The sequence below is a fragment of the Rhinolophus sinicus genome, chromosome 13 (assembly GCF_057876585.1).
Source record: "Rhinolophus sinicus isolate RSI-liver-muscle chromosome 13, RSI-T2T, whole genome shotgun sequence".
NCBI classification, from domain to species: domain Eukaryota; kingdom Metazoa; phylum Chordata; class Mammalia; order Chiroptera; family Rhinolophidae; genus Rhinolophus; species Rhinolophus sinicus.
Window position 1 is genome coordinate 48,255,861 of NC_142513.1, and position 144,179 is coordinate 48,400,039.

Genomic DNA, 144,179 nt, shown 5'->3' on the forward strand with positions numbered 1-144,179 from the left:
ACACCACATTGCAGAGTTTTTAAAAACCTGCAGTTATTAGATTTTTCTATTCCAATTGCCTGTAAGCTCCCTGCGTTGCTCAGAAGTCCATGTTTCCCTGCTAGACGAGGCCTGGTGAGCAGCCACGGGCACAGCTCTGGGCTGCCTCCCAGCTGGGGTCACTGTGCCTCCTCTCGGTTAAGGAGGGAGCAGAGATGTGAGTGACAGCCCTGTGGTGGGTTGGGCCCTGTGGTGACAGCACCATGTGGCTTATCACATTATTGTCCAACGCAGGTCCTAGGACAGGGTCCCCCACCCTGACCTTCACCAAGGACACAAATGCAGGAGAGGCTCACACAGCAGCACCAGGCTTGGCTTCAGAAGCACCAAATGCAGCTCGCTGCCTCACTGTCATTTTTCTGAACGCTGGAGGGTGGGCCGGCTGCTGTCCGTCCACAGCAAATCTCACCATGCCTGGGACAGAGGGGTCAGAGGGGACAGAGGGCAGAGGGGAGCCAGGTGGGCCAGCCTAGCCAGGGGGCAGTTCTGGAAGCGGCCCCCCGCTGGCCCCTAGAGAAGGCACACTGAAGCACAACCCACTCGTAGGCTCCCATTCTGGCTGCGTCCATGGAAGGTTCAGCCAAGACTTCCTCGGAGGAGGAGAAACAGCAAAGGAATGCTTCCTGAGCGTTCCCCTTCCCCGATCTGGTATAAACGAAGGCGACCCACTGACTGAGTGAAGGATGGGAGAAGGAGGAAGTGAATGAGCTCCAGGTTTTGTGGACATCAAATACCAAGGAAGGGAAATAGAGCTGAGTTCAATAGTGATCCCAACCTTTCTTTTCTGTTTTGTTTGTTCATTTAGTTTGCTCTTTAGCTTCCAGAAATAAGTGAGATCATTTGGCATTTGTCTTTCTCTGCCTGACTTATTTCACTTAGCATAATACCCCCCAGATCCATCCATGTGGTTGCAGATGGCTAGATTTCATTCTTTTTATGGCCGAGTAATACTCCATTGTGTGTATATACCACTTCTTCACCCAGTCCTCTATTGATGGGCTCTACTTTAGGACCAAGCAATTCCGCTCCTGGGTATTTATCCGAAGAAATCCAAAACAAAAGATATCTGCACCCCCATGTTCAAGATGTAGAAGCAGCCTTTCTTTCTTATCAAGGCAGGAGAAAGGAATAAAACAGCCTCTGTCTTCCAGGGGAACAAACTCTATCATGCGCTTTTTAACCAGTAAATTCAGCCGTAGGCACTGGCGTTGTAGCACGACAGTGTGGAAGGCTCCTGGTGACGTGTGTGTGTCCCACACCTCTCCTGCCTCCCGGACCCGTATGAAGTGTGTCCCTCCTGGTTCGGCTCCGCCGCCCACTCCCCACCCCACAGAAGAGGCCACTTGTCCAAGACTGGTTGGTGGGGCTTTGTAACGGGGAATCAGAGAATGGGAAGACTAACACGGGACCCAAGGGGCTACAGAAGGAGGGAGGGCTAAGAAAGAGACTGAACAAGAGTGGGAGCGAGAAGGAGAGAGAATGGCCACGCCTGGGAGAAGGTATAGGGAGGATGGTTGACCATTCCAGAATATGGGACAGTAAGAACTGAGGGGGGTGGGGTGGGTTGGAGGGTTCCCATGAGTGGGCAGACTGGTTCCTGTTCCCTGCTTTCCTGGAGATGCAGCTTGGCATTTCTCCTGAAATCCATATTTGCTGTTGATGCTGCAATTGCTACTCTCTGAACATGACTCTTAGAGAGATGGAACCCCTGGGTCTTGGATTCATGAGAGTTTCTCAGTTCTCATCCAGCCATGTCATCTCGCAGCTCAGGAAACTACCCCAGAGGAGTGAAATCGCTGGCCTGGAAAGGCACCGCGATCTGGTAACAGCTCTGCCCGTTCCCTCTGCCCAAGTCCCATCTACAGTCTACTACCCATGCAAAAAGCACGCATGTTCCCCAACATACTCACACAACCGCACCCCTTCTCCTCACTCCCTAAGTCTTACTGCGGAGATACAATCCTCATGCTCTCTCCTCAGTAGAAAGAATGTCCGCTTCTGAAGAGGAAGTACCCACCACCACAGAAGACGGTGCCGAGATAAATTAGACTCTGGGGCTGGGAACCATGCCTCACGTCTCCAGATTAAAGGCAGTTTCCCACCTTTAGGAAATAAACTGTGAAGCGAAAAGAAAGAACGGACAGATATTTGGCCGTTTAAAGGGTCATGTGCCCTAGTGGGACTCACATTCCACCCAACAGATGGCAGCAGCAACACATTTTTTTCTGAGATGTAAAATCTTTCTGTCCTCATCAAACACCAAGTTATCCAGCCATCCATCCTTCCTGAAGTAGCGTGGAATTAAAGGAGACAAACAACAGCTACCTAAGCACTGCTAGATAACATTGACTAACAGCCCACTAATAACATGTTACTGACTGCAAGTTATAAGTAACAATAGCTTTGTGTTTTCTTTTTATTAGAAGGAGCATGTCTTTATTAGAGAGGATGAGCCCTCTTGTCTGTTGAATTTAACTAGACTTAAATATATGGTTGAAAATAGTTTGTTTTCCCACATACCAGCATTTATGTAGAAAAATAAAAGGAACCGCTTAGCTGCTAACAATTGTTTAAGTGCCATTTAATTCTTGGAATTTATTACACTTTTGAGCAGTACTAAAATTCTACTTTTCAAATTGAGAAAGCACTTATATTAAAAACGAGTAGTTCTCTCTCCATTTGGGATTACATCATTAAAACTTAAATAATAATTGACTTGGTATTTAAGTTATACAAAAGTCAAGTAGATAATGCAATCTATCTTAATTGTAGTTGTATTATGATATCAAATGCCTAGTAAAATATAAGCTTATTTTTGTGGTACTGCATAAAAAAATACATTTCTGGAGGTTTTTTGGGGTTTTTTTTTTTGGCTCTATTTTCATTCCCTTTTTTTTTTTTGCTCTATTTCTGTCCTTGATTTTCTGTGTATCTAATACCATCATGTCGAGGAAAAAGGGATACCTACACCCGTTCCCCCAGCAACGAGAGACTACTTTTCATCAACAGACTGTGTCCTGGGACATCCACCTCAGGGGACTCACAGAGTCTTCTGGATGTTTTAAATGTTCGAGGGAACGCAGCCACACCTGTCATAACCTCAGGAACTGCTAGCTCGAGATAAGTCAGCTTTAACATGAGATCGTACATTGCCTTCCATGATGTCCCATCTTTGCAAGGCTGGGGATTGGGTTTGGGTAGTTGCTGCGATGGACGTGGAAGGAAAGTGGCATGTCCAGCATCTGTGGGGAACCAACAGATGCACACACATGCCGGGAGTTAAGAAGCTGTGGTTACACATAGAATCGAAATGTTCGCTCTTTTTCAATTTGTACATGATTTTTTTACTCAGCTACTAAGTTGTTAGGACATAAATACTTTCATTAAGGTGTCTGGAGCTGACTATTTCATACACAGAAATATTAAGTATTTCTTTTGGCTTAGGGGGAAAAAAATCCCTAAGACTTTAAGGGTGCCGTGACCTGAAAACGTTTGGGACCCTCTGGAGTAAACTATTCACAGAGGTGGGCTGCTTTATTCCTCTCAAAAACATAAACATTATTTTAAAGCATGAATTGTGAATTTAAAGAATCGATGTAAAAACCAGAAAAGAATGAATCAGGAGGAAAAGAAATGAGCTTGGGTTTGAATGCTGCCTGCCCCACAGACTGGCTGGCTTCAGGCAGCCTTTCTACTGGCTTTCTCCTCCGAGTGCGGGTGAGAGGGGAAACCTCTAAGCACCTAAGACCCTTCCCGGCACCCTTCCCGGCACCCTTCCCAGCACCCTTCCTGGCACCCTTCCATGCACAAGTGGTAGGTAGCAAGTACAGTCTCCAAATCAAGCATGACCCTCCCCCATACAAACATCTCCTCCCAGGAGAAGAGGGGACTTCATGGGTGGGGGTCCAGGGCAAAATGAAAACACAGGACCCTTGTTCAAAATTGTTAAGAATTCCAAGATGGTGACAACTGAGCCGGAAGCCAAGTGGGGGAGCCCTTGTAAGTGTGGGGGCAGGTGTGGAACTGCCCTGGCTTTTCCCCCTCTGAGTAGAGTCTTCTCAGGGTTTTCAGCTCCCATGAACCTTTCCTCCAACACCAAACCTTTTCACACGTACTGCCTGTGCTAGCAGGCACTACACTAGCTCAGCAGCTATCATCCTAGGCCTTGGTGAGCGGCAGTACGTGATGTCACTATGGTCTCTTGACAGCCTCACGGTGACATTCTGTCTCCCAAGGAGGGGGCGAGGCCCCTGTGGCCCCGGGGGTGTAAAGAGTCTTAACTTACTTCCCATCTTATATTCTCCAGGTGGTGCTGGCACCTATTAGATGTTCAACAAGTACATGTAGACTGAGTGTGACCTTGTGACTTACGGTAAGAAATATTTTTTGGTCTTTCTCCCATTTCTGGCACAGAACTTCTAAAACCCTTGGAATTTCCTCAGTGATGAGAGCGATGAAAGTGTCTTCTTTTATGTTGATGAGGTGACTTGTGTACCCCAGCTGCGGATGGGGGCTGGTGGCCAGGACCATGATTAGAAGGTTGGAACCTTCAGTCCCAGCCCGACCTTGGTGGCGGGCGGAGGAGCTGGCAGTTGAATCAGTTGCCAATGGCCAAGGAGATTCCATGTCCACGTCATGGAGCCTGCATAGAAACCCAAAAGCAAGGATTCGGAGAGTTCCGGGTTGGGGAGCTGGACCACTTCTGCTCACCACCTTCCAGGCCAAAACTCCATGGGGCCAAGGGCTCCTTTGTTTTGGACCTTGCCCTGTTTATCTCTCCACCTGGCAGTTGATTCATACCCTTTACCATCCTTTGTAGGAAAGAGGTAACCTAGTGAGTAAAAGTTTTCTCTGAGTTCTGTGAGCCGCTCTGGTAAATGAACCCAACAAGGAGGTGTCGTCAGAACCTCCGATTTACAGCAGGTTGGTCAGAAGCACTGGGGGCATCTGAAGTGGGGGGGGGACATTATGGGCCTGAGTCCTTAACATGAGGATATGGCGTTTCCTCTGGGCAGATAGTGATGGAGTGAGTTGAACTGTAGCACACCCAGCTGGTGTGGGAGAATTGCTTGTTGGTGTAGGGGACCCTCCAAAACACACACACACACACACACACACACACACACACACACACACACACACTGGAATTGGTACCCTGAGGAATTCCCATGAGGATAGTGTGGTTAGTTATCAGCATTTCCTACCATGTTCTCCAGGTTGTAAAGTCTGGGAGGGGTAGAGGATGAGAGTGTGACAAGCAGTCCCTGCCAGTGGCATACTAAAGAAACTAAAAGGACACTGTGTGCTCTCTCTGTCTCCCTGTATTTAGCGTATTTAGATTTCATTCATTTAGGTATTTATTTTCTGGAATTAATGAACTTTATTTTTTAGAGAAGTTTTCAGTTCACAGCAAAACTGAGCAGGAAGCACAGAGAGTTCCCATGTACCCCCTGCCACCCACTGAACCTCCCCCAGATTGATCTCCCCCAACGGAGAGATACATTTGTTACAGTCAATGGATCTGCAACGGCACAGCACTATCGCCCAATGCCCACGTTTAGTTAGGGTTCGGTTCACTCTTGGTGTTGGATATTCTGAGTGTTGACAAATGGATGGTGATGTGCATCCGCCATTATATAGAAGAGCGTCACTGCAGGAAAGTGCTCGATGCTCTGATAACTCACCTCCCTTCCCTGATCTTTTACTGTCTCCACAGTTCTGCCTTTTCCAGAGCGAATCACACAGCATGCAGCCTTTTCAGATTGGCTTCTTTCACTAGGTAACACGCGCTTAACATTCCTCCATGGCTTTTGCCGATTTCATAGCTCATCTCTTTTTATTGCCGAGTAGTTTTCTGTGTCTGGGTGTACACCACTTTCTTTCTCCATCACCTATTGGAGGACGTCTTAGTTGCTTCCAAGTTTTGGCGATGATGAATAAAGCTGCTATAAACATCCGTGTACCGGTTCTTGGGTGGACATAAGTTTTCAGCTCTTCCAAGTAAATTCCAAGGGGTGCAATTGCTGGATTGTATGGTGAGAGGATGTTCAGTTTTATAAGAAGCTGCCAAACTGTCTTCCCAAACGACTGCACCACGTTGCATCCCCACCAACAGTGGAAGAGAGTTCCTGTGGCTCCACGTCTTCTCAGCTTCTTGTGTTGTCAGCGTTGGTCATTCTAATGGGCGTCTCATGGCTGGTTTAATCTGCACTTCCCTTATCTGGCTTGGACATCAGGTACCCAGAAGTTTTGTTACACATTATTCTGGATGTATCTGTGAGGGAGTTTCTGGCTGAGGCTAACCTCACTTCCCCAGGTGGGTGGGCCCCATCCTATCCTTTGGAGGCCTGCAGAGAAGGAAAGGCAGAGGAGGAAGGCGTCTCACCCTCTGCCTGCTTTCCCAGCTGGGAGGGCTGCTGTCGTCTGCACTCAGACTGAAACTCACGCCAGCGGCCCTCCGAGTTCTCAGGCCTTCTGACTCAGACCACAACTTTACCACCAGGTCTCCGGTCTCCCAGATGACAGGTCAGGGGACGGTTGGCTTGGCCTTTGTAAGTCAGGTGACTCGTCCTGTGGCTCCCAGTTCAGAGCTGCATGTGTCATTCTAATTTCATTGTAAAGCGATTTCCCTTTTATCAACACTTCAGTACTGTAGAAAGGTGCTCAGTTTGACAGAGCATGTCTGCATCCTTATAAAAAGACCAGGATATCCTTTCCTCAGGACAAATTCTATTAGGAGCACTGGAGAGTGTGTGGAGGCCAAGCCTAACCTAATAAGCATCGTCTAGCCATAACCTAGGTGCCACGGGCTTACCTTAGAGTTCCCCAAGGAAACAGAACCTCTTTCCTGGAGGGCGGCGTTCAGTCTCCCTGCCTAAGGCCTTGCTCCTACCAGGAGGCTGTAGCCATGTGTGGTCAGCTACAAGCTGAACCGAGCCCATTACTGACCTGCGGAGATCCCAATTCAAGGCTGTAAAATGGCGACAGAAATGTGCAGAAAAACGACCCCAAAATACAAATGCAAAAATGTGGGGATAAGCACAGAGCCATGAGATCAATAATTGTTAATGCTGGAGTCCATCCTGGGGGTGGTGTCTTAGTTTGTTCTGGCTGATAGAACAAAATACCAGAGACCGGGAGGCAGGTAAACAACAATTTACTTCTCATGTCCTGGAGACCGCAGGTATAAGTAAGGTCGGGGCGCTGGCCCGCCAGGGTTCCTGCGAGAGCCCTCTTCCGGCTGCACATGCCAAGCTCTCACTGCGTCCTCACCTGGTGGGAGCCAAGGGAGCTTTCGCAGGCCTGCTGCGTCAGTGCCACGTTCCTGATGCCGGGCCCTCGTGACCCACTCATTTGCATTCAGCCCACCGCAGGCAGAGCCAGAAATAAAGCTTCCTCTGCAAGCAGCCCCGCCCCACCGCTCTCCTCTTGGAAAGCGAGCTGCACTACAAGCCTCTGCACAGACGCCTCGGTACTCCGCGTACAATGCTGCCAAACTAAACACGGACTCGCATTCCCTGGGGTGAAACTGCACTTGCTGTGTTTACCCAAGGCGCATGGGCTGGAGTAGTGAACCGTTTGCTTTACGGAATGTTTAAGATACAGTGTTTTATGCATTTCTAGTACCCTCCAGGGCTATCAAGATTTGCCTCCTCGCTCAGTTTTTCCTTTAAGCAACATTCACTGCAGAGCAGGCTAGGTGGTGCCATGGTGACAAACAATTCACACACAAAGGTCCCTGCTCATTTACATCACTCACACCACGTGCTCTCCCAGATCTGCGGGGGCTCTGCGCTGAGCTGTCATCACCCCCGCACTGGGACGTGGGCTGATGGAACAGCCACCGTCTGAAGCATCGTCAGTGACGGTGACAGAGGGAGGAGAGCAAAGCAAAGATTCTCCTGGCTCTCAAAGCTTCCGCCTGTCAGTGACACTTATCCTCCCTGCTCGCATCTCACGAGCCAGGCGAGTCACGTGGATAAGCTGACTTTCACAGGGGCCTGCGTCTTGGAGAACAGACAGCCGGCCTCCCACGCAGTGTGACGCACTGGAGCTACAGTGCGTGGCTCCAGCCGGCCTCGGCTCTCCCTCCATCAGTTACAGTCTAGGAAAAATACCAGCAAGACACCCCACTAGGTCGATAGCCCCCCGACATACCCAGGGGGCAGAACCAGCAGAGGGATGGCACCATGACAAGTGTCCCAGCCCAGGAAGCTCCGTGGTCCCCACAGGCTGAAACTCCCCTCCTCCAAAACAGGAGCCCGGCCTGGGGAAGCCTGTCCCACTCCCTGAGGCAGCGCGAAGAGGGGACGGGAGTCCCAGCACCAGCAGATAAATCAAGAAGACCAAAGGCTCTGAAATACAACTGCGTGGGAACCACAGTCTGGACCTGGTACTAAATTGACAGACCGGCCACCTGCTAAAATGAAAGGTTGACGTAGGACCCAGAGTCCCCTAATACAACAGAGAGAATGCCCAGGTACAATAAAAAGTCACCTGCCATGCCAAGAACCAAGAAAATCAGCAGTGGAACGAGAAAAGACAGCCAACTGACATTAACACGGGGTGAAGGAGGTGTTGGAATTATCCCATAAGGGTTTTAAAACAGCTGTCGTAAAAATGTTTCAATGATCAATGACAGATTCTCTTAAAACAAATAAAAACAATAGCAAAGTCTCAGCAAAGAAGTAGAAATTACCAAAAAACAAAAACAAATGGAAATTAGAAAACTGAAAAGTACAATAAATTAAAACAAAAACAGCTCACTAGACAGGTCCAACAATAGAATGGTGATGACAGAGGATAGAGTCACTGAAGTCGAGGATAAAATTTGCACAATTTGAACAATGAATCTACGTAAGAGAGAGAAACAGACTTTAAAAAATGAACAAGACTCTCTTCAAACATAACAATGTAGCGTAGCCTGAAGGGGGCAGGTACAACCAACTGGTTCATTCACACGGTGGGAACTAACTACTCAGTAATTAAAAGGAACAAACTACAGAGACAACAATGACTTGGATGGCACTCCAGAGAATTATGTTGAGTAAAAAAACACCAATCCCACATGTTATATATCATAAGATACCATTTACATAACAGTTTTGAAATGACCACACTTTGGAAATGGAGAACAGTGGTTGCGGGGTAGAGGCAGGGTGGAGGTGGGAAAGGAGTGGGGAGGTGGACATGTTTATAAAACGGAAACATGGGGGGGCGGTCGGTCTAGTGATGAGTATCTTGGCCGTGGTGGTGGATACACACACCTACACCTGTGATCAGACTGTAGAGAACTAAACGTACACACACAAATGAGTGCAAGGCAGACTGTCGGTGCTGACATCCTAGCTGTGAGAGTATACTGCAAGCCTGCCAGGTGTTACCGCCACTGGGGGGAGGGTTACGCCTTATCATTGCATGGGCGTCTATAATTACAGCCAAACATTTCAATGAAAGATAGCCTACACGCTCCGAGTTGTTTTCTCACACACACACACACACACACACACACACACACACACACACACACTCACAGTGAAGCCTGCGTCTTCCTTTCTCACAGAAAAATTCTGTCTGGGGGGCTCATGGCCTCTCACATGGCCCTGCCCTGTGCCCAGGCAACTGTGGGGGTCTGAACAGAGACAGGCACCCCAGGAAGCAGACCTGGCCCAGGGATCTCGGCCCTGCTTCTGTCCTCGGCTCTCGGTCGGTGCTGCTCCGGCTGTGGCTCTGAGTCCCAGGGGCTGTGGTGCTAACCCCTCAGCCCTGACTAAGCCGAGCCTTGGGGAGCCCAGAGAAGAAGGCAGGAGAAGGAAAGCCAAGGCAGCAGGGGCAGGGTGAGTGAGGGTGGAAAGCCAGTGCTGCAGGAAGCAACAGGAGGGTGACGCTGCCTCGGCCACACCTGTGTGATTGGCCCAGCCTTCCACGTGAAATGGGAGGCACAGGGGCACATACATGCCTTCAGGACAAAAAAGGGGGAACACAGTGTTCCCCTCAGGAATTCTCCAGGAGTCTAACAGGAGACTTGTAACTATAACCAAGTGCGTTGGCTGTAACTACGTAACACGTTACTGGGAATCCCCTTTGCCCTTGACAGACGTTACAGATAGGGCTTATTCGTCAGGGTAACACCCGCGGCTGCAGTGTAGACATGGTGTAAGGCCAGGGGCACCCGGACAGCCCAGGCTTCTCGCAGATGACACTGGCTACAACCTGCTCGCCCAGCAGAAAAGGGGAGCATCATGGTCCCCTGAATTGGCTGTCTCCTTCCAGGGGAATGAGGTGTCCCTCTCAGCATAGCGTCCTGTCCTTAAAACCTTTCCTGTGTTCCTGGCTTCTCTCCCCCTTTCTGGCACCACTTTGAGGTGTGCCCAGGCTGGACTCCATTGTCAGTGGTTTTAAATCGCTGGACTCGTTAGGACCTTACAGTGGTGGCTTTTCCAACCCACCACGCTTTCCTCATCAAGAATTTCTGGAGGAAGTCACAGAGATGCCTTGTTTTGAGTCACAAAACATGTGCTATGATCTGGCCCTCGGAGCGACTGCATCGACTCTGCTTTGTTCACCTTTTCTTGACTTTCTTGTGCATTATCTAAAGAGGCCGCTCCAAGCATGCGTCACCTCCTTCACCTTTGTCCCCTCCATTTTAATCAGATGACCTCTCTCCCAGTTTTGTAAAGTGGTCAAGGACACCCAGGGAAAATGCTTTCTAGCCCCTTCCATGCTTTCGCATCCTCCCCCTCCTGTCACTGTCCTCTCTGTTTGGAGATCAGCCCTTGGCTCCCAGCATTACCAGTCTCCCTTTCTCCCCACTCTCCCCTTCCATCGGCCACCCACGTGCCCCACACCAGGCTCCTGCGCAGCCTCCACCCTCACCTCCCTGACTCCTCAACCCTTGGCAGACATTTCTACCTCTTTCCCTCTAAGGAACAGCACCTCTTGCTACAACATAAAGGCCACTTTCTGGCCGCGCTGCTTTCCGGCTTCTGCATCTGTCAGGGCCATGCGCGGTGGCGCGCTCCCTGGCCACGTTCCCAGCTCTCACACGTTTCTGATGAAGTCAGCTCCATCTCCCCTGCTGTTTTGCTTCTTACTGCAGACCCCAAATTCATGATCTTCAAGCGTCTCTTCTCAGCAAGTTCCGTGTGAATTTCCTCAGCCAACACACAACTAGCCAACCTTAGTGCCAGCTTTGGCCCTGGAGTGCATCTCAGACTCCGGCCCCTTTCTCGGCTCAAGTCCCCGTTCCTGGCTGTTGACTGGGCATCATAGTCTGGATAGCTCTTTGGAGGTGCAAGTCCTTCGCCCAAGTCAGAACTCACCACCTTCCCCCAGACTCGCTCTTCTCCATTCCCATCGCCAAGTCTGGGTGCCTTGACACAGCCTTCCCTGGGTGCCTGGGTGGCCCTGGGATCTCATCCCAGGACCAAGCATCCCGCAGGCCTGGCAGAGTACTGCATTTACGAATGACCCTTCATTCTCATCCGGGCAGCCAGGAAGCCTGCCGGCGGGAGCCATTCCCTGCCAGTGGTTCGGGCAGGTGGCATGAAAGCCCTGGTCATGACACTGGGAGTGCCCGGAGCACGGAGGCCTGCTAGGAGGGGCTCGTGTACGCCTGTGGCTCCTCTCTCTGCTCGGCATCGGAGAATATTCTGTGTGAGACACATGCAGGCAGCACGCAGGAGGCAAGCCCCGGCAGACGCGTTTCTGAGGGCTATTTCACTCCGTACGCAGCCACTCTCCTAAGCGCATTCTAGGCTGGTGACTCGCATTTCTCCAGCCCTGTTATTTCGCAATAGTGGTCATTTGCCTTCCTCTTTGGAACAATGATGTTTCTCATTTCTGTTCCATTGTGTTATATTTCAAAGCATTCTTAAACAATGAAAGAAACAACAAAATGCCCAGACTGTCGCCCGGGCACTTCACCTGCTCAGACATCACCTTGAAGGGCAGATCTAACGACTTGCTGAAGTTTCCACTGCAGGAGGGGGTGTGTGCGGACCCTGGAGCTATTTACCAGCTTTAACACAGACTGTCCAGGGGCTCCATTCACAGAGCAGTAATGTTGTATCACTGCATAATCAGAAACACTGGCAATGTCCACTGCATACGTTATTGCCCAGATAGATCTTCTTGCCGGTGCAGATTTATATCCCCAAAGAAGGAAAGTGAAATGCAGCAGAAACAGGAAACTTGTAGGCAGGGATCTCAGGCCCCAGGGCAGCGTGTGCACAGATGCTGAGAGGCAAAGCCCTTCAACCCTTGGAACCTTCGTTTCTAAAGAAACCCTGGAAATCACAGCGCTCCACAGAAAGAGGGTACCTGCTGGGGACGGCAATTCCCCCTTGACTTCATTCATTCTGCAAAATCCAGCAAACCCCAAATCTCAAAAGATGTCTTGAGATTATCCTGTAAGCTCACCAGCAGAACCACCTTTCTATAAAGAGGAAGAAACTAGGCTTTTGGGTTTCTTTGGCGTGAACTCACTAAAAACAAAACTCCAAAACTTGCCAGCGTGGGGGTCAGCCACAGCGAGGGAGCCTGCCAGGCAGAGGGTCTGTTCCTGAGGGAGCCAAGAGCACTGGGGAGCGGACGGGACAAGTGCTGAGTCAGGTTTTCTGCCTCCACTTACACAGCCAGGCACAGAACCTGGAACATTTCGTTAGTGACCTGTGACATTGCAGCTTCACTCATTCACTTTTTCTACCAGTTCCGGGAACCGGGCTTGGTACAGTGAAAACCTGCACAAATGCAGCCCCTATCCTTCCACAGTGCACCGTCTAGACAAGGACGGAACGGATAAATAAGTCAGAACATATGTAAATCAGGAAATGCCCTCTCAAGGAGGAGAACAGAAGCTAGATGACAGTAATAGCGGCCTTACCTTAAATGAGGTGAGCAGGTGAGGCCTCTCTGATGTCCAAGTGACAAGCTGTGAGGGGGAAGGAGAGGGCATCAGGTTCCACATAGCAGCAGTGCAAAGGCCCTGAGGCAGGAAAGAGCTCTCCGCATGTCAGGAAACTGTAAGAAAGGCCAGGACTGTAGGGCAGCACGATGGAAAACAGGCCGAGCTGCAGGGGGAAATGCAGTGTGCTTTGGTCATCTTTGACGCCCAAAGAAGTTGTACATACATCTGAGGAGCTTCAGAGAGATATGGGCTGCAGCCCCAGGTTTAGTGTGGCTGAAGGCAAAAGGGAGTACATTTTAGTTTTAAAATGATGGGATGAAAATACCATGCGATCGTTCTTAGAAATAACTTTCACTCTGGTACCTAGTTCGCTATCACAAAACCACGGTTTTGCCCAGCTCTTCCATGCCATATGGAAGACAGCCCTGGATTCTGCGGCCAGCTGGAGTCTGGAGGTGGACTTCTGTGCCCTGAGGAGCGGGGAGGGTCCAGCTGCAGCTGTGGGAAGTGGGGTGGGGACTGGCAAGGGCCATGTAGGTCCCATGGCCCCAGGCCAGCAGCCAAAGCCCAGGACCTAAAGCAGAAGGCCGGCACAAGAACCCCCCTGGGGTTAGGACAAGGTCCCCAAGCTCAGGCCATGAATGCACTTTGGACCTTCAAAGGTACTAAGAAAGTGAGCAAAATTGGGTACATATGTATATTTTTCTGGGGACAGGGCCTAGGGTTTTGTATTTTCAGAAGGTTCTTAAAAAGCTTAAGGAACATTGGAATAGAAGCTAGAACTTGGCAGAAGGCACCAGGGCTCAGGGCTTCCCTCCTCGACTCCAGAAGTGTCTGGGCACTTCTGCCAATCACACATCAGACTCTTCTAGCTGCAGATACATTTCTTACTCAACAAAATAGTGAAGAGCCTGTGTATATAGACTTAGGATTGGTTAGGGTTTTCTCAGGACTTGGACAGGCCTGAGTGAAAATTAAAGCTCTCAGTTCCTAGAGCTAAAAGTAACTATGGAAGCAAGAATACATGATTGTCCATGGAGATGTTTTCAACATTTTCTGCCCTGTGTACATATACCATTAATAGTTTCCTATTGAGTGACAAAAGATGGAAAAATTATATCTACTTCTCATGCCGACAGGATATACTTATTTCAGTTTTACAGAAATATTCTCAGAAAGAACCAAGTGAATAATTTTATTACATAGCCCCTTTTCTCTTTTATAATTTTATTTTGTTTTAAAACCACTTCATTGTGTTGTGACTGACACGTAAAGAACTGCACATATTCACTGTATACAACTCTGCTCACCCCTTTATTATTATTATTACTATTTTGTGTGGCGTCAGACCTACTCTCGCAGCAAATTTTAAGTATACAATCTAGTATTGTGAGCTATGGGCACGCTGCTGTATAGGGGTCTCCAGAGTTTATCTTGCGTAACTGAAAGTCTGTAGTCCTCTTTCTTGATAGACTTTCATAGCTCTCCTTTTCTTTCTAGTTTTATTCCATCACTAAGAATTAGTATTTAAAAATGACCAGCGGCAGAATGGATGCTTAAGAATGAAGACGAGGTTGTGGTCCTGTCACCACCTTGGACGCATCGCTGAGCGTTTTGTCCAGCCTAGCGAGTTGGTCACGACCTAAGGGCTATGCTCCTGTGAAGACTGCAGGGGCTGCTCACTTTATAAACATGCCGGTCATGCTGCAAACACTGAAAAGCCAACATGATGCCTCTCAGCACAGCGTCTTGACTTCAGTTACAGGCTGACTGCAGGCTTTCGTTGGGTCCAACCCATTTGGGCTTGAACGTTTCTACAGCTACAGTTGTGTTCCTGGAAACTACAAGCGTAGATGAACAATATCCCTGGGGGGTTATTAGGACTCAGCTTTAAAAGCCACAGATAACACCTCTGTATTAGAAAGAAAACATAAGTTTATTTTCCGACACAAGTGTTATTCCTCAGCAACACTGTTTTCAAATATTTTCCATCAGGGCAATTTTGTAATCAAAAGGCATTTTGAACTATTTCCTAAGGTCCCACTTCTCAACAGAGAAATAACAGCAATTCATGTGTTTTGCTGATAAATGTACTACATGATATGAAAAAAAACACATCAACTGAGAAAGTTTCCACTTAGAATCATTTCTCATTGGAAATATTGGATGAAAACATCTTTTTTTTTTTTTTTTTTTTTTTTTTTTTTTTTTTTTTTGGCCAAATGAAACAGAAAAACTACATGAATCTAGAGCTGCCCATGCAACACAGTAGCCACTAGCCACATGTGGCTGCTTAAACTTCCTCAAAGTTAACATGAAATGAAAAATTCAGTTCCTCAGTCTCACTCGCCACATTCCAACAGCCACGTGCAGCCACTGCTACAGCCTGAGACAGCACAGGACCCCGTCCCACATCTCAGCTGACTGACAGCCACTCCAGACACCAGATCTGACCTTGTGGCCTAGCCAGGTGGGTTGCCTGGGAGGCCTGAATTGGGTCACGTCACGGAGCCTCCTCGCGACCCAGCCATCCTCAATTCCAGCTGCACAAGGGAGTCACCTGGGGAGCTCTGGAGAAGCACAGATGCCTAGAACCCACCCCTGGAAATTCTGATGTAAATGGTCTGGCATGTGGCCCCCGGCATCAGCATCTTTTAAAGTTCCCAGATGATTCTAATATGCTGCTCTAGTTCTGCACAAACTTTATATACGGTAAGATCAAGTGAAATGGAATACCAAGAGCAGCTGTAAAGAGGAGAGATCACCAGAAGCTCATAACAGAATTATGAACAGACGTCTTAGACACAACATCATCAAGGCAGAAGAAAACACCACCACCACCAACAGGACCTAAAAGGTATCTACAGAACATAATGATAACAACGTAACAAACAATAATGGCATAATACATTTTTTCAAGCACCTATGGAACATCCACCAAGACAGACTACATCCTGGGTCATAAAACAAACCTCAACAGATTTAAAGAATTAAAACCATGGGGTGTGTTCTCTGACCATAAAAAAATCAGACAAAGTCAATAACAGAAAGATACGAGGAAAATCTCCTAACACTTGGAAATGAAACACACTTCTAAATAATACATGCAACAAAACGGAAGACTCAAAGGAAATTTAATAATGCATACAACTGAATGAAAATAAAATACAACGTATCAAAATTTATGGTACACAGCTAAGGTACAGTGGAGGGAAATGTATAGCACTAAATGCTAACACTAGAAAAAAGTTCTAAAACCCATAATCTAAGCTCCCACCTCAAGAAATTAGAAGATGAAAAACAAAATAAACTTATTAAAGAAGCAGGAAAAAGGAAATATTAAAGACAGAAATCAATGAAATTTAAAACAGAAAAGCAACAGAGAAGACCAAGAAAACAAAAACCGAATTCTCTGAACACTTCTATGAACTTTGTCGCATCCAGCGCAACACGTGCAGTGAGGCTGCGAGAAGGGGCGGTTTGGGTTAAGTTTTTAAGAAAGAAACAAACAGAGACTTAATGAAGTTAAATCTCTCCGAAGGCCAGGGGTCTCTCAGTCTCAGAGGACTGGAGCCCAGAATAAGGCCGACTGGAGGTTTTTATTGATAAATATACAAGGGAGTAGCAGTGTTTTTGGCACGGTTTGTGAGACTCACTTATCACGTTATAGAAACAACCCAAACAAATTATTTTGATCTTCAAGCAGCCGGAGCAGAAAGTCCTTGAGGTGAAGGTATGCACTTCTTTTAAGGGACATATATCACATGTTGAAATTGTTTCACAGAGCTGAGCAGAGAGAGTTTAATCTTATCACTCTCAAGACTTTCCTCACAATTAGGTGAGAGGGAAAAGTTAGAGCCAGCAGCCGCTTTTCCCAGGCAGGGGGAAGGAGAGACAAGGCTCCTTCCCATATTCTTCTAAGGCAGCTCATTGGGGGTCCCCATTCGGTTCCGCCTGGCTTAGGTTGTATCTCCCGTGAGATATCTTACCCATCTTTGGCTGCAAACCATCTTTTGGGGACCAGACAGAGACACATAAGGTGTAAACACAAGGATGGAACAGAGTCCCAGAAAGGCACAGTCTCACAGATTCTTCTTTCCTTAAGGAAAGACAGGGGGGGACACCTGGCTAGGCTGTTGTGTGACTACAGAACTTGACACACCTCTGGCAAGACTGACAAACATAAAAAGAAGATGGAGTCCCAACACGAGGAATGAGGCAGGGAGCATCTCCATGTAGTCCCGACTGGGATATTGTACTATATTCATACAAGATCTTGCCATTGAGGGAAACTGTGTATTATTTTAAGCAGCTTCCTGTGATTCTATAATTATTTCAAAATTATGAAAAAAGTTTTAATAAAATTAAAATAAATAAATAAAGATTATATGAAATTCCAAAAACTTTTAACAATAAAATTAAGGGCAACTGAAGATAAAGAAACTTCAGGCAAAAATGAATTTCTCCTATTTTTTCATCCAGTTGGTTACAGACAATTTCCCGCCAGCACCTGCCTTCCAGCTCAGTTCCTGACCACCAACAATGGTAAACTGAACCCTCAAACATATGGCCCAAAAGACACCCTAATTCTCCTGGTTGATGAGTAACTGTCCCAGGGAAAGAGGGTTCCCAGGGCAGAGGTGTCCGTTGCCCCTAGGAGCCCATCAAATAGCACAGTCAGTAGGACGTCGTGTAGTTGCCGTAGACCTTAGTTTAGCATCTGCAAGAGAAACCCTGTCCTCTCAGAAAGTCCAAGGCCAAGGCCCATCTCCTGGCCAGGCGGTCTTGCAGCCCTGGTCCTCCCGGGGGTGGCTTCCCACTCTGGAGTTGTCACCCGAGCCCTGGCCCATGTCGCAGAGGCTGGACAATCTCATGACATCAAGACAGAAAGAGGAATAATTACATTGTGTTACATTCCCAAAGGAAACGACAGGTGTGTCCCAAAAAACAATAGGGAAGAGCTACTGGAATCCCCACTAGAAAGCAAAGTGTCCCATACTGTGAGGTGTTTCAAGAGGAAAAAAAGAAACCAAAACCAAAAATCTCTGATCAAATAACTGAGCATTTCCGGTTAAATAGACTTAAGGGCATTTCTTCAACGGAGGCCATCTCGGGGCCCACCGTGAATGACTAAGGAGCATCAGACGCTGCCAGTCACAGTTACGTGACAGGAGCCACCCCTAAGGAGGTCCAGGGGCTGGTGGTGTTGAGAACACACTTGGAGATACTGGAGACCACTCTGGGGTGTCCACACAGGGTCCATAACTGAGGGCATGTCACGCCGGGACTCGGGGTCCCCACCTCCGTGGGAGTGGCCGAGTGCTGTCAGGCCTGAATGGTACATCTACATTTTAACAGCTGCCAGATTTCATCTCCATAGCAATAAACCCTGAAACAGGACGCATGGATTTTCTAAGATGTGGTCCTTTCCCGTCCTGAGCCCAGAAATCCAGAAATAATGTCATGGCTACTGGATAGTTATTTCTTAAAACGCTGATTGAATACATTCTTTCTAAAATGTTATTAAATCTACCCTGGGGGGAATCTGAAAAGTGTATTCCGAGTAAATATCCTCTCAGCAGGGGTCTTTATGTTGGTTGTCACTGACTTCGGCATCTGTCCTAGGAAAGCCTCCTGTGGCCACGTCAGGATGACAGAGGACCTTTCAGTGCTCTCACAGACCTGCGGGCATCAGGGTGACTTCTGGCCTGGTCTGCACTCGGGCACAGCTGGGGTCCCCAGCCATGCAGGAAGTCCTTATTCACCCAACCAGATGTTTCAGCAATCAATTTCCATTTCCCTTTAATGCGCTTGCACTTGGGCTGCATGGGCTGCAGCAGATGGTGGTGACCTTGTGTTCAACTGGGAAGTGTGGTCCCACATGCGGAAAGCTTGCCTCTCCTTAGGTCCCCTGTGGGTCAGGCAGGGACGGGGCGGTCAACACATCTGCCACCTTCCCTTGTAAGGACCCCAGCTGCCACAGCTGCTTTGCCTACTGCAGTGCTTGTCAGGACCGTGAGACCAACCAAAACCTGTGCCACGCTCCGCGCTGAATTCCAGCAGTTGTAGAAGTAAGTCCTCACTTACTCACAAATGATCTTCTTTCAGGTCCTGGTACGAGCCTCACCCTGAGTCTTCATCAGTTTGGGATCACAGGGCAAGGCCATTCTCAGTGGCTCGAAGCCAGTTGGCCTCAAGGTTTCCCTGTTATTTCTGAGTCTGAAAGGGGGATCACCTACCCTGGTCTTCAGCTTTGGCTCCCACCTGTCCAGGGACCTGCCTGAAGGGGCCCCCCTGCCCGTCATACAGCAGTGTCCCCGCCTGGGCCCAGTGGGCTCCTGACCCCCAGCATCGCTGGGCTTTGTGCAGGGGTCAGGAGAATGGGTTCGTCCCCACTGTTGGGCCACCTCTAGTTCTGCTGATGCCAGAGGCAGCCAAAGTTTTTCTTCAATAGTTTTGTCACACACAAAAAAAGGCCACAAATTCTTAATGGGGCAGCTGGTTAACTCAGTTGGTTAGAGCGTGGTGCTGATAACACCAAGGTTGCCAGTTCGATCCCCGCGTGGGCCACTGGGAGCTGCGCCCTCCTTAAAAAAAAAAAGTTCTGTCACCTTCTGACCTCCCATTTCTACCAAATCACCCAGGAAAAGTCGTTCTGTCCACTCCTGCCTCCCTCCTCTGGACATAGAAATCCCAATCCAGCCTCCGCCCTCTGACTCAACCAGAACTCCCCCATAGTAACAGCATGAAGACTCCCCCACACAGCGATGGACACACACACACTAGGGGTTCAGTGGTTTAAGGGGCAGTTATAGGAACATGGAGATCATTTTCATTCATTGCTTCTAGGCTCCAATTCAGCCAGACAACCCTTTTATAAAAATAACAATACTTCATTACAAAATATTCTGTCCGTCGTAGAAGGAAGGTCTAAAGATTGAATAAACACGACCTGACGCCCGTCTTCCAGAGATGAACACATCTGTGCGCTGATGTGCCTTTCGTGTATGGACAAAACCAGACTCGCTCCATGTCTGCAGGTGTCATTTCACCTGGAGCGTTTTCATGCCGTCTGCACTTTCCTAACCCTCCCCACATCAATGCGTAAGATGTGCTTGCTCTCGCACCAAGCGGCTTTCATCATCTTTCCTGTAGAGTTACAAGTGGGAAGGCTCAGGCCTTCTGAGTATCTTAGGAAAACTCCACAAGCACCTGGTACCAAGAAAATGCTATTATTATTTAGCCACAAAACAGACCTGTGATCCATGAGGTAGTTTACGTAGTGGTTACGCCATAAGGATTGGGAGTATCCAGAAATCTGTCCCCGTACTAGTTGGTTGTCAGCTCATTTTTTAACCGTCAGAGTAGTTCCCTCTCCTATAAATGACACATCTCCCATCATCCTCTTCTCTCCAGGTGAGACAGGTACTGGTTTCTTGGATGCTTAGCCCAAGGCAGGACACTGTGCCTGTCTAGCTCGTTTTCTTCACTAAACTTGCTTTTGGTGGAAGGATGCTCACCCTGGGGGGCAATGATGGTCCCGTGAGTGAGGATGGACAGTCTGTGTGGCAGCGGCTCCCACAGCGCGCACGTCCCAAAGCCAAGGGCAGTCAGTGGGAGTCAGTGCAAAGCTCCAAGCACACCTATGTTCCCACCTGTCAACGTCCTGTGTCTGAAAGTCCTTCAGTGCGGAGCACAGGGCCCCCGAGTCGCTTCTCCAGCCTACCCCACTCCTGGACTGGACGCATGCTCCGGCGCCCACACCGTCCTATGCATGCAGTCTCCTCCCCACCGCTTCTCTCCTGCGTAACTTGCCTCAACTTCTCTCTGCCACCAGGAGCCCCCCATGCACTTGCTCTTCTGACTCTTAGCTACCCCTGCACCCCACGGCACACCTGTTTCCACTGTTTTCCTCTGCAGATTGCATGTTCCTGAAGGTGAAAATGGCGTATTATAGATTTTGGGTCCGCAGCACTTAAGAGCACATCTAGCATGCAGCAGGGGACCCACAAATACCTGTTGTATGCTCTCCACACAGGGAGATCTTCCTGAAGAATTGTGGGTGGTCTTCTTTGGAATGAATTACTGTGTTATTTTATAATCAGAAAAGCATATAATGTAAGTATGAATTACTTTTCTAATCAGAAAGTCATTTTTACAGTACAAAATTTAGAGTTTAACCAATCACTAGCATCATTTGTAACGTTTGCAAAGTTCATCCTAAAGTTGGACAGTTGTTCCAAGGCTTATGGCATTTTTACATGTATGATTCAAATTTATGTTTCTAAAAACACGAATATAAAAAATGGTATGATCACTACACATTATCACACGGTGTAGTCCAGGCACATGCCCGTATAACCCACCCTTTCTAACCTCAAATCTCCCTGACAGTCCTCGCTGAGGAGAAAGAACTTGGTTTCAAAGGCTTCTTTATTTTCTCGGAGCGCAGTTTTCCTGTCTGCTGCTCCCTTTATTACTACATGTTGACGTCATGTCCCGGACAGTTCTTTTTTTTTTTTTTTTAATTTTATTAAATTTATTGGGGTGACAATTGGTAGTAAAATTACATAGATTTCAGGTGTACAATTCTGTATTACATCATCTATAAATCCCATTGTGTGTTCATCACCCAGAGTCAGTTCTCCTTCCATCACCATATATTCAATCCCCCTTACCCTCATCTCCCACCCCCCACCCCCCGCCCCCGTTACCCTCTGGCAACCACTAAACTATTGTCTGTGTCTATGAGTTTCTGTTTCTCATTTGTTTGTCTTGTTCTTTTGTTGTTTTTGGTTTATATACCACATATCAGTGAAATCACATGGTTCTCTGCTTTTTCTGTCTGACTTGTTTCGCTCAGCATTACTCTCTCAAGATCCATCCATGTTGTCACAAATGTTCCTAGATCATCTTTTCTTACTGCCGAATAGTATTCCATTGTGTATATATACCACAACTTCTTTATCCATTCATCTATCGAAGGACATTTTGGTTGTTTCCATGTCTTGGCCACAGTAAACAAAGCTGCAATGAACATTGGAGCACACGTGTCTTTATCTCTAAATGTTTTCAGATTTTTTGGGTAGATACCCAGGAGAGGGATTGCTGGGTCATATGGTAATTCTATTCGTAATTCTTTGAGGAACCTCCACACTGCCTTCCATAACGGCTGCACCAGTCTGCATTCCCACCAACAGTGTATGAGGGTTCCTTTTTCTCCACAGCCTCTCCAACATTTGTTATTATTTGTCTTGTTGATGATAGCCATTCTGACTGGGGTGAGGTGATATCTCATTGTGGTTTTGATTTGCATTTCTCTGATGATTAGTGATGTTGAGCATTTTTTCATATGTCTATTTGCCATTTGTATGTCCTCTTTGGAGAAATGTCTCTTCAAGTCCTCTGCCCATTTTTCAACTGGGTTGTTTGTTTTTTTGTTGTTGAGTTGCATGAGTTCCTTGTATATTCTGGATACTAGCCCCTTATCGGAGGCACTGTTTGCAAAAATCTTCTCCCATTCAGTTGGTGGCCTCTTTATTTTGTCAATGGTTTCTTTTGCTGTGCAGAAGCTTTTAAGTTTCATATAGTCCCATTCGTTTATTTTAGCTTTTACTTCCATTGCCTTTGGAGTCAAGTTCATAAAATGCTCTTTGAACCCAAGGTCCATAAGTTTAGTACCTATGTTTTCTTCTATGCAGTTTATTGTGTCAGGTCTTATGCTTAAGTCTTTGATCCATTTTGAATTAACTTTGGTACATGGTGACAAATAGCAGTCCAGTTTCATTCTTTTGCACGTGGCTATCCAATTCTCCCAGCACCATTTATTGAAGAGGCTGTCTTTGCTCCATTGTATGTTTTTAGCTTCTTTGTCAAAAATTATCTGTCCATATTTATGTGGTTTTATTTCTGGGTTCTCAATTCTATTCCATTGGTCTATGTGTCTGTTTTTCTGCCAATACCATGCTGTTTTGATTATTGTAGCCCTGTAGTACAAGCCAAACCAGACAGTTCTTTTCAATCAGGGTGATGAGAAGGTCCATGGTGTTGGGGGTGGGCGGGTGGGGGTACTCAGGTAGGTGTTAAACTTAGCTAGCCGCTCTCTCCGAGATTGGAAAGGGAGCTTCTTGGATTATGTCAACATCATCTGCTAACACGTCTAATGGACTCTTTTGCTGACTCAAGAACAGACAACACGATGACTGTCAAGTGCGTCGTGGTGACAAAGAACTCCAACCGCTCTGTCCCCGGAAGCTGCCCCTGCTGCGCACGGCCCTTTACAGTGAGGGCCTCAGGCGAGGGTGACCATGCGACCATCTCTACAACGTTCCCCTTATGGCAGTGTCGCATTTGAGGGCAACCTTATTGCCTCCACTCAGTTCCGTTCTCTGCGATCTATTAATTGCAAGTATTGTTTGGTGCTTTAGACAAATGCATGCTTTGTACTGACCTGAGCTCCACAGGTCACTGGACACCGTAATGTCCAGGAGACAGGGCGTTACGTGGACAACAGTTTCTACTTCTGGCACTCTGCTACAGACTTGAGCGGGACTTCTAACACATCTCTAACCTCCTGACCTCTATTTAGAATCCTCTAGTGGCCAGACGGCTGTCACCTGTTACCCATCCAGGAAAAAGGATGGTCCGTCAACAAAAGCCACCACAGCCAGGCCAGAAGTAACCACTCAAAGAAGGTGCCGCAGACACAGCCTTCAGCAGGTCTGGCCTATCTGCTTGGTGAGCTGCTCCAGCTGGGCATGATGGAATTATCTGGGGATTATTTCTGTGGGTAGAAAGGACATTAGACACCCAGTACTCTGTCCTGGCTTCTGTGTCACAGGTTGGCTGTGTTACTTGGCCAAGGATCAAGGAAGCGTGGAGTGTTCTTAGCAAGCTAAGACATCAGGGTGTATTTCCTGGGTACCACTCTGAGCAGCATCCGGACTCCATGGCCTCACCTGCTACTTCCTAAGATAGACAGATATTGGGGCGCCAAAAAAATGCATACATGTGACTTGTATTCATCTTTTATTATCGGTATATGTTGAGTATGACAATTTTAATATAGTTTTTTTCCTTTCTTAAAATGTTTATACATTTTTTGGTATATATACATATATGTATGTGTGTGTATATATATGTGTTTATATATATGTATATATATCTATATATGGTTTGACAATTAAGTTCGGGAACTCATCCTAGAAAAAATGCTTCATGCCTCATTGCTGAATATCACTACGGTCACTTTTGAAGGACTCCCCTTGGGAAGCTATGCACTGACGCCAGTGCCTAGCCCACCCTGCAAAACAATTTTGGAACTCTTTTTTTTTGAATGGTCATCAGAGCTGTAGTTTTATTACCCTTGATGTCCTCAATGCCATCCAAATGTCTTCCTTTCAATATTTCCTTTATCTTTGGGTAAAGAAAGAAGTCATTGGGGGTCAGATCAGGTGAGTAGGGAGAGTGTTCCGATACAGTTATTTGTTTACAGTCTAAAAACTCCCTCACAGACAGTGCCATGTGAGCTGGTGCATTGTCGTGATGTAAGAGCCATGAGCTGTTGGTGAAAAGTTCAGGTTGTTTTTGTCTAACTTTTTCACGTAGCCTTTTCAGCACTTCCAAATAGTAAAGTTGGTTAACTATTTGTCCAGTTGGTACAAATTCATAATGAATAATCCCTCTGATATCAAAAAAGGTTAGCAACAACATTTTGACTCTTGATTTGGACTGACAGAACTTTTTTGGTCATGGAGAATTGGTTGACTTTCATTGTGCACTTTGATGCTTTGTTTCAAGGTCATATTGGTACACCCATGTTTTATCACTAGTGATACCATGGCCCAAAACATCGTCTTGCCTCTACAAAAGGTCTTGGCAAACTTCAACTCTCCTTTGCTTTTGTTCACCGGTGAGCTCCTTTGGGACCATTTTTGCACACACCTTTCTCATGCCCAGATTTTCAGTTAAGATTTTCCTAACTGTTTTTCTACCGATGTTTACTTGGTCTGCTATGTTTCTCACAGTCAGCTGGCAATTCTGATGCACAATTCGACGAATTTTTGCAATGTTTTTGTCAGTTCTGCTCGTTACTGGCCGTCCTGACCTCTCTTCATCAGTGACGCATTCTCTCCCCTGAGACATACGCTTAATCCATTTGTACATTGCCATTTTCTTCATGGCATTATCCCCATAAACTTGAACTAACATGTCCCTGATTTCACTTCCAGTCTTGCCAAGTTTAACAAAAAATTCAATGTTTGTTCATTGCTCTAATTCAAGCTCAGACATTCTCACAATGGCACACAAAAATACGCAACAACAATAATGAACGCCACTCAGCACAACACAGTCATATGTCGACATGAACACAGCTATGAGACACTGATATACCAAGGTAATGAAACCTTACAGAGCTGTTTGTACAGTGCTGCCAATGTGAGTGCATGGTGGCAAGTTCACAAACTTAATTGTCATACTTCATATAAGAATTGGATTTAAAACTGTCAGTATTAGTGGGGATGGAGAGAGAAGGTCACTACAGAATGATAAAAGATGGGTATTTGACATGTCTTTTTCCATCATATACTTTCAACTTTTCCATGTCCATATATTTTTTCACTGTAGGTTTATTTCATTTGCATTTATTGGCATTACTCATATACTTGGACCTGTACAGTAGACAATGTTTTCTGCCCAGATCCACGTGGATCCTTTTAAACTCTTTTATTCAGCTCCCATCATCACTGTGTCTTTTGCTTCCAACAACAAGCACTTACCACTGTTTAAATAACTGGTTGGATCTCCTGGAGCTCACTTTTTTGCCACGCCCCCTGAAAGTGCTGTGAGAAATGCCTTCAGTAATGACTGATGAGTGTGGGGAGGGTGAAAGGAAGAACACACTCTCCACAGCTGCTCTAGAGGGTCACGCTGCATGTTTGTGAGACTTCCTTCCCTTCCATGTTCTATTTTGCCCACTCCATTACCAATGGACCCTGGGACCATTTTCTTAATAAAACACTCTTATAAGAATTCTCATCATAGTACACTTTTAGGGAATCTGATCTAAGAAAACCCATTTTTACAATCTTAGTTTATTATTTTAGTTCTCTCCCACTTTTTCCATAATTTTAATGTCTTTTTTATTTTTATTTTTGGTATTAATGTCAACAGCTCCTCCACCACACCAAAAAACAAAGAGTTTTAGCACACTCTCAAATATTTCAGATTCCTCATTCCTTATGTTGGTAATACTTACATTTAAAATTCATAGTTACTATAGATATTTTTTTCTTTTTTAAAGACAATAAATTTTACCAAGGTATGAAATATTTTGTTCCCTCCAGTATCTCCTATAGCATCTCCTAGACTTTTCTCTCCCCTTTATTAATATTTTGCTCTGTTTCCAATGCAGATCTTTGTTTGGCAAATCTTCTGAGAACTTCTATGCCGGAGAACATGTCATCGTGTCTCTGAATTTGACTGACTGTTTGAATATAAAACTCTAGATTCTATGTTGTTTCCATTTAATGTGTTGAAAATCCCACTTCACCGTCTTCTTGCATCTAGAGTTGTTAGTGAAGAAAACATGTGCTGTCAATCTGATTCTTGGGCTTAGTTGTGATTTGTTTAGTCTCTGAAGCCTTAAATTTCTCTTTGGTATCTCCAGTTTTACTGTAATGTGTCTGGGGGTGAGCTTTTCCTTACCTCTTCTGGAGGGGACCCTCTGAGACCTTTGAAACAGAGGCCTTTCATCTTTACTTATTTTGGGACATTTAATCTCCATTACCTCTTCACATATTTCCTTTTCTCCCTTTATATTTTCTCTTTCTGGGACTGCTGTTATCTGGATATTGGCACCTCTAATATCCTCCCTTTTTTTTTTTTTTTCTTTTCTTCTTTTTTTTAAAATATTTTGGGAGGTTTTTCTTCCAAGAGATTTCCTCAGTCTGTCTTCTAATTTATTAATTCACTCCTCAGACACATCCATTCTGCTACTCATCCCAAATGCATGTGTTCTTTATCTAAGTATTATTTTTGATACCCAATACTTCTGCTTAGGTCTTTCAGGCTTTTACTGTTCTTGTTTTATATTGCCAATTTTCTCTTTTGTCCCATTTTATTTATTGGGATAATTTATATGCCATCTTTTAATGTTTCTACTTCTGAAACTATCTATAATTATGTTATTTTTAGTTTAGGAAGAATTGTACTCAAGTGATTTCTTCTTTTGGTGTTAACGCACTTACCATGATGTCTTAGCTAAATTACCAGGCGATGTGGAGGGTAAAACCCCACCTGCTGCGGGAGGTAGATGTGCCCCGAGTGGAGAACCCTGGGGACTAACCACTTCCCACAGTCAGATCCTAACCACTGTCCCCAGCAAGAAGTACAACTGGTTTCCTTGCAATCTCTCCACATTTTTTGTCTTTGTCTTCACTTCTGTAGTCGTGCCCATGTTTCTCCTTCCTGACACTGCTCACTGACAGCTCTGCACTCTTTGGGTGCTTGTTAAAGTGCAGTTTGCTGGGCTCCACCTCAGATCTGCTGCTCTGGCTCTGCATGGAGCTGGGAAGCTGAAAGTCAGCAAAGCACCAGGTGAGTCTTAGAGATGTGAGCAATCCAGCAGTGCTAACTCTGACTGCTGCTTTGCTTTCAGCAGCTTTATGGAGCAAGCTGGAGGAGGATTTGTAACGTATGGTAAGCTGTGTGACCAGAGTGACAATTCTGTGTGCTGTTGGTGTCGTCAATGTGCACGTGTGCATGCCTGGCCCATTATTAGTGCCACACGCAGGGGTGAGTCTAGCACCCTCTCCAAGGGGCTCCAAGGACTTCCAGAACCCTAAATGCCACTCATTCTCATACCATTCTCCAGTGGCGAGCATGTATTAATAGAAAAATACGGATAATGAAGCTCATTTCCTGTTGATGAATCACGCTGCCTGGTGGAAGAGTGCAGTCCATCAAACAGCTGTTCAAGAGCAGAAGACTCAAGAGTAACAGGAAGCCTGGAGAACCTCCATGCATTTGTGCATTCCCTCGTGCAGCAGAGGCTTTGGCGACCTGGTCTCACCAATGTCGTGCTGCCTGTCCTCGTCCCCATTGCCGGCATCCGCATTTCCCTGCTTTGGGCTTTCCCTACCCGCTGGAACTGCCGGGTGCACCACCACACTAGCCTGCAGTCTGAGTAGTTGTCACTGGGACAGTCAGTGGAAAACGCTCCCTCTCCCTCCTGCAGGAGAAGGTCAAGTGAGTGCTGTACACTGGCCCCCCAGAGTTCCTCAGTAGCATGAACCACAGTTACCCACAGCAGACGCTTGATGGACAAAGTGCCCTTTAATGGTTATCTCCCGTCCCTAACTCACTTCCTTACTTCCCTACCCATGCTCTTGGATGACCTCCCAAAGAAACTACTTGTACTCAAATCATTGTCTCAAGATTTGTTTCTGAAGGAACCCCAAATTCAGACAATTTCACCCACTTACCCAATAACTGATCAACATTTACCCAGCACTTATGTGCCATGCACTGAGTGGAGTCCTTACCAAAATATCATCTCTTGAATCATCACAACATCATCCCTTCTATAGATGAAGAAACTGAGGCTTCTGGGCAACAGCAGCTGGCCTGTGCTCCCTCAACCAGGACTCAGCAGCTGGCCCGTCCTCCCGCGACCGGGACTCAGCAGCTGGGCCGTGCTCCCGCGACCGGGACTCAGCAGCTGGCCCGTGCTCCCACAACCGGGACTCAGCAGCTGGCCCATCCTCCCACGACCGGGACTCAGCAGCTGGCCCGTGCTCCCGCGACCGGGACTCAGCAGCTGGCCCGTGCTCCCGCGACCGGGACTCAGCAGCTGGCCCGTCCTCCCACGACCGGGACTCAGCAGCTGGGCCGTGCTCCCGCGACCGGGACTCAGCAGCTGGCCCGTGCTCCCACGACCGGGACTCAGCAGCTGGCCCGTCCTCCCACGACCGGGACTCAGCAGCTGGGCCGTGCTCCCGCGACCGGGACTCAGCAGCTGGTCCGTGCTCCCACGACCGGGACTCAGCAGCTGGCCCGTCCTCCCGCGACCGGGACTCAGCAGCTGGTCCGTGCTCCCGCGACCGGGACTCAGCAGCTGGTCCGTGCTCCCGCGACCGGGACTCAGCAGCTGGCCCGTGCTCCCGCGACCGGGACTCAGCAGCTGGCCCGTGCTCCCGCGACCGGGACTCAGCAGCTGGCCCGTGCTCCAGCGATCTGAACCGGATGCAGGAGGGAATGGTACAGAAGAGGCTGAGGCTCCCAGAAGCCCAGTGTGAACAGAACGGGATGGAAAAGGAGCTTTCTGTTGGAGTAACTATTAGAGAATATGATTCTGGTAAAATGCTGTTAGGAAGCAATGAGTAAAAAGCATGATTGGATGGTTACAAACATTTCAATGCAACAGATTTCTGAAATTCAAAAAAATTTATCTTTGTTTTCTGGGAAAGCAGCAACAGCAAGACACACACACATACACACACACACGCACACACACACCTGGATTTAACTCCTACCTCTACTAGTTTTTAGCTGTGAGACATGGGCAAGTTTCTTATTCTAAGCTCAATTTCCTAAGACATAAAATGCATAATACCCAAAATTATTATAAGAATTAATGAGCATATTCAAGCAACTAGCACTTAATGGGTGCATAAATGCAATTTGTGGAAACAAACTGTCATTTCAGGAACTTTGTGTTAAGTACTGAAATACAGGTGCAATCAGTACCATGCGTGGCTGAAACTAAAAAAAAAAGCAATGTAAAATATTTTATGTCATGAATAATATCTCCACTACTATCTGAAAAAGCTTTGGCCTTTCTATGTTATAAATGATAGCTGACTATCACAAAAAAGTAAAAGCAAAATTTTTTAAAAAGGCAAGTTTTAGGTATGAAATTGTTTGAAGTAATCTCAAAAGGATTTCAATAGTAGATTTTGTCATTTTGAATTTTTGGTATTTTGTTAGTGTCAAAAAAATACAATGTTGCTTATCGACTGCAAACTATAATCATGACCCTTCTCTAACTGGATGTTTTAGGATAGATGAGCTATCCTAAAACAAACAAAAAAACCAGTAAGTGGAATTGTCTGCACCATTTTTAATAACGGAGATTTCATTTAACCAGTGCACTTCCTTAGATTTAAAAACGTTATTGTGTCAGATAGAATTCCTATTAGAAACAGGATGGTATGAATTAAATATGGCGTTAGACATACAGATGCAGTGTGAATGGTTTCACAGAACTCCCAGAATGCTCCTGTCAGAAGGCACCGTCTGTAAGGGCTGCTTCATCGATTTGAGTGGAACTGCTTTATTCAGAAGAGCTCAGATTGGCAGCAGCAGCCAGTGTTCAATGAAACGCCTCTTTTCCACCTACTCTCCAGCTGGGATAAGGCAGGCACAGAGACCAAAATGACCCAGGTCAAGGCATAATTTGATAGGACTTCCAGGTTTTTGATTGAATGACTTGAATCACTTCTTACACAGTCTTGGAGATAGGAGCAATTAGTGAAAATCAATGGCGAGTTAGTCATCGATTCAAGAGGACTTTATAGGTCATCTCGTTCAATCTTAATTTTACTCATCAGAATATCTTACGTTATTGCCTACTTTTTTGCTGGAGCTCAACACAAATTAAAATTTCTTACAGTCAATTCATTTGCCTGGTTTTGCTGTCCCCACTGAACTGCAGAAGCAGGCACCTCTGTACCTTGTATCTGTGCTTGACACAGTTGGAAGGTGAGATCGCTAAAGATACTCCCCTTTGCCAGGTCTGACGACCTGGACAGGTACTGGGACACGAGCAGACCAATGGCCCTGTCCTCCTTCAAGGAGCTCAGGGGAGACGGACGTGTAACCCAGCACAGAGCCCAGAGTGCGGGAAGAACGTGATGGGAAGTGGTACAGAGGCACCAGCCACGGAAGGGACTAGAGGCTTCTCCAAGGAGGGGCCCCTTTGAACGTGTGTAAAAGCAGGAAGAGCTGCAGGCCAAGGGGCTCCAGTGACTCCTGACTGGTACATGGGAACTGGACGGAGATGGCGATGGAAGGGAGGCAGCCACATCCAATGGGCCTTTTCTTGGAGTTTGCACATTATCTAGAAAGCTAGGAAGAGTCATGGATGGATTCCAGCAAAGGAACAATGAGATCATGTTTCTTTAAGAAACATTCCACGGTGAGGAGATCCAGCAGGTAAGGACTGGGCGTGGAGCAGCGTTTTGGTGGGTGTTGGGGTCACAACCGCGAGTAAGATAATCTGACCCTGCCATTTTCAGCTCACATTCTAGTTCAGGCAAGAAAACTAAGGGTCTAAATTAAGGCAGCAGCAGTGGGCTTACACAGGAGGAAGTGGCTGTGGTAACTGCCATGACAATACTAGCTAACAGCAGTCGTCATGCTAATGCCCATCACCATTGCCTGAGCACTTCCCGGACGTCAGGCACTAAGCAAGTCCCCGTCCTCTCCGTCGGTTTCCACACAACAGTCAGAGTGATCCCCGTAGCGCAGACCTTGTCGTAACTCTTGCAGCCCTTCTGAGGCCTCCCACCTCACTAGCCGGACACCCAAGTCCTGAGTGGGATGCACCATGCCCGCCACGCTGTGCCCGCCCTGACTTCCCTGAGCTCGTCACAATTCCTCCTGTCACCCTGCTCCAGCCATGCACGGAGCCTTCCTAGGTACTTCTAGACGGCTGTGGGCACCTTTCAGCCTGGAAGACTCTTCCCCTCCTGTTCCCACAGCTCTCTCCTTTGCTTCTGCCAAGCCGTTGCTTAAATGTCATCTTTTCAATGAGACGTCTCTTGCTGCCCGCATGATCTAATCCCTGTGGCATTCTCTCTTCTCTTCACCTCGATTTATATTCCTTTACACTTATCACATTCTGACACACATTCTGATGGTTTTCTTTCTCACTAGGTCATAAACTCCACGAGGCCAGGCTCTGGTCACTGCTCTATCCCTGGCACCTAGAACAGTGCTCGTCCATCAATCTGTTCAGTAAATGTGTACTGACTGCATGAATGAAGGCTCACAGCAGCTCTGTGAGGTCGGCACTATTATTTTTTACACTTCTCTGATCAGGAAACAGAGAGATTAATTGAAGGTTTAATGGAATGTTCTATATCTGGTAAGTGGCAGAACTGCGATTTGCATGCTGTAAAAAAGCTCACCTTTTCTGAGCTTGTATTATTCTAAGTGCTTTACGTATATTAACATGTAATCCTCACAACAACCCCATTTTACAAGGAGAAAACTAAATCAGAAAGGAGCTTATGATTTTGCCTGGCAATTTGCGTTTGCTAATAAACCCGGACCTTGTGTTCTTAGCCAGTGTGCTACGCTACCTAATTCTAAAACAAATTCTTTAAGAAATATATAACTGTGCCTCCTAATTGCCGGGAGAGTGACGGAGAAACAGAAACGTAGGAGTACTGACCTTACTATGACGGGGCACGGCCACAGTCGTCAGTCAAGGGCTGGAGGATGAGCTGGTTTGATTCTCCACGGCCACGGCCAACTGCCTCCTCCATTTCTTCACTTGGATTTAGGATAGAAGGTCAGCGGCCATAAAAGGGATCTGGAAGAACCATGGAGATTACAGTAGCCATCTCACACCAAAGCTCAAGCTGCTCCACAGGCTCTGAGCCACGAAGGCCTCGGGGGCCCACCTTGCTGCTGTACGATCCCCCCAACACAGTTCACATCCCCACCCACGTGCCAATTGTCGGAAAAGGACAAAGAGAAACAGGACGTTGTTTCCTTTACAGCATCTTCTGGAAGCTGTACACCTCATTTCTGCTTACATCCCGCTGGCCAGAACTTAGTGATATGGTCACAATGAGAGTTTATTATAAGCAACCATGTGTCTGGCTAGATATTCCATTATCATGCATGAAGAAGAGAATGCGTCTTAGGGGTCAATTAGCAGTCTGTCTCTACTACACATGTCTACTACAGATATACAGGCACCTCAAATGTCATGTTCCCAAAACCCAACTCCTTGTTCTTCCAAAACCTGCTCCTCTCCAGTTATCCCATCTCAGTTAATAGTGGCACGTGGGACAAATTTAGCTGTTCAATCTTAGATGTGTTGAGTTTGAGGTGCCAATAGAACAGTCAGTACAGATTTCCAATATGGGCTTGGAGATATGTGTCTGAAGATTCTGAGTGAGGTCAGTATTCAAGATTCAAACTTGATCTCTGACTGAAATAAGTGATGATGAGTATATGTCAAGGGTACCGTTAGAGACTGTGAAATACGGTGGGCAAAGAGAACCAGGGACGGAGAGGAAGAGCATTCTGCAAGGAAGATTCAAGGAAGAGTGGCCCGAGACACAGGAGGAGAGGCTGGAGAAGACGGGGTGATGGACCCAAGGGACCAAGGGGGCTGTTTCCAGGAGGAAAGAGGTCAGAGGCCATGAACATGGACAGGCAACCCTCAGATTTGCCCGTTAGGCCACTGCTGACATTAGTACACGCAATGCACAAAGGAAAATGGGGGCACGTGCTAAATTTCAGTAGTGGAAGAGAGACTTGGAAGCAAATGGCAATCGAGTATAGATAACACTTCTAAACAGAAGGGACAAAGTTAGCAGAGGGAGAATTTATGAACAGACGAGGGGAAGACAGGGGGATTAGAGTCTTGAGAAGACCACCCCCCAGAAAATATTAGCTGTAGAAAGGAAGGATGGTTCATTTTAAGACAAGCGATCGGGGAGTGCAAATTCAGGTAGGTCTGTAGGAATAAGGGCGGAGGTGTGGAGTTCACGCCTGAAGTGTGTATGTGAAACAATGACATAGATGCTACTATTACTAGGACTATTACTAAGCTCCAACGTTTAGCGAGCACTTCTGCCAGGCATTGTTCTCCATGGAGCTAATTTTACTTCAACAGTCTTTCTCAAACACTGAAAGCTCATTCTGTTTCAATAGCTGAGCGTCTAACATTTTGATGCAACCTGAAAACAGCAGCAGTAACTTTCATCCCACCATATCTGACTCTTTGCTGTTCCAAACTCTCAGTTTTTTATTCCTGATCCAAGGGCAATGCTAGGTAAAACAAAATTGTGTTTTTGCATTTTGATTCACCTGTTGTGACTCATAGCAACAAGAAATCCTGAGCACCAAAACAGCCCAGTCAAAGACCAACTTCATCAGCAATTTAGGGCAAAATGTTTCATGATTTAAACAAAACACAAGTTTATAAGTATCAAAAGGTATGTATTAGTAAGTACTCCCATAACCACTGAAGTGTTCTTTTATTGTTTCCCAAAGCCTGGCACAGTTCTGGGTTAACAGTGAAAGCTCCAAGTTTGTTCAAGGAATTAATGCATTATGCTAGAAAAAAAAATTAAACAGCTTTCACTTTACACCTGAAATGCGAAAATTATTAGAAATAACTGGGTTTCATTTTGACTGGAATAGTCCAAAATATTTACTACTTACTTAGTAGATACTAAGTTGTTTTTCTGGGAAAACACACCTGAAGAAAAATATAGGTCTAATTTTTGTGAAAAAATATTTGTTAAGAATATATATAGAGAAAGGTGGAACTCTATTAGTATTCTAAGGATTCCTGACAGTATTCGTGCTGATAATTTTTACTTACCAGCAAACATTTTGAAATTTGAAAATGGATAAGGCAAAGAGCACAATGGGTTCTTGAATCAAGTCTGACCTAGTTTCACACATAAGAATATCTATTCAATACTAATGAACGAAAAGGGCTACGGGTAATTTCTCCAGATTCCAAGGAGGAACTGGGCTCTTTCTTGATCTTAGAAAAGAACTAAGATAGTCATTCCCACATTTAGCTAAGAGCAGAGTTATCTCTTTTAGTCTTTAATTTTTTTGGAACTCAGGGATTTCAGTAACATTTTGATATACCAGATTATTATAAAATCACATTTATTCAATTTTTACTTAAGAAGTAGAATAGCTTAAAGTATCTTCACATGCTAGATATTGTAGTAACATTTTGCTTTAATTACTCTAACAAAGTCTTTAACGATTTTCATTCTCATTTGATTACTTCGGTAATATGTAAAGCTAAATCTTTAAAAGAATGATTTTAACTAGTCTCTTCCATAAAGTACAAATGCAAATAGTTTCCAAATGAGGATCTGTAATGGGGGGAAACAAAAGAAGAATAGGGACTGAGTTAAAGTTGGATATGATTTAATACCGTCATTTATTATCAGTGGTTCTAGAACAACTTAAATTCCTCTAACTTATTTTTTATAGTTGGTTAAGATTTTTATAGTTGGTTATTTTATTGTTGGGAAGCAGTAATATATATATGTATATATATGTATATATACATATACAAATTTACATATACATATATAGACATATGTAAAAAATGTTCTAAGAATGACAGCTAATAGTCACATAGGTGTTTATGATTGTTTATATAAAAAGTTTGAATACTAGATAAATGGGATCCCATGTAACACTTTATGGGCTTATCAGCAAAGTGGAGTTGTCTGCACCATTTTTAATAACCGAGATTTCATTTAACTTCCTTAGTTAAGGTGGAACTGTTAGTGATTCCATTATAGCTTTGCTAGTAAGTATAGCACAGTCATTAAACAAAAAGCCTTTTAAATAAAATGGTGACTTTGCTACTAAATATGAAGATGCATGGCTTTAAATGGGTTTGTCATACGGATCAAAATTAGGCTCTATACAGCTGGTGTCAACCAGGAGGCCACTTTCTCTTTATCTACAACCTTCCGAATGTCAAAACTGCAGGCGATGGGCTTTTACCTTCTTGTAAACTAGTGACACATCATGTGTTGGCAGGAGTCTAAGCAGATGACCTTGGTCCCCTGAAAGCAGGCCAGCACTCTGGGGCCACGTCTGCAGTGTTTACCAAGGCAGTTCGGGGTGGAAAAGGGGTGGGGGTCGGAGATCTAGTATCCGGAGGCTGCGCCCCGCCGCAAGGCTGAGGGCCATCGAAGACCCCTGGGCGTACTTTCGGAGCCGATTCGTCCCCCAACAACAGGGGGAGCGTCCAAGTTTAGACACGGTCCTCGGTTGGGTGGACCAGGGGACTCTCCAACACTCCTGGGGCTCCAGGGGGGTTTCCAGAGTGCACTCCCTTCTTTCTGTCGAGCCGCAGGCAGCAGTGACTCAAAGGAGACTTTGGCCCCTCGGCCCAGTCCCAAGATGGCGACAGACCCTGATGGGACTCCAAGGAGCCGCGAGCCACTTCCCCTTCCCAACGCCCCCTGCGCTGGCGACGACGGCAAGCGGGAAGGAGGCGGAGCCGGCGCGGGTGGGCGGGGCAGAGCCCTGCGTCTCCCGCGCGAGTCCCGGCCCCGCCCCGCGTCCCTGCGTCCAGGCCCAGCTCCCTCGCTTGGCCGGGCCGAGCGCGCGGCCTGCCGGGATACTCGGCCCGCCCCGCCAGTCCTCCCGGCTTGCGCCGCGGCCGCGAGATCCGCGTTTTTCCCAAGATGGTGGCGCGGGGTTCGGGGTGACTGCAGGAGACGACAGAGCCTGAATCCACTTCGCTAGAACCTCCACACACCGCCGTCCTCTCGCTCGCGCACCCCGCCGCCGCCGGCTTGCGCGTCACCTCTGCCGACCCGGCGCTCACGGCCGCGGGCGGCGGCGCCTCCTTCGGCTCCTCGGGGCAGCACTCGGAGCAGCTTGCTGCCTAGCCCCGAACAGGCGGGCCGAGCAGCCCCCCGGTGTGGACAGGCAGCGTCGGAGCGGCGACTGGCAACGCGCTCGGGGTTTTCTGCGGCCCCGGCGCCCCCTCCCCCGGCCTTGATCTCCGGAGAAGGAAGCGCGGGTCCCGCATGAGCCCCTGCGGTGGCGGCAGCGAAAGGGAACGAGGTGGTGGAGGGCGGAGGCGGCGGGCGAGGGCGACGACGACCAGTGAGGCAGTCGCTGTGGCGAGGGCCGCAGCCCAGGCGCGGGCGCGACCACAGGTCAGTGTGGCCGAACACGGGCCCTGGGCTGGGGAGGCCGGGCGGCAGCTTTCTTCGCCCCCTGTGTCGCCCTAGCCACCCTTCGGGGCCGGCTTGGGCGGCGGTAGGGACGCCCCCACCCCCGCCGGGGCAGTGATGGGGGCGCGTGGTCCGGACTGGCCGGTGCCAGAAGTAGGCCTCTGGTCGCAGCGGCTGCTGCTGCCGTAACTGTCAGTCCTGGCTGTGTGCCGGAGGGAGGGTTTTGTCGCCCGAGGGGACACGAGCAAGCCCGGGGAGGGCGAGCCGGGAGCCGGGCTCGCCGAGCGGCCCTGGGCCCCAGGCTGCGGAGGGCTGGCCTCTTCCTGCCCGGGGCAGCCCTTTCTCGGTGTGTCGCGGGTTGGGCCCTGTTGGTGAAGAAATATTTCGACGTGTGCTTTGGTGGGTTGGGGTTTTGGGCGTGACTGGGTAAGAGGGAGGGCGGACGGAGTGATACGTGAAAGCCAAGGGTTGTGTCCGCAGATTACTCACGGGGTTCTGGAATTAAACGTGAGCTGTCGGCTGTGCTGAGACTGTTCAATGCAGACCTGCAAACAGTTGGCCTTGCCTCCCCTTTTCAGTTGAGAAAATGAAAAGGACTGTTTCCTCGTCGTGGTGGAGAGGTTTTCATTGGTAAAGTCAGAATTGAATGTGGCAGATACTTTTCAGTCATAAAATTGTTAACGGTAATTTTAATAGAGACGCTATTTGATTAAGCTTAGAATCCTCAAAAGACAATTAAGTCTCTGAATTTTTTAAAACGTCCTGTGGGCACGCTAAAATGTTTGGGATTACATTAAGGGTGCCATTGAAAATGGAAACTAATAGTATATAGTTATAGGCCAGAGTTACCCTAAATCATGAAGAAATATGAATATGGGCCATAATTTGAATCAGTGCACTGCCTGCAATATTGAGAAGCAGCAAATTATTCCAGAATTTTTTGGGGGCAAGGAAAAGGGCTTCAAATGGAAATGACCTAAAGTTCAGAAGTACTGTAGGGTTTCAGTAGCACTATGCATACCCAGTCCATCTTGTTGAATGAATTGGACAAGCAGGATGAGAAGTGTTTGCCCCACACCTTGACTAGTAAGTACCCTCACCGAAGAGATTATTTTGTAAACCATGTAAAAGAGTTAAGAATTTAGGGAGATTAAAAAGAAAGTTTTGTCATGGGTACAGCGGAAATAACTTTAGAATTAGATCCGGCTTGTAAATCTGAGCTACTTACCACATATTTAATGAAACGAATACAATTTTAATGATGGTGCTGATAAACCTAAAAGATGACCAGAAGCACTGTAAGAAACTAATAATCGTGACGAAACAAAAAGAAATAGATTTAAGGAATCAAATGACTATGAAATTAGAGTGTAAACTAAGAAAGTCTTGCTGTGTCAGTATTTACTGAGTGTGGTTATTGGGCTAGGCAGTATGTGAGCGTCCTCTGAGCAAGGGGTTTCCTGAGGAGTTTCACTTTACACAATGTTACAAATTGTAGTCTTTTGATTCCTTTTCAGAGGTTTTATAAGCTCTTACTTTGTGTCAAATTCTACACTTGTTTAAATGGCTTAACAAATAGCTTCTTAGGTTGGGGTACTTAATAGTCAGAAATGTGAGGAAGACACACTCTCATCCCACTTGTCCAGTCCATTGAACAAGGTTGCTTGGGTACCTACAGTGTCTTTGGCATGTAACATTTAATCAGTTATATTTCTTAAACTGTAGGTCATTTCTAAATGCCCCATCACCTCTCCCCTCAAAAAAAATCTGGAATAATTGACTGTTTTCTCTCAATATGCAGTGGAATACTCCAGAACTATGGACCATACCTGAATTTCTCAACGCAAGCACTTGAAATAATATTTGTAAATGTTAGTTTTTACAGTGTTTACTGGTTCTGTGCTTCAGTCATGTGGCACATTTGTTTAGACCTATACTTGTATAGGTTAAAATGTAGCAACATTAAGTACATGTGAAGCTGTTAAAATTAGTTTAGTTTTTAGGAGTGAAGACAAATTTTCACTAGTGATTTTTCAAGTAAAATACTTGGGTAAAGCTGTAGATGCTCATTTCATCAGCATGACACATGGGACCATTCAGGACAGCAGAGTTCTTGGCTGAGTGTGATAGTCCCCCACTGCAAATGTAAAGAAGAAATGTACAGATGAAAGCCATTGTGGTATGTGCAGTGCACTTACCTTTGGGAGCACATCCGCCGCTTTGAATTCTGGCTTACTCTGGTTGTCTGGCCCTTGCCAGGTGACTCGTGATGAGCTGCAGTTCTGTCATCTGTAAAGGGGGACAGGAAACCAATTCAGAGTTGAGAGTCAAGTCCAGCGAGGCACATGGGTATTATCCTCTGAAGTCTTCCTACCCAGTTTTCTGAATGACCTGCAAGCACCTTATACACTGCGTCTGGCCCATTGTCCTTTACAGCGTTTTCTTTCTCCCCAGCTGTGAACTCACTCTTTAAGGGCAAGGACTCGTAATGTTTACCGGAGAGTGTGTTACCTGAGTGCGGATGAATTAGTGACCAGTAACCTGTCAGAGAAGTTTCTTAGGTACCTGCCGGGGTTACGACGAGCTGAGCTAGCTGTAGGGGCTACAAAGGCAAGAATCGTGTCTAGTGACTGTTCCCATAACACCATGTTTTGTGAAGCCCTTTCATACTGGAGCCTGTCTCCTGCACCCTTCCCATCTTAGGGCGCTTCTCTGGAGCCCACACCTCCCAGCCAGCGGCTGTTCTGTAGGACGTTGTTTCACCCCTTTCTTTATACCAGTGCTGGCACATAGTGTGTTTGTGTGTATGTAAAATTTAAAATAAATTTGACAGTGGCCTGTAAATTCGCTGATACTTTTCTGAGGTGATGATCGTTTTGTCTGTTAAGATTCATAGACATTTTAAATCTGAGTGGGGCTGTCCTTGAGGCCCATCACTCCATTCATTTTATAGTTGTGGAAATTGAAGTGCAGAGCTTTAAAGTGAGTTTCTTAAAGGGACCCAGGTGGCAGAGCCAGCCTAGACCTGTCTGTCTCCGGGCTGCAGCTCAGGACTCTGCACCCTGTCCTACCTGTCGGGAGGACTGGCTGCTTTGCCTTGTGGCTGCCCGCCCCCATTTGTGGAGATTGGGAGTGTTTCCGCCAGTGTTGCTAGACAGCAGCCGTCACGGATGCCGTCAGTGGACCGTTTCTGACCATGGCAGTAAGAGCAGGAGATAGGGCTTCTTTTCTAATAACGGAAATCAAGGAAAATTTCAGCAACTAGAAATCGTGTTATCTACAAACTCATATCCTATGTCCCAGACATGAGATGTTTGAAATACTTAAAGATGCTATATGAATGATTTTTAAACGAAGTTGCTTACTAATAAATACATACAAAAATTTCTTTGCTAGCTTTCATTTTCATTTAATCTCAGAAATGCCACCTATTGTGCTTTGATCTTAGTTATCTTTAACAAGTAAAATTCCAGTATGGATGGTAAGTCAGGATTATTAAGTACAAGGCCTAGCTGAGAATGAAATAAGGCTAGTTTTTTTTTTTTTTTTTTGAATACTGCTGTTTGCACATGAGATTTAGCTGACAGTTATTACTGTTTGATTCTAAGCCTTGTGACTGTGAACTCCCCACTATTACATATAAAATTGTAAGTGCTTCAGAATCTCAACAGGTTCAGTGAACAAAAGCCACCGAGAACCATTAACATGGAGGAAGAAGCACTAACCTTGGTGTCAGGAGATCGTGGGTTCATCCTTCCCCTTTAGCTTCTGACTGGTCACGGGCAGGTTATTTAGCTTCCAAAGCCTTTGTTCTGTTCCTGCTGTCAGATGACGGTGTTACCTGCTTTGTCTCTTTCAGAGGATTATGATTTTGAAATGTGATCATTCGTGAAAGAATGGATTAATACTGATTAGTGACTTGCCCAAGAAAACAGGTCGGTAGGTGATTCGAACCTTGGTATATTTTCATGCTTTCTCCATTAACATTTTTAACCTTTTCACAGAAAAGTGTTTTAAGAAATATTTAGTGTGAATTTATTTTAAATTTGGTAACTACATTTGAAATAAACGATAGATATTAATAGCTGGTGGTGCATCGTTTCCTATTATTAATCCACAGTCAGATCCCTTCTGTGATTTGCTTTCCCTTTGACCTCTCCTGTTAATTTGATAAATGGCAAGTGGATCATAAGGTTGACCCAAAAGGAAAAGATGTAGCATCTCCGAGATAAGAGTATTTCAGAAGTTCAATTCTAGGAAGTATGCTGGAATCTCGTGTAAGACGTTACCCGTAGAGCATAGAAGAGAATGCTCCGTAAGATCGTATTGACTGAAGCCAGCATCGGTGCTGCAAATGGAAGCGTGGAGGTAGTGTGTGGGGTGACTGCTCTACCGGTGGGGTGAGTCTTCCTGAGGTCCACTCTTGACTGGCCAGTGTGAAGTCTGGTGTGGGCGGTGACTCGTAACAGCTCGGTGTGTGCCAGAAGTTGACCTGGCTCAATCGAGGTTAGTCCAACACAGATCCCTTACTGTTACTGAAATAACACATGACTTTTTTTGTGACCTGTCTCTTTGTGGTGTACAGCTTGCAGCTCTTTTTGAGTTCTGATGTGTGCCCACTGCATATGCTTTCAGTAACCCAGGGTGTTCCTTTCCACCTGTGACACGGGTTGTGCTGCACACAGGCGCCGTAGCTGGGGGCTGAGTGACGGCACTCCCAGTGCTGCACTTCCTTCCACACATGACCACTGTGTCCGTGGATCCAAACGGGTAGCTTATCCATGTCTCGCTTCTAAGAGATCTTGCCTCGGCAGCCTTCCTCTTGAATGCGAGGTCATCTTAGAATGCCTTGTGGACTGTAGCCACCATCCTAACACGTTTATTTTTGTGTTCTCTGATGCAGAATAAATTCTGAATTCCCCCTCAAATTCAATATACAGACAGTAAAAAGAAATGGAACAACCACGTCGGGGCCATTCAGTACGGACACATTTAGTCACTTCCTCGCATTATTCCGCTTCCTCTCAAACCGATGCTCCTTATTGTCTTCCTGGACGGCACCTCCAGCCCTGCCGCTCCCACTGCAGGAGCTGCCGTCCTAGCTCTTACCAGGGGTAAAGCCTGATCTGCTGCCTTGGAACCGGAAGGATGGGGCGCCTGCCAGTGTTCTCTGTACTGAGCTACAGGCCGTAAGGAGGGATGCGGGTTACTGCCAGCTCATGAATTATCTTAGGACTTTCTGTGTGTGTATGTGGCAGTATTGGTAACCTCGCACTGTGCCACACATAAGGGTATTACATATTTGCCATTTAAAGTTTTTCTTTGGGAAGTTTAAAAAATACCTGTCATTTGAACACCTAATGTATGTGACAAGTATACTAATTGATAAATCTTTTTTCACACAAAGATTAATTAACATATTTTTTTTTTAGTTTCCTAAAGTGGGCTGACAACGTGTCATGTTCCATGTTGGTGATAGAAACTATGCTGTTTAAGATAATCCAGATTCAGAGCTCCTAAGAAATGAAGTTTCCCTAATTACTTCAGTTGCTTCATTCATATTTAATTTCTTACACATTTTCACATTTTGCTGTGTCTGTCACATGTTGCTATAGACTGAATGTTTATTCCCGTGTTGAAACCCTACCCCGCAGTGTGACGGTCCTAGGAGGTGGGGCCTCTGGGAGGGGATCAGGTCGTGAGAGTGGAACCCTCATGAGTTAATGCCAGGGACCCCCTTGCCTATTCCGCCACGTGAGGACCAGGCTCGTCCTCCCCAAACACGTCTGTCAGCGCCTTGATCTTGAACTTGCAGCCTCCAGAACTGTGAGAAATAAATGTCTGCTGTTTGAAAGTCTGTGGTATTTTGTTCCAGCAGCCCAAGTGGACTAGGGCACATACTACACATGTCAGAAGAGGGAAAATAGAAAATTAAGTGGATAAAGTTTGGTAGCTAAAGTGGGGGCACCCTGTGCTGGACAGAATGGATGTGCTTCTTTAAAGCTGAAAGGAGAACACTGAACTATCATGTATCAGAAAAGCTGAGCTAACACTAGCCTTTTATACATAAAACCAGATTTCTACATTTCAAATTGTTACATATTTGTATAAATTTAGTTATTGCCAAGTGCAAAATATTTCAAATGACCTTCAAAATGGAAAAGTAAAATCTATGGTCTCATTTAACTCAGTAGGGAGTCAGTCCACTCCCTTCCCTGAAAATATCTCCCATCTTTTGGGCTGGATGAAAGGTAGGGAGGAGTGAACTGAAAATAGATGGACCTCAACGGGAACAGATAGGTCACTTATCACAACTGAAATCATTTATTTACTCCTGAACTGAAGATTCTGTGAGAACGGTAATAGACATTTGCTGACTGTCTCAGTTTTGGGTTTTTTTTCCATGTGCAATTTTAGGTATAATTGCTGGATGAATGAACCACTTCCTAGGCAGTGCAGGACTCTTGGCTGTCTGCTGTGGGTTGATGAACTAACTGATTGGGAGCACGCCTCGAGGCTGAAGAACTTTCAGAAATGTTATTAGGGACAGGATGGGGCTTAGCCTGGATAGTGGGCCAAAGACCTGCTGTAACCCCCCCACCCCACCCCACCCCCGTCCTTCTGCCCTGTGCTGGGTTTGACAAGTTGTTCCATCACTCCTGCTAGGAGGGCTGTGTGTGCTGCGTGTTTCTAGCTGCCAGCAGATGCTGAGCAATGGGGACTGACCACTGCCGCCTCCCAAGGTGCGCTCTTAAGGGATTGAGACCTCATTCCCCCAGTGCTGCGTTATCTAGTATGCATTTATGTTCTTCTGAGATCTGGCTGTAGTTCTTTTATAAAGTAAGGTTGGGTTAGGTGATCTCCAAGGTCATTTCCAGCTTCGGTATTAGATGCTCATTTTTGCTTTTTAAAATAATGTGTATATTTTAATTATAAAATATTTAAAGCATATAGTAAGCAATATAGGAAATACTCATTTACCCACCATGAAGAACTATAAGTTATGCCATTTTTGACCGTTTGGGAAACAAATGCAGTCTTACATACTCATGGGGGGGAGGGGAATCACAGAGGGGCAGCCTCAGTGCCCCCGAGCCCTGTTCCACTCTCTACCTAAGGTGGTAACTGCCCTGAGGTTCTCGGGTGTAGTATTTCATCCCCTTGCTTATACTTTTACTGGACATGTGTCTGTGTCTCCATAAGCGAAGTACCCATATAGGGTGTGGGTTTTGTGTTTTAATTTTTACAAAATGGTATTGTGCATATCTTTCATCAACTTGCTTTTTTTTTAAAGTCTGTTTTGAAACGTGTTTGTTGATGCATGTAGCTCTGGGTTATTCAGTTTACCTGCTGTCTAGTGCTCCTTTGTATGCATATATGCAATGATGTATCCCACTGCTGGCGGTGCAGTTTCCCCTTTTTGCTATTATAATGCTGCAGTGATCATTTTTACACATTTCTTTGTGCAGGTGTTTCTTTAGGAAGATTCACAGACGTGAAATTGCTGGGGAGTAGATTGTGAATATCCTTAGCTTTATTAGATACTGCTAAATTCTTCTCTAAAATGATATTTCAACATGTACTTTATCAGCAGTATCTGAGCATTTTTTTTCCAGCATCCCAGCCCATACTTGGGATTGTCAGATGTACGAGTTTTTGCTAAGTTGATGGACGTGAAGTGATACCTCATTTAAATTTGCATTTCTTTGATTATTAACTCTGGGTGGTAGATGAATGGATATGAATGGACTTTATTTTTTTCTATATGTTTTAAACGTTTCATAAATTAAAAAATTGTTTTAAAAAAGAACATAAGAAACATATCGTACAGCATTTATGTTGCAAAGGACCTTGGAGATCATCTTTCATCTTTCTTTACAATACAGCCAGGAAATTTATCAAAATAAGAATAAAAGATAAAGTCATACTTACTGCTCATGATGGTATTCTTTTTGGGATATAGACTCTCAATTTTTGATGTCAAAATCTGAGTCTTTTCCTTTATGATTTGTGTTTTGTAAGAAATCCCTTTTTCTATTGTCTGCTAATAGTTGAGAGGTTTTTATTGTTATATGTTTTGTTTTTTTTAAGTGCTCTTTTAAAAATACAAGTCTAACCTTGTTGCTTTCTATTTAAAATTCTCCTCTGGCTTTCTGTTGCTTTTAGAATAAAATTCAGAATCCTTAATTGGTCTATAAGGTCCCACATCATCTGGATTTCCTCTACCTCCTCAGCCTTACGTTCCTCTAACACTTCCTTTGTTTAGGATCGTCTAACAGTTCTGGCTTTTTTTCAGTTTCTTGAGCTATTCAACCTCTCTTGTTCCAGACCCTTTGCCATTGCATTTCAGTCTTCCCAGAACACAGCCAACAGATTTCAGGACCTATTCTTTTGGGCTCTGCCTAAATGCTACACAGGTCAGCCTTCCTTAAGGATGGTTTTGGGGCTTCCTTGTTTAGGAAGCCTTGTTTAGGGCTTCTCTGTTATTAGATTCTGCTTTTCCCGAGTAAGTACTTCTCTCAACTGAAATGACATAATTTCTTTACTCCTGAATTGAAGATTCTATGAGAAAATTAATGTTTGTAGTCTGCCCCGTTTGTTTTTTGTTTTTTTTATGTGCATTTCAGGCATTTATGAGTGCTGGATGAATGAAGACAACTTTTACAATAATATATTGGCACGTTTGCTTCTGTTTTGAGATCATAGAATTGTTGACCAGAATAAGTGATTTATCATTAAAGCCAGGAAATTAAAATAATTTGGAATTTCTAAAGGATCTCCATAGACAACACGTAGATCAATGCTCACGTCGAATTCTCTCACTGCTAGTAAGCCCCATAGTAAAACATTTAAGTAAATATACTGTATTGGGGAAAGATAGCATGTTAATGTCAGCAGATCACGTGTCTGCCCTCTGTAGTTACTCAGGTAGGTAAATACACAGCTTGTTGACTTTCTGAAATGGTCACAGCCGAGAAGGCCAAGGGTCGCTTTAGGGAGTTCAGTTCTCTTCCAGGGCTGTGATGTGCTCCCCAGTTCTCCTGTGTGTGTGACGGCCGTACAGCCCATGTTTGTCAGCACGGCCTCAGTGTTACACATTAGGGCCACTTAGTCCCTAAAGTGTGAGACCAGGAATTCTAACTTTTTTTTTCCAGAGAACCTCTTATATTTTATGGTTAGTTCCCCACCTCCATCAAATATTGGTATCTAGAATTAATTATTTTTGAAAGTGAGGAAACACAGAAAACAAATAAGTGTTGTTTTTAAGTATAAAAAGAAGTGAAAGTTTCCTTTTTCATCCAATTCTAAAACTTAACAGTTAAGTGTAAAACAGCATAAAAATGCCTCACGAATAGACAGAAATATCTGTATAAGTACAGATACATGGAATGTTTTTTTTTTTTTTAAGGGGGGTTAAAAAAAATCATGTCTTTTTAAAAAAACAATTTCCAACTTTATAGAGCTATAATTCACATACCATAAAATTCACCCTTTTAAAGGGTTTTAATATATTCAGTTATACAACCATCACCACAGTCTAATTTTAGAACATTTTTATCATCCCCAAAAGAAACCCTGTACCTGTGTTAGTAGTCTTTCCCCATTTTCTCATCTAGCCCCAGGCAAACAGTAATCTGCTTTTATCTCTATGGATTTGCCTAGTCTGGACACTTGTCAATGGAATCATAAAATGTGTTCTTGTGTGTCTGGTTTCTTTTCCTTAGCTTAGTGTTTTCTTCCGGTTTATCTGTGTTGCAGCATTTATCAGTACTTCCTTTTCATGGCAGAATAATATTACATTGTATGAGTACACCGTACATACTGTTTATTCGGTCGATAACTGGATTGTTTCCATTGGGGGTTCTTATGTTGCGATGGACATTCATGTAGGAGCTTTTGTGTGCCCATACACATTTAGTTCTCTTGGGTATATACATACCTAGGAGTGAAATTGCTGGTAATTGCTGGGTAACAGCTTAACTTTTTCAGGAACTGCTGAACTCTTTCCAAAGTGGCTGCATTATTCTATTGTATGAGCAATGTACAGGGCTCTTTCCAGCTTCCATGCTTCCTTGCCCAAACTTACTGTCTGTCCCTTTTACTTTGACCGTTCTTGTGGGTATGAAGGCATCGCTGTGGTTTTGACTTGCATTTGCTTAATGATTGGTGACGATGAGTGTCATTTCATGTGCTCATTGGCCATCTTTGGAGAAGATCTGTTCACATCTTTTGCTATTTTTTAATTGGGTTTTATTTTAATTGTTGGATTTTATGCATTCTTTATATGTTCTAGATACAAATCTTTGTCAGATAGTAAGAGTTCAAATATTTTTCCCCCATTCTATGTAGGTTGTCTTTTCTTTTTCATGAATTATGTGTTTGAAGTACACAAGTTTTAAATTTTGGTGAAGTCCAATTTATCTGTTTTTCTTTTGTTGTCAGTGGGGTTGTTATCTAAGTAATCATTGCGTAATTCAATGTCATAATGATTTATACCTGTTTTCTTCTAAGAGTTTTGTAGCTTTCATTCTTATAGTTAGGTCTGTTACCTGCTTTGAGTTAATTTTTGCATATGGTATAGTGTGAAGTAGGGGGACCCAACTTTATTCTCTTAGTGCGGATATCCAGTTGTCCCAACACAATTTGTTGAAAAGACTCTTATTGTCTTGGTACCCTTTTTGAAAACCAGTTGACCATAAATGTAAGAATTTATTTCTGGAGTCAGTTCTTTTCCATTGATCTGTATGTCTGTTCTTCAGCCATTGACACACCTTTCTTGATTATACCGTAGATTTGTAGTAAGCTTTGAAATTGGGACATGTGAATATTCAAATTTTGTTCTTATTTTTCAAGACTGTTTTGGCTTTCTGGGATTTCTTGAATTTCTGTGTGAATTTCAGGGTATCAATTTCTGCAAACGGGCAGCTGGGATTTTGATAGAATCTGTTGAATTGGTGGCTCTATTTGAGGAAGAGTATTGCTACCTTCATTTTACTTTTCGATCCATGAACATGGGATGTCTTTCCACTTATTTGGTATTTAGTTCTTTTTTGTTTTGTAGTTTCCACTGCACACATCTTACGCTTCTTTTGTTCAAAAGAAATATTTTGTTAAATATATTCCTAAGAGTTTTATTCTTTTTGATGTTATTGCTAATGGAATTGTTTTCTTAATTTCATTTTCAGATTGTTCGTTGCTTGTGTATAGACTTTTGTACTGAGCTTGTATCCTGTACTTGTTTTCCTTCCCTTCACATTGTTGTAGAAATCCTCCCAGGTCAACGGCTCCGTGCACATCATGCACTTAGCAAATGCGTGTTGGGCACCTGCTGTGTCATAGGCACTTTTCTAGAGGCTGGTGGAGGCAACAGTGTACCCATCCAAACTCCTCTTTTCGTGGACTTATGTTTAGTAGGGAGATTATAAACAGATTATATAAGTATATATTGTGTGTTACATAGTACTTGTAAGGAGAAAAATAAATAAGGGAAGTGGGGTATCAAGCGTTTGGGGGTGGAGGGGATGAGTGCAAATTTTAGGGTGGCCAGAGAAAGCTTCACTGAGATGGTGACCCGAGTGAGGAACTGACAGAGATGGAGAGCTGGCCGCGTGGATATCTGGGGAAGGAGCGTTTCAGGCAAAGGCTGTGTGAATACAGAACCCTGGCGTGGGCGAGTGAGGAACAGTGAGGTGGCCAGTGTGGCTGTAGAAAAGTAAATGACAGGAAGGAGTCAGAATGTTGGGTGCGGATCATTTGGTCATAATAAGGACTTTGATTTTTATCTTCACGCCTGATGTGTAGCCATGGAGGGTTTTTGAGCAGAGGAGTGAGCAGCTCCACCTTATGTCTTAGCAGGGTCACTGGCTGACACGTGGAACACGAACTGCAAGAGGGCAAGGGCAGGCTCAGAACAGTCAGGAAGTAGGGGACAGGTGACGCTGGGTAGGGCACGCCCATGCCAGCGAGGGTGATGAGAGGTGGTTGAATTACTGACACGTTGGAGCTGCAGGATTTGGTCATAGAGCAGAAGTGAGTGCAGAATGAAGGGAGGAGTGAAAGATGCCAGAGCAACTGAGAGAATGGGGCTGAATAATAATTCTTCATTACAGCGTTCAATCTGGGCAGCACATCACGTGCGCACATAACTATTTGTGTGAAAATGCCTTTATTTCATTCTTTACCGTTTTGTGAGGAAAACTTTGAAACTTACACAGGTGCGAAGTAACTAGAGACTGCAATTCCATCATTAACATCTTGCTCTATTTCCTTTGTCTCCTGTTTCTCTATTAATTTCTTATCTATTTGGTGCTTTTCAAAGTTAAGTTGCAGATGTTAGTACGTGTCATCCTTAACTCCAGCATGTACACTGTCAAGTAACAGTAATTAATGTCAATAACTGAACTTAGTGTATTGGTCCCGTTATCTGTTGCTGTGTAACGAGTCACCCTACAGTCCATGCCTTGAGTGTAGCAGTCACATATCCTGCTGGTGACTGTCCTTCGGGCAGAGGTGGGCGGGGCGGCCTGGCTTGGCTCGGTGCGTGCGGACGACTGGAGCCGCGTCCTTGTCCTCGGGAGCCTCACTGGCACGCCGGAGATGGCTGCTGGCGCTCTGGCCTGGCACACTCACGTGCTGCCTTTACACGTGGTGCTAAGTGACTGCCTTCCTTGCTGTACGGCAGCTACATTGAAAAGAGCAAGCACACGTGCATGGCGTTGTCATGACCTGGCACGTGTGTCATCCTCTCTGATTGAAAGAGTCACAAAGGCCACTCACCGTCAAGGAGAAGGGACACAGATCCCACCCCCTAATGGGCGAATGCCGAGGGTACCTTGTAAGATGTGTGGGGTGGGTGTATTGTGGTGGCGGTCTTTGAGAAATACAGTGTGCCGCATACAGGAGTGCATGAGTTTGGACAAATGCACACACCTTTGCACACGAGATCCTACCACGTTAGACTCATCCCCTTCCCAGTCAGTTCCTATCTCCACAGCACCCTCCCTGTCACCCGTTGTTCTGCTCTCATCATGGGTGAGGTTAGCTTGCTCTAGGAGTTCATGGAAATAGTATCTTAGCACTCATTTGTATAAGGTTTCTTTTTACGCAGCGTAATATTTTTGAGATTCGTCCATGTGAATGCATGTGTCAGTAGTTTGTAACTTCATTCTCCTGTTAAGGGGCGCCTGGGCTGCTTTCACTTCCTAGCTGTTGCAGATAAGCTGCAATGAACCATTGTGCGGACGTCTTTATGTGGCTATATGTGATCGCTTTTCTCTTGGGGGCATACCTGGGAATGCGGTTGTTAGTGGGTTGTAAGATCTTTACGGTGTGTTGCCACAGCTTGTCATCATGTCGCTGTTGTTTTACACACCACAGTTCCGGTTGCCCTGCACCTCGCCACCATTTGGGGCTGTTAGTCTTTCTGATGTGGCCGTCCTGGGGGGTGGAGAGTGGTTTGCCTTCATAGGTTGAAGGATATTCACTTGATAGAGAATTCTGGGTCGACATGTTTTCCTTTCAGCATCTGTTTCTGAGAAGTCTGTGGTTATACTTGTCTCTCTTTCCCTGCAGTTTTTTTCTCTAGCCTTTTTTTTTTTAAGGTTTTTCCTTTACCGCTAGTTTTCTTTGTGATTATCCAGATAAGGGTTTGTTGAGTTCTTTTTTTTTAATCTGTGAGTTTGCTTTCATCATATTTGGGAAAGTATCAACCATTATGTCTAAACATGTATTTTTTAAATCCTCTCTCTTCCTCCTACTCTTTGTGGGCCTCTGGTTACATGTGTGTCAGACCATTTGATTATGTCTTCAGGTTACTGGTGCTATTTTTAGTCTTTGTTTCTCTGTGCTTCATTTTGCTTTGTCTTCTGTTTCAATGTTCTTTTCTTTTCCTGGCAGTGTCACATATTATATTTTCAGATGTTTTAGTTTGTATTTCTAGAAGTTCATTTGGTTTGTTTTAATGTTTTTCTGTTTCTTTATTCATGTATCCCTTTGAGTCCTTGAACATGTTTATAATAATGGGTATTTGAAAGTCCTTGTGCACTGATTCCAGCAGTTCTTTCACTTCAGGATCTATTGATTAGTGTTCCATTGGTTTTAGGTCATGTTTTCCTTTTTGTTTGTATAGTTAGTAATTTTTTATGGGATGCTGGCATTGTAATAGCCTGTTGTCTAGTGACTAGATTTTGTTGTTCGTTGGACTATTCAGCTTTGTTTTGGCTGCCGGCTAAGTCCCTTGTGGTCAGCTGGACCCCTTCACAGCTGTATTAGGGTGTCGAGAGACTTGTCTTTAAGGCTAGTGGCTCCTACGGCACACGCTCCTTAGTCCTCTACTAAGAGCCGCAGTCAGGCTCCGTGCATTCTCCCCCTCTGGTTGGGAGGAGCGCGGGGGGCTCCCAATCCTGCATGAGCACTGAGACGGTTTCAGGGCACACGCCTCTTGCCCCAGCTCCAGGAGCCTTTCTCTGCTTGGTCCCCTCCTCACTGGCGGGCCTGTCTTACAGATCCGCCTCCTCACCTTGGTGACACTGCTCTCCTCTGCCTGGGTCCCTCCTCCGCTGACTGCACATTGAAAGGTGCCTCCAGGCAGGAATTGGCACTGGGGGTTCCCCTCATTTCTGCTGGTTCTCTCATGGGTCGCAGTCCTGTACCAGCGTCTAAAAACAGCCGTCTCACGCATGTTGTTCAGTTTTCTTTTGACCAGAAGCACCTGTTGCGCCTTTGGATCTTTCTCTGAACTTAAACTTTCTTCTCCAGTTACCTACTTATCTAGTGCTCACACCATACTGAGTTTTTAAAAAGAAACTTTTGATTGAAATACAACACACGTATATACAGAAGTATGCTTCGAGTGCTCACGTAGCTTGTTGAACTGTCACACACTGAGCACACGTTCAGATCCAGACACGGCGTCAGCCGCTCCTCGGAAGTCCCTGGTGCTGTGCCACTCGGTGCCCTCGTCTGTCACTACCTGTGCCCCCCAGGTCCCCCAGAGCTACCCCTGTCCTGACTTCAGTCGCGTAGCTCGGCTTTGCTGTTTTCACACTTGACATGAGTGGAGTCTGGCTTCTCTCAGTTAACTTACTTTTGAGCCCCATCAGCACCGTCAGTTGCTGTGTTGTATTCTGCTTTAGGGACGTACCACAGGTCAGTCATCCTGCTGTTGGTGACCTTTTCGGTGTGGGGCTGCTAAGAATATTGCTACTCTGAACCTTCCACTAGTAAAAGTCCTCTAGTGAACATATGTACTTCTTTCCGATGTGTATGCAGGAGTGGAATTTTTGAGTCATGGGGTATGCACACATTTAGTTTGAGGAGATACTGTGAGAGTTTTCTGAAGGACGTGTACTGAGTTTACTGTTTAGATTAAAATTCTGTGCTTTAATCCCTAGTAGAACAAGCTCCTGAGAGATACTATTCTGCTATTAGAAAGTGAAATTTTTTGGTTATTCTTACTTTTGTGGTCTTTGAAATAAACTTTTGTAAAACTGTCATTGGACTAGATTTGTGTCCATTTGGGAAGAAATGATAACCTTGTTTGTTCATCCATATAGATGGCATTTGAAACTAGCTCCAAATCCTCTGTCAAGCCGTAGATCCTGACGTCTTCTTTTGTAGGGAGGGGGTGTGTCAAGAAAACACAGTCCTCATTACTATGAAAATAAAAATATGGGTAAGAGGAGCCCTGCCATCAGTCAGCTTCCAACTAGAGGCGCTGACAAATAGAATAGCAGAGGGCTATGGAGATGGGTGCCACTGAGGTTGAGAACAGGCTGGTGGCGGAAACGTGGGGAGAGGCCATGAGAAAGCCTTACCCATAACAAACAGTCCATTAACACGTGTTGTGTATGTTACATGTATTCTGTTCTTTATTCCTCCAATAAAGTCAGCTAGAGGAAAGAAAATGCTATTGAAATCATAGGGAAGAGAAAATGCAATTACAGTATTTATTGAAAGCAATCCGGACCCGTGCAGTTCAAACCCGTGTTGAAGGGTCCACTGTATATGCAGTGTGTTTATTTTCTAGCATCAGCCTATAGGACACTTGGTGGGTTTCTTGGGGACTTGGTTTCTTCATATGTAATAAAAGGGAATGGACCCCAGTTCCTGTTCCGCTGAGAAATGCTCTGATTTATGCAGATGAGGTAGGAATTTACCGTGGTTATTTGGATGCATGCTTTAAGTTCAGAATCTGGTTTTTGATAAGAGTCAAGTTTTGAGGAATGTATTAAATGTTTGATTTAAGAACAATAATTGCTACCGTATTTTGAGATCCTGTTATGTTTCAGGCAGCTTTGTTTTACATGGTTTTTAAAACATTGTCTCTAGTTCTCACAACAGCCTGACCCTTGAGACTCACAGGTCAAAAGACCTGCCCAAGGCAAGTAGTGGACAGATAGATGCCCGGATGTGTACCTAACATGGCACACGCCCATCATGTGGCATTTAATCCAAAGCGGAAGGGATTGGAGGCACGAGACAAACAGTTTTCATGTGTTTTGGCCCTTTGGGAGGGAGGTCAGAGGAAAGGTGGCAAGCGCTGAGGTTTGGGTGAAGATGGGAAGGTGCTGTGCCAGCTAAAGGCACTCAGGCCACCAAGCACCGAGGACGGTGAGCATGGCCAGGCCACCAAGCGCCGAGGACGGTGAGCGTGGCCAGGCCACCAAGCGCCGAGGACGGTGAGCGTGGCCAGGCCACCAAGCGCCGAGGACGGTGAGCGTGGCCAGGCCACCAAGCGCCGAGGACGGTGAGCGTGGCCAGGCCACCAAGCGCCGAGGACGGTGAGCGTGGCCAGGCCACCAAGCGCCGAGGACGGTGAGCGTGGCCGGCCAGGCCGCCTCCATGCGTCCTGCCAGGCGCAGCAGGCCCTGTCTCTTGATGTGCATGTTTGTGGATATTCATAAATATTACCAAGATTAATTCACATTTATAATAATTTTAGACAACATTTTCTTTGAAAGTGTATCCAGTTGTCTGTATAAGAAGAATTGAGTGAGCTGTTTTATATTTTAGGTCAAAACTCTGTAAGATCCTGATTTTAGAATTCACCAGCTCCTCAGAAGTTTGGCGAATTATGGTACGTTTCTGTTTTACTTTTTGGAATTCAAAATTGCATGTATATCTTAATGTCACGGTTAGAATAATGACAAATGTGTTCAGCAAACTTGGGTGCCTGCCGTTGTAAAGCAGCCTACCAGGCAGCCTGTCTGAGGGAGCCCAGGGGGGTTCGGGAAGAAACGAGAGGAGGGCATTGTGCTGTGAGAAGTGAGCCACGTGCGCAAGCAGCCTGAGGGGCAGGTTTGGCTGTGAGGCCGAGTGACGAGTAAGAACAGCTCCCGTTGTTGAGATCTTACTATGTGCCAGGCACTGTTGGGGAACAATTTATGTGTTGGTTTGTTCATCCTCGTGCCAGCCCCGAGAAATCGCTACTGCTCACCGTGACCTTAGTTCTAGCTGTGAGGAAGCTGGTGCTCAGAGGGGTTAAGTCACTTGCCCAAGATTTCCCATGTAGTGAGTGAGCAGACGCACTCGAGTCCAGACCAGCTGCGGCCTGTCTGCTCTGTTGAACACTGACCCTCATGAAAAAGGGGGCTAGAAAGGAGCGCCTGACTCAGAAATTCCCAAATTGCATGTAGCTCTTACATGAGAATTCCCCTCAGTGAACTAGTCAGTTAAGAGCTATTTTGACTTGCTCATTTTTATGTTTACAGGGGGGGACAGTTAGGCGTGTTTGGATCTTCTATCCAAATGCACTGTTAGTCTTATGAGAACCTGGGAGGGAGCACTGTTCATTTCAGGGGCTCCATTGTCTCTTCCACCTGTCACCTCAGCAGTGTTCTAGGTTCCTATTAGGAGACATGTGGTTGTGATAGGAAAATCTGGGGAATTGAATGATTTCTTCCAGGGATGATATGTCCCATTTATTGGAGTCCCCTAAAGTTACTCAGATACGCTCAGGCCAACCCTCACCCTTGTCTGAATTTGAGGCCCAAGTCCATAGGTCGCCAGGGGTATTCGGGGCGCAGGCATTCATATTTGAGCCTTCTCTTGGGTCTCAGATACCTTGCTGGGTTCTGGGTCCACACTGGTAACCACCTTCCATGGGTGTCTGTTGTCACTTCGAAGGTGTTACTATCAAGAGTCTTTTTTTTCTCATTTTCTCAGTTTTCCTTAGTTCACTTCTCAGATTTGGCCTGGAATGCGGTTGGGTGGGGTGGGGAAGGCATCAGGGGAAGAACTAGTTGCACGGCGAGCTCTTGACACTGGGATATTTCAGGTGCCTGTCTTTCCAGAACTACAGTGTGATTAGGATGCCTGATAAGTGAGAACAGTGACGATCAGGCCAGTTCAGCCAAGGCCGAGAAGGAGAGGCCCAGGAGATGCTAGGTGAGGGAGGACGCGTGCGCTCCCGTTTTGCCGTTCTTTCACGAACGTGAGTATTAGTGGCTTGATGGCTGAGAACGAACACGTTGTCAGGAAGGTTTGGGCCAGTGTTAGGTGACCTGCGTAAGTAATAGAATGAGGTGGACTAGACTTGGGTGTGCATGTGTACATACGATTCCATTCAGCATCCGGCTGCCTGGGAAACCCAGTGACTGCCGGTCCCGTCGAAATATTGTCGTAATTGTGGGGTCTTAATCCATACTCTAAATCTTTAGTCATTTACTTATGTTTAAATTGTGAAACTTTGTATAGCAAAACTAAACAAATCAGAAAAGTCTAACCCCAGTTAGAAAGTCAGTAGATCTGGGTTGTAGTCCTGACTTCACCACTAATTCTAGAATCTTGGGCAAGTCAGTTAATCACTCCGAGGCTGCTTGTTTATTTATATTTTTAGTTCTTACAATGGCATTTGCCCAGATTGGGTCATGAGACTCCAATAAGATGCCATGGACCAAAGTGCTTTGTAAACTGTAACACCCTATAAAAGTGCATGAGGTTGTTACCACTTTCTCAAGTGAAGAGATCATTTAAGAAAAGAACTTCCGGGGATACTCCGTGAAAGCATGTCCATAGTTCTTCTGGTGAACATTGATTGCATTGACAACTCATTTGAAGCTTTCAAGATTGTTTTTTGAACAGTGAATCGGGTTTGTATATTAAAGCATTCTAACAAAAGATTTGTTTAATTTATTAGAGCTATTAAATCTACGCTCAGATCAAGGTAGCAGCTAGACTGGTGTGACACCTGTTTTTAATCAGTGACTCAAAGCTGTGATCACCCTGATGTCAACGAATGGCCACAGCTTGTAAAAGGTAATTTTTGATGTTATTTCACGGCCTTGAAAAGGCCGTCATGTCAAGTGCGTGCCATGACATGTGACAGGATGTAGTCGTAGGACAGCCGCTAACGGGTGAAGGCTTCTCCATCGCTCTCCTTTCCCAGTTGTTTCAGGCTTTTCCCCAGACCCATCCGTATGAGTAAACAGGAAAATGCTGCTCAAAAAGTCAGTAAACATTTTGTTACGGACATGATAAAAAGTCTGAAAAACCACTTTAATATGCATTTAGAAGATTGTCTCTTATGTAGTGAGAGTTTTCATGAAACACTTCTAGAAGTTTCTACAACTTGAATGATACCAGTGTTACTTTCCTGCCCCGTAGAGCTACGTGGAGGTGAGAGGAGTGGCTTGCAGGCGGGAGAAGCTGCACCAGTAGAATTGGAAGCGAGCCTCCACGTGGCTTTTCTAGCTCATGCTGCAGCGGTCAGATTAGTGGGCGTTTGTGATCACATTTCTGCGATCGAAATCAAGACCTAAAATTGAGATTCTTCCAAGATTTCCTTTTTATTTTCTCATGTTACCTGCTTATAGTTCCAGTTTTAAAATTTTTCTTTCTGATTTGTACTTAAGTCAGTAGTTTGTTTCTCTTTTTCCTTCAATTATCTCTCCTGAATTTGGTAAAATTACGAGCATGTTCTGCTGGATCCTTGCTTCTTCAGACCTGACAGTAAAGAATAAAGACACTCTTTAAGGGCCAAAGCAAAGCTTGGAAACTGTTGCTGCATGTTAGATGCCTCGTAGTTTTGCGAGTTTGGAATGCTCACTTGAGGATGTGTTTTGGTAAATGACTTAGAATGTTACAGAAATGTCCTACAAGCAGGAGGACGAGCAGTTTCTTCAGATATGTACTGGTACTTACTACTCAGCTCAGGAAGAGGGTTTCTGCTAGTTCTGGGTTTGTTCACTTTTCTCTTGATTAAACACAATTTCCCTTTTGAGTAAAAACATCTTGTGCTAAACATGTGTCAGACCCAGATAGATGTGTTTCGGGAGATAATCTTTCAACCTTTGTTGTTCTGAATCAGTTTAAATGACTTGGTTTGACTCTAGTGGTTTTTAGGAGCTCGCTTCAGTATGTTAATATTAAATGATAATATAGTGTGCTTGCAGTAGTCTGGTGATGTTTTGATGCTAATTACATATTCTCTTGTTTAGGGAACAGAAATTGGAAAATAGAATGTAGTTATCGTTGGATGGTGTGTCTAACCTCTGTCCCTTCCAGAATCTCAGAACTTCGCGGCAGTTACATCCTGTGCTTCTAAGACTGGGACTTGTTTGCTGTCTCGCTCGTGTCTCACCTGTTTGCAGTAGTGTTTTAATTTTCCTGTCATCGTGTCCTCATTTTTCTCTCCCTCTCTTTCTCTTTCCTTGTGAATTTTGAAAGTTTTGCCGCCTACATGTTTGAAAGCTTCTAACCTGCCTCTCTTCCCTTAGTGCCAGCAGGTTTATTTTTTGTTTTGCAAGCCTGCTCTGCCTCCTTACCGTGTGACAGCTGATGCTGGAGGGTCGCACTTTCAAAAATGAGTCAGCTGGTACATGGGGTTATCACCAGTTGTTAGCTCTTCTGTCTGACAGATACAAGTTTGGAAGCAATCTTGGGGTACTTACCCACAAGGCTGCTGGAGACCAGGTGTGTCACAGAGGTGATTTGCTTGATCCCTGGGGGAGAGGGTGGAGTGAAATTTTTGCATTTATGTCACTGCCAAGTCACTGCCACCTCCAGCATGCCCCCGGTTTTTAGTTCTAATATAATTTTGTGCAAGATTGAAAATGTGCGTATACTGCAAAGAAGGTCCAAAATAAATATTTGAATTGCTGGAGTCTTTCTGTTCGTTTTTGTTTTTGGACTCTGAACTGCAATGAGGGGTAATTTTGAAAGTCTGATAAAGAAGTAAGTTTTTTAAAAGTTAAGAAGTGCAGAAAACTTTTTTTCTTTCTTTGCTGGTGGCTCTAATTTTAAGATTCTTTTGTTGAAGGTGTTCAAAATTTGAATTCTCAAGTCAGTGATAAATTCACAAATCAAGTTCTTGAAATGTCATTTTGAAAATTTGGTTTTGGACCTCTAAAAAATATTTTACTTATTTTGAGAATTTGAAAGTGTTAGAAATCAGTATTATGTTGATTCACCTTAGTATACATTGACCGATGCTGTTTATAATTTTGTAAAGTGAATAGGGTAACAGGAATTAATTTAAGGATAGACAAAATCGGGTCATGCCCCAAAATGAAAAGAAAAAAAAAAAAAAGGCTTCTTAGAATCTTAGAATTTTGAATCTTTCTACATAGGATTGCAGCAGTATATTAAAAAATGATAGGAAATAACTGGCAACTATTTATAACTGATGCTAATTCACAATTATCTACAGCAAAAATTTAATGCCCCAGGATGGTACACTTTTGGTGGTACACATCCTGCCAGTGTATTTTCAGGGAAAAGCTGATTTCATCATTGAACCAAGATAATCATGATCAGAATGTTAAATCTGACTCAACTTTTCAAAATTCACTAAGGCTGTTAGCTTTACATTTGAATTATCCGGAGCAGAGGCAGGCAGACTTTTTCTTAAAGGGCCAGATAATAAATATTTTAGGTTTGCAGGCCATTTGTCTCTGTCAGTTTCTCAGCCCCGCCCTTGTGGTGCAAAAGCCGCCATAGATATGTAAGTGGATGAGTGTGGCTGTGTTCCAATAAAACTTTATTGACAAATGGCAGCCGAACCAGGCCTTGGTTTGTCATTCCAGGAAGTAGTTTGCGGACCCCTGATCTAAAGTTTGGGACTGTGAATATCAGTGAATACCTTTGTTATTGTGGTACCCGATATTTGGCTGGAGAAAGTTTCATAGTTGTTATGTTTTTATTATAAACATTTGACTTTGTGAGTAATTATGATTTATTATAGTGGTTTGTGTGTTGGTATCTAAAATAGTGTTTACAGGTTCCTTAACAAAAATACACTGTTTCTTATTAGTCCAGCCCTTACAATAAATGTGTTATGTAGCAATCTGATCTGACCACTTTTTTTTCATGTAATCTTTTAATTACTTTTAAAACTGTTAATAATTAAATCTTGTTTTCAAATTTGTCTTCCCAAATAACATCTGCCCCCTTTTGGAATATGGAGTATTTTGCTTAACTTTCCTCAATTGCATTTTGCAGATCACCAGGAGAACCTCAATCTGACGACATTGAAGCTAGCCGAATGTAAGTGCCACTTAATTGAGGCTGTGATGTCTTTTAAGTTGCCCTAGATTGCTTTAAATGTATCATATTATTTGAAAATAACTTTCAATTAAAAGAGAGTAGTGCTTTACAAAATAAATTGGGAGCTAGAAATATATCTACTATTTTCCCTACCAAATAAATACCTCTAAACCTCAGTAACATGTCACTAGATTTCTCCTTCTCCATAGATAATTGCATACTCCTGGATTCTTCTGTTTTGTTGCTCACCTGGCAGGTGTGAGGAAATAGAGAGATGGGGAAAGAGTTCTGGTTAACAACGTGCCCGCTCTGTGGGAGGCATCGGTGCCGTGTTGTGGATGCAAAGATGCGTCAGTTAGTTCTTAACCTATAGACATCAGTCTCCTCAGGTGAAGGGCAGGGAAATCCAGTGTTTCGGTCATGGGCAGAAGGCTGGTGGGATGCTGTGGGAGCACAGACGAGGGCCAGGCTTGCAGGAAGCTGGGCAGCTGGGAGGTGTGACTGGGAGGTAGGTAGCTGGCAGCGTGGGCAGGCTTGTTCTGGCAGAAGCATGAGTAAAGTTAGAGCAGCACAGTGAGTATCGGGGGCAGGTGAGGTTCTTTAGCTCACAGATGGGCTGCAAGGCAGGACGTGGAGGAGGTAAGACTGGAGAGAAAGGCCCCGGGCCTTGCGTCTGTGTGAAGGCCTGGGCTGTCCCTGCAGGTGTCTGGGAGGTGGGAGAAATCTTGTCCGGCATATCTTTTTAGTAACTTCGGCCGCAGACAGACAGGATTGAAGAGAAACAAGTGGTGATGGGTGGCCAGGCCCCAGCCCTTCCGTCTGGGAGAGCCGTAACAGAGGCAGGCAGTGCGAGAGCACGAGTGCCAGGGGCAGTTTCTGGGAAGTGTGTAGAAAGAAACCTATGTAGGAAGTGACACCAGTAAGACTTCAGTGATCAGTTGTGAGAAGTTAAGGAGAGGCAGTCATTTCTGCGGCCGTAAGGGTTGGAATGAAGAATACAGGTGTAGGATTGCTCTTGGAAAAGAACAAAACACCCCACCTTCTGAAACTAGAAGAAGGTAAAGATGGAAGTGATGTTGAATGTGCTTGTAATTGAGAATGGGAAAGTCAAGGTCATTCTTGCCTGAGCTGTCAGTTTTCAAAGTAAATTAATTTAGGCCTGCTATACCCGTTTCTGTTTCCTTTGAGATGAGACTACCAGGTGCTGCTTGGAAAGGGGGTTCAATTGTCAAATAAGTTTGGGAAATGCAGACTTAAATGGCAGGTTTCTTTACTGAAAATAGTTGAGCTCCTTCAAAATGCTGATGTGCCTCCAAGAAGGGACTGAAAGATGTATTTCTCAAATTTACGTGTCCATGTAACCTTTTTTAATTCTTTTTTTGGGTGTGGAAAAATGCGCATAAAATTTACCATCTGTATTGTAAATGTGCATTTCAGTGGTGTTAAGTACATTTGTGTTGTGCAATTATTGCCACTGTCATCTTCATAGCGCTTCATCTTGCAAAACTGAAACCATATCCTGTTGGTCAGTAGGTCCCCTTTCACCCCTTCAGCCCCTGGCAATCACCATTCTACTTCCTCTCTGTGAGTTTGATGATTCTGCCTCATAGAAGTGGAATCACACAGTATCTGTCCTTTTGTGAATGGCTCATTTCACTCAGTGTAGTGTTCTCAGGTTCATTTCCTTCCTTTTTAAAGCTGAATAATACTGTGTGTACATAACACATTTTGTCCATTCATCCATTGGCAGACACTTGGGTTGCCTCCATGTCTTAACCTGTAAATAATGCAGCCATGAACATGGGCATACAAATATCTCTTTGGGACCCTGCTTTCAGTTCTTTGAGTATAGCCCGGAGGTGCGATTGCTAGGTCACGTGGTAAATTCTGTGTGTAATTTTTCGAGGAGCCCTCATACTGTTTTCCACAGTGGCTGCGCCATTCTGCAATCCAGCCAGCGGTGCGCAAGGGTGATAATTTCTCCACATTCTTGTCAGCACTTACAATTGCCTGGTTTTTTATATTAGTCATTTTAATGGGAGTGAGGTGATTTTGTAGTTCTGTGACCATGTAACTTTGTAAGAAACATTTTTTAACAGAGTTTTGTGGAACACAGGATTTGGTTAGGGGACTTGGGAAGGCGGGAAACTGCTGGGCAGAGTGGGTAAAGAAGTGAGTCTCACGCTGCTGAGCGGCCAGCTAAGGTTAGAGACCTTCTCGGACTTGCAGTATTAGGACTTTTCTTTGGTAGCCAGAGGGTGCATGGTACAATATTTCAGGGTTGGGTATTAAAGCAGCTAGGACACAACCACTCGTGGCTTGTGTGTAGGATCTTAATTGTGGAGTAGTGGAATTTACATGTCATTGGCAATGGCCACAATTGGAAAGGTGCTAGACAAGGTGTTGGATCGATGACAAAAAGCCTGAGAGGTCAGAGATGGTTCTGTGTAAGTGACACTTGTAAGGCTAGGTGATAATGATCAGAGGTTGGGTGTTTGTTTACTGTGCCCCAGTGATTGAAATAGAGGATTGAAGCTCCCTCGAGAAAGTCAACTCTTGGGGGACGAGTGTTCGTGCACACAAATAGCTCGTGCACACAAACATTGACGTCACTGCGCCAGGCCCCTAGCCTGACTAGAGGATGACCAGCTTGATCGGTCTTTTCAAAGAACCAGTTCTTGATTTTGTTGATTTTTGTGGATTTTCTTTCTTTAATTTCATTGATTTCTGCTCTAATTTTTATTATTTCTTTTCTTCTGCTTTGGATTTAATTTGTTCTTTTTCTGATTTACCAAAGTAGGAGCTTAGATGACTGATTTTAGATCTTTTTTTAATACATGTACTCAGAGTTATAAATTTCCTTCTAAGCACTGCTTTCACTGCATCCACGCTTTTTGATAAGTTGTGTTTTCACTTTTATTTAGTTCAAAATATTTTGTAGTTTCTCTTGAAATTTCTTCTTTGACTCATGTTATTCATAAACATGCTATTAGCATGGTATATTTTTTTCTCAATTTACTTTTAATTTGTATGTGTTATTTTTAAAGTGTAGACTACCTATAGTTGGATCTTGTTTTTTTTTTTTTTTTAAAGATTTTATTGGGGAAGGGGAAAAGGACTTTATTGGGGAACAATGGTCAAATTGTTGTCCTTTCAATCTTAGTTGTGGAGGGTTCTGGTTCAGCTTCAAGTTGTTGTTCTTTCAGTCTTAGTTATGCAGGGCGCAGCTCAGCTCCAGGTCCAGTTGCCGTTGCTAGTTGCAGGGGGCACAGCCCACCATCCCTTGCGGGAGTTGAACCAGCAACCTTGTGGTTGAGAGGACAGGCTCCAACCAACTGAGCCATCTGGGAGCTCAGCGGCAGCTCAGCTCAAGGTGCCGTGTTCAATCTTAGTTGCAGGGGGCGCTGCCCACCATCCCTTGCGGGAGTCGAGGAATTGAACTGGCAACCTTGTGGTTGAGAGCCCACTGGCCCATGTGGGAATCGAACCGGCAGCCTTCGGAGTTAGGAGCACGGAGCTCTAACCGCCTGAGCCACCGGGCCGGCCCGGATCTTGTTTTTTGATCCACTCTGACAACCTCTATCTTTTAATTGGTACATTCAGATCATTGATGTTTAAAGTGATTTGTTGATATAGTTGGATTAATAGCTAATATGTTTGTTAATGTTTTCTATTTGTTCCTGTGGTTGTCTTCTACTCTTTTTCTGTCTTTGTGATTTTACTTGAGCGTGTTATATGATTTTATTTTCTCTCCTTTGTTAGCCTATCAGTTAACCTTCATTTTTACTTTACTTAATTAATGGTTGTCCTAGAGTTTGCAATATGCATTTAGACGTAACCTAGTTAACTTTCAAGTAACACTATATCACATGAGAGGAAGTAGAGACCTTATAATATAATGGAATAATCCTAGTTCCTCCTTCCTGCCCTTGTGTTATTGCTGACATTCAATTTACTTATATATAAACATATATATAATTATACACACACATCAGTGTTTATAACCAGTACGTTGTTAGTATTGTTTTGAATAAACATATATTAGATCAATTAAGATTCAGAAAACTATATCTTACTTTCATGTATTCATTCTTCAGTGGTATTCCTTCCTTTATGTGGATTCTAGTTCCTGATCTATATCATTTTCCTTCTCTCTAAAGAACTTTAAACATGTCTTACAAGATAGTTCTACTGGCAACAGATCTCCTCAGTTTTTATTTGTCTGAGAGAGTCTTTATTTTTCTTTCACTCTTGAAGAATAAAGTCACAGGGTATAGAATTCTAGGTTGGTTTCATTTTTTTCTCAATGCTTTAAATATTTCTTTCTACTCTCTCTTTGCCTGTGAGGTTTCTAAGGAGAAGTCAGAATTCTTGTTTTTGTTCTTCTGTAGGTAAGGTATTTTCTTCCCGTGGCTTCTTTCAGCATTTTTCTTTATTTTTGATTATTTGTAGTTTGCGTATGATATGGTAGTTTTGGGGGTTTCTTGCATTATCCTGCTTGTACTGTCTTCTGAAATTCCTGGGTCTATGGTTTGGTGCCTGATACTAATTTGGAGACATCCTCAACTATCACTGTTTCAGGTATTCTGTTTCTTTGTCGCTTCCCCTCCCGGTATTCCCATTATGTGTTTGTTACAGTTGTTGTAGTTGTCCCGCAGTCCATGGGTATTCTGTGGTGTTTTCTCAATCTTTGTTCTCTGTGTTTTAGTTTTGGAAGTTTCTGTTGACACATCTTCAAGTTCAGAAACTCTTTCCTCAGTTGTTTCTAGTCCAGTATTCAGCCCATCAAAAGACATTTTTTATTTCTGGTACAATGTTTTTGATCTCTAGATTTTCTTTTTGGTTCTTTCCAAAAAGATAGCCATCTTTTGGGTATTTTGCTTACATTGCTCATCTGTTCTTGCATGCTGTCCACTTTATCCATTAGAGCCTATATTATTTAATCATACATTACTCGTAGTTGTTTTAAATTCCTGGTGTAATAATTCCCACACCCCTGTGTTGCACTACAGTGTTTTTACGGCTCCGTCACGAGGAGATAGGAAATGTTTAGCTCCACTTTCACCTTATGGAACCACAGCTGTATATGCAATCCATCCTTGACTAAAATATGGTTATGTAGTGCCTGACTAGTTGTTTGTTGTTTTTTTAACACCCACTTGATGTCTTTTGATATGAGAGCTTAATCCATTTACATTTAAAGTAATTACTGATAGGGAAGAGCTTATGATTTATTGCCATTTTGTTCATTGTGTTTTGTGTGTCTTGTAGTTATTTGTATATTATTTGTATCCCCTTTTTTCCTCTATGATGTCTTCCTTTATGTTTCATTGATTTTTTTTTTTTTTTCCCTGTAGTGACATACTTCGATTTCTTTCTCACTTTTGTGTGTCTTCTGTGGGTATTTCTTTGTGGTTACCTAGGGGGTTACATAAAACATTTGACAGTTGTAATGATCTATTTTAAAACTGATCACTTTCAATTGCATACAAAACTGCTTTATACCTCTCCCCCTTTATGTTATTGACGACACAGATTACATCCATATTTTGTATCCATTAACGTGTCGTTTTTTAATGTTTTTATCTTTTAAACCTGTACCTGAATTAAAAGTGATTTACTTATCACCATTACAGTATTACAGGATTCTGTTTTTGTCTACATCTATTTACCTTTACCAGGGAGCTTTATACTTTTTTAAACCTTTTGCGTTGTTGTCTACCGTTCTTTGGTTTCCAGGTGAAGGATTCACTTTTGCATTTCTTATAACGCAGGTCTCGGGGCGGGGATGTCTCAGCCTTTGTTTACCCGAGCTGGTCTTTATGTCGCCTTCAGTTTTGAAGTTCGGTTTGCCAGATAAGATGTTATGGTTGGCAGGTTTGGTTTGGTTTGGTTTTTTCCATACTTTGAGTATATCATCCCACTTTTTCTGGCCTTCAAGGTTTCTGCTGAGAAATATGCTGATACGGTCTTATGATGGTAGGTTCCTTGTACATGACTAGTCTCTTTGTCTTTGACTTGACAGTTTGATTGTAATGCGTCTTTTTTTTTAATTAAAGTTTATTGGGGTGACAGTTGTTAGTAAAGTTACATAGGTTTCAGGTATACAATTCTGTAATACATCATCTATAAATCACATTGTGTGTTCACCACCCAGAGTCAGTTCTCCTTCCATCACCATATATTTGATCCCCTATAATGCGTCTTAGTGTGGGATTCTTTGGAGGTCCAATTCTAGTTGGAGTCCTTTGAGCCTTAAAATTAGATTTCCATTTTCTTCCTCAGATCTGGAAAGTGTTTGGCCATATTTTTTCAAATAAGCTTTCTGTACCATTCTCTCTCCTCCTGGGATTCCCTTCGTGCATAGTATCCCACAATCCCCTTAGGCTTTTTTCACTGTTTTTCTTTTTTTACCTCTGACTCAATTTCAAATGACCCACCTTTGAGTTCATTGATTCGTTGTTCTGCTTGATCAAGCCTGCTGTTGATTTCCTCTCATGAGTTTTTCAAGTCAGTTATTACCTTCTTCACCATTTCGTTCTTTTTATGTTTTTGTTGGTATTCCATTTTGTTCATGCATCATGATTTCATCTGGTGGTCTCTTTATATTCTCTTACAGCACATTGAATGTCCTTAAGGCAAATATGTTGAATTTTTTTGACGGAGAATTCATAGCTCTGTGTTTCTTTAAGGTCATTTTGTAGAGCTTTGTTTTGTTCCTTTGATTGGGCTGTGATTCCCTTTTTTTATGTGCCTTGTGTGTGTTTTTTGGTGTGTGTTTTGCATTTGTGAGAACAGCCGCTTCTCCCACTCTTTATGGACTGGCTTCATAGAGGGGAAGACCTTCACCATTTAACCTGACTACAGATCCTCGATACCTCTAAACGCCTCTTAATGGGTACATCTTCTCTGGCCTTTTGCTTGTAATTTACCAAGAAGAGGTTTGTGGGTTTCCTTCCTAAGAGCTTCTGGTCCTTGGCCCTCTCCTGTGTCTGTGGTGCTGTGGGGTCTGTGGTGCAGCTAGCGTGGGAACCGTCTTTTGTTTTCCGTAGCGCCCAGGGCGTTCAGTGTATGCTGGTTCCATCAGTTCTCTGAGTCAGGCAAGGCTGAAACTAGTCCCTTGAGCAGTGCCCCCTCTACCTCCCAAAAAACAAAAACTGGAATGCTGGACTTAATTTTACTCCTCTCTTTGTTCCCGTGGGTGAAGCTGGGAGTTGGGCTTTTCATCCTGATTGTAAATTGCACCAGCATGGGGAGGGGTTGAAGCAGTTGAAGTGAAATAACGTTTCTTGCGTGTCTCTGGCTGATTTGGGCTTTGAACTTGCTTGGGGTATTACAACTTCCTAACTAGTTTCTAGAGGTCCCATAAAGGGTTTTTCTGTGGGGCAACGAGTTATGGGGCTTATTTTTCTTCCCATGTTGCTGATGACACTCCTGCTTAGCTTTTTACCTTTGTTCAGATAAATGTAGTATTTCTACGATGAACTTGGTAGAAGGACGATGCCTGCAGGACTATCCATACAGAACTAACTTTGATGTATATTAAATACTCTTTAGTATAAGTTCAAAGGTGAGTCTTACAGATGTTCTCACCTGAAGGACTCCAGGGGTTTCTCAACAGTCTCTGTAAAATTTACTACGTTTTCTAACAACTCCAGGGTCTTCTCAGCTCCCGTTACCCTCTAACAAAGATCACTTTATAAGAGTTATCCACATGTCGTGAATGCAAAATACCAAGCCAGCCAGAGCTTTCTCACAGAATGGACAGCATATTACCTGGTCTGTGGTAGACACTCAAGGATAGAATTAGTCAAGAAATAAACTTTTTATCTTGACGTGAAAGACCACGTTTCATGATTAGCACAGAATTGAATGGCGTCCTGCAAACACCAACATGCATTTTGTGCTCCTCCCTTTAGGATCTTAATTGGGAGGAGGCAGATGGCTATATTTTGGGTTTTGTTCATTGTAATTTTACTGTAAAATGACACTTTTAAAAAACAACAGGTTTTTTTAACAGTGAAGGATTTTATATAAACATTTAGTTCTACAATTTTACTTTGTGTTTACTACATAAGCACTCTAGGCATTGAGATTGTAAAGATCAATAAATGAATAATTAGGGGTTATTGTTAAATGTATTTCTAACAGTAAAAATACGATCGATTTATATTTAACTTTTTTTCATGTAGTCTGTATCTTACTCGATAGTTAATGGCTTGTTGGTTGGATCATGGTAATAATGAGTTTACAATTGTAGATTCAGTATTTAATAATCTGATAGTCACTCAATTCCATTGTAATAGACCCAACCTTAAACCTGAGTTATGTCATAGATGTCTTTTGTCAGCCCTGTTTCCAGAAGGGCCCGTACTATGTGGGCTGCCATTGTTTAGTCTTCCAAAATTTTTACGTTAGATACAGCTTTGGGGGAGTGGTGGAGAGTTTACAAAGGCGACGTCCTAGAAGGAACAAAGAGACATTCCACTTCCTTTGAGAAACCAGTTAGCGGTGTTTATTAGCTTCATAGACTTTTGTACAGGCCTTGGGCCCTTGCTGTTTTATCTCGGGCTTCTTGATTCCTCCCAACTTCATTTGGCTTCATCTTCAGTTAAAGTCACTACTTACATATTCACATATTCTTTTTGATCTTTGCCTTTTTATCTTCTTTTATTATTCTGTACTTTATCCAGCACTAGTTATGTTGCATGTCCTACTTACTACTTCTTTCATGTTCTATCATTGCTTTTAATTCTGATTCGAATCTTATTTGCTCAGTATCCACTGGCACATTTTCCCTTTCTGACGGTTGCCATTTTCCTGGCTTCATCTTCGTTCTCCTTTTCATTGCTGACTTCCCAGCTGCTTATTCAGTTCAGTTCAGGCTTTTTCACCTCCTACCTCCTGTATCGTTGACAGCGTTTCAGTGGATGTGACCTCAGTGTGTGGCCTTCAGCATGGGAACTTTAAACGTGTTTCCTAGGATTTGTCTCCCTGATGGGTAAATTCAGTTGCTTTGCATAGTTATGGTCACCTTACAAGTATTATTTTTTCTATCATTACTATTATTATAGGGTTGTTTATGTTTTGTTTGTTGGTTTGTTTGTTTTTTGTTAAGTACTGGAGTGTTCCAAAAACTAGATCTGAAGTCAACAGGGTGGTATTAGTGCCACTGCTGATGCAGACACTGATTTTCCTTTTTCTTGCCACTGATGGCTGAAACTCTTTCGCCAGTTGACCTGCTCTCTGAAAAGTTGCCGTATGGCAGCAGTGTTTTCCCTCATTGTTTAATTTTGAAAACTTCCAGACATGCAGCAAAGTTGAAAGAATTTTACAGTTGACAGCGTATGCCTTCTCTAGATTCTACCATTAATAGTGACATTTCTTTATCACGTAAACATTCTTCTTTCCATCTTTTTTTATTGCATTTCCAAGTTAATTGTTGACATCAGTATACTTTCCTCTAGTGTGAAACCATTTTTAAAAAGATTTTGTTGCATATCCTAGAGTATCTCTGGCCCTCGGCATATGATTTATTCCATAGAACATTGATTGCAGGATTGCATCGCTAATTCTGTCATAGAAGTAAAATCAGTGGATGGAAGTATTGTCTGTTTTAAAGGTGGAGGTATTTTTAGGTGTCTCTCTCAACTTAGAGAGCTCTCGCAGAAGCTTCTTCATTGCTGACTCGATAAGAAAAGCATCCTTTTATAGAAAATGAACTTTGATTTTAGACAGAAGAGCCAGCAAGGTACGAGGAGGTTATGGGAAGTGCCATGGCCCCGCTGCTGGGAGCTTGGTTATGAGTAGCAGATAAGGACCCCAAACTCAGTCCTTTGCTTTTTTCTATCTCTTTTCCTTCCTCTTCTTTTCCTTTTTGCTTTAACTGTGTTAGGGGACAGGTACACATTTTACTGCACTGATTTGGTGAAAGGAAAGAAAGTGAGGAGGCCATGTGATCAGATGGACGTGTCGCAGCAGGGCAGAGAGCACGGCTCTAAATTAAGAGTTGGGAAATATTTCTGTAAAGGGCCAGGTGGTATTTATTTTAGGCTTTGCAGGCCGTGCGTGTCTGTTGTGGTACAAAACCAGCTGTAGACAGTCTATAAATGAATGAGCATGGCTGTGATCTAATGAAACATTATAGACACTGAAATTTGAGTTTCATACACTTTTTCCACGTTACAAAATACTCTTTTTCTGACTTTTGAACCATTTAAAATGGTAAAAACCATCCTTAGCTTGCAGGCTATAGAAAAACAACAACAGGTGAGAGGCTAGATTTGGCCCATGGGCTGTGATTTGATGGCTCGTACTGGACAGGGACTAACCTTGTATTAGTTGTCTACCAAACTGTCATTATTGGTGGACACCCCACCCCCCCCAATTTAGAGGCCTTTTATGTGCTCTAAATGATACAGGGGTACAGAATTGTACACAGATAATTCAAAGTTGTCATTGGAGTGAGGAAAAATGCTTACTGTGGTTCATTCCACTGATGCACAGAAGGTTCTGGCATGGCCTCCTTTCAGTCCTGTCTGAGTGTAGCTACCGTTTCTAAGTCTCTGGGCAGAGAAGCTAACCAAATCAAAGGGCCTGCTCTTCTTACTGCTATTAAATCTCCCCTTCGTGGTAGAAGCCCAGGTTTTAGGTCAAGCCTGGGTTCGAATCTCTTATTAGATGTGTGACTGCTCTGGGCACCAGCAGCACGAGAGTTAATGGGCTGGTTCCTAGGCTGCTGAGGACACAGGACAACTGCAGTGGAAATAACAGCGGCTGCCTCTCCCGCGGCGCTTGCTGAGCCAGGATGTTCTGCGTGTTGTATATGTTAACTCATCTCATTCACTCACAGCCATTTCATGGACACCATCGTTTTAAAGAGGAGGCAACAGACGCACACAGGTTACGTAACTCATTCAAGGTCACAGTTAGTAAGTGGCCGAGCCAGCGTGCACACTTGGCAGCCTGGCCTTAGAGTGCCAGCTCTTACCTGCTGGGATCTCCTGCCTCCTCAGGCGGGAACATCGGGAAGTGCCTGCCACTTGGGTCCCCAACAGATTCTAGGTACATCAGCTTCACAGAATGCAGTGGTGCCTGTTCCTCGAAAAACTCCCTGTACTTGTGTGAACCCAGATGTCACGCACAAATATGAGATTCAAACTACAACTCTTCAGGAGGATTTTTTCCTGTTTTCAGTTGCACATTACTTACGGGATTTTGTCATAAATGTCTGTAGTACTGCTGTTGTTAAGAATTATTTTTAAATGCATCACCTGTAAGAATCTAGTGGAAACGACTTAGGCTCTGAACCCCTGTGCTCGTCTTGCACTTTCCTTTGTGTCATCTTGAGTCCGTGATGTGACTCTTTCATTCCCATCTCCTCTTGGCTGTGGACCGAAGATACTCGACATTTGAATCTGTCAGAGTGCTTAGCAGCGTGTCTAGTGTGTTATCAGGCATTCAGCGAATGGTGCTTCCTTGCTCAGCCCCCCCCCCCCCATTACGTAGAATAACCTGAGTGTAGAACTGAAAGGGATCTTAGCGATGGAAGCCTGAGGCCCAGGGAAGACCTTATTCAGGATCCCGCAGCTGCTTCGAGGCAGAAGGAGCTGTCGCTTAACCTCTGAGTCCTCGTCGTGTCCTGTTGTTATCGTTCACACTCCTTTATGAGTTACACGCTTCTCTAGACATCATGACTAGTGTGGGGTTTTTTGTGGGGTTTTTTTTTTAGGATAAAACCTGCTGTTCTTAGAAAAATAGCTAGAATATTTTGGTGTTTTGATTTTTGATAGATAATCTTTAAAAATCATATGGATAAATTAGTAAAGCTGAAGGCTGTTTAAATCAGGTATGTGAAGTTTTAAACCACTAACATTTCCCCATTCATACTAATTTTAATATGCAAGTAGCATGTTCATTATAGAAAAAATAAATTAGAAGCAAAAAGAGAATTTAAGATACCCATTCGATTACAGCAGAGAAAATGACTCTTAGCACTTGAAATACAAGTGGCTTCATCCTGCGCTTACCACTTTGTAGCTGGCTTGTGAGGTGGTGGTGTACGAGTAATACTCGTCCTCGCCAAATTGAGATCTTGGCAATTTTTATTCCATCGTGTGGACAGTAGTCATTTAAATAATCAGCTATTTTAGGGCATGTTGACTGACCCCCCCCCCCCCCCGATTTCATAGAAGCAATGAATTTTTGCAGAATTGTCCAGTGGTTTCCCACAAGTGGGGTCATTCATTCGCATGGTTCATTCTCTGCTTCGTTTTAAAGACTTTTGATACATGCCCAGAGTTTTCCTGCAGAGAGGAAACACAGCAGTTATGATACGTTCTCACTCGGGCAGGCCACTGCACTTCGGAGAGGATGGCATAAATTCCCTGTGCTTACTGAAGGACGCCAGCGTGGCATAAAGCTTCTGGAGTCCAGATTTCTCTTTCTCTACATGTTGTCACTATCTTTTGCATACTGATGTATCGAGACTGATAATCTTTAATTTTCAAAAGTGGGAAAATATAGCTACATATAAAATATCTCTTAGAAGTCATGTTCATGCAGTTTTTAAGTGTGTGGGGTGTGTTCTCTGTTTGCACGCAATGAATGGTAAATTTGCATGGAACGTTTGAAAAATAGAAGCATCGGGATGAATACTATGTGTTTGAATTATTACTTTTTGTCTCCTTGATAGTTTAGAGACAACGTCCTACTTTGAGGAAAAAGTGGACTTACTAATGCGTCCCTTATCTACTGCTTAGTATGTGCCTATTGTAGTTCTTCAGTTTCTCGTGATTAACAAGCCATCTGTACAATTAACCAGGGCGAACTCTAATACCATGTACCATAGTAGTAAGATAATTGTGGGAACTTTTTGAGAACTAAATTAGGTAATTTTTTTTTTTATAGTTTTGATGATTTGTAGTTTTTGTTCCTATTCATGTAAACTTGGGACCAAAAGGATAGCTCTGAATTGCTTTTTTAGATCCAGTAGATTAGTCTGCTTGCATTACGGTCATCTCATACCATCAGATTGTAGAAGCATAGCTCTTAGTGTGGAATGAACCACAGAGATAATGTAGCCAACTTCTTAACTTTGATGAAATATGCAATCCGTTCCTCAGCGTTGTTGGTGGCCCTGCTGGGACAGCCATCCTGGCACGTCAGTCTACATACTGTTAAGTTTGCAACGTAAGAGGGACATAAGATTTTGCCCTAAGGGAACTTAAACTATTTCATGTTCCTGTCACTGGAGATTAACAAGGAAGTTTAACACGTTTTAGGTTCAAGGTTGTATGATAACACATTGGATATTTCATTGATAAATTTGTTTTTAAATGCCCCATATGGTAGATAATTGGGGGTGGGGGGACATGTTTTCTTCCAGATGTAAGTTCTGTGTTAACGATAAATCAAGTATTTACAAACTGTTGAAACAAAATGGTGATTATATTAAGGAAAGCTGGATTGATACTTTAAATAGACTCTTCTTTTCTTAATGTTAATTTTTAAAGTGATAAACTACTAAAACTCTTAGCCATAAACCTTGTGATTTTCCCGTTACCCTAAACAGTTTTAACTATATTTACCATCAAACAAGCTTTTTCCCCCTTTTTTTTAACCAAAGGAAAGCATATTCTATTAAAACAGTGATTTTGATAAGCATTGCTATTTACCATAGTACCTTAGGAAGAATTTGTGAAATAGTTCACTAGCTTAAAAAAGCCTTGTGTGAACAGATCTCCAGTTGCAAGTTGACGAGTTCGGTGCTTGATTAATGACTGCCTTGCTGCCAACCTGCAGGGCCGCAGCCCTGAGAGCTGTACTAATCACGTGCCTACTGTTTGAATGTTTGGTACAGGAAGCGAGCAGCTGCAAAGCATCTAATAGAACGCTACTACCACCAGTTAACTGAGGGCTGTGGAAATGAGGCCTGCACGAATGAGTTCTGTGCGTCCTGTCCATCTTTCCGTCGTATGGATAACAATGCGGCGGCTATTAAAGCCCTGGAGCTTTATAAGATTAATGCAAAACTCTGTGATCCTCATCCCTCCAAGAAAGGAGCGAGCTCCGCTTACCTGGAAAACTCGAAAGGTGCCGCCAACAACGCCTGCTCTGACAGCAAGATGAACAAGAAGGAAGGGCTCGGAGCAAGAGACGATTTTAAGGGTAAGACATACTATTTTTGATTGAGAGTTTTTGAGTGAAAACCAGATCGGAGATTTAGATAACATGTGAAGAGTTTGTTTTGTCTAATCGTGTGACATTAGGAAATGATAGCATACAGAGGGTGCCAAAAAAATGTATACACATTTTAAGAAAGGAAAACTGTTAAAATTGTAATAATATATACTGATAACAAAAGATGAATGCAAGTCACGTTTGACTTCTGCGATTACCAGACGTGCTCAAAGTGGTTCCCATCAGCGTCCAGACACTTCTGATGACAGCGGATTACTGCTTGAGCACCGCTGACCAGTGTCCACTTGTATATACTTTTTTGGCACCCCAGTAGTGGGACTGATTTTTTCATTGTGGTAAAGGACACAACTAATAATTGAGTCAGTTCTTTAACTGTATTTTACTGTTCCAGTGGTTTCTAATTAGAAGCAGATCATACTCCCAAAGTTCCTTTGTTAATGGATAGATTGGAACTTGTAAACATTTTCCACTAGGAAAAATGTATTAAGTGGTAGTTAATGTCCTAAATAGGCCACGGAGTCTATTTAAATTATGGAAATGCTGGTGAAATTATTTACATGAGCGTGGAACCCTAGCCCTATGCGGTGAAAGAGGCAGAAAGAGGAAGGGGTGGCCTCTCTGTTTCTGAAGGAAAGGCAAAATTTTAAACAGCTACCTAAGAAATGGCTCCATTTTCCTTCCAGTACATTCTTCCGCGTCCTGCCCACCTTCCCCCAGGCACGGCCAAGCATCCTCGCTGTCAGTGGTAATCTTCAGCCAGGCCTTGTTTTGTTTTCTACATGGTCCTGTATTCCAAACTTGTTAAAAACTTCGTTTTCTTTTGTAATGCTCAGCTCCAGGCTTTCTTTCCCTCAGTGAACATACCAGTAACAAGGTAGTAAGTTTCTGAATGACTGACAGGGCTCCGCCTACCAGAGGTATTAAAGAGGAAGCCTTTTGTTGAGGACAGTAAGTTAGAGAATACCAGCAAAGCTTTCAGCAACATTGAATCAAGTTTCAGTTGGTTAGTGATGTGGAATCGTGTGCCACCAGAGGTGCTGTCACCTTCCCCACGGGCTCTCAGAGCCCCTGCGGAGCTTCATCCCCTTCCTCAGGGGATCCAGAGGCCTGAAAGTAGCACGAATCTCAAAGGCTGGGACATGTGCTCCAGCTCTGCGCCCAGGAAGGAGAGGGAACAGGTTTTGGTGACTGCGGAATGGCCGCTGCATTCATCTGCTCCTATGTCGCCTTCTTCCCACGCTGTTGGCTTTTTGCTCTGTGCTGTTTCCTGACACTGTGAGGTTTAGTCCAACCTGATTCCTGGCTGCAGACGTCAGCGCCTGCCACCTTTGGAGCTTAGTAGAGAGAGCTGGTCGGCTACTGATTCTCAAGAATGTCCACCCTGGAAACAACGAAAAGGAAGGCTCGGAAGGAACTAATGTGGTTTTAATATGTAGAAACATAGGACAAGAGCTGTTTCTCAAAGTGGGTGCTGAAGGAACCTTTCTTAAATCCTTCGTCTTGAGAACAGACTAGTGAGAGGAAGAAGAAACCTCTCGGATAAATAGTGTTTCTGCTCCCAAGCAAGGCCATCAGAGGTGCAGTGCCTTGGTTCGTAGTTACAGCTGAAGATGCGTGTTAACATATGCTGTGACCCTGAAGAACGGTGAGCTCGTTACAAGCTGTGTGTTATTGAAAGAATGTAAGAGTGGGTGAGGTCGTCGTTAGTGATTCGTTAAAAAACAGGTATACATAAGGTTTTGTTGTGGAGTCTAAGTATTAGATACATTTTCAAAAGAATTGTAAGTTATGAATGGTATTGAATCAAAATGTTTGGCTATTTTACTTTTCCCTAGAACTTATTAATAAAGTAAACATACGTACGTACGTACGTGATGAATATAAATGTCCTCTTTTCCCTCTCCTTTTCTAGATGTGACTTACCTAACAGAAGAGTTGGTCTATGAAATTCTTGAAGTGTGTAGAGAGAGAGAGGATTACTCCCCTTTGATCCGGGTCATCGGAAGAGTGTTTTCCAGCGCCGAGGCATTGGTCCAGAGCTTCCGGAAAGTCAAACAGCACACCAAGGAGGAACTGAAGTCCCTCCAAGGAAAGGACGAAGACAAAGATGAAGACGAGAAGGAGAAGGCTGCGTGCTCTGCTGCCGCCGCCATGGAGGAGGGTTCCGAAGCGTCGTCCTCCAGGATGAGTGAGAGCTCGCAAGGCGATAACTCACAAAAACTGGGCCCCGAGGACGTGTCTGTGGACATCGAGGCCATCAGAAGGGTCTACACCAGGCTGCTCGCTAATGAAAAGATAGAAACTGCCTTTCTCAATGCACTGGTATACTTGTCACCCAACGTGGAATGTGACTTGACGTATCACAATGTGTACTCCCGAGATCCTAATTATCTGAATTTATTCATCATCGTGATGGAGAATAGGAACCTCCACAGCCCTGAATATCTAGAAATGGCTTTGCCACTATTCTGCAAAGCAATGAGTAAGCTTCCCCTTGCAGCCCAAGGAAAACTGATCCGACTGTGGTCCAAATACAGTGCAGACCAGATTCGGAGAATGATGGAGACATTTCAGCAGCTTATTACGTACAAGGTCATAAGCAATGAATTTAACAATCGGAACCTAGTGAACGAGAGAAACCTGGTGAATGACGACGACGCCATAGTCGCGGCCTCCAAGTGCTTGAAGATGGTTTACTATGCAAACGTGGTGGGCGGGGATGTGGACACCAGCCACAATGAGGACGACGACGAGGAGCCCATCCCCGAGTCCAGCGAGCTGACGCTTCAGGAGCTGCTGGGGGAGGAGAGAAGGAACAAGAAAGGTCCCCGAGTGGACCCACTCGAAACCGAGCTCGGTGTGAAGACCCTGGATTGTCGCAAACCACTCGTCCCTTTTGAAGAATTTATTAACGAGCCGCTGAATGATGTCCTAGAGATGGATAAAGATTACACTTTTTTCAAAGTAGAAACAGAGAATAAATTCTCTTTTATGACATGTCCCTTTATATTGAATGCTGTCACAAAGAACTTGGGATTGTATTACGACAACAGAATCCGTATGTACAGTGAACGAAGAATCACTGTTCTCTACAGCTTAGTTCAGGGGCAGCAGTTGAATCCGTATTTGAGACTCAAAGTCCGACGTGACCATATCATAGATGACGCACTTGTCCGGGTAAGTTGAGCTCCTGTTTAAAATGAGTCCCGGATCAGATACCTAACTGTGATGCAGTGCCGGGGATGCTTTCTGTAAGCAACCCTCTGGAAACAGAGCAATGCTGTCATATAGCGTGTGGGCACGTGATTCTTTTTATTGTAAATGTGAGTATTAGACCGTCATTCCTCCGTCTTCATTGGTGCGCTCCACAGAGTGTGGGTTGTCTTTTACCATGGTTGCTCTCTCTTGGAAAAAGAATTGATCTTCTGAGTCTCGACAGCTAGCCCCAGAAGTTTCCATTCAGAGCAGAAGTGGCTGTGGGAGAAAGACCAGAGCCCAGGACCAGGGGGAATGTGGAGATGACCAGTCGCAAGTATGAACGTCAAGTCTTAACTAGGAGAAGTGATGCAATAAAGCCACACCATAAAATGATAGGTGGGGTCCCAAAATGTCACCGTGTAAAATTCAGAGTTGCCTTATTGTGAAGTTGACTGAGGGCCCTGGGCAGGTGGGTGCCTGCTGCAGTGAGGGGTCCTGCTGGGGCACTCACAGCGTCCTGCGTGGCCTGGCCTGGTGGTAGTTTCCTCCCACTTCCGTGCCATGGGGACCACGCTGGCTCTTGGAATTTGCTGGAGCTGCTGGCGAATAGTGGCTATTTCGGGACTCTTAGGGTTAGCGGTGTCTCTTACCAGCCTGATCCAGGGAAACTGAGCTGGGAGGAGACGGCCACAGGTACCCACCTTCGGGCCTCCTGTTTCTCATTCTGTCCCTCCAAAGAAAGGAAGAATGTTAGCACCCCCATTTAAGAGTGTGGGCCTGGCTGGAAGACAGAAACCAGCTGCCAGTCATTTCTGCCAAAATTTACCTTTGTCGTAGGGCGCTTTATTTATCTCGGGGTTTTCTTGTACTCATAATATTAGGTACTCCTATCTTTGCTAGTTTTTTATTAACTGCAAGTTTAATGTGAACGAAAATTAAGGTACAGTCAACTTATACTAATAGAGCAGGGGTGTCCAAACTGCGGCCCACGGGCCAACTGCGGCCCATGATCCATTGTTTATTAGCCCGCAGCAAATTCCAAAAATATATTGAGTTTACTTAAATAAACCAGGTGAGGCAATACGTACTTCACCTCGAGTGAGTGGCCCGGCTGTTTGTGTATTTTACTGCATATGGCCCTTGGTGAAAAACCGTTGAAAAAAGTTTGGACACCCCTGTAATAGAGGATAAGAACCCATGACACGGACAACTAGGAAATAGCGATACTTGTAAAGCATATTTCTGTTTGAGAGTGGATTTCTCTAAACCTGAGAATTCACGAAGCTGTAAACCAGTAGAAAATGTTTGACACCTCAGAAACTTAGAAGTTGCAGAGTTTCTGTGCCTCTTTTCTTGGTTACTGGTTTTGAAAAATAACCAAATATATTTACAGTGTTGAAGAAAGAGTCTGCGTTATTTAAGCAATGCTGGCCGTTCTTCAGCAGATAGAAGGGGGCCTTCACTGCTTGGCGTAACCATCATCGCTTACTTCTGGTGCCCTTGTGTTTTTAGTTACGTCGTTCTGAGCTATGTGAAGAATGAATATACTTAATAAGTGCCCATCAGGAAGCCACAGCCCAGCAGAATGGCAGGGTGTCGGATCAGGACGGGAGTGGTGTTCTACCAGTTTCCTTTGTTAGAACACGACTGCAGATCCCAGAACTACGTACACATTATGTGTTTGGCTTCTGGGGTTGAGATCCTTTCATTTGTTTCCAGCAAAAGCTGTGACTGGCCTTTAGAAAGCAGTGAAATTACTGTCCGTGACATTCAATCCAGAGTTAAAAAAAATTGTCCACTTTCCGTATCTGCCCTCTCCTCAGAAATCCGTTCAGCCTTATTTTTCTCTCCAACTGAAGCAAGGCTAAGATCCCACAAAAGTTTAGTACTTTTTGTATGCCTCATTCTATTTTTAAATTATCATCTAAGATCTTGAGGAAACAGTCACCCGTTTTGGCTTATAAGGCCTTCCTTTAAGCAGGCGCTAGGGTAAAATTAACTGAGCTTTTTCATTATGATAACGGGGCTTTTAGTGAGTTCTACTTCATTATGTCAAAACTAGATGTTACGGTTTGTCGTGTTATAAATCAGGATTCACTGGGTAACACCTGAACTTGGATGTTCCCAAGCCACAAAGGCAGTTCAGTGCAGAAATCCTGTGTGTGGCACCTTAGAAAGCAGTAGAGCGGTGAAGATGGATCGTGACCACAGAGAAGCCCCATCAGGGTCTGAATGCTCAGCCAGCAGATCTCTTAGCTCCCTCCCTTTTCTCTTTTTGTAATAACACAGCGTGAAAAGGTTAGACAATAAGCATCAGAATAGGTCTTCCAAATCAAATTGATAATTGGCCTTTTTAAAAAATATATTCATAGCTGGTGATAAAGTCATAGTATTTTAGTAATAAATTCACAACAAATGTAGTTTAAGGTCATCCTCTCAGGTGACCGCTGAGAAGTACTGATGGATTCTCAACACCTTATTCCCTAAAGATCTACTTTGCTTCTTTTAAAGCCTCATTCTTCATTTTGTATCCCAGCTTGACAAACAAAGTAAAGCTATTGACCGCTTTGTTGCCATTTGTTAACTTTGAACTGCAGAGTAGGGTCTGGGAGGTAAGAGGAAGGAGGGGCTTGGTGGGGAGCCTAACACTGATAATTACAGAATTAGGGGCCTAGACTAAGGGCTGGAAGGAGCCTTGGAGCTCCCCGCCTGCTCCTTCGTTTACAGATGAGGCCGGGAAAGCAGTGACTACGTGTGCGACGCTATTGACTGTTTTCTATGGGGTCTTGGTTTTCAGTTATTGTAAGGCTGGTAGTGTGGAGGAAGAGGGAGGGGTAGGAACTTCAATGAATATATACAGATTTTTTAAAAGAAAAATATGTTCATTGCTTTCATGTACCATGTAATTCAAAGTAGACTAGCAAGTTGTTTCCTAATTGGACTTTTTAGAGGAAGTGTCTTTGACAACAGTAGAATTAGCATTTACAGTATTTTTATGGAACCTAAGATACCTCTGATTGTAGAACACACTATATTATTACTACTAAAAGCGGGAAAATGCTGCTAATTGTAAGATGCTATTAATTGTATGGTATATACTGATTTCATGATGTTCAAATGTGAAAACAGAAAAATGAATTTTAGAATCAATGAAATGTAATAAAAGTTGTCTTTCCACAAATAGATAGCTCAGAATTATTTTAAGAACTACCCCACCACACCCTTAAGTTACTGGGATATTGCCCCCTAGGACTTATTTTCATTATATTTAGTTCCTTAGAAAGGAGTACAGTGATAAACATGAGCTCAGAGCTCAGCTTCCATTTGAATGAAAACCATCCGAAGGTTTTTACAGTATTTTACTAATAACATTTAGCTATTTGTGTATTCTTTTAAAGGTAGATAATTTGTCATTTTTCTTAGCATTCCCAAGGGAAGAGGGTATAAAAACTTTTTTTTAAATTTTATGTTAGAAGATTGAGGTATGAGTATCATGGAAGAAAACAGTATTGCCTTCTATCAGATAGGCCAAACTCCTTTCATATCTGAATGGGAAATTTGTTTAAAAACAAAACAAAACCCAAGGTTCTACCCTGTAAGTGTTCTGATGAGGCACTCTAGTGTGGATCCCAGGAATCTGTATTTCTGGGAGTACCCTCGGTTACTCGGATAAAGCCAGGCTGCAAACCAGTGTTTGGGAGGCGAGCTGCTGGGGCAGTTGACCTGTCCAGATTTCTGGAGGCCGTTTTTATGTGAGAGGATGCTTGAGGATAGCAGGCTTAGAAGAGGGGTTCATGGTGGGGTGAGACTAGAGTAGGCAACGAGTCCTAGAATTTGGAGTGGAGATCTAAAGGCGAAAAGGAACGGCAGAGATGTGGAACTGGATGGGAAAGTCCAAAACTAGGAAGTAGAGCAGAGGAAGGTGACAGGCCCCGATGAGAAGCCCACTACCGAGGTTGTTCTCAATCCCCTATAAAAGTCGCCCACTTTTTCTGGACCGTCCCAGCACTGTCTAACCCATTCCCCAGCGTTTTCCTTGCCAAACACCCTGAGTTCTCACTGAAACAAAACTTGGTTCTCTCACGTATCGGTGGACCTACAGTGCTTTACGAATAAGATGATTGTGTGCTGCTGTGGGTGTAGCTGGTGTGTTTTATACGGTCACTGTGTTGTGCTTCATGCTTTGCCCATTGTTTCTTACGATTTCTTCTAATCAAAGCGAAGAACTTCACGCCTGAGGTAGGTCCTCAGAGTCAAATGAGAGAAGGAACCAGCTCTGCGTAGATTCTCAGCCCCATTGAATCATTTAACACAATGAGCCTATCGGACTCCTTAGTGCTGACATGTGAGGGGAGGGAAACTCAGATCTGGCCTGGAGAAGTTCATGGCAGAAGCGCAAGTCGAAGCCAGGGTTTCTGGTCTCACAGGCAGATGTGATTATGTGGCTTGGCCGTGACCCAAACATCTACATTTATATTTAAGATATGAAAAACCTTATCTGTTAATGGAGAAATGAAAAATATATCTGGATAATCTAAAAATCCCATTCAATAGTTTAAACGTACTTGCTAGCAATGTGTTTCACCATCGAGTCTAGTAAGCTGACTGGAGTAGTTTTAAGCCAGCCATTCCTGGGGCTCCCACGCGTTCTTAAGTATTAGAGAGCTCTAGGTTATTTGAATGCTGCTACTGCTATTAAATTTCTGTACCATTAGGGAATTTTGTTTCAGCTATGGGTAAGGATGGATTTGACATGAGTAATAATCCAGAATACTGAAAGATTTGAAAGGATGGGGCTTTGCTTTTGACTCTTGTAAATCTGGCAAGTATGATATTTTTATATATTGAGATGACATCCTACCTAGATACTCTGGGAGTGCTTTGATAGGTCAATTTTTAAAAAAAATGATCTCTAGGGTTTCATCATCATGGCCAATTAAAAGTTCAGAAATTGAAAATCCTTTTATCCAACAATTGATGAAATCAAGAGTATTAGTAAGAAGAGGAAGTCATACAAGGAAAGAGGTAGATGTTATTACATCCAGTCTATTTTTGTTTATTTTTTCCAGTAAGCTGTCTTCTGCCAGTCTCCATATTAAATAAATACAAAATGTCCCCTACTTTAAGAAAACCTGTATATAAAAATCCGGTCTCTGTACTAAATGAACTCAGGTCAAGGATGCATACAAATTCTCCTTTTCAGAATGTTCACTGACGTTTTTCCAATTTTCCAACATCCTACTGTAGTAGGATAATTTATGAATTTTAAAAGTACAGTTTTAAATGGTATGTATTACATGAAGGGATATGCCTTTGCAGTTTTCATTCATTAATTATTCTCTAATTGAACAATGGGTTGGAAGTGGTTATTTTTAAGAAAAATAAAAGTAAATGCAGTCTCTTAATAATGGCCTTTGTCAAAATGATTATTGCTAAATTTTATTGTATGTATTTGTTACCACATTTACAAGTAATTATTTTAAAGTAGGCTATCCATGTATAAGTAAATGATATAGTATTTTACAGGACCACTTATTTATATCTGACAATAATAAGAACAGATAATGGAATTTTCACCTGTAGAAATCAGTTGCCACTTGTTTTTCAAATTCTTTTTACATATTTACATTTGAAAACATCCTGATTGTAAAAGTAATATACATTTACTGTAAAAAAGAAACCTTTTTTTAACGCAGGCAAACATCACTCCTAATTTTAAGAGCGTTGGTCGTCACTGATGAGAGCAGTACATTGCAGCTTCAGGAGGGTGGTGCCTGGGCCAGAATCTGCTCTGCCGTTCAGGTTACTGCACCTCCGTCTATAAAACGGGTGAATAGTGTTACTGAGCTCATCGGGTGGTTGTGAAAGTTAGATGAGTTCATACAGGCAAGGTGCTTAGAATAGTGTCTGGCCCCTAAGTGCTAGGATCTGCGTTCTGCTGTGGGCATCGCGTTTGCAGGCGAGTCTGAAACCCATTAAAATCAAAGTAACAATAACAAGAGCTAGTACTTACACGGCGTTGTTGTGCGGGGACTTCACCTAAGCTCTCCACACATACTAACTTAATATGTCATTTTGCTCATTTTGCAGATAAACTAAAGCAAAGAGAGACTGTTATATGCTTATAGTTATAACGGGACACACTTCCCAATTCTTCTGGCACTCAAGGTGGGGAGTGGAGGGTGAGATTGGTCGGAATGCACAGACATGCAGTATTTTACTGAGAATGGAGATCAGTTTGCTTCAGTTGTCATATGAAGTGTCTCAGGTGGAGGGAGGACCAGAACTCAGGGACTCTGAGTCCTGTGGAAACCCCACCAGATCCTTTAAACGTCACCAGTCCCATGGGCGTGGAATCGGTGCTCATTTGTGAATGTCAGGGAGGCATTAATCTAAATAGAGAATTTTTCCGCCTGGGAATGCATCATACCTGGTAGAAGCAGGTTTGTCTGTGTGGTAAGGGCCTGCATAAACATTGACCTTTGACACCCCGCAGGTGGGAACTGGGAGAAGGAAACGAGGAATGGGTTCCATGGCAGTGGGCGAAGTTAGCCTTGATGGGTAGAGCATATTTGAGTTAAGGTGGTAATTCTCATTTAGTCCTCAGAATTCTTTGTAGTCTGTGGCTTGAAACAGGTTCCAACTGTTTTTCCCCCAAGGTTATTTGCAAAACTTGGGGTTAGGCTATACAACTGAAGTTTGAATCTTATTCAAAGAGCAAAGTTATTCCTTTAATATAGCCTCTAATCTAGAACTTTCTCATCTATCGACATTAAGCCTTCACAACTTTGCAGCATGAAGAGTACTGCCTCCCGGGACACCACCCCGCCCCCCCCGCCCCCCCGCCCCCCCCCCCCCCCGTTTTCCTTTACAGATGAGGAAACAGGCTTAACAGACTAACTTGCTCATGTTCAAAGGTTAAAAGTTATGTTAAGTGACAGTTGGGACTAGTACAGAGTATTCTGACTTTACAACACTCGGTCTCAAATATAAAATTATCTTAATACAATTTGGCATAAAAATGTTTCTGTAAATGTTGGAGACTGCTGTTGTACAGGATAGACGTTCTTTTCAGCTAAAGATTCTAAATTCACAGAATCATAGAATCCAAAAGTTAAAGATTTCCAGGAGATTATTTTGGTCTCTGTTCTTAAAAACGTTTTTTGACTGCAACCACTAGTAAGAGATATTTTGCATAACATCCCAGTACACACATGCATATCTGTCTATACATATAGTTAAAAGTTTTGCAAAACAATAGATGCCATTACCATGTGGAACACATTCTGATTTCCCCCCATTATTGGTTGTAAACCACTAAACGGATTGGGCTACCACTAAGGAGCTGCAGGTTGGCAATTTGAAAAACATTGATCTAGGGCAACTGACCTGATTCACGACTTCATAATACACACACACACACACTTTTTTTTTGAAGACACATTAGATTGTCCAAACCAGTGCTGTTATTAACCTAAAGTAATTACGTTAGGACTGTTTATTCCATTTACACTGCTCAAAACTATTTTTAAAATTTTTGATTTTTTTAAACATCCAGTAAGCATTTAAAGTCAATTTAGTAAATAAACTGGATGGTCAGTCAGACATAAGTGTAATAAATTTCAGATACATAAAACAACAGATTGCAGCATAAGTATTTCACATTAGCACCTGAAACTAATAAAATTAAAAAAAAAAAATATTTCACATTAGAATCTAGTGTGATTTTATGGTTAATCTCATAATGACAGATTAATCACTATATTGATTATTCTGTAGCTACAGAGTGTAATTGGTAAAGAGTTATAGTTGAAATGCTAGGTACTAGGGTTTGGTAACTTAGTAAGAAGTTAGGAGTAAGGATGTGAGCAAGGGCATGTCTCATCTGTTTTCAAAAATAAGTGGACATAACCTGTGTTCTGATCCATTAAAACTAGTGATTTATACTGAGCGCTATTTATTAGAGACCACAAATGGCTTCCCTGCTTAGCCAATGTGTTTTTCTTGATTGAAATTAGTTTACTTACGGCTTAATAGATAGCAAGACTTAATTCTTGAGTTTCTATTGTAATATAAAGAACTACTAGCAAACAATTTTGAAGTCAGACTTTTATATTCCATTATTTTTGCTGAAATGCAAAAGTTGGAGTAGTCACTTAATGCGTTTTGCTGTCTTCTTTCCATGTCCTAACCTTACAGCCCAGGTTTGTTATATACAAGTAACAAAATCTAATTCTATTTGTATTCTTTGTCAATTGCATAAGAAATAAGTAGTTAGAAAGTAACCCTTTTCTAATTCTATGCTGGGTTTCTTTTCTGTCCTATTTTTCCGTTATCTACGAGACTAAATGTTTGCCCTCACTAGCTTTTTTTTACGCATTTGCTTCCTGTTTCCGTTTAAAACAAACAAAAAGTCAGTAACGTGTATTTGCCCCCTCGCCCTACCTACTGTTTCGTTCTGCTCATCCCCGTGCCGGCACTCATCATCTCTTCGCTTTATTTTTTCACTCACTAGCTAGAGATGATCGCCATGGAAAATCCTGCAGACTTGAAGAAACAGTTGTATGTGGAATTCGAAGGAGAACAAGGCGTTGATGAGGGAGGTGTTTCCAAAGAATTTTTTCAGCTGGTTGTGGAGGAAATCTTCAATCCAGATATTGGTAAATATTCTAGTGATGTGCCATGGGGTCGTACTGTTTTGAATGCAGAAATTGTGTACCTTGGTTTATACATATTGTCAGGTACTAAGAGCAGCAGAAGATGGTGGGTGTGGCTCACCTAGAAGCACAAATACTGACTGAATCGGTGGGTTTCTGGAACTGATTTGCATCACTCACCTTTTCAAGTTCTTACTTGGATTACTTAGCCAAATATTTTAGCATGGGGGATTCTCTCTTAGGTAAATGAAATTGAACCCTTTAGAGCGGCCCATTAGAGCAGGTGGTCTGAAACCGCAGTCAGCATTTGCAGACAAGAGTTCCGCAGAGCAGTGGTCTGCACGCTCGAGGATGGCTCGCCTGGGCATCCGGCCCAGAGTTTGCAAACACTGGCTGGTTTCCCTTAGTTGGGTGTATTTGCTGCAGGATTTGGGCGGCGGGGAGGAGGTGGTTAATACTGTAATGTTCTCTCCCACTCTTTGAACTCCAGAAGCCTCTTTCTGTCCCCCATCTGATAATATTTGCCTCCCCAGAGGGTTTTCACTGAACACAGTTTGGGAAAGACTGATCTACAGTTTGAAGAATTTGAATTTCCCTGACAGAGGTAGGCGGTGTCGAACAGGGAAATGACAGCAGCTTCTGGATAGTGTACTTAACTGGTAATCCTGAACGGGTTCCATTCTACAATGTAGTCATTTGGTTACTGGCTTTGCTTCCTTTTAAAATTGAATGCATAACAATGATAGGGAAAGAATTTCACTAAAGGTCCCCTCAGAACTGTGAAGAACGGACCACAGGGACCGCAGATAATTGCCTTAAGCTGTGAGAACACACTGGGTCAGTGTGTCCACTGAAGTGACTTTCCTGTTCTTAGTGGGTCATATATATGGACTTAGACATTTTGAGTTCATGACATACAGTTAAGGTGAGGATGTGTCTCGTCTAGCTAATGTTTATTAATAATCCGAAGGCTATGTCATTGGTATGTAAATTGTTGAAAGTAAAACCATGCCCTTTTTGAGATAGAAAATTAATTTATAAGCTTCATAAGTTGGGTAAACCTTAGCTCTAGGTTCTGATGTATCTAAAATGTTAAACATTAGCGCTAAAGTATACTTACATTATAAGCAGAAATGCTTTTAAGAAAAAGCATACATTACCATTTCTACTTGATGTAAGTGAATGATGACAATAGAAATATCAAACAAGAAAATTTTAGTAGAGCCACACCCTTTATAGTGGTTTTCTTCCATGTACCTGAAAAAAATGTGCACAGAGTGGAATCTCCATGTACCTCAAATTAGCTTTCATACGCAGAGATGAGAGCTGTGACCTGTGTAATTTATATCCTGATTAATTTGTAGTTTGTTGCTTTTGCTACCAAGGGCATACATTTGCGAGATTTCATCAAATTTATTCATTAATTGTAATTATTTTAGACTGTTTGACCCCATTAATACTATATTTAGAACTAAATGAAATTTTTAGCATTCCAATATATGTGATGTAGGCCTGTAAAAAAAAGTTTAACTGTAAACTGAAATTCAAGTACGAATTGGATAATATTCAAACTGTTATTTCATGAACATTAAATTGCATTGGAAAAATGTTGTAGTTTAATCTATACTCTTATGACCAAGGGGACATTTTAAAGTTTCTTTTATATTTAACTTAAACTGAATGTGAAAATGAATATTTTTAAGCTTTTAAAAATCTTATAATTGATTTATTTGTGCTGTATTCATATGAAATTTCCGTCTTTTTTAGACCTAATTCCTAAACTATTTTTCATTCAGTTTTCATGTAGCAACGGAAAAATATTTTAGTAAAATGAAAAATGTTGTAAATTCAATTCAAATGTCATTTAACCTTTTCCTTAGGTGTTCATCTAAAGGGAAGAAGACAGTTCTGCCTGAACAATGGTTATTTAGATAGGCAATAGGCAAAACTAAAGATTTCTGTTTTTAAATGAGTGACATAAGGATTCCAGGCTTGGGTTCTGCGTGATGACAGGCATGTGAAACTGAAAGCTGCAAACTGCTTTTATTTTACTCACTGGCCCACGATTAATATGTGTATTAAATAGTTTTGAGTTTTGGACATAATCTAAGTTTATCAAGTTTTCCTAAGTATGTACTTGACATCATCTGACTTTGTTAGAAAGGTGCTAGAAAAACTTCATGGGACCATTGTATAATGTTGAAAAAACAAAAAAAAAAACTTTTCCTTAATGGAATTCAGAATTGTTTCCTAAAATGTGGACGAAATATGCTTTTATAAGTGCAACATTTTCAAAATTTGGTAGCCTTTTTTCTTTTTGTTTTGCATTTATTTTTCAACCATTCGTGGATAAAGTATGGATGCAAATTAACTTTTCATCTGTGTTAGAAGATTAGAGAGCTTGAATTTAATGAACATTTTCCCTAACTTTTTGGAAAATGTCATGAAAGTTGCTTATTACTTTGTTTCTTTGACTTCTTTAAAATTATAGACAGTACTACTATTTGCCACAATTTATAATTCTATATTTAAACTTTGGTTTTTCCAGTGCTAATGTAATAGAGGAAAAAAATGTTGTGTACCTAACACTTATAAGTATACTTACTTACATGTTTAATTATTTTATTTTTTATTTTTATAATTATTTTATATTTCTGTTTTAAAATACATAAAATATATGTACTTTGTATTTCATCAGTTTTTAATAAAATGTAAGAGTAATGTATTTTCAAAATTCATTTCTTACAGGTATGTTCACATATGATGAATCTACAAAATTGTTTTGGTTTAATCCTTCCTCTTTCGAAACTGAGGGTCAGTTCACTCTGATTGGCATAGTACTGGGTCTGGCTATTTACAATAACTGCATACTGGATGTACATTTCCCCATGGTTGTCTACAGGAAGCTAATGGGGAAAAAAGGAACTTTCCGGGACTTGGGAGACTCTCACCCCGTAAGTCTTTGTCACTTTTTATTAGATCTTTTAGATTTTATGTAGAAGCAAACATATAGTTTAATTTATATAAATATTAAAGTTTTCATTTGGTATCTTTGTTAATATTTATACCCAGTAAGATAAAATTGTTTTAATCTGTCAGAAGTACCATGAACACTTCAAACCTGAAAGGAGGGGACACTTTTTTATGTATCACTCACTGTCAGCAAGCAGGCTTTATAAGATTGATTATATCAGATTGCAGGTGAAATAAGGGGCATGGTGGCCGCCGTCAGTGTGTCTGTCCCCTCCCCAGCTGTTCCTTACCCCGAGACACGTTTGGGGTTTTCGTGGAGCGAGCAGTGTGAGCTCATTGCTGAAGTGGCGGTCTGGGGTGTCTCACCAGTGACTGACAATCTTTAGTTCCTGTATCACAAACTGTTTGGGACAGGAGGGTTACCATCTGTGTTTTAATTCCAACTGTCAAAGTTCTTTTTTTTTTTTTTTTTCTTCCAAGAAGAGCATTACAGACTGTTGTATTTTGTAGTCGTATGGTAACCTTAATTTCCCTTTCTGGTTGTTAGGTTCTGTATCAGAGTTTAAAAGATTTACTGGAGTATGAAGGGAATGTGGAAGATGATATGATGATCACTTTCCAGATATCTCAGACAGACCTTTTTGGTAATCCAATGATGTATGATCTGAAGGAAAATGGTGATAAAATTCCAATTACAAATGAAAACAGGAAGGTACTAAATGTTTTTATATCATTGCCTTTCTCTTTTTGTTAACAGAATATCAAAGCATGTATGCCTGTAATTTTATTTTATTTATTAAATGAATTGAGGGTGACATTGGTTAGTAAAATTATATAGGTTTCAAGTGCATAATTCTATAATCCATCACCGATTGCACTGTTTGTTCACCCCCCAGAGTCAGTTCTCCTTCCATCACCGTATCTAATACAGTCCGTACAAAGACCCAAGTCAAGTAACCAGGTTCTTGTAAAGGAAATGGACCAAGTTTTCTACATCTGGGCTGTAAGCTGGTGTGAGAGTTCACAGTCCGGCACTGAGCCCCTTGTACAGCAAGAGGCTGGAAGTAGGGCCCACTGAGCAGCGGGCGGTGTGGCTGTGATCTGGAAAGCAGGAAGCAGGGTGTTTATCGTGAAGCTGCAGAGGAAAGGGAATCAGGCATCTCGTGACTAAGGTCCTTGTCACCAGACAAATGATAGTTGCATTTAATGAACCCACATGGATGTATGTGTGGCCTAACTACACTGCTGAGAAGTATTCTTTAAATCAGATTTGTGTTTTCATATTGACAAGAAAAGTAAGCGTCTGGAAACAGGAGTAACCTAGAACATAGCAGGAAAATGATGATGCGTATATAATAAACCTTTAAAAGCGTGTTCACATCAATATCATTTTGATAGCATATCATGCTCGCTCACAAAGTAACTTCCCTGTTGTGATGGGCACCGTAGCTTAGGTATCGAGTAACACAGGGATTTGGGGAAGTGGGGACGGTAGGCAACTTCCCAAAGATTCTGGAATAGAAAACATGATACTTCCTGGTTTGCTCCAAAGTACATTCTGCTTTTAGGAAAAATGGTAGCTTTTATAAATCGATGACTCCATGATTTAAATGTCCCTTGTGTTTGCACACTTAGCTGAGGCCCAGCTTTCATATTCAGTCTTATTTAATAAAATATCAAAATTGATACTTAACATGTATTACTAGTGTATGTACACGGCCTTTTTACAGCTTAATATTGGCTATTTCAGAGAGCTGTGGAATTGTTAAAGCTGTTTTCCTTTGTATGTGTAAAGTTTGAATTTTTTAAAATATTCTTGAATGTTTTTTCTCTCTGAAAATAAAAACAAATGCAGGTGAAGAAAGCCACGCTGTGTTTGTGTATGTGTTATGTAAGAAATTCTTGTGGTTAATGTTTCCTGCAGGAATTTGTCAATCTCTATTCTGACTACATTCTCAACAAATCAGTAGAAAAACAGTTCAAGGCCTTTCGGAGAGGTTTTCACATGGTGACCAATGAATCCCCCTTAAAGTACCTGTTCAGACCAGAGGAGATTGAATTGCTTATATGTGGAAGCCGGGTAAGAAAGCAGGTGTCTGCAGAGTGCCACTCACTGATTTCTTGCTTGTGATGCTGTGCTGTGGAAGGTGTTAAGCCACGTTTTCTCAATTTCCAGAACCTAGATTTCCAAGCACTAGAAGAAACTACAGAATATGATGGTGGCTACACCCGGGACTCTGTGCTGATCAGGTGAGTGGTTGAATTTTTTTTTTTCCAGATCCCTATCTTTTTATTTAAAAAATGTTATCTCATTTTTCGATTACAGTTGACATACAATATATATTAGTTTCAGGTGTATTATAACATAGTGATTGAACATTTGTATACTTTACAAAGTGATCACAAGTCTGGTGACTATCTGTCGCTGTCCATAGTTATTACGATATTACTGACCATTCCCTGTGCTGTGCATCACATCCCCAAGACTTATTTTATAGCTGGAAATCCATACCTCTTACTCCTTCCTCTTTTCCACCCAGCCCCCTGCCCACTCCCCTCTGGCAAACATCATTTTGTTCTCCCTATCTAAGAGTCTGTTTGTTTCATTTTGTTTGTTCGTTTCCTTTGGTTTTCTTTTTGGATTCCACATATAAGTGAGATCATATGGTGTTTGTCTTTCTCTGTCAGACTTATTTCACTTAGTGTAATATTCTCTAGGTCCATCCATGTTGTTGCAGATGGTGCGATTTCATTTTTATGGCTGCGTAATATTCCACTGTGTATGTACCACTTCTTTATCCAATCATCTGTCAATGGACACCTAGATTGCTTCCATGTCTTGGCTGTTGTAAATAATGCTGCAGTGAACATAGGGCTGCACGTATCTTTTCGAATTTATGTTTTTGTTTTCTTTGGATAAATACCCAGAAGTAGAATTGCTGTTTGTATGGCAGTTCCCATTTTTACTTTTTGAGGAACCTTCACATTGTTTTCCATATGGTCTGCACTTGTTTAAATTCCCACCAACAGTGCACAAGGGCTCCCTTTTCTCCACCTCCTCACTAACATTTGTTTTTTGTTGTCTTTTTGATGATAACATTCTGACAGGTGTGGTTTTGATACGCATTTCCTTGATGATTAGTCTTGATAGCCATTTCTATGTGCTCTTTGGAGAAACGTCTGTTCAGGTCCTCTGCCCATTTTTAAACTGACTTTGTGTGTTTTTGCTATTTACTTTGTATATTTTGGCTATTAACCCTTTATCGGATATATCCTTAGCAAGTATGTTCTCACATTCACTTCATTCTTCAAAGGAAGATTTAATTCACCAAAGGGATGTGTGCTTTATGTTTTAGACCTTTGTCTCTAGGTATTACCTTCCAAAGAAGCAAATTCACAGATTCTCAATCTATAAAATTAGAAGTGTGTTTGTAATGTAATATAATCATCAGTTTGTATTGTTCATCTTATGATTTATTTCTTCAATGAAGTGTTGTATGTAAGTCGCATACAAAAGAAGTGTTTCTTCTCCATTTGGGGTACGGATTACCTCCTATTCCTAGTGATTCTGATTAGACTGCTTATTACTGGTTAGGAGACGATGAAAATAGAACTTCTACCTCTGAATATTTCTCCTTTCTTTTAATTCTGTTTGTGAATTGTTACTCACCTTCCTTACAGGAAGCACCTTTTGTGTGAAATGGTACATTCTTGTACTTAATCCTCAGGATAACATGCCAAGATACACAGTAGTATTTCTGTTACACCTGGGGACGCAGCCCCCACATCTCAGACAAACAGGCAGAGTCCCCACCATCTTCCTGCTTCCAGTCAGGCTCCTGCCACCGCACTGGCTCTTCGTCTGCACTTGGCCATCCAGTCGTGAGACACGGGCTCCCTCCTCCCCTGCTGGTATCGGTGGCTGGGGACAGAGGTGCCCTTTTGGCTCCTACTGCTGGGCTGAGGTGAGAAGGCGAACAGATGGCTGCCTGCTGGTCACAGCTGAGAGCACCGGAACCAACATCAACAGTGTCTAGAAACCAGCAGTACCGTGTTATGCTTATTCTCTTCTGTTATTTAAGTTGCTCTTCACCTGTTTGTAGGAGGCAGATGGGATTCCCTCTTCTTAATACACCCTTGGTCATTTTTAGCAGTGGTTGTGAACCTGAACGTATGTTCTGAAACTTACTTGAAGTTTCCAACCATGAAAGGGCTGAGATAACATGGTGACAGGAAAAGCTCACTCGTGTCCCAGGGAGCGTCACAGTGGCTTCTGTTAGTGACATGCTGATCACAGATAGTTAGACTTTGTAGCATCTTAATGTTTCTCTAAGAATAGCTGACAGTATCTTGTGCTGTTCCTATGAAGAAATTGTTTAAATTTAGGTCTTCCTTTTATTTCTAGCTTTTAAAATAACATCATTCCTGGGGGTGAATACATGGTTTGAAGGGCAAGCTAATGCACGTGAAATGATGGGTATAACAGCTTCCCACTCATTCTCACAGTTAATATTCTAAAAATCTTTTAAACAAAATTCAATCTCTTAGTTTTGTCAACATAAATATGAAAATATTAATTCATTAATAGAGCCTACAACTAGTAGGAAGTTGGAGACTTAGAATGGTGATTATAATACCAGGGGGAAAATAGCAATATTGGTATCCAGTTGGTATTTATTTCATGTCAAGTATTTGGAATTCATTAAAATGAAATGAGTAAAAAAAACTTTGAAACTGTTTAATACATTTCAACTAAAAATTACCAACATTATATTTAGTGTAATATGAAACACTAAAATTGTGGTTTTTATTTTTAATGTTATAAAATATATTTCTACTAAAACTTACCAATAATCAAATTAATGAAAATAAATCATTATTTTAAAAAATCTATATTTAAAACATGAACTTTTAAAAGTATAGCATTAATAAAAACAAAGTGTGAAAATGTTGAGTCCCAAGCAGTTTTTTGTGTGTTTTCCAGTTGCTGATAAAGCTCGCCCTGGTTTAATTTGTTTGACTTTGAAATGCCCTTCCCTGCCTGTTCTTTTAGGGTAAGAGGCAGGGCCTCTTTCTGGCAGTGAGTTTCTGTCTCAGAGACTCGATCAGGTTTGATCCCTTCTGTTAGTGTGATTAATTCCATTGACTTTTTCGATGTTTATTAGCCTTTCATTCCTAGATAAGCCCAACTTAGTTGTGGTCTGTTAATTTATAAACATATCACTGTTTATTTTGCTAAGATTTTTTAAGAATTGTTTTTATCTGTAGTCATGAGAAATACTGACTTGTAATTTCCTTTTCCTGTATACATAGTTTCACTACCCTCATATAATGAGTTGAAAGAGTGAGTACCCTTCTCTATTTTCAGAAATATTTGTGTAAGATTGGGATTATTTTTTTCTTAAATATTAGATGAAATTCACCAGTGAGACAATGGGCCTTTGAGATTTCCTTGTGAGAAGGTTTTTGTGTTTTAAATTTTACTTTGAAATAATGACAGATTCTGCGGAATTTTTTGTAAGTGTAGGTTGATCCCGTGTACCCTTTATCCATCTTCCCACAGTTGTAGCATCTTGCAGACCTGTAACATTGTCAAAAATCAGGAGGTTGGTATCGGGACAATCTCTAGACCATGATCAGATTTCATCAGATTTCATGCACATACCTGTATGTGTATATGGTTTTTATATGTACCTTGATCACATCTATAGATTGCATAACCACTGCCTGAATCCAAGCACAGAACTCTCGTCACCGGCCGACTCCCACGCCCTGTCCCTTTGTAGCCTGATTTCCTGAGATCCATCAAAGGTGTCACATGGATTAACAGCTCATTTCTTTTTATTGCTGCCTGGTATGTTGTGGTGTGGATGTGCCACAGTGGTTTAACCATTCAACTGTTGACGGACACTTGGGTTTAGGAATAAAGCTGCCATGAACACTTAGGCACAGATTTTTATGTGAACGTAGGTTTTCATTTCTCTGGGATGAATGCCCAAAAGTGCAATCGCTGGGTCCTATGGCAAGTGCGTGTTCAGATTTTAAGGAAACTGCCAAGCTACTTCAGAGTTGCCACACCATTTTACATTTCCCTGCGCCATATGTGAGCCACCCAGTTTCTCCAAATCCTTGTCAGCATTTGGTGGTGTCAAGATTGTTGATTTTATCCATTCTGCTGGATATGTTGTGATACCTCATTGTGGTTTAATTTGAGTTAACCCGATAGCAATGATGTGGGATATCTTTTCATGTACTTATTTACCATCTGTATATTGGTTTTGGTAAAACGTCTGGTTTCTTTTTACTGCTGAATTTTGAGTTATCTATAGATGCTAGTCCTCTGTGAGGTATGTGGTTTACAAATATTTTTCCCATTCTGTAGCTAGTCATTTGATCTTTTGAAAATCTTTTGAAGATCTTAACAGAATTTGTTGCATGGCAAAAGTGTTTAATTTTGTTGATGAACTCCAATTTCTCCTTTTATGGATCATGCTTTTGATTTCAAATATAAAATTCTTGGCCTAACGATTTTCTTCTACCTTTGTTCCTAAAGTTCTGTAGTTTTACATTGAAGTCTGTGGTCCACTTTGAGTCCGTATTTAAATGATACATGAGACTTTAGTCAAGACTCACTTTTTTTGCCTGTTGTTCCCATACAATTTATTGAAAAGGCTGGCCTTTCTTCACTGAATTGTTTTTTGCTCTTTTATCAAAAATCAATTGGTAAGGTTCGTGTGAATCGGTTTCTGAGTTCTCTGTGCCCTTCTGTTGATCTGTGTGCATGTGTGTCGCCGCCAGTGCCACCTTTGTTTATTGCCGTAGGTATATGGGGTATGTACCTTTCTTCCATTCAGAAATCTTCCAAAAGATTTTTTTCCAAATTATTTTAGCAACTCTTTGCTTTTCTATATAAATTTTATATTCACCTTGTCAATGTCTGCAAAAATCCTTGATGGGATTTTGATAGAAATTACACTAAGATCAAATTGGGAAGTTTCACTGTGTTGACTGTTTCAATCTAGGAACACAGTATAGCTCTCCACTTATTTAGGTTCTCTTTGATTTCTTTTATTAGCATTTTGATGTTTTCGGTGTACAGAACCTATACATGTTTTGTTTAATTTATGCCTAGGTATGTGATTTCCGTTGTAGCAGTTGTAAATGGTTGTATTTTTAATTTTGGTTTCCATGTTTCTTGTTAGTATATAGAAATGTGGTTGATTTTTACATGTTGCTCTTACATCCTCTGACCTTGTTAAACTCAATTTAGAAGTCTTTTGTAGACTTCCAGGGGTTTTCTGTGTAGATGACCATGTCACCTGTAAATTGGGACAGTTATATTTCTTCCTTTTAAATCTGTATGTCTCCTATTTCTTTTCTCCTGCCTAGTGTGCTGGCTAGAACTTTTAGCACTGTGGCGAGTAGGAGTAATAGAAGTGAAAACCTAATTTAGGAGAAAAAGCATTCATTCCTTAACTATTGTTTAATATTAGCGTACAACGCATAATGACAGACCTCATATAGGAAGGTGGTCCCAGAAGGTTATAATGGAGCTGAAAATTTCTATCGCCTGGTGACGTCATGGCCATCCTAATGCCTAATGTGGCACGACGCTGGTGTACACACACCTGCAATGCCCATCATCTAAAAGCATAGCACATGCAGCGTGTACTGTGTGCAGTGCTTGATGCTGATAGGAAGTGGCTGGGTTACTGGTTTACGTATTTACTTTTTTGTTGTTATTTTAGAGTGGACTCTTTACTTATTCAAAATAGTTTGCTGTAAACAGTATGTTGTGTGACGCTGGCAACGGCCCCACATGTCTTGTGTTTACCATGTCTCTTGATGGCATCGTTTTCTCCTGTGCTTGATTTAATCTCGTGTTATTTTGTGAGTTGATTGTAGCCTAAGTGTACAGTGTTTGCAAAGTCCACAGTAGGGGACATTCATGTCTTGGGCCATCACATCCTCTCACCCCTCACACACTGACTCACCCAGAGCAGCTCCATTCGTGGTAAGTGCCCTGAGCAGGTAGACCACTTTGTATCTTTCGGACAAAGATCACTTTGTATTTTTGCTGCACCTTTTCAATGTTTCGGTGTGTAGACACACAGACACTTACCATTGTGTTACAGTTGCCCACAGTATTCAGTAACACCTGGCACAGACTTGCAGCTCAGGAGCAACAGCTGTACCACACAGCCCAGGTTTGGAGGGGTCGGTTCCCACAGGCCAGGAGTGGAGGGGGCGGTACCCACAGCCCAGGTGTGCAGGGAGGGGGCAGTAACAACTAGGTATGTGTTTATGTGCACGCTGATACTCAGATACATGTGACGATACATTTCTCAGAATCTATCCCTGTCATCAGGCAGCATGTGACCAGTTAGTGCTCTACAGGTTCCAGGAGGTTCTGCTCGGTACTGGTTTCGCCGAGAGTTTTATCACAGATGGGCTGTTTCTACATCAGTTGAGACCATGATTTTTCTTTAACCTGTCGATATGGCGTGTTTTGTTAATGGGATTTCCAATATCGAACTGGCCTTGCTCACCCTGGTCAGTCAGTCCCGTTGGGCTCATAGTTGAGTTAGACTTGGTAATTGGTTGACAGTTTTCGTATCTAAGTTCATGAGATATTGCTCTGTAGTTTGGTATTTTTTTGTATTGTCTTGGACTGGTTTTAACATCAGAGTTAATCCCGGCCTCATGAAAGGAGTTGGAAAGTGTTCTACTTTCTGGAAGAGATTGTGTTGAAATGTCTTTCTTAAATGATTGGTAGAATTCTCCAATGAAACCATCTGGGCCTGGAGATTTTCTTTTTGGGGAGCTTTTTAATTTCAAATTCAATTTCTTTAATGGTTAATAAGACTACTGAAATGACCTTTTGCATTGGGTGAGTTGTGGCAGTTTGTTACTGAGGAGTTGATCCATTTCATGTAAGTTGTCACATTTATGTGTGCAGAATTCATAATTTTCCCGTTTTATCCTCCTGATGTCTGAAGGCCTGAACTGATCACCCCTTTTTTATTCCTGCCAGTAGTCATTTGTGTTTTCTCTTTTTCCTTTTCAGTCTTACTCAGAGCCTTTTCGAAGTTATCGATAAGAGCCAGCTTTTCATTTCTCTATTTTTCTCCTGTTTCCAGTTATATTGATTTCTGCTCTTTATTATTGTATTCCTTGTTTGGGGCTTATTTTGCTTTTGCTCTAGCTTATTGAGGCTAGAAACATTGATTATTGGTTTAAGACATTTCCTCTTTCCTTGTGTAAGCATCTATTGCTTTAAATTTATTCTTGGCCTTGCTTTAGCTGTATTCCAAATGTTAAGTTATATTTTCATTTTCCTTCATATCTATGTAGTTTTTTAAATGTATTTTGAGACTTCTTCTTGCACCCTTATTTAAACAGAAGTATGTTGTTTAATTTCCAGGGATTTTTAAATATTTTCCTGTTTTCTGGTACTGCTTTCTAGTTTGGTACCTTATGGTCAGAGAACTTCTGCGTGACTTCAGTACTGTGAGTGTGCTGTGGCGTGTCCTGTAGTGCTGGTTTACATCTGCTGGTAGACGCCTTGCTGGTTTTCTGACTCGTAGTCCCATTAGTTGTTCAGAGAGGGTGTAGCGTGGTCTCTAGTGGGAGATTTGTCTCTTCCTCCTCTTGGCTCCTTCAGTTTTCGCTTCCTGTGTTCAAGAGTTTTTGTTTGGCACATACACTGTGAGCCTCAGTGTGTCTTTCTGGTGTGTTGGTGTGTTGATCCCCTTATCTGCCTCTTTGTCTCTACTAATTTTCTTTAACTTTTTTTTTTTTTTTTAAAGATTTTATTGGGAGAGGGGAACAGGAGTTTATTGGGGAACAGTGTGTACTTGCAGGCCTTTTTTCCAAGTCAAATTGTTGTCCTTTCAATCTTAGTTGTGGAGGGTGCTGTTCAGCTTCAAGTTGTTGTCCTTTCAGTCTTAGTTGTGGAGGGCGCAGCTCAGCTCCAGGTCCAGTTGCCGTTGCTAGTTGTGGGGGGCACAGCCCACCATCCCTTGCAGGAGTTGAACCGGCAACCTTGTGGTTGAGAGGACGCGTTCCAACCAACTGAGTCATCCGGGAGCTCAGTGGCAGCTCAGCTCAAGGTGCCGTGTTCAATCTTAGTTGCAGGGGGCAGAGCCCACCATCCCTTGCGGGACTCGAGGAATTGAACTGGCAACCTTGTGGTTGAGAGCCCACCAGCCCATGTGGGAATCGAACCTGCAGCCTTCAGCGTTAGGAGCACAGAGCTCCAACCTCCTGACCCCCTAGGCCGGCACTTTAATTAAACTTTTTATTTTAAGATAGTTGTAGATTCGGATGCCGTTGTAAGAAATAACTCAGAGGCTTGTGTGCCCTTTGCCCAGTTCCCTCAGGGGTCAAGTCACAGGTACCTACCTGGCACCTGGCACAGGTAGGACCCAGTGAAGAGGACAAGTCCATAGCCACACCTACCTCCATGCCCCGCCCCTTCCCAGACCTGGTAACACTGATCTGTCATCTGTTTCTTTAATTTCGTCATTTCAAGAATGTGATATAAACGAATTATACAGAGTATGTGACCTTCGGGGATTTGCTTCTCTTACTCCGCCTGTTTCCTTGGGAATCATCCAGAGTTCTCCATGTATCAGTAGTGCGCCTTTATTTCTAAGTAGTGTTTATTCCTTACGGATTTACCATTCTTTTTAACTGTTGCCGGTTGAAAGACTTCAAGTTCGTGCCCAGTGCTGGGATATTATGAATAAAGTAGCTGTGAACAGTCACGTGCAGTTTTTTAGGTAAACGTAAGTTTTCATATCTCTGGGATAAATGCCAAGAGTGCGGTCAGTTGTTTTGTTTTGTTTAACTTGCATTTGAGAGTTCTTTGCATATTCCAGATATACCACTGATACCACTGTGTCCTTCCTCCGCTAAATTACTTTTTCACACGTGACAAAAATCAGCTGAGCGTGTTTGTGTACGTCTGTTTCTGGTATTTGTGTCTCTTCTCCTCTTCTGTCAGGTTTGCTTCAGGTATCTTGAGGCTGTCCCTTGGTGCAGAGCCACCTGGGATCACGTGTTTCTTGTGCACTGGTCCCTTGATCATTATAGAAAACTCCCCTTATGTCTTATGACTTTTTTTGCTCTGCATCCGATACGAAGATAACCATTCCTATTTCTTTTTTAATGTTTCCGTGATAGGTCTTTTTTCCATCTTTTTTCTTCCAACCTGTCTATGTTGCTGAATTTGAAATGAGTTTTTTATAAACAGCATATAGTTGAGTCATGTCGTTTTTATGGATTTACCACTCTGTCAATCTCTGCCTTTTGTTATATTTGGACCGTTTATATTTAAGGTAATTTTTTATTCCAGTATCTTATTCATCCCAGTGTTGACATCATTTGGTTTCCTTCATGTTGTAATTCTCCTGGTTCTTGGTGTGACCAGTGATTTCAGGGTTGTGTCCCTGACATTTTGCTGTTATGTTAAAGAGACTCTAGGTCCTATTTACATTTTTACTTTAGCACGCAGTCCTGTTCCCGTTGAGCATGAGTCGGGGCTCCAATGACAAATTTAGGTTTCGTTTCTCTCATTGCAGTGGGGCCCCACTCAGTGCTGCTTGAGAGGGTGGAGTCAGCTTCTCACTCAGGCTGCGTCACCTGGATCTGCAGAGAGTGCCGGGTCCTGGGCGTCCTGTGGCCAGGTCCCCCTGGCTGAGCTGCGTGGTGTCTCCTGGGCCCTGGGCCTGCCGTGCGGGGTCCCCCTGGCTGAGCGGCATGGTGTCTCCTGGGCCCTGGGCCTGCCGTGTGGGGTCCCCCTGGCTGAGCGGCATGGTGTCTCCTGGGCCCTGGGCCTGCCGTGTGGGGTCCCCCTGGCTGAGCGGCATGGTGTCTCCTGGGCCCTGGGCCTGCCGTGCGGGTCCCCCTGGCTGCTCTTCCTGCCCAAGAGGAGTCTGGGCTGGGAGGGCTGCTGAGGCTCCACAGGAAGCAGAGCGCTCCCAGGCTGGAGCCCATGGTGGCGGAATTCCCGGCCAGCTGTGTCTGGGCTGGGAGGGGGCCTCAGGCTCGGCTTCAGGTCTCCTTGGATTTTGTTTTGTTTTTTCACTTTTTTTGTTTTTATTTTTCATTAGTTTCAGGTGTATAGACATAGTGATTAGACATTTATACGCCTCACCAAGTGATCAGCCCGATAAGTCTATTACCCATCTGTCACGTAGTTATTACAATACTATTGACTATATTCCCAATGCTGTACTTTACATCCCCGTGACTTTTTAAAATTATAACTGACATTCAATATTAGATTAGTTTCAGGTGTACAGCACAATGGTTAGACATTTATATAACATACAAAGTGATCCCTCTGATAAGTCTACAACTAGATTTTTAAGATTTTTCTTCTAGCTTCTGTTTCTGTGGTGTTATCGTTGGGCTTAATTCACCCTGTGGTTCTAGTTTAGTTTTACTTCATATTTGATACGATTTTTTTCAGTTGTAATTCTAGGTCTGTCATGTCTTCCAAAATCTTCCTTTTGTTCCGTTAACCTTGTTCTGAGATTTTCTATTTCTGATTTCGTTGTTCTGTCGTCGCCTCTATTATTTTTTAATTTAGCTCAATTTGAAGTTCCCAGCAGTTTCTGTGTTTCGTGGGCAGCTCTCCGGGCGTGCCTTCGTTCTCTGAGGGGCACCGGCCCTGTGCGCGTGTGCACGTGCACGCCTGTTAAGAACCACGGCTGCTGTTAGTGCCTTTTTTGAAAAGTGGAGTGAGCATCCCCACCCCCTAAGGGGGCAAGGACCAGGACAGTTCCTCATGCTTCCGGGGGCTCTGTGCCTTTTGTGTTTGCAAAGTGACCTGAAGACGTGCCTGTGCGCTGTGAAGCTGCCTCGTCTACGCCCTGCCCTACTGATGAGAGTTTTTCTCTGCTTTTATTATCCTTAACCTGGTCAGCAGTTTCTCCTCAGCGCAAGGTTTGTTCTGGAAGGGGCTTTGGTGTTGGGCAGTTCTCGGGGCCCAGAGCTTGCTTACTGTGTCACTGTCCCCTTGAGTCACCTCAGCGCCCCGTGACTTGTGGCTGCTCTTCTCACACTGGCCTGTGCTCTTCGTGGGTTGGTGGCTTTGAGGGTCCCGTATTCTCTGGCTGTGAGAAACCCAGGTGCCCTCCCGTGGCTTCCTTACCCTGCATTGTTTGTTCCCGTCCATTTCCACGTGAGCATTCGTGGGGACAGCCTGTGGCCTCACTCAGTTGTAGGTATTTTGTTGTAAGTCTTCCATTTTCCCATGCAATTAGCTCTTTTTCATGGGGAGACGTTGAGAAGGTTGATAAAAGTAAAAAATAACTGCGTCGCTGTTACCATCATCCTCTCCAAGCCCTTTATCTGTTTTTCACCTGATTTTCGTATCTGTTAATATCCTTGATTTCTATTAGTTCACTGGGGTTTACAAAATGGTGATTTGGAAAACAATTTTCTTCTGTTCATTCTACATATATACCTGCCATTTTTCCTTATTAATGGGGGCTGATTATTTGAAAAACAGCCCTATTAAAAGGCTTAAGTATGTTTAGACAGTTCAGAGTAAGGGGTTAGTGTAACAGTTTCCGCAGTGACCATTGATTTTGACGTTTTAGTTGTGGGTTTTTGTTTTGTTTTTTTGCTTTTTTTCTGAATGTTATGAACTCGTGGATGTTTATATGTAATGTGTTTCACAGTCATTATTCTTAATGACATTTAGATATTTGGTCTTGGTATGCTTTTAAATTAACACGACCCCATTACATTCCAAAACTTTTAGCTCACCTTCAACATTCCTTCCCCTCTGGCTGAAATAAGCCATTTTTATAAGAAATTATTGAGGAATGGCATTTAGAAGTCAATTTTGGGTGCCAGGTGTGACCTTGCTGTTAAATGCTTTTGCCTGCAGGCTTCGTTCATGGGCAGAGCTAGGAAGACAGTTGTCCCAGTCTGTCCTGGACACCACCCCATGTCCCTGCAGACGTCTCCCATGTTCCTTGGTTTGGCAGGACTGTCGTGCTGTGAGGGCACTGCAGGTCACAGTGCTCGTGGCCCTCGTGCTTGTCCCAGCCTTTTGCTATTACAAGTAATGTCACCGTGAGTCATCCTGTGTGGGATCAGTCCATACATCTGCCGGCTGTCGTTAAATTGCTAAAAGTGGGGTTGTGGCATCAAATATAGATGCATATGTAATTTTGACAGATACTGCCAAATTCTCCATCCCAGAAGTTGTAACATTTTGCACTCCCACCAGCAGTATGTAAGTGTATCTCTCTTTTCTAAAATTTCCCAAACCCAATGTTTTGTTAAACTCGGATGTTTACCTTTGAGAAGTGCTATTTCAGTGTAGTTCTGATTTGTGAATGAGAGAGGGTGGACGTCTTGTCTTGTACTTAAGAGCTGTTTGTATTTTTATAGTCTTGTTCATTTTGCTGTGCAGTTATTGATTACTTTCTTTGTTTTTAGGAACTCTGAGTTAGAGAGATTAGCACTTCAGTAAATTCGCAGATATTTATCCTAGTTTGTCATTTGTCTGTGGCCTTTGCTCACAGGGTCGTTTGCCAAGTGAAAGCTTTTATGTTATGTAGTTAAATCTGGATCTCCTTTATTCCGCTGTGCTGTGCACTGCTTTAGGTTAGTTGTTTATGTTCTTGCTCTTTTGTCCCTGACCTTTATGTCCGTAGTAGAAATTGTGGTCATATTGCTTCTCCTTTGGTCACCTTGTAAATTAGACTTTATTTCCAAGTTTCTTTTGCACGTTTCTGGAGTACTTTTGAGTATTCTCATTTCTGTTTCAGGTCTGTGCATCCGTCTGAGTTTCATGTTTCTGATCAATGGTGTTCTTTTCTATCTGCTGTTGTGTTCTCCCTTCATGTTGGAATATGGGTGTTACAGGTTCCCCTTCTTCGTGACTGAATTTTTTGGGTGTACTTTTTTCTGCCAGAAGTTTTACCTCTCATTTATTTGCTGGACTTGTTTTATAACATCTTTATCGATTTTGGAGTTCTGTTTTTCTCATTTGTTTCTATGACCGGTTAGATCACATGGGGGCATGGAGAGGAGTTTGAGTGTCTTTAGTGGTCTCTGCATTAAAGGGATCCCTCTTATGTTGCTGTGGTAACAGCATTTCCTTTAATGTGGTTATATGGCCCAGCACTTCCTGATTCTCCAATTCTGTCTTGTTTAATTAGGGCCTTTTTCATCAGCTGCTTCCATCCCTTTACAGCCAGAAGCTACTCAAGGGACGCGTCTGTCTCCCAAGGTGCCCGCCCTTCCTGATTTGGTGCCTTCTCGATTTCGCCCTTTCTGGTCCCGGGGCCTTTCTCAGGCTCTTCCACCTCACTCCTGCGGGCGGGGCTCAGGTGTTCAGACTCCTGCTCACCTGTCAGTTGGCGTTTGCTGCTCTGTTTTCCTACTTTTAATCTAGGCGCAGGTTATGCGTGTTTTACCAGATTTCCTCTCCGCGTTGATGTCCGTAAGTTTTAGGAGGTGTGAATGGGGTGCAGCCCAGGCAGCCACCACTTTTAGGTAGAAATGCAGCAGCTGCTTCTTCTCGTTTTCAGTCTTCTAAATAGTCGCCTTCTTCTTAACTCAGAATTGTAATACAGAGCAGAACACTTACAGGAAGAAAAGAACTTTTCAGTGTTTTCATTATATAAACTGATACTAAGTAACTTCAGTATTTTAAGTTGTAGTTTTTTAGAAAGAACCACTTTAGGAAGCTCACTGCTAATCTAGCCAGACTGGTCACAGTGAGCACCGTGGGTCTCCCCCACGCAGGGCACCCTCTGACCCGCCTCTGCAGGGTGGCTGGTGCAGTCAGGCTTCCACGCCTCCTGCCCTCACAGGGACTCGGGCTTCTAGCACCCGTGCGTTTTCTTACCAAAAGGAATGTCCTGGAGTGTGGTGTGATTTTTCTCCTTTTGGACTCACATGTGCCTGTGAGTCCCGTGCCATTTCCTCTTGGTGTGGGTTTCTTTATTGTTTTCTGTAGGTGAGGGGGAGGTTTGCGGGAGCTGAGGGATGAGGGAGCATGGTAGATGGTCAGGGACGGAAGTGTGAAGACACTGGAGAGAGCCAGGGAGTCTAAGAAAGCTACTGAGCTATATCAGCGCTAGTAGCATCACACCAACAAAAATGCTGCCATTTCGGTAACAGAAATTGCATACTGGAATGTCAGAAACTACAGTTAGTTGTAATTGTGGGTGTGGGAAGGGTGACGTTTTCTGCCAAGGTTCTGGAAAGAATTTTTCAAATAAATATTTAAATGTACTCTTTCACCAATTAAAAATGTTCTAATTTTTTTCTAAAATTTTGAATTTTTTAGCTGAGAATTAGTGTATTTGTTAGACGTATGGATACCTGACTATTCAAGCAAGCATGCCAAGATAGCTTACATGAGCTTGCGTTTTGTTTTTAGATTAAGTATAACAAGGATCATTCTGACATGAATTTTATCTCTGGGGCTTTGGGAATTCCAGGGACAAATTCATGATCTTAAAACACGTCCATGTAGCAGAAATAACAGAATAATTCCCCACCACAACACACGCTACTGATAAAAATGTTCTAGTTCATCTAAAAATGGTATGCTTTAGTATTACTAACTATTCGGTATGTGGGTTGGGATTTTTCCGTTTTTTCTTTTGTTCTTAATCTGTATCACTTTTCCCCCCAAAAGTTGAGTAAGGTGTGAGTAGATAAAGAGTTAAATAAAGAAGGTGGGGTAAATGAAATAGATATACTCAAAGACATCCAGAGTTAATTTTTCTGAGTATTACTTTGAGTCATTTGCAAGTCTTGGGATCTGGGTTTTGGATTTTGTCTTTCGTTTGCTGATTATATATTGTGACTATACCACAGTTTACATAATCATGTCCTACTGTTGGACACGTAGGTTTACCAGTTTTTACTGTTATAAAAACTGTTTCCTTCAGATAAATGTGCACACATGAACTTCCTGGGTCATAGCCACCAGGAATGAAGCTTCCGATGTTAATTTCCATGTGGTTTTAATACAAATCATCACTGTGTTTGTGCCAAGTATCACGGCGCCAAACTAAAATCAAGGTCATGTCTTCTCTCACTAGGGAATTCTGGGACATCGTCCACTCATTTACAGATGAGCAGAAAAGGCTCTTCTTGCAATTTACAACAGGCACGGACAGAGCACCTGTGGGTGGACTAGGGAAACTAAAGATGATTATAGCCAAAAACGGCCCAGACACGGAACGGTAATTATTAAACTGTGACTACATACCCAACACCTTGCGTTCTGCATCGCACACGTGTGAACTGGCCAGTCAGTGGCTTCTGAGCACTTCCACAGTTTTATACCGAAATCTCCAAATCACCTGAAATATTCAGAGAAGATTTTGTAGTTATTGTTAAAGGAAATTTTTAAAGCACTGCCTAGTTAAAACTTACTACAGGGCTCCCTGGATTAATGACTCTGCGGGTTGGTGTGGTTCAGTCAGTTTGGGTTCAGAAGTTTTTAATTGAAAGCCATATTATGTATTATATTCAGAATGGTTAAGTTGAGGCTCAGGAGATTGATTGTTCAGCACTCGATTATGCTAGAATCTCTAATTTCATAATCTCCATATTAAATGTGCCCTCTCTCCATTGTATAAATTGACATTTTTGGTGAGTAAGGACCATATATGACACATGAGCAAAAATTAATAGAAGACCTGGTATTGTATTATGTAGTAATAATATAATATTAAAAACCTGGTATTTATTATATTATACCTGGTCTTATAGCAAAATAAGACTGGGTCTTATATTAATTTTTGCTCCAAAAGACACATTAGAGCTGATTGTCTGGCGAGGTCTTATTTTTGGGGAAACACGGTAGCATATTAATGGTTTAAATGTGTAGGAAGATTTCTATTAGTCTTCTACATTGTTTGATATATAGTGGTATTAATGTAAATGTATTTATATTATCCAATCATTTATGTGGTCATATTGCCAGGAATATTTCCAATATGCATTCGAGAGCACACTTTCCAGCCTTGAAAGCCACGTTTGAACACTCTAGCTTAGAGTAAGTTACTTAACCTCACAGACTTCAGCTCCATAGCAGAGAGCTGGTGCCCTCCCGGGAGCTTTGTTGTGAGAAGACTCAGGTAGATGAGCTCTCTCTTGGTTTGAGACCTGAAACCACACCCGGTAGAAAGCAGGAGCTCAGATGTAGTGTGACTGCCAGTCCCCGCCAGCACTGAGTCCTAACGGAAGCTGCCACTGATACTGGTTGTTGGGTGGCACACGCACAGAGCGTGGGCCTTGCGTTGGTGTGTGGTCTGCACTGCCCAACCTCCCCACAACACCCCGTAATGCTGACCACAGTCTCACTGACTTCTCTCCTCTCCCCCTTTCTATTTAGGTTGCCTACATCTCATACTTGCTTTAATGTCCTTTTACTTCCGGAATATTCAAGCAAAGAAAAACTGAAAGAGAGATTGTTGAAGGCCATCACGTATGCCAAAGGATTTGGCATGCTGTAAAAAAAAAAAAAAAAAAAAAAGGAAGGAAAAAAAAGAAAAAGGAAAAAAGAAAAAAAGGAAAGAAAAAGAAATTGAGAACTTGAATAAACACAACAAGAGGGATAAACTTGGTGGTGATGGTGTCCGGGTCCAAAGGCTGTGAGGCAGTGAACGCAGTGGTCACCCCGTGCGTCCCCTTCTCTGCTGGGGACACGTGGGCTGGGACAGCAGATTTCAGCTACTTACGTGAACAAATCCTTTATTATATTATTTTTTTGTGTGAAAGTGTTACTTATTCTTTCACTTGTATGTACAGAGAGGTTTTTCTGAATATTTATTTTAATGGTTAAATCACTTTTGCTTGTGTTTATTATGCTTGAGGTTGAGCCTTTTGAGTATTGAAAACATACACCAACCGAACTGCTCCCTAAGGGACTGGCCACCATCTACAGACCGTGTAACCTTCGAGTATGTGCTATTGGGTCCCTGTAGCTAACTCAAATCAGGAACTGTATTTTTTTTTTTTTTTTTTTTAACAATTTGCTTTTGAAACTTGAAGTCTTGAAAACAGTGTGATGCGATTGCTGCTGTTCTAGCCCCCAAAGAGTTTCTGTGGAAAATCTGAAATCTATAATAAAGACGGAAGGGAGAGCTCGGATGTTCACCTGCAGTGACAGCACAGCGGACCCCAGCGCCCCACGCCCCGGCCTGTGTCTTCATGCGTCTCGCAGTGAGCTGTCTCAGTAGCCAATCGTCTTTCTTAGTTTACGGAAAGACAGGGATTTTTTTTCTTGTTGTTGTGTTGTTGTTTTACGTTTCCTGGGGAAAAGTGCATTTGGCCAAAAGAAGTGGTTAGTCAAGCCTGTTGCAAGAAAGTTAGGACGTTTGTTGTTTATTATAAACACAAAGCATGTGAAAGTGCACTTAAAATAAATTTTTGGTGACTTGTTACCTGCATTTTAAATAGACAATCCAAAGTGCTCCCTTGTGTTACCATCACCTTATCTAACCAGCCATTTTCTCGAGGCACGTGGTCACATGGTCAGTGTCCAGCATACAGGAAAGGACGGCTGCTGTGCCTTGTTCTCTGTGGTCACCTGGAAATGACGGAACTATTACTCCTAAGTCCTACTGCATTGTATGTCCCCAAAGATTAAATTTTACGTCCAAAAGTAAGTGTTAAATACTCCTTTCAAGTACTGTGGAAAGTACCGATAGGTTTGAATCACTGGACAGTCACAAGTAAGTACTCTCCCCTTTTAGTCTCCTGTGTCTGTGATGTCAGTTTCTTTTATTGCAATAGAAAATAAAAGGATTATGTATTTTTAACTAAGGAGAGACATTGATATATCATCTCTACTACAAGCGACAGCTAACGTGCTGAGCTTGTGCCTTGATTGTTTTAACACTATCAGCCTGATGGTTTGTTGGAAATTGGCAGGAAAAATGCAGCGTTCAAATCATTGGAGGGGAAAAAGGGATGTCTTTCGGGATTATTTTAATTCTTTTAGTAATTGATATAGAACTGTTATGTACCATAATGCTAAATAAAACAGTGACATTTTCACCATAATTTAGTGGACGAAGAAGACCATGCTTTCCATGCTGTTACAGGTAACGTGGGGTTTTCCGGGCCAGCCTTCAGATGCCAGGGGCTCCCGCAGCCGCTCACCGTACGGGGCCTGGGTCCTCCATGTGCTTGGTGTCCAATGGAAGTGAGACGATCAATCTCTGGGGCGTTTTATATAATAAATTCGTGAAGAAATGTGTGCTCTTCAGTTCTCAAGTCCTTATCACTACGGTATTGAAGTTGTAGTAATACTGTGTCTGACGTTGGTGAGTGGTGAGCGAACGCAGGGTATCAGAGGATTCACATCAAATAGACTTAAACGGCTGAAAATAACCTGCCCTTAAACATACTTGAAGAAGTTACTGTTTATCCAGACCAGCTGTTCCCACTTGCTTAGAGATGAATGACGTCCTGGGCATGTCCCCACTTCCTTTACTGCTGTCCCCTTTTACTGCAGCGGACTAGCATGTCACCGAAAAGCACCTCCAAGAGCAGGGACAGTGGTGTCTCCAATATGGTGGCCGCGCCAGCTCCCCAAGGGGCAGTTAGGATCAGAGCACAAGCCCCAGGAAGCAGTGGGGACAACCACAAACCAAAACAGTTGGCTTTCCAAGTAGAAACTTTCTTTTACATTGTATGACAGAACATTTCACACATGTAACACGAAAACACAGCCTGCAGCCAAACGTCCCTGGAGCCTGGCACCTTCAGGAAGTGTGGGGTTTCCAGTGACAGCCTCCCAGCTTGGCTGGGACACACACAAGGTTTCACACACAACTTGCCGTTCCTCACTCCCCTTCCCCGGGGGGACCGGTGGTGGTAACCTGGCAACATTACTCCGTTGGAGATTTTAGGTCCCTTTCGAGGTTTTCCTCAGAATTTCATACACACTCGGAAGGAGCATGCCCCCCAGGCTGCTCTGTCTGGTCGTGATCCCCTTTCCTGCTTCAGTAAATGTTTCTTCGCCTCCCGGCAGCCTCTGAGGACCATCTCCATCCTTCCCTGGCCACCAAAGCATTTGGTTATGTGGCTTCTCCCTCCCTGCCATCTTGTCCCCGCAGCCTTAGTCTGTAAAGAACTCCCTCCCCTTTCAAGTCGCCCGCCCTGCACTAGCCATTTGTCAGCCACTGCAGGAGCACCTAGAAGTGCCACTGATATGTCCCCCTGGAGGACGCCAGTGTCCACAGCACCCAGAGCTCAGGTCAGCTGCTCCTTCTCCAGTTGGAGGACACACGCCCGTTCCCCTCAAAGTTCTCTGCTCAACTGCGGTTCAACCCAGACCACACTTTGCTCAGACTCCATCTGCCCCCAGGGTATCCCTGGCACCAGGCAGACGGCTCACCTTAAACCACCTCTTACCTCACGTCCGCACCTACCGTTTGTTTCAGCCCGAGAAGCACCACTTCCACCCCCGTCCCTGAAGACCCTCAGCTGCCTGGGCACTGCCCTTCGGCAGCCGTCCTCCATCACACTCAGGCCTCATCCTCTGGACCAGCCGGTGCCCTCAGTCCCCCAGCTGCTCTTGGACCCCCATTCTGTTGTAACATCGTTCACCCACTTTACTGTCCCCTAGGGACAGATGCCCAACCCTGGCACCCACAGCCTTCCGTGCACATCTCCCGTAGGTGTCCCGCCAGCGTCTTCACCAGTCTTGCTTCGTATTTCTCAAGACCCATTTAAAAAGTGCCTCACCTGGAGATTGTCAACCCACAAGTGCCTCTGACCTCAAGGCAGCTCGGCACACGGGCGTGTCTGAAGTGATAAGTCGTTGGGTTATTTTCCTAACAACCCTTCGCTGGCATGTGAGCAGCTTCGTGGTGAAGGCGGTTCGCCTTGGTGCCTGTCCCACGAAGGAGCTGCGTGATGCCTGTGTCAAAGGGTTGGCTCCCTCCTCCCGCCGCCTTGTTAGTCATCACTTGGGAAATGACTGAAAAGGACCCCATTCAGGACAATGTTCACTGAAGCTCCCTGAGGCCTTCACTGAAGATGGCCTCGTCTTCGTCTTCCTCCTGCCCCTCCCATACCCCCCAAAAAGGGCTTTATTTTGAAGTACTTGAATATGTGGTAGCTCATCGCAGCCTGTGGATTACTAAGAGGAAGGATGAAAAGGACAGCGTCCCAGGCAGCAAAACTCCTGTGCCTGCCCCAGCCCTGCCCTTTGCATGTGCTCTGGCGCCCGGGAGCCCCGCAGCCACATCTCCACGGGAGACGGGACAGGCGTCTTACCCCCGCTGCCACCCTCACATCTGTCGGGCAATCCATGCTTTCTCTACTCCATGGGGCGCCCACCACCGTGAATGCCGTTTTGCCAGAACCCAACACCATAGCTACACATCAACCCTCCAAGCCGGATTCTTAGGTTCAGCTGAACAGGACCTGGAACAGTCATCCGAGCCATCTCCCAGGTCCGGGACACCGTAGAAAGGGAGGACGCGGCCCTTCACGCCCCATGGGGTCATTCCTGGCCCCGCCTGTCCCCCAGCTTGGGTCGTACGCAAGCCTACCTGGTGGCTGGTTGTCAGGACTCAGTGACGTTCAGGTACAGACACTGCACAACCTGTAACAAGACATCCTAAGAGACAGATGGGTTCTCCCAACATTGAGGGGTGTACAAAGGAATTCACAGGCGAAATCTCATCCACCACAAAACGGAGGAGAGGTGCTTTCCCTCGTCTTAATTTTTTAAATTATGATATACTTCACATAACATAAAACCCACGCTTTAAAGTGCACACTTAGCGGCTATTAGAATATTCACAAAATCATGCAACAATCACTTATTTCCAGAGCATTTCCATCAACACTGCCAAAAAAAAAAAAAAATCTTGTTCCCATTAGGAGTGACTTTTCTCCCCTCTGCTCCTCCCTTCCCAACCCCCAAACCCCTGGCAACCACTGATTTACTTTCTGTCCATAGACTTGCCTATTGGTGACACTTTATGTCAATGGAACTTTTCTGCCTGGCAGTTTTCACTTAGAACAATGATTTCAGGTGTCCCCAGGTGCCATGTACTGGTATCTCATTTCTCTTTATGGTGGAATAATGCCTTGATACATCATGTTTCGTTCATTCATTGGATGGACGTTTGTGCTTCATTTTCTGGCTGTTATAAACACCGCTACTATGAACATTTGTGCATAAGTTTTTACGTGGATGAGTTTTCTCCTGGCTGTGTACACAGCAGAATTGCCGGGTCACATGCCTGACCCTTCTGAGGAACTGCCAGACTGTTTCCCAAAGTGGCTGCACTATTTTACAGAAAGATTTTAACTGCCTTAGGTTGTCTCAGAAAATAGTCTGAAATGGTTACTGACCGCTGGTGGGACAAAACACCAAAGGCGTTTTACTGAAGGGACAGACTTCCAATGTGTGCTTTTGTGACAGAACGTTGTACTGTGGAAGTATGCGGGGAAAGATGACCTAAAGTCCATGTCCAACCCGCATTGTCTAGATGAGGGAACAGGTCACACCCAGTGAGGTACTTTCCCTGAGATTATGCTGGCCATGGCAGTTACATAAATTTATATAAATAAAGCTAGAAACCAGGCCTCCTGCCTCCGACTCGGCTTGGGGCTCTCTCCCCATCGTCAGGTCAGGTAACTGCGCTCCACTCAGTCAGCACTGTCCATCTGAATGCAGGGAGGCTCCCGAGGGCTCACCTGGGCCTGGGGGAGGGAGAGGAAAGGGAGAGAAACTTCTGCTGCTCCAGGCAGCCAGGTTTCATTTGCTTGTTTTTACTGCAAAAGTTCAGAAATTGGGGCCAGGTTCCCTTTCCTGTTCCCTCCCCCAGACACTGAAGACATAAATGTGCTAACGACGCCCAAATTGCTGTCTTTTACTCTCTCTACAGTAAGAGCAGTAGTGGCCCGAGCTTCCCAGAAGCATGTCTGTCCTAGATGGCGGAGCTCCTTGGTAACTGCTGGGTGCGGACTTGCCGGCCCGGCCTTCGTGCTCCTGCGTCCCGTCTCTTTAAGTCCCGCCTTGCCTGTATGTGTGGAGGACAAGTATTTGGTCCCCAGTTGAGGGGCCATCTGCAGTCGGGAGAGGCAGCTCTGGGGAGTGTTACGTACCTGCCGAGCCATGGCAGGCAGAGAGAGGAAGGAGCCGTAGAGAAGGGTGTTTGGCCTTGGTGACAGCGCTGCTCCGGCTTCTTTTCTGCCGCCTCCCGCACCCGCCTCTGGCTCCTGCAGTGTTCGCGCCCTCACTTCCTTTGTCCAGGGCTGTGGAGGCTCGTTGAAGTCATCTCCAGAGAAAACGCATGGCTGCGGGCCACTGGCTTCTGTCCCCAGACATTTAGCTCCTCGTTCACCAGGAACCCTGCCTTCGGGTGGCCTGCGCCTGGGTCCGCAGTGCCAGCTGTGCCGCACACCCTCTGGGCCTTGGCGCCGGCCTTTTCTTCTCGGGGCACCCCCACTCCCTTCAGACTGGACGGAAGAAGCTTGCCTCTGATTCCCTGCCAGCGTCGGATCTTTGGGACAGCTCTGCACAACGTGGCCCGCCATCCACAGGACGCTTTCTCTGGCTTGCTCCCTGTGCCGAATGTCCAGACTCTGCAGCTAAAACCAGAGCTGCTTGTCCTCCCCGCTGGAGGGACACCTTCTGTATTTACAGTTATCATCATGTTGTCCCTTCGAGCTGCCTTTGAGGCCACCCTGAGGGTGCCTGGGCCTCCACTCCCTCAGTGGCCACTGCTGAGGGGTGGCACTGAGCCTGAAGATCACCTTGTCCTCCCACCCTGTGCTCTTCTGGACTGTCCATCACGGCTGCCTCACGCTCGCCCTCCAAGGGGCTGGAGAATCACAGGACATGTTGGTGGTGAGTTGGTTGACCAGGTCCCGTTGCCTAGCAACCGGGCATGCACCGCCTCTGACCTCTGAGCCTGCAGTGGCATCCTTCATAAAATCTCTCTGCTCCATTAGCCGGGCCTTGGCTTCCTGTTTCTCCATGAACTACAGAAAACTGTTTCCTTTTTAGCCAGTTCTCTTCTTGCCAGTTGAAGGACAGAGCTGAGTGCGACTGGCCTGTTCCCAGAAGCTTGCTGTCCCCTCAGCATACGCAATAGCAGCCGCCTCCCAAGAGCTGGCATGTCCAACAAGCTCTGACTGGTGCCCTGACGGGGCTACTCCATGAGTTGCCCAGTTGGGTCTGGGCATCCATTTCTCGGCTCTCCAGGGGTCAGACCTGTGAGCGTGCCTGGTGACCCATGGGCTCTCTGACCACAGTGTTTGATTCCGGGCTGCATGTTCGTTGTTAAGAAACGTGAGGGTCACCAGGGCTTCTCTCAGGACAGAGGTACCAGGGGGCTTGTTCACTGGCCTGTTTACTGCAGGCCCAGCTCCCACCTGAGAAATGTCCGCCTTCCTCGGGGAAGGGGACCTGAAGGCCATCTGCCCTCTCTCTGTGGGACAGGAGCTGGGTTGGCAGGAGAGGCTCAAAGGTCCATGTATTTCCTTTTCAGCCACTTAGAAGTAAAGATTTCTTAAGTCTGGTTCCCTCTATCTCCTTAACAGGTGGTAATGGGGAAGTTTTAATAAGATTATTAACGGAGATAATGAGATTTAGAAGTATAATTTAATAGAAATTTTATGTACGTGGTTTAAAAAGCTATTTTATGTATTTTTATTACATGAACCTCTCAAAGATGGAGTTTGTCAATTGGCTGAAGTTGGGCCCCTTGTTTAATTGTGATGTGTAAGAACCTTATTCAAAGGTGAGACCTCCCCCCCACACACACACACAAACACAAGAAGGCGGGGGAGGTGGAGGCAGAAGGAGAGAAGGTGTGACTGACAATACCCTTGCTGATGGTGCATAAGGTATTGCCATCTGTCCCTGGATGTGACAGCAACAGGCAGCGGCCACAGAACCCGAGACGGTGCTGGTGTCCCCGCCAGCCTTCCTAACCCTCCACCAGACCCCATTTACATAAACACCTTCAAATAAACTGCTGCGTTTCTTCCACCAGGAATTAGTGTGTTTGTGACCCAGCCACTTTGGAAATTAAGATTGTTACTTGTTGGGGTTTTCGCTCTGTTTTGTAACAACTGAGCTTTTAAAAGCTGCAGGCTTCCTCTCCTTAGCGTCCTTTGATTGTCTCCCAGGCGATATGTGAGTCACCTGTGCCCTTCCTCTTCCTCCTACTCCCCCCCACCCCCCCACCCCCCTTACTCCTGTTGGCATTTCATCCTCAAGACCAGCAAACCCAGCCTCTTGTATCTAAACGTTGCATTCCTGAAGCAGCACTGAGCCTTCCTCCCACCCACCAAACTTCCCCTTGTTTTTCTCCTTCAAGGGTTACTGCTTTGCAAAAACCCAAAGGATTGATAACGCCCTAGCCTACCTGGACCTTATCCTTTGCTTACATTTGGGGTAAATATGCTATTTTTATTAGTAAAATACAATGCTATAAAAGTGATTTCTAAGTTAGAAAATCAGCAAGGCTTCAACAATATTAACCACCTTGACTTATATTTCTAGAACACTCCACATGAAGGCAAAATACACGTAATTTTCAAGTGCACAGGGAAAGTTTACTAAGATATACCATATCTGAGGGATAAAACAAGTATCAATATTTTTAAAAGTGAATGCAGGATACTGATATCAGCAAAACGGTGGACTAGGACGTCTAAACTCTTGTTCTCCCAAGAAGACATTAGAAAAGAACCAGAAACCGGCTAAAATAATCTCGTAGGAGCTCTGGAAAACAGACAAAAGTCTGTAACAACCAAGCACATGCCCAATCAAAACACCACATTCCAAATGGTAGGAAGTGTCATGGCTTTTTTACTCCCACTTGACCCACCACCTTCCTGGCATGGTGTGGTCTCAGTCTGGAGACAATGAAAGATCAGTTGCCAATTCCCTTTCTTAAAGCAGAAGGAGGACAACAGACCGTATTGAAACATTGTAAACTACCTGGGGGCTGCCTGGAGGACTGGTCTCTGTCTTACCTAACCCAGATCTCAGATGGGGAAAAGCAGCAGCCACTAGTGATGAAAGCTGCAGTGCTATTTATTACAGATGTGCAGATTCCTGGGTCAAGAGATGATGGGTGGAAACATACAATAGACCATCTAAAGCCCTAAGTGAGACTCTGGAAAATTAAGACATTCAAAAGGAGCTGTGTGTGTATACAGGGAACTGGAAGGTCGCACACAGGCATAGGTCACACACAAGACATACGCTCTAAGAAGACCTTAAGCTTTTACCTCAGGCCAGCATTACCCTGATACAAAAACCAGGCAAAGAGATTACAAAAAAAAAAAAAAGAAAAGAAAATTATAGGCCAATATCCCTGATGAACATAGATGCAAAAATCCTCAACAAAATATTAGCAAACCAAATTTAGCAATACATTAAAAAGATCATACACTACAATCAAGTGAGATTCATTCCAGGGATGCAAGGTTGTTTCAATATCCAACAATCAATCAATGTAATACACCACATAAACAAAATGAAAAAAATCATATGATCGTAGCAATAGATGCAGCAAAAGCATTTGACAAAAATCCAGCAGCCTCTTATGATAAAAACTCTTAAGAAACTGGGAATAGAGGGATATTTCACCATAATAAAGCCCATATGTGATAAACCCACAACTAACATCAGACTCAACAGGGAAAAGCTAAAATCATTCTCCTTATGATCAGAAACAAGACACACTTTCACCACTTTTATTCAAAATAGTATTGGAAGTCCCAGTCACAGCAATCAGACAGGAAAAAGAAATAAAAGGCATCCAAAATGGAAAAGAAGTAGTAAAACTGTCATTATTTGCAGATGACATACTATATAGAGAGAGAACCCTAAAGAATCCACCAAAAAACTATTAGAACTGATAAATAAATTCACTAAAGTAGCAGGACACAAAATTAACATTCAGAAATCAGTTCATTTGTATACACCAATAACGAACTATCAGAAAGAGAAATTAAGAAAACAATCACATTTATGATTGCATCTAAAAGAATAAAGTACACAGGAATAAACTTAACCAAGGAAATGAAAGTCGTGTACACTGAAAACTATAGGACACTGAAGAAGTGGAGAAAGATACAAATAAATGGAAGCATATACCATGCTCATGGATAGGAAGAATTAACATCGTTAAAATGTTCACACTGCCCAAAGCAATCTACAGATTCAATGCAATCTCCATCAAAATAGCAACAGCATTTTTTCACAGAACTGGAACAAATAATCCTAAAATTCATATGGAATAACAAAAGATCCTGAACAGCCACAGCAATCTTGAGAAAGAACAAAGTTGGAGGTATCACACTATCTGATATCAAACTATACAACAAGGTCATAGTACTCAAAACAGCATGGTACTGGCGTAAAAACAGACACACAGATCAACGGAACAGAATAGAGAGCCCAGAATAAACCCACACCAATATGATCATTTAATCTATGACAAAGAGGCAAGTACATACAATGGGGTAAAGACAGTCTATTCAATAAATGGTGCTGGGGAAACTGGACACATGCAAATAAAAAATGAAACTGGACCACTTTCTTACATCATATATGAGAATAAAATCAAAATGAATTAAAGACTTAAATGTAAGACCTGAAACCATAAAATGCCAAGAAGAAAACATAGGCAGTAAACTCTGATGTTACCCTTAGTAATACTTTTACTGATGTATCTCCTCAGGCAAGGAAAACAAAAGAAAAAATAAACAAATGGGACTACACCAAACTAAAAAGTTATTGCACTCCAAATGAAACCATTAACAAAACAAAAACAGCTTACTGAATGGGAGAAGATATTCACCAATGATACATTTGATAAGGGATTAATATCCAAAATCTATAAAGAATTCATACAACTCAACACCAGGAAAACCAAACAATCCAATTAAAAAATGGGCAGAGGATCTGAATAGACATTTCTCCAAAGAGAACATACAGATGGCCAACAGAGATATGAAAAAAATGCTCAATGTCACTAATCATCAGGGCAAGTAAAAACCACAATGAAATATGACATACCTGTCAGAATAGCTATCATCAATAAATCAACAAACAAGTGTTGGTGAAAGATTTGGAGAAAAGGGAACCTCCATGCACTGTTGGTGGGATTGCAAATTAGTGGAGCCACTATGGAAAACAGTATGGAGGTTACACAAAAAAATAAAAACAGAACTACCTTTTGACCCAGCAATTCCACTTCTGGGTATTTATCCGAAGAAATCCAAAACACTAGTTTGAAAAGACACAAGCACCCCTATGTTCATTGCAACATTATTTAATAGCCAAGATATGGAAGCAACCCAAGTGCCCATCAATAGATGATTGGATAAAGAAATTATGGTACATATATACAATGGAGTATTATTCATCCATAAAAAAAAAAAAAGACATGTTACCATTTGCAACAACATGGGTATTATGCTAACTGAAATAAGTTAGAGTGAGAAAGACAAATACCATATGATCTCACTTGTATGTGGAATCTAAAGAACAAAATAAATAAACAAAACAGAAACACACTCATAGTTACAGAGAACAAACTGATGGTTGCCAGACGGGAGAGAGGTTGGAGGGCTGGGTGAAAAAGGTGAAAGGATTAAGAAGTACAAATTGGCAGTTAGAAAATAGTCACAGGAATAGAATGTACAGGGTAGAGAATATAGTCAATAATATTGTAATAACTAGGTATGGTGCCAGGTGGGTACTAGACTTATTTGGGGGATCACTTTGTAAATTATACAAATGTCTAACCACTATGCTGTACACCTGAAACTAATATAAAATACTGAACATCAACTGTAACTGAAAATAAAATAATTTTTAAAATAAAGAACTAATACCTACCCTTCTAAAACGATTCCAAAAATTAGAAGAGGAAGGAATTCATCTGAACTCTCTCTACAAAGCCAGGATTACATCCTAATGCCAAAACTAGACAAAGACACTAATTTTACAGGCCAGTATTTCTGATGAACATAGACGCAAAAAAATCTCAAAAAAAAAAAAAAATTAGCCAACAAAATCAACAATGCATTCAAAAGGATCACATACCATGAGCAAGCGGGATCTATTCCTGGGATGCAAGGATGATTTGATATCCTCAAATCAATTGTTGTGATACATCATATTAATAAAACAAAGGATAAAAATCATGATCATCTTAATTGATACAGAGAAAGCAGTTGACTCTTCAGTCTTTCCCAAATGCCCTCAAATCCCACACAAGTGGCGGCTAACCTTGGCTTTCACTGTAGCTTCCCATGTAGCCCCGAGCCTGGCCAAGAAGGTGGCTGTCCTCAGCCCACCAATTTGAAAAGATATATGCACCCTTATGTTCACTGCAGCATTATTTACAACAGCCAAGATATGGAAGCAACCTAAGTGTCCATCAATAGATGAATGCATACAGAAGATGTGGTACACATACACAATGGAGTATTGCTCAGCCATAAAAAAGAGTGAAATCTTGCCTTTGTGACAACATGGATGGATCTAGAGGGTATTATGTTAAAGTAAATAAGTCAGACAAATACAAATACCATATGATCTCATTTATGTGGAATCTGAAAAATAAAATAAATGAACAAACACAACAGAAACAAACTCAAAGATACAGAGAACAAACTGATGGTTGCCAGATGGGAGGGGGTTGGGGTACTGGGTGAATAAAGTAAAAGGGATTAAGAAGTACAAATTGCTAGTTATAAAAATAGTCACAATGATATAAAGTACAGCACAGGGAATATAGTCAATAATATTTTAATAACTTTGGATGGTGTCAGATGGGTACTAGACTTATGGGGGTGGTCACTTCGTAAGTTATATAAATGTCTAAGTACTATGTTGTACACCTGAAACTAATATAACAATGTATGTCAGTTGTAATTGAAAAATAAATTTTTTAAAATGTTAAACCAAATTTGCAGTCTTGGGTAAGTCGCACTTGGCCATGAAGTACTTCTATACATGGTCTGATATCATTTACAAAAATTTTGATTATAATTTTTTTGCATTTATAATGAGGGATACTGTTATAGTTTTCTTTGAAATTTTTTTGTCTGTTTTTTTCCCATCAGAGTCACTTAGAATAAGTTGGAAAGCATTCCTTTCTTTTATTTTTTCTAGACAATTGTGTAGAATTGGTATTATTTATTAATGTGAAGCTATATGGGTCTGGAGTTTCCTTGTGGGAAGGATTTTACCTACAAGTTCAATTTTATGTCATTAAAAAAAGTGTTATTCAGATAATCTACTTCTTGATTGAATTTTGGCAGTTTGTGTCTTTCAAGAAAAATTTCCATTTTATTTAAGTTGTCAAATTTCTAGGCATAAATATGGGGATTTATGCACAAAAGTTTCTATGAATTCCCCTTATTAGTGCTGGAATGTCCACAGAATCTCAAATGATGTCCCCTGTCACATTTCTAGATATTGGTATTTGTGTCTTTGCTTTTTTCTTCCCTTCGTCAGTCTGGCTAGAATTTTACCAATATCATTTTATCAATTGATCAGTTTCCAATTTTATTCATTTTTCTCTTTATATACAATATTTTCATTTATAATTTTATTAATTTTACTCATCTTTATTGTTCCTTTCTTTTTCTTAAGTGTAGGCTTAATTTATTCTTTTTTAAGTTTCTTAAGGTGAAAATACAGTTGACCCTTGAACAACATGAGGGTTCGGGACACTGACCCCCTGTACAAAAATCTGTGTATTACTTTTGACTCCCCCAAAACTTAACGACTGTTGTCCAGCAGCCTTACTGATAACATAAACTGTCTATTGACACATATTCTGTATGTTATATTATATAGTATTATATACAATAAAGTAAGCTAGAGAAAAGAACATATTATTGAGAAAATCGTAAGGAAGAGAAAATAACAGTAAGTACTGTACTGTATTTATCGATACCATAAGTTTACATCATTTGTTTACAAGATGAATTGTGTCAGTATGTAAATCAAGTGTATTATATGATATAAAACACTGTAAATGTTATATGTGTAACTAATATTAGACATCCAAGTGAAAAGGTAATGTCAAAAAAGACATTCATATTTACCTATAAGACTAATGATTTTTGCTAGCCTAGGGTAACAGACACAATTGCTTCATGGTTGCCTACCCAATGCACTAAGGAATGAATCTTTATAAAAATTTTATGGCATATAGTATTACCGTCATATTTATAATACAGTATTAGAAACATTGTTACATTAAAAGAAAACCATCTACCTGTGACGACAGGCTGATATGCAGTTTGTCCAATTACGAGAGAGAAGCATAAAACTGTACAGTAACACAATTCGTTGAAAGCAAACTTACAAAACAATAAGAAAACTAACTTAAAAGTAATATTACATGAAATATCACTCACCTTATGCCCATGTAAAAACAGGCGTCCCACTTCCACAGAAATCTTGCACGTGATGTTCTCCATGATGAATTTGTAGGTGGTGGTTGAGTATGACACGAAACGTGTCACACAGTTCTTGCCGTACAGTCGTAAGATTTTCACACGAAGACCTTCACACACATTCTCCACAGGTACGTTTCTTAACTCTGCCACCTGATGCATCTTTATTACTCACTGAGTGCGTGTGGATCATCATAGGCTTTCATCCTCATCGTCTTCACGCTGGGTCCCTGGGTCGGCGAAGGAGGAAGGGCTGGTCTTGCTGACTGAGGGGCAGAGGTGGGGGAGGTGGGAGAGGGAAAGGAGAGGCAGGCACGCTCTGTGTGGCTTTATGGAAACACATGGTAATTTCTGACTTTTTTACTTTTTCATTTCTCTAAAAATGTTCCTCTACAGGACCAAATCCACCATTTGCTGTAGTTTCAGTGCCGGTACCACAGAAAGGTCCATGTCATAAGCCAAAGTCAGCGCTAGGGAATCGGGTCCCTCCTGCCCACTGTCTAGTGTCAGTCACTCTCTGGCACTGCTTCTCGTCCATCTTTTTCCCATCGCCTGGCCCTGGCTCGGAAGCACTCATCCCCACCAAGTCGTCTTCTGTTAATTCCTCTGCTGTGGTGGCTGTTCGCTCTTGAATTTCTCCAACACCCATATATCTTGAGACCCTTCACTCTCCACCTTTCTGCCACGTCCATAATCTCTCCCATGATTTCCTCCAGCGGCTCTGTCGTGAATCCTGCGATGTCATGCACAGCATCTGGACATGGTTTTCTCCACCAGGAATTTTCTGTAACAACAATGCACCTTCAGTGGTATGACCCTCCCAGACTTCCACGGCGTTCTCTCTGCCGGGGCCTCTTCCATGGTGTTGAGTCCTTCCCATAGAGGCCGTGTGCAGTGACCTGGAATGCTCCTTATCACTCCCGATCTGGAGGCTGACTTAGAGACATCGTGTTTTGGGGATGCCTGGTATTGAACTCCTGGGCTTCTGGGCAGCCAAGGGCCCTGTCCGATATCAGGACTTTAAAAGGCAGTTACTTCCTGGCCAGGTACTTTCTGACCTCAGGGACAACGCATCGATGGAACCAGTCCAGAAAAAGGGCTTTCAGTGTCCAGGCCTCCTTGTGGAACAATGAAAAGACTGGCAGCTGGTGTTCACCTTTTCCCTTCAAGGTTCAGGGCTGAGCCACTTGTAGACAAGGGCCGTTCTGATCATAAACCCAACTGCATTTGCACAACACGGTAGAGTTAGGCCGTCCCTTCCTTCTGCCTTAAACCCTTTGGCTCGCTGCTCTTCCTCACTAATAAAGGTCCTTTGGGGCATTTAGAATAGGTGTTTTCACCTGCATTTAAAACGTGTCCAGGCAAATAGCCTTTCCTTGCAATGATTTTCTTAATGGTGTCTGGAAACTCATCTGCTGCCTCTTCTGTTATTTTGACATTTCTTAAGCAAACCTCTTTCTAAAATGATCAAACCATCCTTTTCTGGCATTAAATCTTCCAGTTTTAGGTCCTTCACCTTCCTTTTAAGTTGTCATAAGACTTCACCTTTTCTGGAATCACATTTGAGTCTATGTGCACCCTTTCTATAACAATTCTGCACCCACATAAAAGCTCCATTTTCAATATGAGATAAAAAGGTATTTCCCAAAAAAGTGCAAGGCTTTCACCCCTGCTGGTGTGGCTGCAACGACAGCTTCACAAACTTCGTTCTCCTTTTTAGCCAGATTCATTGATCTCGAGCAGCCGCAGACTTCAATCTATAGCACATGCCAAGCAATCCAACCTTTCCTTGTATTGTCGTGAGCTCTCTCTTGGGAGCACTTCCGGCACCACCAGTGGCACTTCGTATGGGTCCCGTGATGTTATTCAGGGTTTCCAGTTTTGCACTAAACACAATGAAAAACATGCAAGAACCACGAGAGATCACTTTCCTGCGACACAATTTACCAGAGAAATGAACTACTCACGCGGAGATGATGAGCGTCACATGGCACTCAAGGAGACACTTGAGTGGACACTCACAACACGTGAGCTCACCACAAAAGCAACAAGAGGTGGCTACAAAATGACTATACTGGTACAGTGTGCACTAGAGTTAATTTTGTGCAGTTATGATTTAACACTGAGTCTTTCCATTTTTTATGTTTCTGTCTACTGTGAATGGCAAGATAGATGGCCTATAACTGTGTAAAAGCTTTGATAAATTTTAATTTATAATGTATTTATGTATATTACATAGTAACAAATGATAAAATAGACTAGTATTTTAGACTAGTATTTTTACATATATTTTATGCATTCATGACATACCTAAGTTTTTTTTCTTTTTTTTTTTTTTTTTTTTTCTTTTTTTTTAATATTTCCAGGCTATACAGCTTACCTGCAGGTTTTTTCCAGATTTTCAAAAAATCTCCAAAAGTTTTTACACTGTATTCATTGAAAACAATTCACATATAAGTAGATTCATGCAATTTAAACCCATGTTGTTCAAAGGTCAACTGTAAAGTCATTGGTTTGAGATCTTTCTTCTTTCTAATATAAACATCTTAGTGCTATGAAATTTACCCTAAATACAGTTTTAGAAATGTCCCATACATTTTGATATGCTATGCTTTCATTTATTCCGTTCAAAATACTGTCTAATTTTTGTTTTATATCTTCTTTGACCAACCAATAAGTTACATATGATAACTTCAATTTCCAAAAATTGAACGATTTTCAACAGATATTTCTTTTATTGATTTTTAATTTCATCTCATTGTGGAATTAGATTAACCTGATATATATTAATTTATTTTAAATTTATTGAAACACAATTTATGGCCCTCCCGTCATATGAAGAATTGCAAAGGTCCAGGGATCTGCTTATTTCTATTCTTTGATGTGCTGTTACTATTTATAGCTATGTTATCTGCAAAAAAAAAAAAAACAAAAACAAACAAACAAACAAAAAACTGGCAGAAAGAAAAGTAAATATCAATTGAGAAAATACATAAATAGCAATTATAATGAAACACTGCAATCTGATCCCAATGTAACATCTAAGTGTTCTGTATTTCCTTACAATTTCCCAATATTACTGACACTAATAATCCAGTTTATAGTTATCTGACCACTTTTTAATTTATTTCTGTATGTGTTTCTATATTCAATTTTTCACTCAAATGCTTTTCCGTAGTCAACAACTAATAGTTCAAAATAAATGAAACACCAGACCTCTCTTTCATGTGAAACTCTAAGAGTGAAATCTGCCTAATGAAGCTATGTGTCAGTGCGATTTGTTGAGTGAACAGAACGGTATGTGCGTAGGGCACTGTGAAATAACCGATGAGGTTACCCCATCGAACCAATTTTGAAAGTCTTTTCTTCCTGTAATAGGACATTGAGCTGGACCTCTGACAGATATCTGGAAATAATCTTCCAGAATCCTCAGGAAATTATGCTCGCCTTTGAGCTTGGTGAAGCAGCTCTTGACAAATTAGATTTCTACAACTGGGCTACCTCCCAACGGAGCTGTTGCTTGTATTATGAGGACCGAGCACCTCAGCCTCAGTTTATTGAAGCTGGTGGGAAGGGAACCTCATACTCTCCTGAAGAACCACTTCTCTGTACGGGGGTGGCACAGCTGGGGACATGGCAATGTTGACACACAAAAAATTATGACAGAACAGTTAATGAAGCAGGAATTGATTTTTCAAGATTTGGCACTTAGGTTACTGGAGCAAAACAATCAACACCAAAAAACATCCTGGATAAACCTACTTTCAGCAACTTTTTCTCTTCCCACTATCATAAGCCATGTTTTTCCGCAAGAAAAATAACGCTACTGCCAAGCGCCCTTCAGTAGATCTAACTTTATACTTTTACTCTATCTGCACTTAACCGTTCACTTCTTTCTTTAATTTTCTGTCTCCATTAATATTAAAAGATGTTTAATTTTTCTATTTAGGGACAACCACCCACATTTCTATGTCACAACAAAATTAGCGAAAATTTCTCGATAAAGGAGTCGTATCAATACTTACCTGCCATGTTGTTTTCACTTTTCTCTTCGATCTGCTTAGACCAACCAAGAGCGTCATTAACTTACCTGTCAATCTCTATCCATGATGCCTGTTTTTGTCGTGGTCTCAGTTTGCTTCACATCTTCTTGCCAGTTAGTAAGTAGTGAGTTCACCTCCTACTTCGGCTGGCTGGAGAAAATGCTCTTGGCTTTATCTTCACACAGACAGAATACTTAGAACGTACTGACATAAGGTAGTTGTGAAATATTTTGTGCAAAAAGAATTTAACCTGCTATGTTTACTGGGAATGCTTGATTGGTGGGCTCACTCCAGAGTTGGGTAAGCCTCGTTTGAAATGTAAATCTGAGTCAATGTGACCCAAAGCACAGATAAACACACTGGCAAGCAGTCTTCATGTTTCTTGTGTGAAGTACACACACACGCACGCGCGCGCACACACACACACACACACACACAGAGGCCATCAAACGTTTATAGGATAGTTGATGCAAAACAAATGTGTGTATCAGTAGCTATTAATCCTTTCAGTGAGAGAGAACAGTGCTGTGGATATTCCATTCTGTGCACGTCTGTGCGCTAGGCTGAAATGATTGATGTCCTCTGTGAATAATTTACTATTTACTACTTCAACCAAAAATATAAATTTATAGCTTTATATTTATTTTCTTTTTTGTTCACTCTCAAACATGCATTGCCAGCAGTAGGGATAAGTAAATAATAAGGAAAAAAACCCACATGCCAAATATAAATCTGCTCAAATTATATGGACAGAAATACACAAAATACCAGAATCTTAAAAATTCCTACTATGGAAGCTATCCTGATTAATTTTTTCATGTTAACCCTTTTTTTTTTTTCAGTGTAACCAATTTTGCCCTCTCATTGTCACCACTGTATTATCAGAATATAAATTATTATAAGTAAAAATTGAAACCTATATGATTTATCTAGACGATGGCTTTTCCAAACATCTGAATGTTAGTATATAAATTTTGTTTTGCAATTGATAATAATAGTATTTCAATGGTTGGAAATGAAAAGTTATCCTGTTCTGGCTGTCAGTGTTAAATGCGACTATGATGTTTGATTTACTGAAAATGTCTGTTTAAAAGAGGACACTCTTGATCTACCCTGAAGACATCAATTATTAGGCTCCAAGTAACACATTATCTATGAGACAATATTCGTAGGAAATACACTAGCTAATATTTGGACGAGTTTGATGGCAGATTTTTTAAACTTTCGATTGAAATACAACATGTGTAGGAAAGTTCATGTACTAAAAATTTACAGCTCAATAAATATTCACCATCCAAACACAGCAACTAATTAACACAGAGATCAAAATACAAACCGTACAAGCATTCCAAAAACCACCCAGATGTCTCCATGCTTCTGTGGCTTCCCATGACTAAAGCATTTCCAGACCACAGATTAGTAAATCTACAACATATGTAGCTCTACCTTCAAAATGGAACTAAGTGGCATGTACAGAACACTGTATCCACAAGACATAAATACACGTTAATGTAATTATAAGTGCAAATGAAATATTTGTTAACTTTGACCATACCCTAGGCCAGTACAGACACAAAACTATTCTAAAGCAATAAAATCAATTCAAGTAGGTTTCCTCATAACAGGGAATTGAGATAGAAATCAGTAATAAAAACCAAGAGAAAAAGCCCACATTGCTTAGAAACTGAGCTATGCCCTTCTAAATAGTCCATAATTGAAAAATAAATCAACGTGGAAGTTAGAAAATGTATTTATATGAGTAATAAAAAAGATGAAAAAATGCCAAACTTGTGCTAATGCAGCTGAAAAGTGCTCACAGGCAAATTTAGAATAAAAATCAATATATTAGAATTGAAAAGGGGCCCAAATCAGTAAATTATACAAGCTAGATAAAGAAAAACAAATCAAACTCAACAAGAGTACAAGGAAAAATTAATGAAGTTAAAAGCAGAAATGAGTAAAATGATGAAGATAAACAAGATCAAATATATGGTGATGGAAAGAGAACTGACTCTGGGTGGTGAACACACAATGGGATTTATAGATGATGTAATACAGAATTGTACACCTGAAACCTATGTAATTTTACTGACTACTGTCACCCCAATAAATTTTAATTAAAAAAAAAGAAATCAGCAAAACGGAAAGCATATACACAACATAAGAAAAACAATAAAAATTAGTAACTTGAAATAATTAACATGACTGAAACCCTCCTAGCAAGATTCATCAAGAATGAGAGATAACACAAAGTACAAGTTGGTAGTTACAAAACAGTCACGGGCATGTAAAGTACAGCATAGGGAATACAGTCAGTAATACAGTAATAACTATGTATAGTGTCAGGTGAGTATTAGACTTATCAGGGGGATCACTACATAAGTTATATAAATGTCCATCCACTATGCTGAAACTAATACAAAATTGAAAATACACCTGAAACTAATATAATATTGAAAGTCAACTGTAATTGCAAACTAAAAATTAAAAAGACATACAAAATAAGAAGAGCATATTACTAACCAACTTACAATAAATTTGATGTTTCAAATAAAGTTTTCATCTGACTAGTAAGTATTCTTGAACAAAAGACGAAGTCATAAAGAGAACAAAATTATGCAATTTCATTTTTATAAACTTAAAAAAATCAGGTAAAAACGAAATGCATTTCAGGAGTAGCATTCGGAAAAAAGAGGCTGGATTTAGCCATACAGGAAGGTTCTAGTATGCTAGTCATATTCTGCTTCTATGTCTGAGCCTTAAACTACTGTAGAGTCATAATATGGCCATTTACTGAACATATATTACTCATCAGTATGCTGTCTTACTCTTTGGATTGACAGAGTAGTCCCGACTCCATGAATCTGTGACTGTCTTAATAGTAACAAATACACAGATTGTGAGAATACACTTTTTAAGTGAAAACATGCCCCGTGGCTCCTGCAACCCATATGTCTGCTCAAAGGTTTATGAATGGTTGAGGCTCTAGAGTTTATTATGATATTTGGCAGAACTAATTTTCTCTTTGATCTATAACTATTTTTTAGCTGTCACTCAATTCTTTAGAATTATTTTTCTATGGTTCTGGAGAATAGAAATAAACAATATGTAATTAATACAAAGATAAGTACAATTTTATAGAATTTGTAACAAAACTCTGACAAGGAAAAAACATGACCTGTCCTTAGGACGTTAACCACTAGGTCCCAGGTAACACAAAATCCTCAGCAAAGCTTGTTTGCCAGGAAACACATGCCATTCTTCTTAGGGATGAACATTTCAAGTTTTAGTATGAAATAATGATGCCATATGTCATATTTCCATATCTCTCCATTTGATACCTCTAACATAATATCCGTTTTTTAGCCCAATACCATATTGCAATTTGAACTATTCTGTGTTTCGAAAGAAATATTGCAACTTTTATCATATAAAAACTTCACGATCTTAGAGAGATCTAACAAAAGTTTACATACAACGTCCCATGTTGTACACACGAGAAACAGCTCATCCGTGCCAACCTTCAAAAGTTCTAGGAGAAAAGGGAATGCAATGCCATGCCCTCACAACGACCTCATGAGTCTCTATTCTGACATCCCAGTCATTAAACAGATGAGAAAATCTCGTAATATTTTGGCACATTTGGTTATCACTACAATAATTTTTAAACCAATAGGAGATAGCCAAAAATTCTCTCAATTTCTACATTTTTCCACCAAAGCAAAAAAGAGCTAAAATGAAAGAAGAAATGAAAGGATTCAATGATGTGGGTCACCTTGACGAGGGTCTCGAGAAAGAAAAAGGCAATCATGAAAATATTTCCAAGTAAGTTTCTAAAGAGATGAACACAGAGACCTCAGGACCTGTCACGGAGCACATGACATACAAATTTCCAAGAATCTTGGTATAGCTACTCACCCTATTCTCTGAAGTTAAAGACAAGATTCCAGCCCTCTGTCTCAGCAAAGCATGACAAAGAAGAAAGAAAAGACAGTCTTAGAAAAAGACAGTCTTAGAAAATCTTCGGTAGTAAAAATAAACGCGCTAGAATCGACTCCATTGTAACATGTAGCACAGACACGCCATGTTCCTTCTTTCAGCCCAACACTAATGAGACTTTCCAGACACATCACAGTTGCTGGAACCCTTCCCAACTTAATTTTTTGCTTCCTCATTCATTATTCCAGAACATTCCCATGCACAACTATCTAGCTACCAGCCTCTGTTCAAAGTGGCAAAATGAAGCCAGCCTTGGGTCACCAGCATACCCAAAGTTGCACACGGCCTCAGAGACAGGGCACCAATGCCTCGCTCAACAGAAAGCCAAGGCCTGGTCACAGCAGGATGGGGTGGTCACTGAGGGTCACTCCATAGAGCCGGGCTCTGGGAGCCTTATTTGTCCTGCTGGGCTACTCATCTGGACCTCAGATTGACATCTGGAATGAGTCCCTCAGCGTCCTCAGACAATTGTGCTCATCATTGATCCAGACGGGCGCCCGCCCGACAAATAAGCCACAGCCACAGCCAGGCCTACTATGTGCACGCTTGTCTCCTGCACTGCGAATAAAGGACAGTCCATGTGCGGTGGCCACTGTATTTAGTACCTGAATAACGGAACTCATATAGCATTAAAAGGTGACCTTGGATTGTTCTATCAAAATAAGATAAAATTAACTGGGAAAATAAAGAAACCCTTTAATTAACGGAAATTTTAAAGAGTAAATTAGATAGCAAAATAAAATGTAGTATGTGTACAGTGCAAATACAAGCAGAAGCATCTGAATGATCCAGATAACGATAAAAAATCAATATTTTGCACATTTGGATTTCACTACCAAATACTTTTAATCCAATACAAAATAGTGAAAAAAGAAAATATGAGAATGACTCCCAAAATTATTCGGGTTACTAAAAAAAAGAGATTTTAAAAAGGGAAGAAATAATATTGAGGATTCCTTGAACCACACAGGGACACTCACAAAGAAAAATATCTATCATCAAAATATTTTTCCGTGAGCCTCTGAGAAAATGAACTCACAGACTTCGAAGTCCGTACACCACTCGTCATAAGACACAAAAATCCAAAAGCACCAGGTTAGCTGCTTACCTTTCTTCCCTGAAAGCAACTTGTCCACTTGAAGGAACAGGTCAGGTACTCGTTTCAGCTTTTGACCTGCAGCAAAGCATCACAAAGAAAACAGACCAGGTCAAAAAATGCACTCAATTAATAAATAATAAAGCATAGCATCGGTTCCATTTTAATTCATCACAGAGGCATCCCTTGCCACAAACGTCACAGCTGCTTGATCCGTTGTCACCTTTGTCATATTCACTTGTCTGCTCTCTGAAGTCTTTACTTTGCAAATAGCCAAGAATCCTCTCTACTGGGCTATGCAAATAAATGACACAACAGTTGGTTTCTTGAATGGAAGAGCCCAAAGTTGCATGCTACTCAATAAAGACGATGAAAATACACTGGAATGTGAAAAGTACCCTGTAATGTAAAAAGTGTAAGGCTATTGTGAGATTTTTTTTTTGAAGAGGTCACCAGTGGATCCAGTTCTGAAAGTGTTTTTCTTACTGAAAGACCACTCAGCTGGACCTTAGTAATCGCAGACACTTACCCTTGATTCAAACAGGGAACTACGAGGCAATAAACAGGCCTCACACGGCACTGGGGGGTTCTAACATTTACCACCTGCATTCAGCTTACAGTGGGAAACAGGGCTGCTGGCCATCTTTCTTGACTTTAGTAAGTCTGGTTATAATGGCAACTCCAGAAGCCTCCAGAACCTTGCCTGTCTGGAGTGGTACCTGAGGGTGTACTGCTGTGGGGTAGTTCTCAATGCTGATACATTTACTTCACATGATAGAAACGGGAGTTAACTGTGAACCTGGGTTACATCTGGCAACCGTATACAATGTGACACTGCTTTCATCTGATGGGCCAGGGGACATGTATGTTCATAACTAAATTGTTGGATCATGACCACACACCACTTTCTATTTTATATGACTAAGGGCAACTTTATTTCAACACATAACACTATTTTGTGAATTCTTGCCTTCATTAACCTGCAAACACTCCCAAATACCTGGATTTTTTATGAAACCTGTTCCTCATTACTATCGTACAAACTACATTTCTTTGCAGAAGGCTTGTAAAATATCCTAAGCAAAAGAACGCTTTTGTCATTTTTCCTATCTGGCTGACTTCCCAAAATCTGAGTTCTGTTTAATGCACTATTATTTGCAAGAGCAACAATTGTAACAGCAAACTAATTGAAAATAAGAAATCGATATAATGAATGTATCTAATTAATACATGTAACATATTAACTACATCCATCAAACGAGCAAAAAATCAACAATTATTATTGGTTAAAGGCTCAAAATACATTAGGAAAGTTATTAAATTTCAAATAAAAATTTCTCAAGATATGTGAAAGTCAAGATGATACTTATATAAATGTAACACACACACACACAGAGGAACATAGATGTACTTATAAGGATAGGTAGACGGTGTAACAGAAAAGCTACTCTTCAGGTCCAGGTCAACTTAACTGACGCTGAAATTTGAATAATAATTCTTTTGCATTAGTCACCAGATACTGTCTGAAAACAAAACAAAACAAAACAGAACAAAAGCACAATGCAAATGTGTCCACTCTTGTTCTACTCAAAATGTGAAATGTACAAATAAATAAATAAATAAATACGACAAGATGAACCAAGAAAATGCAACCCATAATCCTTAAAAGTGGCAGGCATCTGACCAATATTGTAGGAGTAAGAAAGTGTTTAAATCTATTCTAAAGAACGCATAGGAAGCATGCATTAATCGATGTAGATTTCATTAAAAAAATGGAATTATAAAAGTGAACCACATGGAAATTCTAGAAATTAAAAATACAGTATTTTTAATCAAAAGGCATTAGATGGAGCCAAATGACAGAGCCAAAGGTCCCTAGCTCATGTCCCCCCAGATGTGCGGCAGCTCTTTGTGGATAAAGGCCCCTTCGGGGGCTCTTGGATCCCCACGGAGCAGTGCAGGGCAGAGGAACGCAGCCTGAAAGCGGGCACACGCCCGAGAATCGTCTTGAACCCACCCCTGGCTGCAGACAGAGCAGTCCCGCGCCCCAGGGACTCCACTCCAGCCCTGCCTGGCTATGGTCCTGCAACCAGCCCTATTCACCAAGGGAGCCTGGAAGGGCTCTGCTCACTGGTGCCCTGTGCCTGCCTTCCTCAGGCCTGCCCGGGGGTGCCGAAGCAACCATGGTCTGGGGCCACTCCTGCCCACTCAGGGACATGCAGGAAACACACACATCTGTGCCCCTGGGAACACCCCACTGACCGTAGTACCCACTGTGCACCCGAGAAAGCCCTGAGAGCTGATGCAGGTCTGCTGTGCTGGGCTCAGAGTCCCGCCACTGCCCTGCCTACCCGGGAGCCCTGGCACGCTTCTCAGTGCCCCTGGCAGCAGGCCCACTCACTTCCATCCTGACTATGGACCCGGAAGCGGCCTTAGACTCAGTTCTAGCCCACTTTGCAATGCTCCGGGGCAGTCCTGACCACACAGAGAATCTGCAGGAAACACGCCCCCCAAACCCATGTAGCTGACCCACCATCTACAGACTTCACTGTGGATAAAGCAACAGCCCCAGGACTTGACTCCAGCCCTGCCTGACTGTGGTCCCACAGGCAGTGCCATGTACCTGGTGGTCCAGCAGGAATCCCGCCTGCCTACACCCTTGGTAACGGGCCTGCCCACCACAGACCCAACTGCACACACTGCAGCTGCCACGTGACCCAGCTGCAGCCCTGCTTCACTGTAATCCCAGCGGCAGCTCCCTGTCTGGGGACCTGGCAGGAGAGTCTCCACCTGCAGAAACTAGTCTGTAAAGAACTGGAGGAGGTGTTTTCCTTCAAATGCACAGACATCAGTGCCAGGCTGCAGAGATCACAACAAACCAAACAATCCACAAAAACGACCAGAGGAAACTATTTAATAAAGCTCCAATAACCAAGCCCACAGGAATGCAACTCATAAATTGCCTGAGAAGAAATCAAAAATCTTCGTTTTAAAGTATCTCAGTATAAGACAGTAAAGATAGACTATTCAATGAAATCTTGAAAATAATACATAAAACGAATGAGAAGCTCAATAAAGAGAAATCATAAAAAATAAACAAATTCTGCAATTGAGAATATTATGAATGAATTAAATAAAGCAACAGGGAGCCTCAACAACAGACTTTACCAAATAGAAATCAGACTCAGTGAACTGAAAGACTAATTTGAAATTATCCACTCTGAGAATAAAGTAGAATAAAAAAATGAAAGAAAAAAGTCTATGGAATTTATAGGACACTGTTTTTAGATGATTGGGGGGGCTATAAAAACAATACCATAAGTTGGTTAGCTGTTAAATAGCAGACATTAATATCTCACAGTTCAGGATGCTAGAAATTCCAGGATCGATAGCACCAGGAGATGGGACGCCTGTGTTTCTATGGCAAAAGAAAAACACATGGAAGAAGAGAGGTTATCAAACTGTTACTGACTTGAAATACTGTTATAACGTGAGTAGTTATATATAAGTCTGACAAAGCAAAACTGATAGTAGCTACACGAACGTTAATGAAAATAAATCTATGCATAACATTAAAGAAAGTAATCAAATGACAAAGAAAGAGAGCAAGAGAAGGAATAGGGAAGAAAGGAACAAAACAGTCAGAAAATAATTTAAAATTAGAAATAACTACATACTTAAAAATAATCAATTTAGATGTAAATGACATAGTTTCCCTAATCAAAAAACACAGGGTACATAAAAAAAATTTAAATAACAAACACCCATCTATATGCTACACACAAATGACTAATTTCAGACACAAACACACAGAGATAAAACTAAAGGAAAGGAACTTATTGTATAACATAGAAATTAAAATAAGACAGGGATAACATTACGAGTATATAAAATATTTTTTAAAACAGTCTGTAATGGGAGACAAAAAGGACATTTTTATGAAACGAGGCTTATTCTAAATATGAAGATAATATTATAAAACCGGCAACAATACAGCACCTGAAATCAAAAGCAAATGGTAACAAATGGGAGAACTACAAATTGATAAACATTAGTTGACGTTACACTTCAAGATGAGCCCAAACTCAGCTACCACTTTCAGTTCACAGTTCCTTCTGGTGTCCTACTGACATCCCCCAAAACAAATGCAAGTATTTCCTCACCAACATATTCAATCGGAACCCTTATTTCCTGAAAAGGGGTATCAGGGTTATGGGAAAACAACGGTTTCCAATGTTCTCAACCTATTTCCTACTCTCATTTTCTCAAAAGTGGATTTCAGTCCTGAATGTGCCACAGTTCAAGGTTCCCGAACAAGATAGGAAACACTTGGCAAGGCCCCCATGTAGCCTGATTTTGGGCCAGCAAAACAGATCAAAGTACAAACAAAAATTATAGGCATTTCTTACAACCCATGTCCTGCCGATATTCATTCTGACTCCCTGTTATATTCTACAAGGTGAAATTCAGTTCTGACAACACTCAATCGTCTTTGACAACTATTGCCAAAGCAATGGAAAACGGGTGAACTTCCCATGCAGGCTGCCGAGGGATGCATTCTGTGTACAGAAATTAATCGAAATACACTTACTGAACACAACATTTATCACTCATGTACGATACAAGTTTCATAGATGCCCCCTCTGCACAGTCTGACATGAACATTGGTCAAGGACCCAGGGAACGATACTTCCCTTAATAATTGTCCTCATTAATTACTTGGGCAAATGAGAGATTGGGAGTCGTATGGATCCGGTCTACGAAGTTGGATACTCATGAAAAGCTACCCCATATCGACTCTTCAATTTACAAACAGGTCCAAAATGCATTATTGCCTGAAAGCAAGCCTGCCTCATGGACTCATGTTTCCTTTGCCTCTCTCTAAGATAGAAGACTTCTACTCACCTCAATCGTCAAGGTAACGGTGAAACACCAGCCAGGTCTTCTCCCTGAAAGACACAATGAGTAGCTAAAGCTGGGGCCTCTCACGGGCCTTCTATGAGGTACCGGAGGTACCACAAAAGCACTGTCAACGGCGTTCGGTGTCCACAAAGATGTGAGTCCCATAGGAGACATGGGATTGTCTCACCAAATCAGGGGCTTCAACGACCCAATCCCATGGCTCTAATGGAGAAGAAGCCTCCACATCATGGTGCCGCACTCCTATAACCTCCAGCAGGTCTCAGATAACCCTATATTGAATGATTTTTAGATCATCTCTCTTCAAGACAATATGAGTTCTCATCAGCGACCCAACAAAGGCAAATCCCAGAAACGGAAGGAATTGAGCATTCGCATGCTTACAGGGGACGGTGACGACAAGGGGGACATGCAGGGGAGCTGGAGATTCTGTATGTCTCTTAATCTGGAAGAACTCGAGCATGGACATCCCGGAACAGCTTGGAAAAAAAAGATAAGCTTTATATGCACCTGACCTGCATCTTAAAGAAATGAAAACAAAAGAAAAGAAAAAAAGAAAAGAGAAAAGGCAGCTCTCGTAATCATATCTTTCATTGTTCCTGGGACTGCACCAAAGGCCTGCTGCTGCCTCATGCAAATGATACACGATCAATCACTCACTCAATCTATATATGGATCAAGGAAACGCTGACCATCATCGACCCATGAACAGAAGGACAAGACCTCCACCCCAGGCTTTTCCAGGCTACGACACGTGCTACCTGTCCCAACCAGTCAAGAGAATCCTTGAGGCTCAGCTCTGCCTTTTAAAGCAATCGGATCTACAGGGAACCAAGGGCTACATCTATTGCTCACAGGAAACCAGGGAGTGACACCATGATATTACGGGCGATTTTCCCCTAGATATCTGCATACCCTGTTTTACTCATTTTTTATGTTCCCTGCAAACCTTACCATTGAAATGTTCAAGCTGGTTCCCAAAACCCAGCTGTCTACTTCAGGTCACAGTTCCCTCTAGTATCCTACTGATATACCCTAAAGGAAATGTACATATGTCCTCACCAACATATTCAAGAAGAATCCCCATTTCGTAAAAATGGATGTCAGGTTATGGAAAAAAAACGGTTTTGAATATTCTCAACCTCTTTACTAATTTTGTTTTCTAAAAAGTGGATTTCAAGCCTCAATGTGGTGTAGTTGAAGGTGGCTGAACCTGGATAGGAAACACTTTCCAAGAGACCCAGGTTTCCTGATTTGGCGCCAGCAAATCACACGAAAGTACGAATAAAAATTATTGGCTAATGCAATAATGCACTGTTCTGTGAAATTTCATTCTGACTCTATCTAGTATGTTACCCTCCATTATTAAAATGCTCAACTGTGTTTAACATCTAATGCCGAAGGTCAGGGACAATGGCTGCATTTCAAACTCTGGATGCCAAGGGCAATGTCTCTTCTAATAGAATGATCTTTCACGGTTTAATGACTTTCCACAACATTTGTCACTCATTACCTTTGGGAGTGTTTTTGCCCTCAATCCCTGGTATAGATTTCCATGGCAGTTGTTCATGTTACATTGGAAAAATTATCTACCTTCATAGTCTAATTAATTTTATGTAAGGAAGGGCCTTGCAATTATACAAATCCTGTTCCAAAATGTGACATTTATGAAGAGTTTACCCTGTGTCCATATTTAGTTTTAAGTAACATATTTAAACATATTTATTGCTGAACAAGTCTCCTGTGTTGTTTCCTGTGTCTGTGGTTTCTAATGTAATAGATATCCCCTCACCTTAAATTTAAAGGCAATCGCTACCCTCTTACCAGTTTGTTTCACTGAAATTCAGAATTAGTGGTAACATTCGTTATGAATGACGTAATTGTGGCCTCTCTGGATAAATATGGAGTTTGAAAATAAAAAGGGAGTTTATCACAAGAGCACGCTATGTTCACTTGGAATCTTATCTGGTAAAGCGACATGTGATTTTTCTCCTGAAAGGTTTTCTGAAGGACCCAATCCCATTGTCCTTGAGAAGAATAAAAGTCCTCAATTTGATGCCATAAAACTGCCGCCTACAGTGCGCCTCAGTGTAACCCATCATTCACTTTAGGTCATATCTCTCTTTGAAACAATGTATGCTCTCCTTGGCCCAACCGCGAATGCCTCCAGCCATGTGAGCATGAGCACCTGACTATGCAAACTAAGGACTGTGCCTGAAAATAGGGCTAAGACTCAGGTGTGGGTTTTGCATGTTGTGTCCTGGAGCACTGCCGGAATTGATTTCTGGTGGGGCAGCAGTGCAAATGCAGATGTTAGACTGAGGACAGTGTCTTGTGGAGATGACTAGCATAGCTGTCAAACAACCTAATCCATCACTCATGGGATTGTGGCTCATACAAGCTACTCTTTTATGTATCACAAAATTATTTAACCAGTGAATGAATAGATAAACCCATAAAGGAGACTAAGCACCATTTATTCCCCGCCTACCAGAAGGACTGACAAATAGGTTTCACAATCAGCAAACATTCATGATGTGTTTTGTTGAGTTGAGAGGTTTCTACTGCTCTTTGTTTAGCTTGAGCAGAGGAGGTGATAGATGGAACAATGGGCTTGGCATTCTAATCATGAACACATAAAAATCAGACTTCAAGGTCACATGAAATTCATCTTCTTGAAAACTTCTATTTGGAGATGTAAAAATATACATGCTGCTGGTTCAAGCACACCGCTGTATGTGATCTTTCAACAATGAAATGGAAACCATAAGAAAAATACAAACAGAAATCCTGGAACTCAAGAACAGTGAGTACAGTGAAAATTCCAATAGAGAATTTGAAGAGCACAATCAAAAAGAATTTAGTAAAGGGCCGGCCCGGTGGCTCAGGCGGTTGGAGCTCCATGCTCCTAACTCTGAAGGCTGCCGGTTCGATTCCCACATGGGCCAGTGGGCTCTCAACCACAAGGTTGCCAGTTCAACTCCTCGACTCCCGCAAGGGATGGTGGGCTGTGCCCCCTGCAACTAGCAACGGCAACTGGACCTGGAGCTGAGCTGTGCCCTCCACAACTAAGATTGAAAGGACAACAACTTGACTTAGAAAAAAGGCCTGGAAGTACACACTGTTCCCCAATAAAGTCCTGTTCCCCTTCCCCAATAAAATCTTTAAAAAAAAGAATTAGTAAAGAGAAGTCATGTGAAATTACAGTCAGAGGCACAAAAAGAGGAATTAGAAAGAGTAAGAAAGCCTATCAGAGTATGGAATACTATCAAAAGAAACTATGTGTGCATTATGTGAGCCTCAGAAGGAAAAGAAGAAAAGGGGACAGAAAATCTATTTAAAGAATAATGCTTGAAAAACCTTTCAAATTTGATAAGAAAAAGAAAATTCATGAAGCACAAAGTCACCAAACAGATTGAACCAAAATAAGTCTACACCAATATGTGTTATGATTAAATTGTCAAAGCCAAATACAAAAAGAGGATTTTGAAAGCAGCAAGAAATAAGCCACTCGTCACATACAAGGGAACTCCCATGAGGCTATAAGTGGATTTCTCAGCAGGAATTTTTCAGGTTTTGAGAAAAAGGGATGATATATTTAAAATACTGAAAGAATAAAAAACTTGCCAACCAAGAATATTACATCTGGGAAAACTGTACTTTAAAAATGAAGGAGAAATAAAGACTTTCCCAGATAAACCAAAACTGAGAGAGTGTGTCACCACTAGACCTGTTTACAAGAAGTGCGTAAGGGGGTTCAAGTTGAAATCTACAAACACTAAACAGAAAAATAAAAGCATGTGAAAGTGCAAATCTTACTTGTGAAGGTAAATACAGCTGACCATTGAAAAATACAATTTTTTTAAATCCACAGGTAAGTGGACTTGTGAAGTTCAAACCTGCTGTTTTGTGGTCACATGTACATAGATGAACAGGATAATGTAATACTGTACGCTGCTTATTCTTAAAAGTATTAAGAATAACTATAACCACAAACCCTTTTTAATGGACTCACAATTTAAAAAAAAGACATAAACTCTGACATCAATAATATAATGTGTGGGGAGGGGTAAATAAATGTGTAGAGCTTTTGTATGCAATTAAAAGTACATTGTTATAGGCTTAAATTAGACCATTATAACTATAAGTGGCTCAACACAAGCCTCATGATAACCATAAAGAAAAATCCTATAGTAGATACGTAAAAGCTGAAGAGAAAATAAACACTTTTAACTGTAAGAGAAAATAAACACTACATAACTATTTTTAAAAAGTCATCAAACCACAAGGAAAGACAAGACAGAAATAAGAGAACTACAAATCAGACAGAAACCAATTAACAAAACGTCAGTAGTAAGTCCTTACCTGTAATTACTGAAAGTAATTATTGAAGTAATTACTTCCAATGTAAATGAATTAAACTTCTAAGTTAAAAAGAACAGAGTGACTAAATGGATAAAATAACAAGACCCAGCGCTATGCTATCTACAAGAGACTCGTCTTGGATTTAAAGACATACATAGGCTGAAGGTGAAGGAATGAAAAAAGGTATTTCATGCAACTGATAACGAAAGAGAGTAGGAATGCCTATACTTATAGCTGACAAAATAGACTTAAAAAAAACCTATAACAAGAGACAAAAAAGTTATCACATAATAAAAAGGGCTAATTCATCAAGAAAATATAAAAATTATACATACATGTGCACCCAACATCACAGAATCTAGATAAACACAGAAAACATTGACAGAATGGAAGAGTGAAATAGACAATAGTAGTAGCTGACTTTAATAACTCACTTTCAGTAATAGGTAGGTAATCTGAACAGAAAAATCAAGAAGACCAGATGGACTTAAGAAATATATACAGGACATTCTATCCAACAGCTTCAGAATACACATTCTTCTCAAATACACATGGAATATTCTCCTGGAAAGATCATATGTTAGACCACAAAGCATATTTTAACAAATTCCAGATTACTGAGATATCATATGTCTTTTCCAATCATAATGGTATGAAACTAGAAATCAGTAACAGGGGACATGTTGAAAAATCACAGATCTCTGGGAATTATAAACACTTCTGAACCACTGATGAATCAATAAAGAAATAAAAAGAGAAATAAAAAATATCTTTAGACAAATCGAAGTGGAAAAACACATACCAAAATTTATGAAATGCAGAAAAAACAGTTCTAAGAGGCAAGTTTACAGCAATAAATATCTACATTAAGAAAAAAGATCTCAAATAACCTTGCTTTATACCTCAAGGAACTAGAAAAAGAATAAACTCCAAGGTAGCTGGGGGTGGTGGTGGTAATAAAGATCAGAGCAGAAATAAATGAAATAGAGACTAGAGAGAAACAATAGAAAATGTAAAACATAGGAGTTGACTTTTGGAAAAAAATAAACATGATTCACAAACCCTTAGCTAGACTAAGAAAAAAGAAGACTTAAACAAAATGAAAGAAACTTAAATGAAACTTAAATGAATGAAAGAAACTTAAACAAAACTTAAATGAAAGAGGGAACATTACAACTGACACCAAAGAAATATAAAGGATCATAGGAGATTGCTATGAAACATTGTATGACAACAAATTGCATAACCTAGAAGAAATGGATAAATTCATAGAAATATACAACCTACCGAGATATACTAAACACTAAAAAAAATCTGAACAGGCCAATAACAAATAAGAAGATTGAATCAGTAATCAGAAACTTCCCCCAAAAGAATACCCCAACACAAAATGACATTACTGGTGAATTCTACCAAACATTTAATAAATAAGCCATTCTTCTCAAGCTCCCCTAAAAATCTGAAGAATACTTCCAAACTTATTTTATGAGATCAAAATCACCCTGATACCAAAGCAAGACAAAGACATTATAAGAAATGACAATTACAGGCTATTATCCCTTATGAACATACATGCAAATATCCTGAACAAAACCAGGTTCCGCAACAAATTCAAAGTATCATATATTATCATCAAATAAGATTTTCCCTGGGTTTCAATGTAGGCAAATCAATGAATTTGATATACCATATTAAAAGAATATAGGATAAAAGTTATATGAACATCTCAACGGGAAGAAAGGCATTTAACAGTATTCCACATCCTTTGATAATAAATACACTCAACAAATTAGGTATGGAAGAATGTTTTTCAACATAATAAAGGCCACATATGACAAACTCATCATACTCAAAGGTGAAAACCTGAAAGCTTTTCCTCTAAAATCAGAAACAAGACAGGGATGTTAACTCTTGGCACTTGTATTCAACATAGAAATGGAAATCCTGTTCAGTGATTAGCCAAGAAGATGAAATAAAAGGCATCCAAATTACAAAGGAAGAATTGATTACAGAGGGCAGGGTCTATGTGTCAATATACAAAGAGACTGAAAAAAAAAAAAAAACACTAATAAAGGAATTCAGGAAAGTTGAAGAATACAAAATCAACATACAAAAGTCAGTTGTTTCTCTACACAATAAGCGCTCCAAAAAAGAACTGAACAATCTCATTTACAATAGCACACACAAAAAAATACTTAGTGATAAACCTAACCAAAAAAATGAAAGACCTGTACACTGAAAACTGCAAAACATTGATGAAAGAAAATGAAGATGACACAATTATATGGAAATGTATCCTATGTTAATGATTGGAAGAATTAATATTGCTAAAATATCCATATGACCCAAATAGATCTACAGGTTCAACGCAATCTCTATCACAGCTTCTGCACAGCAAAAGAAACCATCAACAAAACAAAGAGGCAACCAACAAAATGGGAGAAGATATCTGCAAATTTGAATAAGGGTTTAGTATCCAAAAAATAAGGAATTCATACAACTCAACAACCAAAAAAACAAACAATCCAATTAAAAAATGGGCAGAGGACCTGAATAGACATTTCTCATAAGAAGACATACAAACGGCAAACAGATATATGAAAAAATGCTCAACTTCACTAGCTATTAGGGAAAATGAAAATCAAAATCACAATGAGATATCATCTCACACCTGTTATTTGTCAGCATGACAAATAATAACTGTCCATCATCAACAAGACAAATAATAACAAGTGTTGGAGAGGCTGTGGAGAAAAAGGAACCCTCATACACTGTTGATGGGAATGTAAATTGGTGCAGCTGCTATGGAAGGCAGTGTGGAGCTTCCTTTAAAAAATTAAGGATATAGTATTCCATTGTGTATATATACCAAAATAAAAAATAATAAAAAATTAAGGATAGAATTACCATGTGAGCCAGCAATCCCTTTTCTGGGTATCCAAAATCTGAAAATATTTATCTGTAAAGATATATGTACCCTTATGTTCACTGCAGCATTACTCTCGGTGACCAAGACATGGAAACAACCAAAGTTTCCTTTGATAGATGACTGGATAAAGAAGATGTAGTACATATACACCATGGAAAATTATTCTGCCATTTGTGACAACATAGATGGATCTTGAGATTATCATGCCAAGCAAAGTAAGTCAGGCAGAAAAAGTCAAGAACCCTATGACTTCACTCAAACGTGGGATATAAAACTAAAAGCAACAAACAAACCCACAAACAAAAACTCATAGACACAGACAACAGTGTGGTGGTGACCAGAAGGTAAGGGGAGAAGAAAGTGGTAAAGAGAGTAAAGGGGGTCAAATTTATGGTGATGGAAGGAGAACTGACTCTGGGTGGTGAGCACATAATGTGATATACAGATGATGGGCTATAGAAACGTACACTTGAAACCTATACAATTTTACTAACCAATATCACTCCAATACGTTTAATAAAAAAATTTTTTTTAAAAAAGTTGTAACAGCTATATATGATTTCAGAGGGATAGTAGATTGGGGGATGGAATTAATACTTGGTGAGGGGTATAAATAGCTATTACATTGTTTTGTACACCTGAAACTAAAAAAAAAAGTGTAAAAAAATTCCAATCACATTTTTTCACAGAAATATAAAAAATAATTTTAAAATTTTAAAATTCATAAAGACCAAAAAAGCCCCAGAAAGTCAAAGAAATATAGAGGAAGAATAGGAAAGCTGGAGGCATCACACTTCCTGACCTCAAACTATATTACAAAGCTACAGGAATCAAAACAGTGCAGTACTGGCATAAAAACAAACAGAATTACAACTAAACTGCAGAAGCACCACCACTGAGAACCGCCTGATGTTTAGCTGAACAGCAACCCTGCAACTAAGGACACACAGGAGAAGCCACCTGGAGATGGGAGGAGGGGCAGAAACGCAGGCTGGTACCACGCCCGCGTGTGACCATTAAAAATCCTGAGGGACATCTCAGCTGTGGCGGTCCCTCTGAGGAATGAAGGGTCCCAGCACCACACCAGCTCCCCGGCCCAGGGCTCCAGTGCCAGGGAGAGAAGTCCCCACAACTTCTGGCTGTGAAAACCAGCAGAGATGGTGGCTGAGTGACATGGAGGGCGGCTGGAGTCCCAGATGCTCCTCTTAAAGGGCCCGCACACGGACTTACTGCTGCATTCACTTGCTCTGAGCTCCGGCGCTGGGGCAGCAGCTTGAAAAGCACCTGGGACACACGGGGAGAAACTGAGGTGTCTGGCTTCAGAGTGAAGGCTGGAGGAGCAGCACCGTCCAGTGCTGGGGGGCAACACTGTTCCTTTGTTGAGCTTTCTCCACACCAAGCCGAAGGCACAGGGCGGGCCAGATTTATGTCTCCTTCAAGCCAGCTCACTCCGAGGCCACCCAGCCAACACAGTTCAAGAAGTTCAGCAGCAACTTCTCTCAGAGGCGGAGCCACACCAGGGAAAACGTGGGCCTGTACTAAAGTTCAGTATCTCTCAAAGGCTCACAAACACCAAACAAGCAACATCTGGCCTCAGCATAACCCGGAACCTCGGGCTAAGAGTCCCAAGCCTGGCCCTAGCAGCAGCCAGGCTCAGTTCACAGCATAACCACTCCCAGGTGTTTCTAATCTTAACACAGGCAGCTCCCAACCGCAAACCACTTTGTAGCTCCTACCAGGTGGCCCCAGGCCAGACACAGGAACAGGCTGGCTGTCATGCAGGGCGGCCTGCGGGGTCTCTGCTCCCGTTCCCCACATAAGAACACAGGACATGGTGAGGCCAAAAAGGAACACCCACGGAGCCATAGGTAGGGGAGTCATACCACTATATTCTCTCTGGCGGCACTATACTCTCACTGGAG

The 144,179-nt window shown here is 42.5% G+C and overlaps 2 protein-coding genes and 3 non-coding genes across 11 annotated transcripts; 1 reads left to right on the top strand and 4 right to left on the bottom strand.

Moving 5' to 3' along the window:
* Positions 1-29,601: 29,601 nt before the first annotated feature.
* LOC141568280 (uncharacterized) lies at positions 29,602-36,776 on the bottom strand. The gene is made up of 3 exons (XM_088789447.1): positions 36,672-36,776; positions 35,738-36,629; positions 29,602-32,546 (listed from the first exon to the last, which is right to left on the bottom strand). The coding sequence occupies exons 1-2, from the start codon at positions 36,774-36,776 to the stop codon at positions 35,991-35,993; spliced, it is 744 nt and encodes a 247-aa protein (XP_088645573.1). The 3' UTR covers positions 29,602-32,546; positions 35,738-35,990.
* UBE3A (ubiquitin protein ligase E3A) lies at positions 36,333-114,466 on the top strand. 7 transcript variants are annotated; one of them, XM_074317681.2, is made up of 14 exons: positions 36,333-36,906; positions 53,938-54,001; positions 55,218-55,357; positions 56,063-56,181; positions 59,365-59,409; positions 73,271-73,578; positions 75,524-76,788; positions 85,325-85,469; positions 88,215-88,420; positions 88,987-89,151; positions 90,364-90,519; positions 90,616-90,689; positions 105,527-105,670; positions 106,828-114,466. In XM_074317681.2, exons 4-14 carry the CDS (start codon positions 56,162-56,164, stop codon positions 106,946-106,948), a joined length of 2,649 nt encoding a protein of 882 aa, XP_074173782.1. In that variant the 5' UTR covers positions 36,333-36,906; positions 53,938-54,001; positions 55,218-55,357; positions 56,063-56,161; the 3' UTR covers positions 106,949-114,466. The 7 variants fall into 7 exon arrangements, with proteins under 7 accessions (XP_074173782.1, XP_019608761.1, XP_074173781.1 ...); XM_074317680.2 differs by having other exon boundaries at positions 36,381-36,906; positions 55,202-55,357; XM_088789312.1 differs by lacking the exon at positions 55,218-55,357 and adding an exon at positions 57,642-57,837 and having other exon boundaries at positions 36,381-36,906.
* Positions 114,467-124,294: 9,828 nt separating this feature from the next.
* On the bottom strand, positions 124,295-124,361 carry LOC141568394 (small nucleolar RNA SNORD109A). The gene has a single exon (XR_012491537.1). It is a non-coding gene; the product is annotated as a small nucleolar RNA SNORD109A (small nucleolar RNA).
* A 5,006-nt stretch (positions 124,362-129,367) lies between these two features.
* LOC141568391 (small nucleolar RNA SNORD109A) lies at positions 129,368-129,434 on the bottom strand. Its single transcript, XR_012491535.1, has one exon. It is a non-coding gene; the product is annotated as a small nucleolar RNA SNORD109A (small nucleolar RNA).
* Positions 129,435-135,220: 5,786 nt separating this feature from the next.
* On the bottom strand, positions 135,221-135,297 carry LOC141568347 (small nucleolar RNA SNORD115). Its single transcript, XR_012491497.1, has one exon. It is a non-coding gene; the product is annotated as a small nucleolar RNA SNORD115 (small nucleolar RNA).
* Positions 135,298-144,179: the final 8,882 nt, after the last annotated feature.

Coding starts and splice junctions, on each gene's coding strand:
- UBE3A (XM_074317681.2), top strand. CDS start 56,162: ATGGCCACAGCTTGTAAAAG. Junction 56,182..59,364: donor ATGGCCACAGCTTGTAAAAG/GTAATTTTTGAT, acceptor TGCATTTTGCAG/ATCACCAGGAGAACCTCAAT. Junction 59,410..73,270: donor GACATTGAAGCTAGCCGAAT/GTAAGTGCCACT, acceptor TGTTTGGTACAG/GAAGCGAGCAGCTGCAAAGC.
- LOC141568280 (XM_088789447.1), bottom strand. CDS start 36,776: ATGCGGGACCCGCGCTTCCTTCTCCGGAGATCAAGGCCGGGGGAGGGG. Junction 36,630..36,671: donor TCGCCGCTCCGACGCTGCCT/GTCCACACCGGG, acceptor GTTCGGGGCTAG/GCAGCAAGCTGCTCCGAGTG.